The following is a 135,153-nucleotide window of genomic DNA, read 5'->3' on the forward strand; positions in this document are numbered from 1 at the left end:
GCCTCTGGCAGCATGTTTCGCAATTTCCAGAGAAAGGACTTATTCGGGAGGCAGTTCCCTCCAAAACATGCTTTTCTATACTTAGCCAAGCACTGAGAAAGCCAAGCGATGCGCACGAGCCAGACGTGGGCGCCCCACCCAGATTCCGCAGCGTGTACATTTGAACGAGTTGTTATCCTAGCTTAAAGTTCCTCTCACGCCAAAGGCAGAGCCTAACACTGCCCATCCCCTGGGTGCGGTGAGTATTATTAAGCCTCCGGACACAGTTCCGTATCCACAAACATGCCTTAAAACGAGCACACAGAACGGAAATGGCGGGTAGCGGGTGGGCGTTCAGGGTAGGCTTAACCTGCTAAGACCACTCATGGGCGCAGAAATGTTTAAAACTGAGGTGGCAGAGAGCTGCAAAGTCAGAACGGTATCAAGACCCTCATGCCCACCTGTGACCTGCTCTCTGGGACTTTCACAAAAAGGGGGCTGGGAAGAGCCCCCCCCCCAGACACACCCTCCCGGAGGCCCCGAGAGCATGGCGACCGACAGCGTCATCTGTCGCGCAAAGGGCGGCCCCTCGCGGCGGCTGGGGACTCCTCTACCGCCCTCTTTTCGGGGCGCCCCAACCTCTGGCCACAGCTGGGGTTCCCAGAGGCACCCTCCCGCCGAGTCGCCTTGGGTGGCAGCCTGCTGGGAGGACTCTGGCGTGCGACCCCCGCGCCCCTCACGCGTTTCGTCTGGGCCAAGCCGCGCAGACGGGCTCCTTGCTTCTTACCGCGCTGGCCCCCCAGGGCCGCGCCCGGAGAACGAGCCTGAACGGAGGCCAGAGCCGGGGCCGGAGCGGAGGAACCGGCCGGCGCCCTGGCGGTCTCCCGGGGGCTCCCCATGCTCCCTTTACCACAGGCCGCGGCGGCCGCGCTGCCATGGCGACCGCGCGCGCGCTTCCAGCCCGCCTGCAGCAGTGAGGCGACGCGAGCCCCGGCGCCGAGTCCCGCCTGCTGCGCCTGCCCGGGCCCTGAGGCCTGGCCGCTGTGGCGGGCCTGTCGCCCTGCCCTGGTTAAAGGCAGCCCGAGGGAGGGCGTCCTGCTCCTCTGCAGGGAGGAGTTCCCGAGGTCTGAGGGGCTGCGCTGCTGAGCTAGGAACTGCGGCGACGAGGAAGATGATGACAAAGCCTCCTCCCGCAGTGTGTGCACCGGCCTGCGGGGCCGGCGCAGAGGCAGACAGTAGCATCCGCACCTGATAAGGACGTAGGGCTTTGGGAACGTAAAGGCTGTTGTGCTCCCAAAGGGCGGGGCCCCCGGGGAGGCCTTCTTGAAAGAGGTGAAGTCTGGATGGTCCTAGCGAGGCGGCCGGAGGGCGGAAAAGCTTGGTGCGTTCTGGGCATGCGCAGGTACTTAAGTATCCAGATCAGTTAAAGACAGCGGGGAAGCGGGCAGGGCCGGACCCACCCGTGTCACCCACAGCCCAGGGGTTCCATCTAGATCCTGCTGCTCCTGGCACAGAATGCCAATCACTGAAACAATGAGAATTACCAGGGAAGAAGGCTTTAATCTGGTGCTGCGGCCGAGGAGATGGGAGATCAGTCTCAAACCCATCCCCCCAACCAACTAGAATCAGGGATTTACACAGCAGGAAAGAAATGTGACTACATGCAGGAAATCAGGAATTAGGGAGGGGTAGGGAAGAGGAGTTGGTCAACAGCAATCAGGTGGTCGCTTAGGCAATCATGATGGGTGAGGGGTCTGGTGTCTCGCTGTCCAGATGTGATGATCTGGTAAGTTTCATTTCCTTGATAGTGAAATGGGAAAAGTTTCCTTCTCCCCCTTACAAGGCGTGTGAAGGTGAGACAGGAAAATAGGATCTGGAGCCGGGAACATAAAACCGATTTACAATTCGGCTATAAGAGGAAATATCCTCTCCATAGGGCATACACAGAAATGACTTTGTAACTTTACTTCATCCTCCCCATTCACATAGGGCGTACTGGAAGTAACCAATGGAAGCCTCTAGGGGGTCTTTAAACTTCCAAAAATTCTGTAACGGGGCGTTTGTGCCCCTATGATTTGGCCTGCTCCCACACTGTGGACTGTACTTTCATTTTTACTAAATCCCTTCATTCCTTCCTTGCTTTGTTTGTGAGTTTTGTCCAATTCTTTGTTCAAGACGCCAAGAACCTGGACACCTTCAGGTAACAATGGGGGTGTGACTTGCTTCTTCGGTGCCCCTCTGCTCAAACCTCTAGGGGGAGCATGCAGACGGGCAGGTTGTGGGGCACTTGGGCTCCGAACCCATGGCAGCGTCTAGGGGATGAATGCTTACAGCTCCTGAAGCCCCAACGGGCGTGTGTCACAGGATGCTCTTTTATTTTGCGGTCTATAGGGGTCTTGTATTAATCAGCTCAATTAGATGTGGGCTCCACGTCCAGCCACCTGTGTGCTCATCTGCCGGGGTGTTCCTCTCAACGTCCAGCCGCTTGTTTCTGTGCCTGCTAGGGTCTCAGAGTGTTTGGTTGGCTGGCTGGCTGGCTGGCTGGCTGGTTGGTTGGTTGGTTTTTTGAGACAGAGTCTCGCTCTGTTGTCCAGGCTGGAGTGCAGTGTCAGGATCTCGGCTCACTGCAAACTCTGCCTCCGGGCTTCAAGCAATTCTCCAGCCTCGGCTTCCCGAGTAGCCGGGATTACAGGCACCTGCCATCACTCCCAGCTAATTTTTGTATTTTTAGTAGAGACGGGGTTTTACCATGTTGGCCAGGCTGGTCTCAAACTCCTGACCTCAAGTGATCCACCCGCCTCAGCCTCCCAAAGTGCTGGGATTGGGATTACAGGCCTGAGGCACCGCGTTTGGCCTTTTAATCCATTTTGATTTGATTTTTGTATGTGCCTAGAGATAGGGGCCTAATTTCATCTGCATATGGATATCCAGTTTTCCCAGCACCATTATTGAAGAAACCATCTTTTCCCCAATGTATGTTACTAGTACCTTTGTCAAAAACGAGTTCACTGTAGATGTACGGATTTATTTCTGGTTTCTCTATTCTGTTCCATTGGTCTATGTATCTGTTTTCATGACAGTACTATGCTGTTCTGATTACTTTAGCTCTGCAACATAATTTGAATTTAGGTAATGTGATTCCTCCAGTTTTGTTCTTTTTGCTCAGGATAACTTTGGCTATTCTGGGTGTTTTGTGGTCCCATACAAATTTTAGGATTATTTTTTCTATTTCTGTGATGAAGGTCTTTGGTATTTTGATAGGAATTGCAATAATCTGTAAATTCCTTTGGGTAAATGGACATTATAACAGTAATTATAATTCTTATCCAGGAACATAAAATATCTTTCCTTTTTTTGTGTGTGTCCTCTAATTTCTTACATCAATGTTTTATAGTTTTCATTGTATAGATATTTCACTTCTTTGGTTGATTTTTATTCCTAGGTATAAATTTTTATTTGTAGCTACTATAAATGGGATTATTTTCTTGATTACTTTTTCTGATTGTTTGCTGTTAACAAATATATAAATGCTATTGATTTTTGTATGTTCATTTTGTATCCTGCAACTTTACTGAATTTCTTTATCCCTTCTAATAATTTTTTTTTTTGGTGGAGTGTTTAGGATTTTCCAAATACAAGATCATATTATCTGCAAACAAGGATAATTCGAGTACTTCTTCTTCAATTTGGATGTCCTTTATATATTTTCTCTTGTCTAATTGCTCTAGCTAAGGCTTCCAGCACTACATTGAATAACAGTGGTGAAAGTGGGCATTCTGACGTTGCTCCAGATCTCAGGGAAAAGGCTTTCTGTTTTTCCCCATTCAGTATGATACTATCTATGCACCTGTCATATATGGCTTTTATTGTGTTGAGGTATCTTCCATCTACTTCCAGTTTGTTGAGGGTTTTTATCCTGAAGGGATGTTGAATTTTATCACATGCTTTTTCAGCATCAATTAAAATGATCATATGGTTTTTGTCCTTCCTTCTGTTGATTGATAGGATGTATCACATTGACTGATTTGTGTATGTTGAACTATCTTTGCATTCTGAGATGAATGCCACTTGGTCATGATGAATGACTTTTTTTAATGTGTTGTTTAATTCAGTTCGCTAGTATTTTGCTGAGGATTTTTGCATCAAGGTTCATCAGGGACATTGCCCTATAGTTTTCTCACTGTTTTGTTTTTTTTTTTTTCAATTATACTTTAAGTTCTGGGGTACATGTGCAGAGCATGAAGGTTTGTTACATAGGTATACATGTGCCATGGCAGTTTGCCGCACCCATCAACCTTTTATCTATATTAGGTATTTCTCCTAACACTGTCCCTCCCCAGCCCCCTACCCCCGACAGGCCATGTGTGTGATGTTCCCCTCCCTGTGTCCATGTGTTCTCATTGTTCAACTCCCACTTATGAGTGAGAACATTTGGTGTTTGGCTTTCTGTTCTTGTGTTAGTTTGCTGAGAATGATGGTTTCCAGCTTCATTTATGTCCCTGCAAAGGACATGAAATCATTTTTTCACTGCGTAGTATTCCATGCTCTGTATGTGCCACATTTTCTTTATCCAGTCTAACATTGATGGTCATTTGGGTTGGTTCCAAGTCTTTGCTATTGTGAACAGTGCCATAATAAATATACGTGTGCATGTATCTTTGTAATAGAATGATTTATAATCCTTTGGGTATATACCCAGTAATAGGATTGCTAGGTCAAATGGCATTTCTAGTTCTAGATCCTTGAGGAATCACCACACTGTCTTCCACAGTGGTTGAACTAATTTACACTCCCACCAACAGTGTAAACACATTCCTATTTTTCCACATCCTCTCCAGCGTCTGTTGTTTCCTGACTTTGTAATGATCGCCATTCTAACTGGCATGAGATAGTATCTATTGCGGATTTGATTTGCATTCTCTAATGACCAGTGATGATGAGCTTTTTTTCATCTGTTTGTTGGCCACATAAATGTCTTCTTTTGAGAAGTGTCTGCTCATATCCTTCACCCACTTTTTGATGGGGTTGTTTGGTTTTCTACTGTAAATATGTTTAAGTTCTTTGTCTATTCTGGATATCAGCCCTTTGTCAGATGGATAGATTGCCAAAATTTTTGGAATTTTCAGCCTTATTGCGCTGCTTTCTCCCATTTTTGTGGATTTATCTACCTTTGGTCTTTGAAGTTGGTGACCTTCAGATGATGTCTCTAAATGGACATTCTTTTTGTTGATGTTAATACTATTCCTTCTAACAGTCAGGCCTCTCTGTGCCAGGTCTGCTGGAGTTTGCTGGAGGTCCACTGCAGACCCTGTTTGCCTGGGTATCACCAGCAGAGGCTGCAGAACAGCAAAGATTGCTGCCTGTTCCTTCCTCGGGAAGCTTTGTCCCAGAGGGGCACCTGCCAGATGCCAGCCAGAGCTCTCCTATATGAGGTGTCTGTACCACTGCGAGGTGTCTCCCAGTCAGGATACACAGGGGTCAGGGACCCATCTGAGGAGGTGGTTTGTCCCTTATCAGAGCTCAAACACTCTGCTGGAAGGTCCACTGCTCTCTTCAGAGCTGTCAGGCAGGGTTGTTTAAGTCTGTAAGAAACACAGCTGCCTCTTCCCCCAGGTGCTCTGTCCCAGGGAGATGGGAGTTTTATATATAAGTCTCTGGCCGGGGCTGATGCCTTTTTTTCAGAGATGCCCTGCCCAGAGAGTAGAGGCAGTCTGGCCTCATCGGCCTTGCTGAGCTGCAGTGGTCTCTGCCCAGTTTGAACTTCCCAGCCACTTTGTTTACACTGTGAGAGTAAAATCGCCTACTCAAGCCTCAGCAATGGTGGATGCCCCTCCCCACACCAAGCTTGAACATCCCAGGTCAAGCTCAGACTTCTGTGATAGCAGCGAGAATTTCAAGCCAGAGGATCTTAGCTTGCTGGGCTCCCTGGGGGTGGGTACAACCGAGCCAGACCACTTGGCTCTCTGGCTTCAGCCCCCTTTCCAGGGGAGTGATCGGCTCTGTCTCACTGGCATTCCAGGCGCCCCAGTGGCCTGGGGTGTGGAAAAAAGGCTCCTGGGCTAGCTTGGTGTCTGCCCAAATTGGCTGCCAGGTTTCGTGCTTGAAACCCAGGACCCTGGTGGTGTAGGCACCGAAGGGGGTCTCCTGGTCTGCAGGTTGTGAAGAACGTGAGAAAAGTGCAGTATCTGGTCCGGAGTGCACGGTACAGCCCCCTGCTGGCTTCCCTTGGCTAAGAGAGGCCATTCCCCGACCCCCTGTGCTTCCCCGGTAAGGCGACGCCCTATCAGGTTGCCCTCCGTGGGCTACACCCACTAACCGGTCCCATTGAGATGAACCAGGTACCTCAGTTGGAAGTTCAGAAATCACCTGCCTTCTGCATCGATCTCGCTGGGAGCTGCAGACGGGAGCTCTTCCTACTCGGCCATCTTCTTTATTTCCAGTTTTCTCTTTTTTGGTGTGTCTTTGTCTGGTTTTGGTATCAGGGTAATACTGGCCTCATAGAATGAGTTTGAAAATAGTTTTTCCTCCTCTGTTCTTCAGAATAGCTTGAGTAGGATTCGTATCAGTTCTTTAAATATTTGATAAAATTCAGCATTGAAGCCATCAGGTCCCAAGCTTTTCTTTATGAGGAGACTTTTTATTATGACTTTGATCTTGCTACTTGTTATTGGTCTATTGAGGTTTCAGCTTTCTTCATGGTTCAATCTTGGTAGATGGTATATATCTAGGAATTTATTCATTTCTTCTAGGTTTTCCAATGTATTAGCAGATACCTGATCTTCTGAATTTCTGCTGTATCAGTTGTAATGTCTCCTTTTTAATCTCTAATTTTATTTATTGGATCTTCTCTTTTTTTAAATCTGGCCAGAAGTTTGTTGATTTTGTTCATCTTTTTAAAAACCCCAACTTTTCATTTCATTTTGTTAATTTTTTGCATTCTTTTTATTTTAATTTTATTTATTTCTGCTATAATTTTTATTTCTTTTATTCTACTTTTTCTCTTTTCTCTCTCTCTCTCCGCCCCCCCCCTTTTTTTTGAGATGGAGTCTCACTCTGTCACCCAGGCTGGAGTGCAGTTGCATCATCTCGGTTCACTGCAACTTCCACCTCCCGGGTTCAAGCGATTCCTGAGTAGCTGGGATTACAGGCATACACCACCATGCCTGGCTAATTTTTGTATTTTTAGTAGAGATGAGGTTTCACCATGTTGGCTAGGCTGGTCTTAAACTCCTGACCTCGTTGATCCACCTGCCTTGGCCTCCCAAAGTGCTGGAATTACAGGCATGAGCCACTGCGCCCAGCCTACATTCTTTTTTCCTTTTCTTTTCTTTCTCTCTCTCTCTCTCTTTTTTTTTTTTTTTTTTTTTTTTTGAGACGGCGTTTTGCTCTGTCTCCCAGGCTGGAGTACAGTGGCATGATCTTGGCTCACTACAACCTCTACCTCCTGGGTTCGATCGATTCTCCTGCCTCTGCCTCCTGAGTAGCTGGGATTAGCCACCACACCTGGCTAATTTTTGTATTTTTAGTAGAGACAGGGTTTCACCATGTTGGCCAAGCTGGTCTTGAACTCCTGAACTCAGGTGATCCAGTTGCCTCAGCCTCACAAAGTGCTGGGATTACAGGCATGAGCTCCCACTCCCGGCCTTCTATTAACTTTGAGGTTTGATTTGCTCTTGCTTTCCTAGTTCTTTAAGATGCATCATTATATTGTTTATTTGAAGTTTTCCTGCTTTTTTGATGTAGGCACTTATTGCTATAAACATTTCTCTTAGTTCTGCTTTCGCTGTATCCCATAGGTTTTGGTATGTGGTCTTTCCATTTTAATTTGTTTCAAGAAATTTTTAAATTTTCTTAATTTTTTCATTGACCCAGGTCATTCAGGAGCATGTTGTTTAATTTCCACGTGTTTGTATGATTTCCAAATTTCCTCTTGTTATTGCTTTCTAGTTTTATCCCACTGTGTTCACAGAAGATACTCAATATGATTTCAATGTTTTTGAAATTTTTAAGACTTGTTTTGTGACTGAACATATAGTCTACCCTTGAGAAGATCCATGTGCTGAGGAAAAGAATGTGTATTCGGCAGCTGTTGGGTGAAATGTTCTGTAAATATCTAGGTCCATTTCGTCTATAGTGCAGATTAAGTCCAATGCCTCTGGTGATTTTCTGTCTTGATCTGTTGGATGCTGAAAGTGAGGTGTTGAAATCAATAGTTATTGTACTGGGGTCTGTCTCTAACTGTAGTGATATTCGCTTTATATAACTAGGTGCTCCAGTGTTGGGTGCATATATATTTATAATTGTTATATCCTCTTGCTGAATGAACCCCTTTCTCATTATATAATGAAATTTTTGTCTCTTTTAATAGTTTTTGTCTTGAAATCTATTTTGTCTGATACATGTATAGCTACTTCTCCTCTTTTTGGTTTTCCATTTGCACGGAGTATCTTTTCCCATTCCTTTATTTTCAGTATATGTGTCTCTTAATAAGTGAAATGTATTTCTTGTAGGCCACAGATTGATCGTTGGGTCTTGTTTTTTAAAATCCATTTAGCACCTCAAATGCAATTCCTCAGAGCCCAGCACAGCATCAAGATTTGCCCAGGAATTGCAGTCCTTGTGACCTAGACTGTCTTTCAAGTTTATTTAGAACCCCAGAGCACTTTATCCCACAGTGGTGGGGCTAGCCAGAACTCAGGTTCCACCCGCTGGCATGGATGATTCCCCTCCGGCTAGGGCTGGTCTGAATGCTCCCTCCATGCGCACCACCTGAATTCTACCCCGTGTTGCTTTCCACTGTGACAGACAGCATTGCGTTCCACTGCAAAGTCCCACAATCACTTTCCTCTCCCTCCCCGAAGCACACACAGTCTCTCTCTGTGCCACATGGCTGCTGCTGGGGGATGGAGGAGGGAGGGTTCCGACAATCCAAGACTGTCTTTCCTACCCTCTTCACTGCCTCTTTCTTTGCTAAATGTCAAAACCAGGTACTGTGATTGCACACCTGATTTTTGGTTCTTATGAAGGTGCTTTCTTGTGTGAATAGGTGTTCAACTTGGTGTTCCTGTTGGAGGGGATGATTGCTAGAGGGTTCTAATCAGCCATCTTGCTCTGCCTCCAGGATTTTTTTTTTTTTTTAACAAGACCTATTTGTACAGAATTATCTCAGCTATGACTCCCTTTTTTTTTTCTGGTATAGGGAAGGCATGTTTCACATGGGAGTTTTTATCTCCTGTTTTCAAGGAGGGAAAAGGAAGATGAGAATCTGCTTCTTCTTGCATCTGCCATTTTTCAAGTGTCTTTAGCTTAAAGTAATCCTCATACCAAAGTGGCGTATTTCGGGGTGGCAAATTCTGCCACTCTTTATTACCTACGTGAATGTCCAGTCTGAGGTCAATTAAGGCTACTTTTAGTTCGTTTGTGATTAATTGGTTGTTAGAGGGAAAAGATCTGCTGAGTGAAGTTTTAAGCAAAATCTTGAAATTCTTTAACTAGAAATGTGTTTTTATGCTAGCAGAGAGAGTCACACACCCTATCAACCTCAGGAACCTAGTCTTACCTATCTAGTTTGTGCATAGTCAGACTTGGAAAAAAAAAAGTACCAACACTCACTGTAAATTTGCAGGGCTGATCAGTTTCCTAAATGATTTTCTCAGGCATTAGAGTTACACAAAGAAAAGCTCATTGTTAAACTATCCAAATCTTGGCTCCTGCAGATGAAGATGTGACAATTATTCAATTTAGAAACCACCCCACCATAATATTGGATTGTAATAAGTTAATTTGATCACATTTAGGTAGCAATCCCTAGGGAAAAAATGGCCACTAAAGATCCAAGCTTCCCCATTCTCATTTACTGTGGCTGAATTATTGGCAAAGCTATTGCAAACTGGGCTTTACAATCTCCTTTTATTAAATCCACAAATGAATGTGAAATATGGGTGGATATATAGCTTTCAGAGGGCTGTCAAATTGATGGGATATGTGATTAAGGTGAGATAACATATACACACAATCAGATATTCTAAGCAGGTCTTGATGGAGAAAGATGAATGTTAGGATAAATAAGTTCTTTAATGTGTTTGGAAGCTCAGGCACCCTCCTATTAATTCTAATTATGGTGGCTAATCCATATAAATTTCCCCCAGGTGTCTTTGTAGTAACGCTGCAAAATAAAATCAAGTGTAAAATCTCACACCCAGGAAGAATAATTTTAATAAATGCCAGGTTTTCGGTAAACAAGTGATGTTAAAAATCTAGGTGAGATTGTGTCCAATTCTCTGCTCCTACTCCCACTTCCTACCATGTGCTGAGAAGAGCCCTTTTAGTTATATAATTTCTTTATCTGTAAAACAGGGCTAATAATGATGCCTCCTACATAGGATCATTGTGAAGATTAAATGGGTTATTTTAAGAAAAGCCTGGAGTATGTAATCAGTGTTCTAGGTGTTCCCTGTTTTTACTTGTTCTATCGCGTCAGTCTAGATACTGTGGAGAATTTTCAGAAAGTTGCAAGCAGGAAACTGGAGATTTTGTCTCACAGGACTGAACAGTATTAGAGAAATTTAATCTGCCTGACGACTAAATAACAAAAACGTTGGAGACAGCTAGTTTTCAACATAATCAATATTACATCTTTCCTTTTCTTTACATAACACTGCCTTGGAGCTGGTTTTGAGGCCAGGCATAAAGCGACAAGCGCCTGAACAAAGTTATGTTTTGAGGAACAGCAGTATTATGTATGGGGCTAGAAATGCATCCTCTTCATCTAGGGACTAGGCTTCTGTGATGGATGAGAGGCCCAGATACTCCAGCAGGACTGCCTTCATCCTAAAAAGAAGTTCAAAGCTGCTACAGCCAACCTTGCCACTACCGTGTCATGTTCTTCTCTGCCTTCCCCCATACATAGACTGTGCGTGTGTGTGTGTGTGTGTGTGTGTACTAAAGACTTACTCTTCCGAAATACAACACTCACATCTTGCATTTATAAGCTCTATAAGCCTAGTAGTGTATGTCTGCTGATTTTGTTTTCATTAAAGAAATTAGCTCCTTTGCATTTTCATATAAATTTTAGAATCAGCTTGTCAACTTCTACCAAAAAAAAAGTTTGCTAAAATTTTGATTGAGATTGCATAAACTATAGATCCAATTGGGGGAAGATTGATATCTTAGCATTCTTGAGCATTCTAATCCATGGACATGATTTATCTCTCTGTTTATCAAAGATTTTCATTTCTTTCTGAGTTGGGCTTTAGTTCATTTCAATTAACTGCACTTTCAAATGTCTTGCTTAGAGTTAAGATCCTTCCAGCCAGGCTTAGGTATGTAAGACCAGGAAACTACAGGACCTCTCTCTGTTTTTTAGTCCGGCCTACAATTTTCCCTATGGCCACTTGGTCAAAGTCTAATGGGGATAACTAATTAGTGGGGAACACTGACTTTGCATTTGGGGCTACTCCAGATTCTAATCCACTATGCCAACCCACACATGGCTGTTAAAAGTTTGTCTGGTTTCTCCTTTGCCTGTGCCTATTAAAGGGTTGTTTCTCTGCCTGACAGTCCTCAAACTTGCAAATGACATTAGGCATGAGTGGGTCTGCTCACTGGTCTCTAGTTATTTAGGAAAGGCTGGTGCATCTCTAGAATATAGTTTTTTTGTTTGTTTGTTTTTTGTTTTTGTTTTGTTTTTTAGCTTTCTTTGTATCTTTGACTCTCTGGTGGCTTTAAGGTAAAATACTGTATTTTAAAATATGAGGTTTTTCCCCAGTGTTTTCTCAGTGTTATGGTAAAAGCAAGGATCTTTTGCAACCTTCTACATCCTACTGGAAACATTCAGAATAGGCATTTTTTTAAGTTGAAATTAGGCTGGGTGCAGTGGCTCACACCTATAATCCCAGCACCTTGGGAGGTCGAGGCAGGTGGATCTGAGGTCAGGAGTTTGAAACCAGCCTGGCTTGCATGGTGAAACACCATCTCTACTGAAAATATAAAACAAAAAATTAGCTGGACGTGGTGATGGGTGCCTGTAATCCCAGCTACTCAGGAGGCTGAAGCCGGAGAATCCCTTGAACCTGGGAGCCAGAGGTTGTAGTAAGCAGAGATCGAACCATTGCACTCCAGCCTGGGCAACAATTGCAAAACTCTGTCTCAAAAATAAATAAATAAATAAATCTGAAATTCATCTCTTCTTTTCATGTGAGTCTACGTGTTAGGGGAAGGAGTTTACACTTTAATTCTTCTCTTAACATGAAATGCAAAAACCTAAATTTTATGTTCTGTCATAATTTCAAGCACTAAGTTTAATTAACTAGGTTTTAAGTTTATTTTTCTTAAGGATAGCAAGTCTGGTGGCAGGTAAATTCTGATTCTTTTTTTCATTCTTTTCACAATATTTCAGATTTTGAATATTTGAACGTTTCTTCACAATAATGTCAAAAGACGTAAAGTCAGTAGAACGTTCACCTAAAATTCCTCAGAGAAATGATCCACAGCATGTCAATGATAGAACATTTTTCATCAATGCCTCTAATCAGAGCTTGACTGCCATTCCGTTGGAGATCTTCGCATTCACAGAATTAGAAGAAGTGCATTTGGAGAACAACCAGATTGAAGAAATTCCCCAGGAGGTTCAGCGTTTAAAGAACATAAGGGTCCTTTACCTGGACAGGAACAACCTGCGGAGCCCGTGCCCGGCTCTGGGGCTGCCGAGTAGCCTGGAGAGCCTGGAGAGCCTGGGCCTGAGCTGCAACCGCATCTCCTCCTCCTCCCTGCTCGTCGTCAGCTTCCTCCGCGCCCTGCGTGAGCCCCGGCCCTACCCGACCGACCTGAAGGAGGTTCCCGTCGTCATTTGTAAAAACCTCCCCACCTGCAGCTGCTCGGACTGGCCGGAAACCACCTGAAATGTCTGCCCGAGGAAATAGTGAACCAGACCAAGCTGAGGGAGATCTACCTGAAGCGGAACCAATTTGAAGTTTTCCCCCAGCAGCTCTGCGTTCTCTGCAACCTGGAGATCACTGACCTGGACGAGAACAAAATCGGCGCCGTCCCAGAAGAGATCGGGCACCTGACGCGGCTGCAGAAGTTCTTCGCGGCTTCCGACAACCTCCCCGTTCTGCCGGCGTCCCTGTGCCAATGTAGCCGACTGTCAGTGCTCGATTTATCCCACGACCTTCTCCACTCCGTCCCGAACAGCCTCGCCGAGCTCAGGGAGATGAGTGGGAACCGCCCGGAGAAGGTGCCGCGCCTCATCTGCAGATGGACCTCGCTGCACCTGCTGTGCCTGAGAAACACCGGCCTGCGCGGGCTGCGGGGCTCCTTCAGGCGCCTGCTCAACCTGCGCTGCCTGGACCTCAGCCAGAACCGTCTGGACCACTGCCCACCGCAGATCTGCTCGCTGAAGAACCTGGAAGTCCTGGCACTGGATGACAATAAAACAGGGCAGGTACGGATTCCCTTTCTGGCTGTCACTATGCCGGATCACTTGAGGTCAGGAGTTTGAGACCAGCCTGACCAATATGGTGAAGCCCTGCCTCCACTGAAAATACAAAACTTAGCTGGGCGTGGTGGCGCGTGCCTGTAGTCCCAGCTACTCGGGAGGCTGAGGCAGGAGAATGGCATGAACCGGGGAGGCAGAGATTGCAGTGAGCCGAGATCGTGCCACTGCACTCCAGAGTGACACTCCGTGAGCCTCCGTCTAAAAAAAAAAGAATAGAAAAGAAAAGAATATAAAAGAAAAAAAAACGAGATTTTTCCCATGTGGTTCGTATGGGCCAGAAAGAAACCGATAGATGGACATAACGGTGAGGCTGATTTTGGCTGCACTAAAGTAGGAAATCTGATGGTTAGAAGAAGCCATAGAAGGTAATGAGCTTTTCTTCACAGGAGGTGGTGTTTAGATAACGACTGGATGGCTTGCTATAGTATGTATGCAACCACTGTATTAGAGGCTTGGAAGACAGAACCTTCCTTAGGCCTTGCAGTCCTGAAAGTCTGGCACTCTGTGAATGGCGGCCCAGTTCCCACATAGGGTTCACAAGCCTGGGTATTCACTGGAAAGCAGAACACGACAGGATGGGGTCATAACAGCGTTCACTGAACGCTGATTACAAGTGGTGTGAATATATGTTTGCTTCCAACTGAGATTTCAACTGAAGTTTCAAAATTATTAAAGCCTTTTAGAATGAAGAGTCACATCACTAAATTAGTTCTAATGACTGAATTTATTATGAATGCTATTAATGCAACTTTACACATAATTCTAGTATTTTTCTTTCAATAGTGTCAAGCAGTTGCCACAGTACAGTTCATAAATGGCAAGAACGTTGGTTAAAAATTGCTCCAATTTTATTTATTTTTATTTATTATTATTTTTTTTTTTTTGAGATGGAGCTTTGCTCTTGTTGCCCAGGCTGGAGTGCAATGGCGCGATCTCGGCTCACCGCAACCTCCGCCTCCCAGATTCAAACAATTCTCCTTCCTCAGCCTCCCGAGTAGCCGATATTACAGGCAAGCACCACCATGCCCAGCTAATTTTTTGGTATTTTTAGTAGAGACAGGGTTTCACCATGTTGGTCAGCCTGGTCTCAAACTCCCAAACTCAGGTGATCCACCTGCCACAGCCTCCCAAAGTGCTGGAATTATAGGCATGAGCCACCACACCCAGACTTTTTTTTTTTTTAGCTAGATTCTGGCTTTGTTGTCCAGGCTAGGGTGCAGTGGTGCAATTTCAGCTCACTGCAACCTCTGCCTCCCACGTTCCAGAGATTCTCCTGCCTCAGCCTCCTGAGTAGCTGGGATTACAGGCACCTGCTACCACACCCAGCTAATTTTTGTATTTTTTAGTAGAAACAGGGTTTCGCCATATTGACCAGGCTGGTCTTGAACTCCTGACCTCAGGTGATCTATCTGATTGGCCTCCCAAAGTGTTGGGATTAAAGGCATGAGCACTGCACCCGGCAAGGAAAAAATTGGTCTAGTTTAAAGTAGTGCATAAAAATGAAGAGCAGAAACTTTAGATCTACAAGTATAAATACTATAATTTTCCATCAGTAGGAGAGGCTAAGTTACTCCACTTGTTTAGCAGTCTGCCTCAAAACCAAAAGCCCAGTTTATTTGCTGACAGTTAATAATGATCTTCACCTGAAACTTGTCTTTCTGGAATACTTCCAGTTACCTTCAGAATTGGGCTCACTTTCAAAACTGAAGATACTTGGACTAACAGGAAATGAGTTCCTTTCCTTTCCGGAGGAAGTCCTTTCTTTAGAGTCTTTAGAGAAATTATACGCTGGGCAAGACCAGGGATCCAAACTTACCTATGTGCCGGAACACATTGGGAAACTGCAGGTAAGCCTCCCCCGATGAGCTGGCTAAGAAGCCACTGCCACTGTCCCTTAGATTGGCTGAAACAGAAAATATGAGGTCCCACAGGCTGGATGTAGAATCATCCATACTAGATTTCCAGCTTCAAACAGTGGAAGCAGAGGTTTCCCCTGTCCGTGAACAACACTTGAACATTTTATTGTGATACTTCTTTCCACTGTGTGACTTGGTGTGTTTCATTTACAGAAATTGGGTCATACCTCTTTCCATTTAATTTCCACTTTTTATAAGTAGCCCCCTGAAAACTGGATTATTTTGAAGTTAAAAATATCATACAAATGACATGGCTGGGAGCCTGCATTTTGGTGCCTAGGATTCCCTGTAAGGGGAAGTGTGACCTCTCTCCGTGCTGGGAAAAAGGAAATCATGTTGCACCAGCTTCCTAGGTCTACAGGACTGTGAGGAATACTTGCAAAGCAACAGGATAACCTCGTGCAAAGTAGCCATACCAGGGTGTCTTCATATATTCATCCTTTAAAGAACTGTTGTTTTTTTTCATGTTCCTGTTGCTGCACTATTTTTTTTTTTTTTTTTTTTCCGAGATGGAGTTTCGTTCTTGTTGCCCAGGCTGGAGTGCAATACCGCAATCTTGGCTCACTGCAACCTCCACCTCCTGGGTTCAAGTGATTCTCTTGCCTCAGCCTCCCAAGTGTCAGGGATTATAGGTGCCCGCCACCCCACTCAGCTAATTTTGTATTTTTAGTAGAGACAGGGTTTCGCCATGTTGGTCAGGCTGGTCTCGAACTCCTGATCTCAGGTGATCCACCCACCTTGGCCTCCCAAAGTACTGGGATTACAGGCGTCAGCCACTGCTCCCAGCCTGCCGCACTCTTCATGATGATAAAGTAGGCGTGGGCCACCACATAACCCCCAGTCATGCGATGGCATGTACAGCATAGGTAGTTCTCACCATGACACAGCGTCTCTATTCCTGTTTCTCCAGGCCTTTGCCCTGTGTTCGTAGAATACCTTTCCTCATCTTGTCCTTCGTAAATGTCATGTCACAATCTTAGGGTGAAGTGCAAACATCAGATTTGTGCCCAGTGAAGTTGAAAATAGTTATTTCAAATACACTCAAACCCATTCCCTATGCATCTTGGCTACTTTCACTGGGGCAATATTGGGTTGATATTTGAGGCAGTTATTCTGTAGCAACTGCCACAAATAGCTATTAAAAAGGAGTTAATGATAAATGTAGTTAAATTATTCAAATTATTTTCATAAAGTCCCGATGAAACAAATAAGCACTAGATGTCTGTAGCCTCTTCTCCCTGCATAAATGGAAACCGAGTTTAATGGATTTACTCAAAAATAACTTTATGTCTTGATGATGGTCCTTTAAATATGTTTTTTTCCTTTATCCCAGTGCATAAGTTCCCCATTGAAAGAAAAAAAAAATGCATGGGCACCCACAGATGTTCTGGTTATTATAATTAACTTATCAAGGCATATTATTATGGTATATTCATATTATTTCAGAGTCTCAAGGAGCTATATATAGAGAACAATCATCTGGAGTACCTGCCCATGTCCCTGGGGTCAATGCCTAACCTAGAAGTTCTTGATTGCCGGCACAATTAGCTTAAACAACTTCCAGATGCCATTTGCCAAGCACAAGGTGAGGGAACTTAGTAGATCCGCAGCCTGGTAGAGTTTGTGGCCAGCATTTCCCATAGCGAATGGCTTCCTTGCTTTTCTAAAGACCAATCTCGGTGTTTAGAGAATTGAGTCTATCCATCACTTCTTTGCAGGGCTCACTTAGCGGCGTGGGGGAGGCCAGCTGTCCTGATTAACATAGCTAAGTCTTGCAAAGGCAGTTGTTTATTGGAATGGAAAAGTAAATAGCAACTGCTAAGAAAATTTGCATTCACCCATATGTCCATTACACTACCAACAATAATTTACTGCACACTTACTGTATGCCAGAATTTGGAGCTGGGGTCCTGCAGTAAATTTCATCTAGGTCACTAAGCCACTTGAATAAAGGAAAAAGTAATTGGCCCAGAGTGGTGAAATTAGCAGGGAACTTTCAGAGCTACACAATTGACCTGGAAAACTATAAATGATTCCTATGTAAACTCCCAAACATTTTCCAGGAGACTAAGCCGTTCTTTGTCTGTACATTCACCCATCTGCTTAACATGCTTTTGCTGAGCACCCACTGGGACCAGATTTTAAATGTTTTTTTCCGAATTCTCTAGGCTTATGCACGTTTTCAAACTATGGCTATTCTTTAATGAGAAAAGGATGAAGGAATGTCTTGCCTACTCACAAGACATTCAAACATTGGGGGCTGGGCTGGGCATGGTGGCTCACACCTGTAATCTCAGCACTTTGGGAGACGGATCACCTGAGGTCAAGAGTTCAAGACCAGCCTGACCAACATGGCAAAACCCCATCTTTACTAAAAATACAAAAATTAGCTGAGTGTGATGACACTCTGCCTGTAATCTCAGCTACTTGGGAAGCTGAGGTAGGAGAATTGCTTGAATCTGGGAGGTGGAGGTTGCAGTGAGACAAGATCGCGCCACTGCACTCCAGCATGGGCAACAGAGTGAGACTCTGTCTCAAAAAAGAAAAAAACAAAAATCCTGGGGGCGAGGGGTTGTGTGCATTGTATGCAATACTCTTTAGTAACGCTCCTCACCATGAATTGCTACCGTGTCTTGGTCCCTGGAGGAGTGAAATATTCTCAAATATTTTCAGTGTTTACTATTTTTCTGTCTCTAATATTATTGACTGGCTTCAACAACTTTGAACTGTTAAAAAGAAGTTGTAAAAAAAAAACTTGGTTTGCCTTATTTAATTGGAAGCCTTTTATTAGATGGCACAGCAAAAGACAGACTGGACTAAAGAATGTACTTTGATATGATCTTTTTTGAAATGTGTATAATTTTACGTTCTTTAAATATTCAGTCTCATGACCACATTTTTTATATTTATCTTCTCTTTTGGTGAACCACATATAGAAAAGTGACTGAATTTATAAGTCATTTATCACTGAGTAGTATTTAAACATAATTTTTCTCTTCTCCCTCCTTACTACTGGGTACTACCAAACTTTTCATCCCTGTCTGTTTGGTAAAATGCTGCATTTTGGTGTTTAATGTACATTTCTCTCATGGAGTGGTGATTTTAAGCATCTTTTTCATACTTATTAAGCATTTTTGTTTCTCTTTCAGTGAACTATTTAAAGATAGTCCATTATGCTAAAAAACCAGCTTCAGAGCATTCTATATAATATGATAATATTTTGATTTATGATGTTTTATAATTTCTTTCAAAAACTTAATTTGCTTGTCAACTTGAGAGTAGCAAGGGAATGACTGTGTGAACCAGCTGTCTCACATTCCACAGTCTTTAGGGATCAGGGAGGTAACACCAACGTGCCAAAGCTTGTAGCAATCACAGGGAGTAGTGAGCCCTGTGGGAAATGGCATGAAGCATGCATTTTTCCAATACTTGGCCAGAGGCAGTGGCTCACACCTGTAATCCTGGCACTTTGAGAGGCCCAGGTGGGTGGATCACTTGAGGCCAGGAGTTCAAGACCAGCCTGGACAACATGGTAAAACCCATCTCTACTAAAAATACAAAAATCAAAAATTAGGTTGTAGTGAGCCCAGATCATGCCACTGTACTCCAGCCTGGGTGACAAAGTGAGACTCTGTCTGAAACAACAACAAAAACCCCTCAGTACTCTGCTGACCTGAGGAACTGCAGGGTCTGAGTGATTTTTGCCAATGGGCTATCAGTTTCAGCTAAAAACTGTTGCTCTAAACAAACAAACAAAACATTTGGAATATCTGGAGACTGAATTCTGTTCTCTTCATTAAGAGAAGGAGCAAACATAGAGATAGAACTTTTATTAGATGGTATAAAAAGTTTTGTGTATCCTTCCTCTCATTCCTTTTGCAAATGCAGAATTGGATCCCTCACATATGTGGGCAGGATTAGGTGACAAGTTAATATTGTTTGTTCTTAAGATTGATCCACCATTTAAAAAAATATTTTCAGCTTTGAAAGAATTACTGCTGGAGGACAACTTGCTCACCCATCTTCCAGAGAATTTGGATTCCCTAGTGAATATTAAGGTCCTGACACTGATGGACAATCCCATGGAAGAACCCCCAAAAGAAGTGTGTGCTGAAGGCAATGAGGCCATATGGAAATACCTCAAGGAAAAAAGAAAAAAGAATATAATGGCAACAAAGGTAACATCAGCCCAGATTCTTGATAACAGTTTTTTTAGAGGGAGCCTAATGTTAAACACATTACAGATTATCCTATGGAGCGACTCTTTGCACATCTACACCCTTGTCCTGCTTCTGAAAAGAGAAGTTACTTAGCTGCTTTTATGTCCCCAGGGCTATGTAAGAAAATTTTTAAATGTCAGCCCTAGCATTTCTGTCTTTTATGTTCCTTATTTCTTTGTTCAATAAGAAGCCAACAAATAGGCAAAGGAAACCAAAACTTCAAAATTTCAAATCAATCTAAAATTCTTAGGACTGTTTCATTGGAATGAAGAAAGCTTGCATTAACAAAACAAGTAAAATAAGGTTGACAAATTAGAAGTGAAAGTATTTATAGACAAGAGGCTGAGCCCAGGGTTCTGAGCTGCCACCAGCTAGGATTGAAGGGCTGAGATCCTTGAAATTCTGCTCTAGCCCATTGAGCCCATGGAGATATAGGATACCCCAGACAGGTCTGGAATGTGTCCACTTCAACCAGTGTTCTTTATTCTCCAACTGGTCACACCCAGATGACTACATAAGCCCCCCGATTAGTGTCCCTGCTTCCATGCCGGCTCCCCTCCAACACACCTTCTGCTCAGTAATTGCACTGATGCTATTAAAACATGGGCTAGAGCTCACCACTCCACTGAAATTGGCATCTTCCGTTTCACTCAGAGTGAGAGTCAAGTCTTTGGTCTGTAAAACCCTCTCTCAATAGCCCTCAACCCTATCAGACCTAATATTCTCCCTTTATGATCAATCTTTTGTGATACCTCTTTTATTCCAAAGCAAATTCAGAGATAATAAAAATCTACAAAAGCACATACTTTTAATCGAAATAATGCCTGAGTTGCAACATAGAAGAGAAAGAAAAGTAATTTATATAAAATATGTATTTCAGGCCAGGCATGGTGGCTAATGTCTGTAATCCCAGTACTTTGGGAGGCCAAGGTGGGTGGATCACTTGAGGTCAGGAGTTCGAGATCAGCCTGACCAACATGGTGAAACCCCCAGCTAATACAAAAATTAACCGGGCATGGTAGTGTATGCCTGTAATCCCAGCTACTCTGGAGCCTGAGGCAGGAGAATCACTTAAACCCAGGAGGTGGAGGTTACAGTGAGCCATGATCGTGCCACTGCACTCCAGCCTGAGAGACAGAATGAGACTCTGTCTCAAAAAAAAAAAAAAATTATTTCAATGTATATATGCTCAGGATGGATTACACTTGAAAGAATGAAAGTTGTGGTTTTTAATTGAATACTTCCTAAAAGCATTTTTTTTTTTTTGAGACGGAGTCTTGCTCTGTCACCAGGCTGGAATGCAGTGGCACGATCTCCCAGCCTCCCAAGTAGTGGGACTACAGGCGCTCACCACCATGCCCAGCTAATTTTTGTATTTTTAGTAGAGACGGGGTTTGGTTTCACCATATTGGCTCAATCTCTTGACCTCGTGATCCGCCCACCTCGGCCTCCCAAAGTGCTGGGATTACAGGCGTGAGCCACCGTGCCTAGCCCCCTAAAAGCATTTTGAAAAATCCCGCACCCTTTTTCACATTCTTAAAATGATATTTAACATTATTGGCACAAGTTTGAATCATTGCAAAGGATGTAATTTCCAGTGAATTTTAAATGTCGACATTTTAAAATAGATCTGTTAGATCAATATTTTAAATGTATCCAGTGGAACTGAGTATCATTAGGATTTGTCAACACCAATTTACAAATACTCAAATAAGTAATTTTATAGGCAGAATTTTTATATCATATTTCTTTTCTTCTTCAACATGCATGTCCATTCTACTTTCCCCTCAGAATTGATCCTAAAGTTATATAGATATACATATAAATCTTTTATAGATTGTTCTTTTGTACTTCTAGGCAACAAAAATATTTATATAAATTAAATTTTAAACATTTAAAAATGTATATACATTACAACTATTAGCAGTTTAACATCACCTAAAACAACATAAAATTTCTTACAAATTTTAATAATTATTAGGATTTTTTAGAACAGTATAAGGAGTTTTTTTTAATGTAGTTTATATATTCATGTATAAATGTTGCTGATTATTAGAATAAGTCAGGGTTTATTATAGATTCTACTCCGGATTTTCATTTTACAGATGAAAGCCTTAAGAAACCTTGTTCATGTAGATGGGTTAATGAGAATGGAAGAAGCTTTTTTTGCCTGTAATGTTTTCTTTTAAATAACAATGCTTTCATGCATCTCTGAACTTATTCCAGATTTATATCCCCCAAATCAATAGCAAGTCTTAGCTGACATGTCAACTAGTCTTACCTTATTTATCTTGAAGGTAGAATTAGAAACCACCTGTCTTGCAAAAGGATTGGTTAACCAGTCCTCAGAGTCAATCATTCTCTCATCAACGCTTATACTTGAATTATCTTTTTCTTTTTTGTGTGTGTGTGTATGTGTGTCCTAAAGATTTTTGTAGTCCAGGGCAATGTGCCATAGTAAGATTCAGGTGTTCAGGTTGGTGCAAGGCACACCCTCCTTCTGTGGAGCACCAGAGGGGCAAGTGAGATGGGGCATCCACAGTTATGTTCTCGGGATGATTTTAGGAAGGGATGCAGCTCAGGAAATAAGCTGTCTTCAACTTATCCATGCCTGCACACCGTTGGAAAGGCTTCGTAGACCAGGGTACAGGCTGCACATTGAAGACTGCTTAACCTTAAGACCACAAAAAAGCTCCATAAATTTCCAAAATGCCTCTAGAGAGCAGTGCTACTCCCTGGATCCTGGTTGGTCTGCTGTTTTCACTCCCCAACTCATCTTTCCTGCTCTCACTGGGCTTCAGTCACAAGCAGATCCCTGGTGTTCTTCCAAGGACCAAGCGTGCTCTGGCTCAGGGCCTTAACACTGGTTCTTCCCTGTGCCCAGAGATGCTTCCCCCAGATATGGGCAAGATTCTGGTCCTCACTTCATTCCATCTCTGCTTGAATGGCCTCTTATCAGAGAGCCCTTCCTTGATCCACCTTATATGAAACAGCATACTCCCATCCACCTCTTTCATTTGTTCATTCATTCATTCATTCATTTATTGAGCTTCTACTATGTACCAGACACTGTTCTAACCATAGAGATACATCAGTGAACAAAACAAATATTTATGTCCTCACAGCACTTAAAATCTAGTAGGAGGGAAATAAAAGCATGAAATATAAAATGTAAAATTAAATACTATGTCAAAGAGTGCTACTGTTAAATTTAAAAAAAAATCAGCCTAAGGGGAACTGAAATTACCTGTAGTGTGTAGAGGTGGGGAAGTAATTGATTTAAATAAGATTGTCAGAGTAGGCCTCATTGAAAAGATGACAGTCTTGGCTTAGGCGACCACAACAAAATACCATAGAACAGGTGGCTTAAACAACAGAAATGTTTTCTGACAGTTCTGGAGGCTGGAAGTCTGAGGTCAGAGTATCAGCATGATTGGATTCTGGTGAAGGCTCTCTTCCTGGCTTGTAGAAGCTCCCTTCTCCCTGTGTCTTCATACGGCAGAGAGGGAGAGTGAGAGAGATATTTCACTAGAGAGTGATAGCTCTCTGATATCTCTCCTTATAAGGCCACTAATCTCATCATGAGGGCCCCACCCTCATGACCTCATCTAAATCTAATTATCACCCATAGCCCCCTCTCCAATTTCCATCACACTGGGGATTAGGGCTTCAACATATGAATCTGGGGCAACACAGTTTAGTCCATAGCAATGACAATTGAGCAAACCCTTGAAGCAGTGGAGCCGTCTGAATACTGAGAAGAGTTCCAGGCAAAGGAAGCAGCGAATGTACAGGCTCTGAGTTAGAACTGTGCCCGTGTGTCTGAGCAGGGAGGAAGCCCGAATGGCTGGAGCAGAGTGAGCCAGGGAAAGAGGAGTTAAGAGGTTAGGAGGGTCAGGTTTGGGGAGGCAGATCAGAGAGGGCCTTGTAAGCCATATAAGGACTTTGGCTTTTATTCTGAGAGAAATGGGGAGCCACTGGATGAGTCTACTACTAGAGGAGGGGTGTTGTTGGGCAGGTAGGAGGGGATGGGATCCAGGGGACAAGTGAGGGCTGGCTTTAGGCAGGAGCACAGACAGCCGAGTAAGGAGCTGGAAGGCAGGGAAGAGCGCTCAGATCCCCTCACCATGCACGGTGGCTCACTGTAGCACTCATCACCGTCTGTCAAATTAAACATTCATGTGTTTATTTCTCACTGTCTCTTCTCTCACTAAAATGTGAGCGCCATGAAATTGAAGCAGTTATTTCACAGCTGTTGCCAAAAAGTCTAGAACTTTTCAGGACCTGGCACATAAAAGCAATAAATGCATTTTTAAAAAATTTGCCTGAATGCTGGCCGGTTGAGAAAAATAGAAAATAAAATTTAGAGTTCTAATCACATCCCATTGTCTACATCTTCAAGACCACCTATCAGAAAAAAGAGATTTAACAATCTCCCATTCATCATGATACCAGCCGATGCTGAATTTGGGTTTATCTTGCTTTCAGATTCAGGCGTGGTGGTGTGGAACAATGGTACGGAAAGGATTTGGGAAATTCAGTGAACTAATAAAAGCACGAAAGAAAGGAAAGGCATCTCCAAAAGATAAGAAAGGAAAGAAGGATGTAAAAGAAATACCAGGAAAGGAAAATCAGAAATAATCCTAAAAACTGATAAATTGGGGTAATGAACCTTGATGGATTAAGAAGGCAAAATATCTAGCAATTAGATGCCTACTACGTTAAAAATTATTCATAAAATTATGTTTATGTGTAAAAATAAATGATTTTTAAAAAAATTTTTTTATTTTTTTTTTTATATAGATGGGGTTTCACCATGTTGGTCAGGCTGGCCTTGAACTCACGACCTCAGGTGATTCTCCTGCCTTGGCCTCCAAAGTTCTTGGATTACAGGCGTGAGCCACCACGCCTGGCCAAATAAATGATTTTTACTTTGACTGAAATGTTTACGGATACAATGATATGACACCTTGGAATTGCTTCTAAATAATATGGGATGGGGAGGGGAAAGTGGGTAGGAATACACGTGAAACAAGATTGGCCATACGCGGATAACTACAGAATAAGGCGATGAGTACACGAGGGCTCATTATACTATTTTCCTATGTTATTTATTTTTTATTTCTTTCAAGACAGGACCTCACTCTTGCCCAGGCTGGAGTGCAGTGGTGCAATCTTGGGTCGCTGCAACTTCTGCTTCCCAGGTTCCAGCAATTCTTGTGCCTCAGCCTCCCGAGTAGCTAGGACTACAGGCGCCTGCCACCACGCCTGGCTAATTTTTATATTTTTTTGGTAGAGATGGGGTTTCACCATGTTGGCCAGGCTGGTCTCGGACTCCTGACCTCAACTGCCCTGCCCACCTTGGCCTCCCAAAGTGCTGGGATTACAGGCATAAGCCACCACACCCATCCTGCCTACTTTTGAAACTTTTATTGTGAAATAATTATAGATTCACAGGAAGTTCTAAAGAAACGCTTAGGTAGGTCCATGCCTTGCTCAGCCTCCCTCAATGCTGACCTCTTGCATAAGTGTAGCACAGTAACAAAACCAGAAAACTGACATTGGTACAATCAACAGTGCACTCGTTTGCGTATATGTGTGTGTTTGTATAATCCTATGCAATTTTGTCACAGAGCTTTGTGTAACCACTATCACAATCAAGACACGGAGTTGCTCCCTTGCCACAAGTTTCCCTTGTGCTGTTCCTACTGTCCGCTCCTCTCCCAGTTCCTAACCTGTTCTCCATCATCTCCATCATGTTGTCACTTTGGGAATGTCACATAAATGGAAATGCACAGTATGTAACTCCGACTGGCTTTTTTATTCAGCATAATCCACTTGAAGTCTGTCCAAATGGTGGCCGGTATCAGTGGTTGTTCCTTTCTGCTGCCGAGGAGCACTGCACAGTCCCACAGTTGATTTAACCTTTTACTCATTGTTTCTAGTTTTTTGCTATTATTAACAAAGTTGCCGGGGAGCATTCATGCATAGGTTTTGCATCTGCACAGATACTCATGGAAATCATGGGAACGCCCAGGGAATTCATGGTATTCTTTTATATCATGCAGCCCAAAATATTCCCTTTTATAGCATTCAAAACTTCCTCATCCTGAACACTTTTTAATTTGGAGTAGTGTTGATTTTAAATTTGCATGTCTTTCAGGCAGTGATTACAATACTAATTTGAGTAGAGCATGTCAGAATAGAAACGCGTAGACACACATCTCTGCCATGCAATGACGCTCATGCTCTAGCAAAAGAAAATCAAAAATTTCAAAAATAGTTTAATGCAACACAGAAAGTGTCATTAATGAACTAAAGAAGTTTGATGAGGCAAATTCCATTTCAAAGAAATGCCTAAAGGCAATATGTAAACAATTTGTCTTTTTAAACATGAAAGGTTTTAATTTATTCTAACAAGATGTATTTTTCATACTGAGTTTTAAATTTTTAACCACTTTTTACTAAGATTTATATGTCAGTGACTATCATTACTGTCCATGGTTTATATCTGAAATAAAATGCACCAGAACATAAAATAATAAACCTTAGGAGACGCTTTCAGAGAAAAACCTACATAGACCACATTATGAGACATATAATAACAGTGATGATACATGAAACTATTAGCTAGTGCCTTTCACGTTAGAATTACACATACGCATACACACACACACTTATATTTAGAATACAACTTGTAGGAAAAGAGAAGGCAAAACATTTCTGGGCAAGAGAAAACCAGTTGCAGTACCAGAATCTAAACACTTTTTGCAAGGCTTCTAAACAGTAAAGGAACTAATTATATATCCAAAACGAATCTATTGAAAAATGCCATTTTTGTATCATAAGACAGAGAATAATGGCATGTTCACATTAGATATTATATACACATATTTACAAAGCTCTTGTAATAGAAGTCCCATTAAACGGCTCAGAAGTTGATGTTCAGTTGATGACACTGGAATTCGTTCATGTTCTTTTCCTCTGGAGAATGATTTGTAGCTTAGTAGGACAATGGGAAATCAGCTTCCTGAAACCCACCATGGTCAAAGCGAATGCTTCTTTTTCTGTCTTGGCCAAACCATTCTAGTTCCTCCTCCTGTGAAGCTGGGAGAATCCATCGTTTCATTCCTATCTCAGTGATCTGAGGAAGTTTGGTCACAGCGCACAACAAGTGTCTAAACCACCGTCCACAACCTCGAAAATTTGATGGTCGAAGGCTAACATCCAGCTCGATGAGCTCGTTGAGGAACTGCACCTTTTGGCACAGCATGGTCCACCCTGCATCACAGATGCTGTCATTATAGCTCAGGTCCAGCTTTCGCAGTTTGGCCAGATGACCCGTCTGTATAACCGATGCTGGAAAAGAAAATCACTCTAAATGCCAACATGCAAGAATACACTCGGCCATGGCTATTCCCATTTCCCATAACACTGTCTCTGGACTAGGAATGACACGATTAGTAATTAGTAATGATTTGTTATTAGCAGCTTCATTCAGGACATCTGAAATTAGTAGCAGATTTCCTGTCTGTACATCCTGTGTACAAGCTTTTTTATTTCTTTTTCCAAATCCCAACCCAGTAATTATTTTTTGTCAAGTTCTTGCTCTCTGCTCCACTGGAGTCCCAGCTCTTCCTACAGACTTTCTCTAATTAAATGTAAAGAGTGGTGGCTCATTGGCTTTGACTAAGGACCATTTGTAAATAATCTCCTTGCTGCTTATACTGTTTAATTGTTCATTCATTCAGTCATTCTTCATTCAGCAATTATTTCACCGAGCAACTTTCCATGTGCAGAACATACCTGGATAATTTCCAGTTCACCTTAGAGACCCCCAATACACCAGACAGTTTTCCCTTTGAATAGAACATATCAGTACTACCTACAATGGCACTTAAAAATGATAACTAATGTACAATCTGAGCTATTTGATCAGAAAATAAATAAGTTAATACTGAAATAAAGAATTCTGTAAGAGAAGGCAAGAGAGCTAACCAAGGCAAATGGGGCATGCTTCCCTTTTCAGCCAAACCCAGGAATGGATGGATGCACGGGTGGCTGAGCTCTCAAACTCACTGTGGAATCAAACTGTCAGCAAGTTTGAAAGTGTTGGAGTTGGAGCATTCTCCTTGATCTGAAAGTCGTGCCGTGTGAGAAAGGACTGAAAGACTTGGCCGGGCACGGTGGCTCACGCCTGTAATCCCAGCACTTTGGGAGGCTGAGGCGGGTGGATCACGAGGTCAAGAGATCGAGACCATCCTGGTCAACAAGGTGAAACCCCGTCTCTACTAAAAACACAAAAAATTAGCTGGGCACGGTGGCGCGTGCCTGTAATCCCAGCTACTTGGGAGGCTGAGGCAGGAGAATTGCCTGAACCCAGGAAGCGGAGGTTGCAGTGAGCCGAGATCGCGCCACTGCACTCCAGCCTGGGTAACAAGAGCGAAACTCCGTCTCAAAAAAAAAAAAAAAAAAAAAGAAAGACTAGGGCACATTCAGTCCTAGAGGGAGAAAATTTGAGGGAGACCTGGCTGTTGCCCAACACCATAGGGCTGACGTGAGTAAGAAGGAGCTGAATGTTTCAGCTCACTGACGGACAGATGCACTGGCTGAAAGACACCCGAAGACAGATTGGGGCCTAGTGGGAGGCCTTCCTCCTGCTAAGAGTCGCTCCATAATGCTGGGGCAAACTGGAAACAGTTCAGGCAGAATTGTGGTGGTCATTATTAGAGAGCCTGTGAAAAGGATTTCTCTCTGATATTGATTAGGAGGTTGGATCGAGACTTCCAAGATCCCTTTCAACTCTCAGATTCTATACAACTCACCTGATTGCTGCATTCATTCCTGGGTTTGGCTGAAAAGGGAAGCATGTCCCATTTCTTCTTTTATTTTCCAGAAAGATTGTGTAAAATTGGTATTATTTCTTCCTCAATTGTTTCACAGAATTCACCAATGAAGCCATCTAAATTTGGAATTTTCTTTGTGGGAAAGAGCCCTCGCCTCAACTAAAAATACAAAAATTAGCCAGGCGTGGTGGTGTGCACCTGTAATCCCAGCTACCTGAGAGGCTGAAGCAGGGGAATTGCTCGAACCCAGAAGGCAGAGGTTGTAGTGAGCTGAGATAGAGCCACTGTACTCCAGCCTGGGTGACACAGAGAGACTCCTTCTAAATAAGTAAATAAAATAAACAAAATGCAGACATGCACACACCTCATGAGTACAACAACCCTCACCCATCCACATACCCTCTTTCCACCAGCGGAAGTGTGGACAGGCCACTTCTTATTTTTTAAAAAAAATGCTAAATTTTATGTTTTCAAATAGATATTACATGCCCATCGAATAACATTCCAAGGTTATACAGTGAAACTAAACTGTATAAATTTTATTCAGATTTCACCCATTTTTCTGCACCTATCCTTTTTCTTTTCCAGGATCCAGTCCAGAAATGCCACATTTCAGTTACATGTATGTTCTTTGGTTGGTTTTTCTTGAAACAGAGTCTTCCTCTGTCACCCAGGCTGGAGTGCAGTGGGGCAATTATAACTCACTGCAGTCTTGAATTCCTGGACAGGCCACTTCTACAGACAAACTTCAGGTCTTTCTCAAAGGAAAGTGTAATACTGGCGTATTTCTTCACTATTTAATATGTAAAACTATATTACTATTTTTCATAGCTTCTGTTTCTTAAAATATGCCACTGATGAAGTGTTCAAGTGTGGTGCCTCCAAACGTAAGTCCTGTGGTTATTACAGCATAATTCTTGCATAATACATAATTTTTCGGCCCATGTGTCGTGCCATAGCAAAACTGACTGGTATATACACTGAGAACACAGATAGAACTGCCTGGAGTGACTGTTCTGGCCCTTCATTTGGAGACGTGCTCATTGCTTTGGAATGCCGGCAGCTGATGGCTGAATAGTGATTGAGGTGAGAGGACAAGGCTAGCTGGGGGACAAAGGTAGTACTTTCTGATTCATTGTTTTATAATGGGAAGTGGACTCATAGAATGATTTTAGGGAACATTTGGAATATTTTCACTGGAATCCCACAGTGCAAAAGTTATTCCTTATTCAATTATCTTTCCATCACTCTAGACTGACGTGGAAAAAGTGTCAGATTGGTACCACAGTATGCCTGTAACCTCTCTCATCTTTTTCTAATAGAGAGAAGGAGCCTCTAATCAAAGCCATGAGCAGTCTAATATCTATGAGAAATGATATCTGTATTTCAGTTACAGCGATAATCAGTTTCCTGTTTAAATAAAAGCATTTAAATTAGAGTTAATTTAAAGGAAAAGTTAAGTAGTAGTGCAGGAACCATGTTGATGGGGCGAAATGCAGATGACTGCAGTGGGAGCACTCATGGAGCGGGGAGGTGTGGGACGGAGCTGTTTGCCTTTCAGGAACCTCCCCACCTATCTATATCCATATTCTTTTATGAAACATCCTCCACTGCCATGTGGTTTTAGAATTGCCTTTGCTCATTCTAATTAGACCTCTCAGCAGGTACTGGGGAGAAGGGAATCCGCAGAGGGCTTCACCCTAGGTCTCATGCCTCCTCAACCTCCCCACTCCATGCTTTGCGGGGGTGGTACCCTCTGTTCTGTGTGCCGAGACCGCTTGGAACAAGTAGATACACACCCAGGAGAGCCACGTCCTCTGTCACCAGGGAACAGCTGCTCAGCCTCAGCACTTGAAGAGACGTGGAAAGCTTTAGTGTTTCCAGAAGCAGCTTCAAGTTGCCACCAACACACTTGTTCCAAGAAAGATTGAATACTTCTAGAGCAGAGAGGTGAACGGAGGCTTCAGCTAAAAGTGATAATGATAAGAACAGCAGTAATTCAGGTTTTCTTAGAGATCGTAAGCTTTGGATTTGAGGAAACTGGTCTAGGCCAACATATTAGTATGACTGCGGTTGAGAAAGTTGTAAAGACTATTTTCTGCTGCCTTAAATTCATGGCGTCAATGTATGTTGTCTGTTTTTATTTGAAGGAATATTGGAAACTTTAGCAAACAAAAACTTGATAAATTGGAATTCACTGTCCAACTGGGGTTTCTTTCCTTCACTTCACATGTTGGAAGGAGAGAAACGCAAAGTGCTTGGACAGCTCGTCAAGATTTCCAGAATGTGTCCTGGTTGGTGCATATTCCACTGCACGGTCATTGCTGAGGTTCAGATGGGCCAACCCTCCCTAAGGGTCTGAAATACCAAAACGTATTTGTGTTTACTTCACAGCAATTATTGCAGGCACGGAAGGCAACTAGTGTATTTTGGAAAGATTTTTAAAGAAAAGTAAAAGATTTTCTGCTTAATTTTCAGTTGCCCCCCAAAGTTAAAATTAACTGGAATATCTTATTCCCAAGTTAATTGCACTTTAAACTATTCTGTTTCTAGAGAATAACGTGTTCAAGGGGAAGATATATATCCTTTTATAATATCTAGTAAGAATATCCCTTACTCACAGTACAGAGATCTACATTAAGGAGAAATGGAACTTTTCTTCTAAAAATGATGTAGGGAAATATATATTTATTTCATTTACTTAATTCAGATTGAATGGTAGCTTTATGTCAGATGATATAATTTAGTGTAATACCTAGTTGATCATGATTCATTGATTTTGCAGCTAGAATTAGAAAGACCTGTGCCTTCTAATGACCATTAATTCCTTAAAAAAATTTTTTCCCAGCCTTGGCAACATGGTAAAACTCCGTCTCTACCAAAAGCACAAAAATTAGCCCGGTGTGGTGGCATGTTCCTGTAGACCCAGCTACTGGAGAGGCTGAGATGGCATGATCACTTGTAGCCAGGAGGCTACAGTGAGCCATGATACTGCCACTGCACTGCCGCCTGGGCAGCAGAGCAAGACCCTCCCAAAGTACTGGGATTACAGGTGTGACCCACTGCATCTGGCCCAAGTTCAGAGTTCTTTTTTTTTTTTTTTTTTTTTTTGAGATGGAGTTTTGCTCTTGTTACCCAGGCCGGAGTGCAATGGCACGATTTCGGCTCACCACAACCTCCGCCTTCTGAATTCAAGCAATTCTCCTACCTCAGCCTCCTGAGTAGCTGGGATTACAGGCTCACGCCACCACGCCCAGCTAATTGTTTTTTATTTTTAGTAGAGACGGGTTTCACCTTGTTGACCAGGATGGTCTCGATCTCTTGACCTCGTGGTCCACCCACCTCGGCCTCCCAAAGTGCTGGGATTACAGGCGTAAGCCACCGCGCCTGGCTTTATTTAGGGCATTCTTGCCCTCCTTTTCAGCCTGAGTATTTTGTTCAGCCCATTTTTTTTGTTCAGCTCTTGTAGACTTTGTCCTCACCATGCCCTGCTCCCAGGGCTCCCTCAGCATCGTTCATCTCATTATCCACATGTGTGGATGGGGAAAAGTCCCAGGATATGTAGCCTTCCGCCCTGCTGTCTTAGGATCCACGGACCCACCTGTAGACAGTTGATAGGTATGCTTGAAGGGCTGCCTGTGAGCTTCCTAAAACTGATTACAGTTATTCTGTGGGGAACAGTATGGTACATTTTCTGGTTCTAAAAATCTGGAATGAGACTGCCTGAAATCAAATCCTGGCTCTGGCTCCTATGACCTTGGTTATCTCATGTACTTAACATCTCTGTGTTTCAGTTTCCTTGTCTGCAAAATATAAAGTGGGACAACGGCGCATGCCTTATACAGTTGTAAGAATTACATTGGGTAACGCATGTAAAGCTCTTGGAAAGGGGGCTGGCACACAGGATATGCTCAATAAATGTCAGTTGCTACGTTCTGCCCATTTGGTGACAAGTGCAGTGTCAGCAAGTAAAGGGAGATATTTTGAAACAAAAAGATTGGTAGCACTTTTCCACATCGATCACCCGGGGAACTAGCAGTTTGTACACACAGTGCCAGGGTCCCCAACACCACCCCCTTTACTTGCTGACTGCAGTTGTCACCAAATGGGCAGAACTTTCAGATTCAGTAGGTCCCTGATGTGACCTTAGGCATACCCAGACTCCCGAGAGCACATAAATCCTGTGCGGAGTGATTGCGTGGCAGTCAGTTCACCTCAGACTCTAGTAAATGCCTCACTTTCCCATCAGATCCGCAGCAATCCCAACTCATACTGACACCTCCGCAAAACTACAAGTTACCATGGATCTGATGACCCAGGTTGGTTAGAAACACTTTAAATTTTAAATGTTAAATCTGCACATACCATGGGCAGGCGTGGTGGCTCACACCTACAACCCCAGCACTGTGGGAGGCCCAGTAGGGTGGATCACTTAAAGTCAGGATTTTGAGACCCGATTGGACAACATGGTGAAACCCCATCTCTACTAAAAATACAAAAATTAGCCAGGCATGGTGACATGCGCCTGTAATCCCAGCTACTGGGGAGGCTGAGGCAGGAGAATCGTTTAAACCTGGGAGGTAGAGGTTGCAGTGACCCAAGATCACACCACTGCACTCCAGCTTGGGTGACACTGTCTCAAAACACAACAAAAACGCTGCCTATACAGGTCTATGTCCTGAAAAGAAGACAAATTAGTACTTCACAACTTTGGCTGAGCCTCAGAATGAAACACAGAGAAAAAGAGGTCTCCTTCTCACATTATTGCGTGGTTCCTGCAGGGATCTGATAAATTTCTTACCGAGAGCTGTAAAAGTCTCACTCTCCAAAGCACAGTTGTTGATGACTAATGACTTCAATGCCGGTAAAAATCGGAGCCTGCTGAGTAAGTTTTCAGAAGAACTGCCCATGTTTTTGTTGGCTGATAAATCCAATTCTTGAAGATTTGAGAGTAGAGGAATGACCTGGGCTGTTAAAATATCGACAGTGACATGTCTTTAGGCACCAGCTCAGAGAGAGTCTTCTGGGTGTTTGGCTCCCACAGTCTGTCTAATCTGTCAGTCAATACAGCTCTCCCCAATCCCACCCTCTCTCCCTTACACGCCCCAATCCAGCCATCTTCCCAGCATGCTGCTTGGGCTTTCCAACTTCCAAGATCCTTTCCAGCCTAGAAGAGCAAAGGCTGTGGAGACAGAGAACGAGATTTTGGATCTGCTGCTAAAGAACTGTGTGATTTTGAACAAGTTAATGAACCTCTCTGAACCTCAGCCTTCTGCAATCTGAAACTCTTAGCCTTCTCTAATTCACATGGTCATCGGGAAGGTAAAATGACTTCATGAAGATCAAGTGCCTGGCACATACTAACTGCTCAATTAATGTTTGAAATTATAATTCTTTTCTCAGAATGTAAGTACCAGTAAGGCAGTGAAGACAAGCAATCAGCACAGACACCTATTGGTAACAGCACTCTAGTAAGTGGTCCTGAGGGGCTCGGCTGGGAGTTACCCTTGTTCGCAATCTTTTGGCTACTTTTCCTGCCTTAGCCCCAGCTCTTACAGTGCGCCGGATCTCTACAAGGCTGGCTTACCTCCTCGAAGCCTTGCAGGCCCACCCACACCAAAGTAATCCCTGGTCACTATCACAGCGCCCACCACTACGTGATATTTTCTCGTTGATATATTTGTTTTCCGTCTTCCCTCACTAAAGGCAAGCTCTGTGTGTATAGGAACTACCTCACTCCCAGAATGGGAACTACTGGAACATCAGAGGTACAAACGTCTGTGGGAGGAGGAAGAGAGATGAGGGGAGAGAAAGGGGAAAGGCAGGGAAGGCAGGTGGGCACTTATCAAGTCAACAGGTAGAACCATTTCTCCCTCTTCTAACCCCCTCAGCACTCTGTATTTCGCCATGGAGTCTGGATATGTATTGGTTTATTCCTGCCCCTGCTATAACGAAGCTCCCTGATAGCTGGGATTTTCTGCAGCCCCTGGCACAGTGCCCCACACCATTAGAGGATTCATCAGTAGCCACTGCTTAAAGGATCTGTACTTCCATTTCTTTGGAGCAATTTACAATGATCGGATAAAGCAACGTTCAATTATTTAACATCATAAAGTGTAAAGCAGGATGTATTTTCATTTCAATCTTTTCAAAATTAAGCAGAAGGAGAACAATGCAATTCATTACAGTTATTAAATAATTCTTAGTTTCCCAGGGCCTTTCACCCATGTCAGTGGCTGTGAACCTAAGACCTAGGTAAGGGAGGCTTAGTCCTCTGTTATACCAGTAGGAACAATCGAGGTCCTCCAGCACTGAATAACAAAATGAGATGTGGTGTTCATGTTATTTAGTTGTACCAAGGGAATCTGGCGGACCGATAACTCATGAATGTCTTCCTAGGTATGAAGCTCGGGCTACGATAAGTAAAGATGGTAAGAACCCATAAGCCTCCATGCAGAGCTCAAAAAGGGATTATTTTGTCACTTTAAAATCTTCATGAAAGCCTTGAACTCTTCCCATTTTCCCAAATTGAGAGATAAGAGTCTGAGAGATACTTTAGCGGGTTTAAAAAGATAGACGTTAGACCTAAAAACCTATTTTTCTGTCTTCCTCCCAAAATTGTACTATAAACAACCAAAAACATATTTTTATTCTCACTGTGACCTCATTCATTCATTCACAGTCAACATGCATTTACTTGGTGCCACCATGTGCAGGTGCCTGTGCTTCAGCAGTGGGAGATGCTAAACGAGACACCTCTAGCCTGGAATTGCCCATGACCTGGAGAGAGAGCACGGGCCCAAGGCCAGAGCAGGCCTGGCATGTCTGAGAAGCAGCAAGGGCAGTGACTGGGGTGGAGTCAGGAGTCAGTGACGGGGAAGGGAGGAGAGTGGATGAAGTCAGAGTGACAGAGTGCAGGGAGACTCCTGTAATAATCTAAGCATGAGACAACTGCGGCCTGGACCAGGGTAGTAGAGGTCTAGATGGTGAGCCATGGTCTGATTCTGGATGTACATTGAAGGCTTACTGTGGCCACAGATGGGATAAAACCCTTAATCTCAAGGCTACGCTTGCTCTGTTATGGGAAATTGCGTTTCTATATTACATGTTGTAATTACAGAACTGTGTTTGCGGTAGGAAAGTAAGGGTAGCTGCCTAAAGCTGTAACGTGTAGCCATCATGCACCACCCCGCTGACTCTTCTTCTGTAACTTTGCTTGTATCTGAGTGGCCTGACATCACTTGTTATTCAGAGAGCCTCAATACGCTTTGTGTTGGCATTTGGTTACAGATATGTAACCTGTTGGTAATCAATCAACTTTGTGACAATAAGAGATTTATTTATTTATTTATTTATTTATTATTTATTTTTTTGAGACAGAGTCTCACTCTGTCACCCAGGCTGGAATGCAGTGGCTCAATCTCGGCTCACTGCAACTTCCACCTCCTGGGTTCAAACGATTCTCCTGCCTCAGCCTCCTGAGTAGCTGGGATTATAGGCATGTGCCACCATGCCCAGCTAATTGTTTAATTTTTAGTAGAGATGGGGTTTCACCATGTTGTTCAGGTGGTCTCGAACTCTAGACCTCGTGATCTACCCGCCTCAGCCTCCCAAAGTGCTGGGATTACAGGTGTGAACCACCACACCTGGCCAAGATTTATTTCTGAACAGCAACATAAATTCAAAATTTTCCCTAAGTGCCAAATCTATCATTTGCAGACATGGATAGGAGGAATTGAGATTCACTAACATTTACTGGGCATTTAATACATGCCAAATACTATGTTGGGGCATTCACAGAACTTTTATGAAGTCATCTTTCCAATCACTTCATAAAAAGTAAATTTAAGTGTACATATCAAAATTTTCAAGTTTCCAAACATAGGCCAAGATTGCAAAAGTCTTTCTTTGCTGTGCAATATATACTTACTCAGTGACATCACATCATCTGCTGTTAGTGAGCACTGGTGAAGATCTAGGACTTCCAGATGCTTTAGCATGACCACCTGAGCCAGCGAGTCTTCAAAACCTCCACCTAGATCCTTATTGCAGGAAAGATCTAATTTCCTCAGCTCACTCAAGTACCTAAAAGCAGCATCTATAAAGAAAGTCAGAATCCCATTCTGATAACTGGACACAGTAGTATACCTACAGTCCCAGCTGCTTGGGAGGTCAAGGCGGGAGCATTTCTTGAGCCCAGAAATTTGAGACCAGCCTGGGCAGCAAAGTGAGATCCCATCTCTCTTTTTTTCCCTTTTCCTTTTTTTTTTTTTTTTTTTTTGAGACAAATCTTGCACTGTTACCTGGGCTGGAGTGCAGTGGCACGGTCTTGGCTCACCGTAACCTCCACCTCCTGGGTTCAAGCAATTCTTCTGCCTCAGCCTCCTGGGTAGCTGGGATTACAAGTGCCCACCACCACACCTGGCTAATTTTTCATATTTTTAGTAGAGACAGGGGTTTCACTATGTTGGTCAGACTGGTCTCGAACTCCTGACCTTGTGATCTGCCTGCCTTGGCCTCCCAATGTGCTGGGATTACAAGTATGAGCCACTGCGCCCAGCCTCCCATCTCTTAAAAAAAGAGAAACCCCTCCCGGGCACAGCGGCTCACGCCTGTAATCTCACCACTTTGGGAGGTCGAGATGGGCGGACCATGAGGTCAAGAGATGGAGACCATCCTGGCCAACATGGTGAAAGCCTGTCTCTACTAAAAATATAAAAATTAGCTGGGCGGGGTGGCACACACCTGTGATCCCAGCTACTCTGGAGGCTGAGGCTGGAGAATCACTTGAACCTGGGAGGCGGAGATTGCAGTGAGCTGAGATCTTGCCACAGCACTCCAGCCTGACGACAGAGCGAGACTCTGTCTCAAAAAAAAAAGAAAGAAAAAAAGAAAAAAGAAAAAAAAGGAAAGAAAAGAAAAACCCCATTCTGACGTATTGCAAGGTGGTAAGAAGGTGTGGAGCAGGAGGGGGCAGTGGTGCGGTAAGGGAGGCTGAGGGAGCACACTGTGTTCACAAAAGACCAAAGGACGAATAACCGTAGACTTCCTACCCTCTGGCCCTCTGTGGACCTGACCATGATTTCACACACACGCTCCCTAAGATCTGCATAGATTGCTAAGAGTTTTGACATGAATCCTGCAACTACACTTGAGTATCCTCTCTTATGACACTTGAGCATTGGAGTTTACATAGATTTTTAGACTTATTCAAGCTGCAGGTGAATATTGCAGGCTCTGTAAGTTGAAGGGAAAAACACAGTGTCATTTCCTATTCTCTGTTAATATTGATACTGTCTACAAGGAGTAAGTTTTAACCGCAGACGCCATCAAAGCCGTTCTTCTCATCAGTACCAATTCCTTCCCACGACTGAGCATATAACGCTGACGCTTTCAAAAGAGAAAACTAGTAGTTCCAGCAGCAAAGAATTTTTCACAGTGTTTATCTCAACCTAAAATAGACTGTCCTTTTCAGAGTCAGTCATATTAAAAGCCCATTTTTGTAATCATGAAAACATATGTTCTCTGTAAAATATTTAGAAAATAAATAAAATATAAAGGAGACTTTTTTTTTTTGAGATGGAGTCTCTTCTGTGATCCATATTGGCTCATTGCAACCTCTGCCTCTGGAGTTCAAGCGATTTCACGGCCTCCCAAGTAGCTAGGATTACAGGCTCACATACCAGCACGCCCAGCTAATTTTTCTATTTGTAGTAGACACGGTTTCACCACGTTGGCCGGGCTGGTCTCAAACTCCTGATCTCAAATGATTCCCCTGCCTCCGCCTCCCAAAGTGCTGGGATACAGGCATGAACCACAACACCCAGCCTAACGGGGATTTCAGTTACCCATAACCTTATTCCCCAACACAACCAGTTTATATTTTGCTGTATTTCCTAGTAACTTTTCAATATGTATATTTACATGTATATCATATATATTTATACATGTAATCTTAAATTCAGCCATTGTTAACTCACCCAATATTTTGACACTCGTTTGTGACAATCCACATGAATGTAACTTCAGTACTTTCAGATTTGAGGTACTTTTTAATCCCTGAGCAATACTGTTTAGACTGCCACCAATGTCTCTATTCATGGAAAGATCAAGTACTTCAAGACTTTGCAGCACAGGTAGCACTTGACCTAAAAGGCAAGGAATCCAAATAAGAAGTGCATGTAGGAAGAGGGTGGAGTTTCAGGTCTCCTGGGGATAGAGTGAGCCTCTCTTTAAATTCAGGATAAGACAAAACACAGCAAACTTAGATTCCCAACCTATCCAATGGGCATCTTTGCTTTTTTTTCCGGGATAGACTCTTCAAATTCCGCTTACCCAGAAATGCCCCATCTTCTGACGTGAGGGCGCAATCCACAAGCTCCAGGATTTGTATCTTGCTCCCTTTTTGGAGCTTCTGAAGGATCAGAGGCAAATTTCCTCCCACTTTACTGTTCCAAGACAAATTTAGCTCCTCAAGTTCAGGAATCATCTCAAGTGCTTCTCCTGTTAGCAAAAAGGCCGGAAAATTCTCTTGGTCACTAGTCAGAAAAGCAGGGAATTCATTTCAGAATCAGCACAACCGTTCTTTTTTTTTGAGATGGAGTTTCGCTCTTGTCACCCAGGCTGCAGTGCAGTGGCACGATCTTGGCTCACTGCAACCTCCGCCTCCCGGGTTCAAGCAATTCTCCTGCCTCAGCCTCCTGAGTAGCTGAGATTACAGGCATGCACCACCGTGCCCAGCTAATTTTTTGTATTTTTAGTAGAGACAGGGTTTCACCATGTTGGTCAGGCTGGTCTTGAACTCCTGACCTCGTGATCCACCCGCCTCAGCCTCCCAAAGTGCTGGGATTACAGGCGTGAGTCACTGCGCCCGGCCACAACCGTTCTTAATGGAGTGTGGAGACTGAGCCAGGTAGCGCCTTGTTCGGCACCGAGGAACAGGGACAAGGAAAGAACCCAGTTCCTTCACAGCAGGGCGCACTTCTCTACATTTACAGGCGCAGTCATTCCAGTCCCTCCAAAATTCTGAAGCCATGCGTATAAGCCAAAAAATTGTTGTAGAAAAATCCATCTATTGCTAGGGTGGTTTTAGGAAGCTGCTTTTGTGGCGGTTCATCTGCTTTCCCTCAGCCACCCCTTCTGGGATCAGCATTCCTGAGAAGTTTGACCAGGGATAGAAGTGAGGCAGGCCGGGCGCGGTGGCTCACGCCTGTAATCCCAGCACTTTGAGGGGCCGAGGCGGGCGGATCAGGAGGTCAGTAGATCGAGACCATCCTGGCCGTGGTGAAACCCCGTCTCTACTAAAATGCAAAAAATTAGCCTGGCGTGGTGGCGCGCGCCTGTAGTCCCAGTTACTCACGTGGCTGAGGCAGGGGAATCACTTGAATCCGGGAGACGGAGGTTGTAATGAACCGAGATCGTGCCACTGCACTTCAGCCCGGTGAAAGAGCAAGACTCCTTCTCAAAAAAAAAAAATGAGGCAAAGCAGGTAACCAGCCACCACAGAGTAAAGGTCTCTCAACAATATCACATGCAGATATATATATATATATATATATATACTTAGAAGAAGAATATCACATGCAGCTGGGTGCAGTGGCTCACAGCTATAATCCTAGCACTTTGGGAGGTCAAGGCAGGTGGATCACTAGGTTAGGAGTTCAAGACCAGCCTGACCAACATGGTGAAACCCTGTCTCTACTAAAAATACAAAAATTAGCCAGGCGTGGTGGCACACACCTGTTATCCCAGCTACTCAGGAGGCTGAGGCAGGAGAATCACTTGAACCCGGGAGGTGCACCCCTGCACTCCAGCCTGGGCGACAGAGCAAGACTCTGTCTCAAAAAACATACATATATCATATGCAACTGAACTGACCACTACAGAGAGAAACACAATAGAGCATCAGGCACTAGCAGCTTAGAACAGCCACACTGCCTTAGCGGGTAGAGGAGGGCACAGTGAAAGAGGGATGAAAACTAACATTTCTGAAACCATTTCACACAGGAAAGCTCCCAGGGCTACAGAGTGGAGGCTGGGAGAGAACAGGAGACATGACCAGACAGATCCACCCTTAGGAATGATTTTCACTGCCTTGCGGGTAGAACATATACATAGAAAATGTACTTTCTCAATGTGCAAACAATTAAGCATTCTGGTAAGTTCCCTGTATCTAGAAGCTTCTTCTACTACCTGCCCCTGGGTTTGAACTTCTACCATTGGTGTTTTGGTTTTTTGTTTTTTGAGATGGAGTCTCGCTCTGTCCCCAGGCTGGAGTGCAGTGGCATGGTCTCTGCTCACCACAACCTCTGCCTCCCGGGTTCAAGGGATTCTCCTGCCTCAGCCTCCCGAGTAGCTGGGACTACAGGCACACACCACCACGCCCAGCTGATTTTTGTATTTTTGGTAGAGATGGGGTTTTACCATGTTGGCCTGGATGTTCTCCATCTCTTGACCTCATGATCTGCCATCCTCGGCCTCCCAAAGTGCTGGGATTACAGCCATAAGCCACCATGCCCAGCTGCTTCTACTATTGTTCATTCATTCTATGGATTAAGTTTTAGGAGTCCAGCAACCCCATGCTAAAATGCATATTCTCAGGAGTTATGGTATCCTAAGCCAGCAATAAACAGTTATCATTTTGTGTGCGATTGCCAGTCTACTGGGGTGACTTTCTATAGCCCTGAGGTGTCCCCCAGGATCTTGGAGAAGGAGCTCATGATTGATTAGTTATGTCTGCAGTGGTCATGGTACTGAAGTGCCATGCATTTGCCACCTTGTACTAAACGATTATAATGGGTGTAACAATTTTGAAATGCCTTCTGATTTACGTTCTCTTATTAAGAAACCATTTATTTTCCCTATACCCATCTGCATTAAGGCTGAGTGAAGAAGACAGAGTATGGATGATAAGTAAGCCCCTCCTGATGAGAGAGGATGCAGAAGTCCTTCCAGAGAAGAAATGACTCTGGAAGAGGGAAAAGGGCACAGATACCAGAACAACAGTGCAGACTCTCTCCTGGACCAGGTACGTTTGCAACAGGCCCCAGGGCAGAAATTCCATTTTCTTGTTTTCTAAGGATGGAGGATCAGGAAAAAGATCAAGTTAATCAAAGAAAATAAAAAAGTTGTCTATTTTATTTACACCTGGGTAAATGGTATGTTAAAATTGTGAGTCTGCTACACAATAATCAGTTACTTACTGTGGGGCTAAATTGATCATGTAAACCTACAGAAAGGTGCCTTTAGATGAGAGGATGGAGAAAGAAGGACGATCAGTTTTTGAGCACCTATTATGCGCCAGGCACGTAGTACGTACTTTACAGAAATTGTTTAATCCTCGCAACAATTTTTTGAGAGGGAGGTTGTCCCTATTTCAGATGTAAGAAAACTGAGGCTCAGAAAAGTTAAATTATTTCATGTTCACATTCACAAAGCTAGTTAAAAGTGGCACTAGGGGCTGAGTGTGGTGGCTCACGCCTGTAATCCTAGCACTTTGGGAGGCCAAGGTGGGCAGATCACTTGAAGTCAGGAGTTTGAAACCAGTCTGGTCAACACGGCAAAACCCTGTCTTTACTAAAATACAAGAATTAGCCGGGTATATGGTGGTAGACATCTGTAATCCCAGCTACTCAGGAGGCTGAGGCAGGAGAATTGCTTGAACCTGGGAGGCAGAGGTTGCAGTGAGCTGAGATCGCACCACTGCACTCCAGCCTGGGTGACAAGAACAAAATGCCATCTCAAAAAAAAGGGTGGCAACCACTAGGATTTGAAGTAGGATCTGGCCAACCTGAGATGGGTAATGTTTCTCTTCAGCTACAGGAAGCACAGGCCAGGGGACGTCAGCTGCCCCATTTCCAGGGAAGGACTGACAAACGGAGCTATCTGGCATAAAATGTGGTGTTTTTACAGAAATCTTTAAAGAGATGTAAAGGATTAAAATAAGTCATGAAAATAAGAAACTTCAGCTCTAAAGAAGAATAAAAAGTATCAAAGACATCGAATAAGCCAGCAAGCATGTCAGAACAACAGGTAAGTAGAATGACTGTACAAATTTAATCCTACGTTGCATATATAAACCAACTCAACGGAGCTTCCGGTTCTAGTTAAACTATTCACTTAAAAATCTTGTTTTGTTTAATTTTTCAAATGGGGGTGGGAAAATAGAAGGGAGAGGTATTATTTTGGAATTGTAAAGACCTTAATTGTTGTCTGCTGTAACTCCTTTATTTTACACACGTAGTAACTGAGACCCAGTGTGAGCATGTTTTACAATAACCTCCATTTCAACTCCATGAGGCCTGGCGCGGTGGCTCACGCCTGCAATCCCAGCACTTTGGGAGGCCAAATGGGCAGATTACGAGGTCAGGAGTTCGAGATCAGCCTGGCCAACATGATGAAACCCCGTCTCTACTAAAAATACAAAAATGAGCTGGGCGTGGTAATCCCAGCTACTCAGGAGGCTGAGGCAGAAGAATCGCTTGACCTGGGAGGAGGAGGTTGCGGTGAGCTGAGACTGCGCCACTGCATTCCAGCCTGGGCAACAGAACCAGACTCTGTCTCAAAAATAAATAAAATAAAACAAAAGAAATGCATTCATCATACCCAGTGCTCGAACGTCATCAGTGGTAAGTCTGCAGCTACCCAGCCTCAGGATTTTTAATTTGCTGACCAGATGCATTTGCTGAGTGATAGAATGGAGGGTTCCACCTACAAAATCATTCCAGGAGATATCCAGTTCTTCCAAGTCCAGGAGAAAAGGCAGCAAGGTAACTAGAAGTGAACAGAAGAAAATACAGATATGGGTATGTGACTTGTGATTTGTAGTAAATAAAATGCAATGCCTACGTGCACAGGACATAGTTTTGTACCGTAAGGGAACGGACGGGGGCGAGCATGCTGACTTTTGGCAAAGCAGGGAGCCTGTACAACTGGAGAAATTGTAATGTTACATTTTCTGTTTCTACCAAACAACTGCAGTCTGAAAATGCAGGGGTGTGTCACTAAGATTTCATACAGCCTCTTTTCCTAAACTCAGCTCGTCTTCACAACTTAAGGAAGGCTCAATTAACTTGTTTAAAACAAAAAAAATAGTAATGCTACTCCTGCAATTCTCTGGGACCACTCAGCAGACTTGGGGTTACCAGGTGGGTAGCTGAGCCTGTTTTATCTGCTCATCTCAATGGGAAGGCCCCGTCTTCCTGTGTGCAAGGTCTGTGGCATACAAACCCATTTCTTTCAGGTCTGCCGTTGTTAATCCGCAGTTATTCAAATCTAGACACTTGTCGACAGCCTTTTCGCCCAGCTTCTGCAGGAACTGCTCGTTTTCCTCCACACTGGATCTCAGTTCCGTTTCTGAACTGAGAGGCTTAGCTGTGCGATAAGCATAAAAAAGAATTTGCCGTTGATGGATGTATGAAAGATGCTTAGTGAACACAATCAGACAAGTGACAAGACTGCACAACTCTGAACTGGCCTGTTAGGAGAAGCTCAACTCAGAGGCAGAGCCATTTACTGGGGACGAAGCTTGACTAGCCACTGTTCCTGCCACCACGTGCCCAGACACTGCTTCAAGGAGCCAAGGAACTCAGTGGCTTTTCTATCGTGACCTGACCTGGGCTTCTCAGCATGAAGACAGACAGAGCTGCATTCCTGGGTGAGAAGCAAACCTCCCAGCCCAGCATTTGAGATGCTTACTCGAAGGGCACACACAGCTTTGGTGGATGCAACTGCTAGGGAGGAAGCAGAGACACCTGCCTCCTAAAACCAAGCAGGTGAAGAGGGGAAGGCATCAAAATCACCATCAATGAGCTTCAGATGGCTCCACAGAGTGGAATTCCTGCCAGTCAGTTCCTAGACCATTAATTGGCAAACATAAATCCAGAGAAAGTAGGCCTTGGAGAGCTTTTGCTCTTTCTCACCTCCCACCAGCAAGTGCATTTGGAAAGCCTTGTTTGTCCCTCTTGTTACCGTGCCACCCTCACCAGCTTCCTCTGTAATGACACTATAATAACATGATAGCACTATAATAGTAAAAGCTATCATTTTATTAAGCACAGACTGTGTATTCATTCTTCGCCTACTAGCAGGTGCCATCATTTGTTTTTCTTTTCTTTTCTTTCTTTTTTTTGTTTTGAGATGGATTCTTGCTCTGTCACCCAGGTTGGAGTGCAGTGGCACAGTCTCAGCTCACTGCAACCCCTGCCTCCCAGGTTCAAGTTATTCTCCTGCCTCAGCCTCCCGAGTAGCTGGGACTACAGGCACCCGCCACCATGCATGGCTAATTTTTGTATTTTTAGTAGAGATGGGGTTTCCATGTTGGCCAGGCTGGTCTCCAACTCCTACCTCAGGTGATCCACCTGCCTCGGCCTCCTAAAGTGCTGGGAATACAGGCATGAGCCACCATGCCTGGCCAGGTGCCAGCATTTAAGACATACATGAAATACATCATACTTTTATAAGGAAAAATGAATATACATGTACTCACAGTGATTTTAAAGCGGTTTTGTAAGTGAAATGTACAACTTTAAACATATAGCTATGTATACTGAAATCCAATAAAAAATTGTAAGTTCTGGGAATATGCAGTAATATTTTATTAACCCTGACAAAAAGGTGTAAGACCACATAGCTAAGAAGAAATACATTGGTACCAGTGAAAATTAAAAGATAGTAGGATTGCAGTAGTAATACATTTAGACCAGATGATTAGCAGGATAATAAAAACTACACCTCTAATCCACAGCAGTCTTTGTTGGAATGATTGGTGTTATTACCACATTTCACCAGTAGGAGGCAGCAGTATCCACCATTTAACCTTTCCACTCTCCTCTTCCATTTTTACAGCACATTGGACACGAGGTATTTAATTCTGAGTAGAGTTGCCAGATTTAGGAAAAACAACAGGATGCCCAGTTAAATTTAAATTTCTTTTTTTACTTTCTTCTTTTTTTTCGAGATGGAGTCTCACTCTGTCATCCAGGCTGGAGTGTAATGGTGAGTTCTCGGCTCACTGCAACCTCTGACTCTCAGGTTCAAGCAATTCCTCTGCCTCAGCCTCCCAAGTAGCTCAGATTACAGGCGCCCGCCACCATGTCTGGCTAATTTATTTATTTATTTACTTATTTATTTTATGTAGAGATGGGATTCACCATGTTGGCCAGGCTGGTCTTGAACTCCTGAACTCAGGTGATCTGCCCACCTCAGCCTCCCAAAGTGCTGGGATTATAGGCATGAGCCACCGTGCTCAGTCTTAAATTTCAAATCAACAAGGAATCGTTTTATAGTATGTCTCAACTACTGCATGTATTTTCTCTGACAACCCTAATTTTGGGTCGAGCAGAGCAGAGTTGTGGATGGGAGACAGGGAGGGACTGCCGTTTAGGTGCTGGCAAAGTACAAGCCATTTGTCTAAAGGAGTCGCAAACAATTTCACAGATTTGGAGACTTTGAGAAATTAACTAGGAAGAAGCAGAGCCTGAATTTGAACCCAGAATAGTTGTTCCAAAGTCCATGGTGTATGTGTTTTATTTCTGTATTTAAAAAGATTTTTCTGCATTGCATCTTATTGCAGTCTCTCTTTTGTTTTTAAGATTCTTATTTTTTTTTTCTTTTGGGACAGAGTCTTGCTCTGTCTCCAGGCGCCAGGCTGGAGTGCAGTGGCACAATCTCAGCTCACTGCAATCTCCACCTCCTGGGTTCAAGCAATTCTCCTCCCTCAGCCTCCCAAGTAGCTGGGGACTACAGGTGTGCACCACCATGCCCAGCTCATTTTTGTATTTTTTAGTAGAGACGGGGTTTCACCATGTTGGCCAGGATGGTCTCCATCTCTTGACCTCGTGATCTGCCCGCCTCAGCCTCCTAAAGTGCTGGGATTACAGGTGTGAGCCACCGCGCCCGGCCCTTGTTTTTAAGCTTTTTATCTCAACCTACGATCATGTTCAAATTCCAGACCTGCCAAACCCACTCTTCTGTTTTCTCCTCAAGACACTGCTCTGTCAAGCATTTCCTTTACTGTTAAATGTTTGGAAAGAGTGGTTTGCACTTGCGGGCCCAACTCCTTCCCTCTACTGTCTGGTTGCTACACTCCTCTGTCCAGATAGTTTCTCAAAGGTCACCAGCAATAAACTACAAACTGACAGACGCGGAAGTCTCTCCTTGGTCCACATCCCACTGGGTGCTCTGTCATGTTTGATGTAACTGACAAGTAGGCAGCACAGTCAGAAGACCTCGTTCAAATCACCCGTCTGTCTGAACAAGTCATTTAACCTCTCTGAGCCTTGGTTTACTCACTATGAAATGCCTGGTTCATTTCTCAAGAGCATTGTGATTTAAACTTACTGAACCCGCCCACGGACATGGAATCTGCAGGGCCTTTTACCTGAGAGGAACTTGGTAAATATTTGTTCAATGAGCAAATAATTGAATGAATAAGTATTGGTTTTATAGTTCCTCAATTACCAAAATAAATCATCATGATAAATCTTTATCAAAACGTCTAAATATAAATACGAGTACTAACTTATGAGAGCCCTGGACATTTCACAGACCACGTATTTCAATATTTTTTATCTATGAAACCCTAGCTGGGCGTGTTGCCTCATGTCTGTAATCTCAGCACGTTAGGATGCCGAGGCAGGTAGGTCACCTGAGGTCACGAGTTTGAAACCAGCCTGGCCAACATGGCAAAACCCCTTCTCTATTAAAAATACAAAAATTACCCGGGCACGCTGGTGTGCACCTGTAATCCCAGCTACTCAGTGTAAGGCCGGTTGCCTTGCTGGGAGCTCGGATGCAACCCCACCCCCCTTTTTCCGAAAGCTCGGACAAGCCTGGACGAGCTCGGGCAAGCTCAGACATGTTCGGGCATGCCCCCTTCTCCCGTGCTCGCACAGCCTGGCATTCCCTTAAAGAGCCCAGTATGCAAACAAGGTATTGTAACCCTAGTCTCTTGCTAACCAATAGCAGTCAAGTCTTATGGACCAACAGCAGCTGAGTCTTAATAGCCAATAGCAGCTGAGTCTTAATAGCCAATAGCAGTTGAGTCTTAATAGCCAATAGCAGTCGAGCCTTACTAGCCAATAGCAGCCAAGTCCTGTATGCAAACAAAGCCCTGTAACCACACCCAATGGTAGTTCTGCTTTGTCCACACCCTGCTCTCCCACAACCAATCGAGCTCCTTCACTCCCTATAAAACCCCACGTCTGAGAGGAGTCCGTGTGACTTCTTCGGCCCCTCCTGTTGGACCGCAGAGCCTCGCCCGGGAGCCTGAATAAACCTTTCGCATTGGGTCTTTTTGTGCTGGCCTCAGTTTCTTCGTTTTAAATTCGGCGAGAACAAACTTTGCACTCGGGAGGCTGAAGCAGGAGAACTGCTTGAACCCGGGAGGCAGAGGTTGCAGTGAGCCGAGATTGTGCCACTGCACTCCAGCCTGGCAACAGAGCGAGACTCCATTTAAAAAAAAACTATGAAACCAAATTAGCTAAGCGTCGTGTTGGACGCCTGTAGTCCCGGCTACTAGGGAGGCTGAGGCATGAGAATCTCTTGAACTGGGAGGCAGAGGTTGCAGTGAGCCGAGATTGCACCACCGCACTCCAGCCTGGGCGACAGAGCAAGACTCCGTCTCAAAAAAAAAAAAAAAAAATCTATGAAACCTCTTCACGGGATACCTCACGTCACAGCTCAGCACGTAGAGCAGGTAAGTCGGCTGCTGCAGCTAGGCTGGAGTGCGGCGGGAGGCACGGGGTTGGGGGGCGCGATGGTAACCACCCAGGAGCAGCTCTGGAGATTCAGGCCTTTTTCTAGCTGGGTCAGCTCTGAACAAAGCTTTTGGCTCTTAGTGCCTTCTCACCAAGTTCCTTTCCAACTGAAACCCGTCGAGGGTTGTCAACCAAAACACCTGATGCTCATTAAACATGATTACACATTGGTAACGGTGGCACTGTACTGGGAACCAAGATAACAAGTTCCTGTTTTCAAAGAGCTGCGTGTCTAGTAAAAGAGACAGCAAGAAAGCCAGAGTTCCCACGTAGACGAGAAGTGGAGGCATGCAGTGTGTGGCTGCACGCTTCAGTGACAGTAAGTCAGTCACGTGGAATATACAGAGAGTGTACAGAGAATATAGACATTCTCTTCAAGGCAAGAGAGACACCACCGTATCTGTGGTTTAGAAAGAGCACTGTGGCCCGGGCGCGGTGGCTCACGCCTGTAATCCCAGCACTTTGGGAGGCCGAGGCGGGCGGATCATGATGTCAAGAGATCGAGACCATCCTGGCCAACATGGTGAAACCCCGTCTCTACTAAAAATACAAAAATTAGCTAGGAATGGTGGCACACACCTGTAGTCCCAGCTACTCGGGATGCTGAGGCAGGGGAATCACTTGAACCCGGGAGGTGGAGGTTGCAGTGAGCCGAGATCGCACCACTGCACTCCAGCCTGGTGACAGCGAGACTTTGTCTCAAAAAAAAAAAAGAAAGAAATAGAAAGAGCACTATGGCAGTGTGGAGGACAGACTGGCAAGAGAGCAAGACTAGAAGCAGAGAAACCAGTTAGAACGCTGTTGCTGTGGTCCAGACAAGAGACAGTGAGAGCTAGACAGCAGCAATGGAGAGGAAGAACCAGGTGGGACAGCTATTTGGGGACAGAATGAACATGCATTTAGGAGCCACTGAATTTTGGAAGAAATAGAAATGAAGAACTAAGCAGCTTGGGCGGCCAGTGTTCCATTGCAGGGATGGCCATGGCTTGGTTTTGCACTGTTAGTTTAATGACAATTACATTTATTCATTAACCTTTTTCCTGATGCTCTAAATCACACTCTAGAACAAAAATGAACACTTTTCTGTTAGAGACGGTCTTCTTTTAAGGACTTTAATTTCCTATTTATAAAGACATACTTAAAATACATTTAATTTACTTACCACTGAAACTATATTATTTTTGGCATTTAATGGCAAACAATCTGATGGAAGGGAGGGCAGGTATAAATGAAATAAAATTGGCCAGGCGCAGTGGCTCACGTGTGTAATCCCAGCACTTTGGGAGGCCAAGGCAGGCAGATCACCTGAGGTCAGGAGTTCAAGATCAGCCTGGCCCACAAGGTGAAACCCCATCTCTACTAAAAATACAAAAAATTACTCAGGCATGGTGGCACATGCCTGTAGTTACACCTTCTTGGGAGGCTGAGGCAGGGGAATTGCTTGAACCTGGGAGGCAGAAGTTGCAGTGAACTGGGATTGCACCACTGCACTCCAGCCGAAGCGACAGAGCAAAACTCTGTGTCTCAGAAAAAAAAAATAAAATCAGCCATGGATTGTTTTTTTTTTTTTTTTTTAAGGGTCTCGCTCTGTCATCCAGCATGGAGTCCAGTGGTGCAATCATGGCTCACCACAGCTTCAACCTCCAAGATTCAAGCGATTCTCCTACTTCAGCCTCCAGAATAGTTGGGACCACAGGCACACACCATCATGTCCAGCTAATTATTAAACTATTTTCTAGAGATGAGGTCTAGCTATGCTGTCCAGGCTGGTCTTGAACTGCTGGCCTTAAGTGATCCTCCTGCCTCAGCCTCCCAAAGTGCTGGGATTACAGGCATGAGCCACTGTGCCTGACTGATCATCATTGAAGGTAGGTGACCACGGGGATGCTTTGTTCTATTTTTGCATATGCTTAAAATGTTTTAAAAATGCTTTTAACCTAATAATATATTGATGACATTGCACATAACACATAACTTTAGAGAGGGATTGGACATCATTTATTTTCCTAACCCTTGAATTTGCAATTCCTGTTCTGGAAATTTGTACTTTAAAAATAGCTAAAATACAGTAAAACAGTGAATGGGAAAGAAGGAAAGCCAAAGACACTCGGTGAAGGCCAAACAAGGACCTCATTGAGTAATTAAGACATACGAATGTAATGGAGTATTATGCAACCATGAAAATCATGCATCTGAGCATCATGCAGCAATGTGGGAACTGAGCAATATAATAATATGTTCCAGAAGTAGGATCACAGCTCCATACACTCAGGAGGGATCTGTAAGCTATTACAACTGTGCAAGAGACGCCAATCTGGCCCCAGCGACCTCTCTGACTTGTCTTCCACTACCCGCTTCCTCTCCATGTCTCCCATCTTGCTTCAGTACCCCTGACTTCCCAGCTCGCTCTCTAGGCTAAGTCCGATCTGGGGCCTTTGCATGTGCAGTCCCCTTGCCTGAAGCTATTTCCACAAATACCTAAGTGGCTGGCCTTATTCATTTATTCATTCATTCATTCATTCCACAAAGCTGATTTTATTTAGATTGCTGCTCAGATGCCTCCAAACTGAAGACTTCTTTCCTCCACCCCCGTCTCCATCCCGTCATTCTTTGTCTCCTTAGCCTGCATTATTTTTCTTCATATCACTTATCACCACCTGAAGTTACATCTGCATTTGGTTTTTTTCATGGCTGTATTTCTAACACTTAAAGCAGGGGTTACCACATAGTAAACACTCAATAAATATTTGTTGACTGCTGACTGACAGAACATAAATGTGTACACGTGAAAAAAAGACTGAAAAGAATCTTAAAGAAACGATTATTTGTGTTATAATGAAAGGAAATTAGGTATTCTCTCTGAACCTTTCTGTAGTATTACATTGCTTTTAGTCATTTAAAAGTAAAATTATGAATCATTTAAAGCATTTAAGTAACATAATAAATGCTTAGCACAGAAACTCAGAGTAAGAATCTTTAGTCTCAAAAGTCTTCAAGGCTTTAGTTTAACCCATAAGATCACATTAGAGGAAAACTCTGAAAAATAAAGAAATACAGAGGCTGGGAAGGGGTGTGTGTGTGTTGTGGGGGAGGTGGGGATGGTTAATGGGTGCAGAAAGAATAGTTAGAATATAAAAGACCTACTGTTTGATAGCACAACAGGGTGACTATATTTATTCTTTGTGTTACAAACAATCCAATTATGCTCTTTTAGTTATTTTTAAATGTGAAAATATTCTACATTTAAACATAACTAAACGAGGCTGGGTGTGGTGGCTCACACCTTAATCCCAGCACTTTTGGAGGCCAAGGCAGGAGGATCACCTGAGGTCAGGAGTTCGAGACCAGCCTGGCCAACACGGTGAAACCCCGTCTCTACTAAAAATACAAAAATTAGCTGGGTGTGGCGGTGCACGCCTGTGATCCCAGCTACCTGGGAGGCTGAGCCAGGAGAATCACTTGAATCCGGGAAGCAGAGGTTGCTATGAGCTGGGACACTCATAGCAACTCATTGCACTCCTGCCTAGGCAACAAGAGTGAAACTCTGTCTCTAATAAATAAATAAATAAAAATAACTAAAAGTATAATCGAATTGTTTGTAACACAAAAGATAAATGCTTGAGGGGATGGATACCCCATTCTCCACAATGTGATTAGTAGGCACTGCCTGCCTGGATCGAAACAGCTCATGTACCCTATAAACATAGGTACCAACTATGCACCCAGAAAAATTAAAAATGTCTTAAATCTGAAAGTAAAAACAAAAGAAAACAAACACAACAGCGAAACACCAGCAGCCAGCAGCTTACCAGCGTCTGAGGTGGCTGCCTTCTGTATCCAGTCACCAGCTTGGGAATCGGTTGTTTGAAGGTCATTTTTCTCTTCTCTGCTTTCAGCTTTGGAGCCCCTGAGAAATTTGTTGACAAATGAAGTCTGGGGCTTAGTTTCTCCTTCTGAGGAATTGTTCTTCCTTGTTTGACTCATGGTGAAATTGATGGGGGTATTTTCCAATATGACATCATCTTCCTGTTGTTTTCTGTTTTCTAGGATTTCGAGGAAGAAAGTAAGATTCTGTCAAGCCTGTGTTCAATCAAAACATCCTCCCTCCGTGAGTGCCCCCACCCCCTGCCCCTGCACCTTTCTCTAGCTTCTTTTTTTTTTTTTTTTGAGACAGAGTCTCATGCTGTCGCCAGGCGCCAGGCTGGAGTGCAGTGGAGCGATCTCAGCTCACTGCAGCCTCCGCCTCCCAGGTTCAAGCAATTCTCCTGCCTCAGCCTCCCGAGTAGCTGGAACTACAGGTGTGCACCACCAGGCCCAGCTAATTTTTTGTATTTTTAGTAGAGACGGGGTTTCACCACGTTGGCCAGGATGGTGTCGATCTCTTGACCTCGTGATCCACCCGCCTCGGCCTCCCAAAGTGCTGGGATTACAGGCGTGAGCTACCGCGCCCGGCCCTCTATCTGCTTTTTATTGCTGGTAATGTTTAACATAAAAATAAGAATGATGCAACCCAGGATCCGGGAACCAACAGATGGTAACAGATACACATCCAAAGCCATATGAGTTTTTAACTTTGCCCCATTTCATTGTGTGAGATATAAACCATTAAACATGACTTTGGCAAGTGCATCCAGTGTGTCAACACATCTTAGATTACAGCTGTCAATTAGAGTTACTTGAAAATTTAGCATGCCTTTAAAAGGGGCTAGCCATTTGCAAAGCTGTTCCCAGAGGAGTTTGCCTCCAGCAACCTCCACCTTCTAGTGCCCCCAGCTCCTTCCTTTGCACACCGGCTCCTTTTTCTCTTTGCATTTGCCTACTTTCTCTACCCTAACCCTGCACCACCGCCCCACTGCACCACCGCCCCACTGAAACATGTTGGCAGTAAAGAATTCATTCATTCTATAAATAATTTTAAAGAATCTACTGTGGGCCAGTTATGTTCTAAATGCAAGACTCAAATGATGGATAAGACACAGCTCTTGTCTTTGATGGGATCTTAACCTGGTGGGAAGACGGACCCATATGCCATTGACTGAGGGAGACAAGGGCCAAGAGATCGGGGGTGGTCAGGGAACCCCCAGATAAACAGACTTGGAACAGAGAGTGGCGTTGCCTGGGTTTTGGGGAACTGAGAGTTAGCTTTTTAAGAGAGGGAAGAGCATCCCAGGCAGAGGAAAAGAGCAAGCTCAAAAGCTCCCAGGCAGGAAGGGCTGGAAGAGCATAGCGTTGGAGGTGGGAATGTGGGTCGGGGGGTGTGGAGGTTACGGGTGAGGTCTGCTATGATTTGAAGCCAAAAAGGACTCATAAAGGTCAAACTATTATGGCTCCTGAGATTTGCTTATATTTTATGGGAGGGTTAGTGATTTAAACTAAAGGAATACATAGAGGTCTTTGGGTTTTGTTTTGTTTTGTTTTAAGGTAGAGATGGGTTTTTCACCATACTGGCCAAGCTGGTCTCAAATTTCTGGCCTCAAGTGATCCACCCACCTCGATCACCTGGACCTCCCAAAGTGTTGGGAATAAAGGTGTGAAGCACTGAGCCCAATCGAGGTATGCTTGAAATTACAGTGTTCATGGTTTCCTCTCTATAAAATAGCTCTTTCTGTAATATTATGTTCCAGAACGGTCCAAGAAACATTTTACACAGGGAATCCTAAAAGTTGACCTTACAGAGCGCACCCCCACTCCTGAGGGATGGAACATTCCATGCATTTGGAGCACTGCTTTGGAAGTCACAGCTGGGCATTCCATGTTTCTTTTAAAATTTTCCTTCCATATTAGAGCAGGGCCCAGCCTAGTTTATCCAGGAGCAGACAGCAGTGGAACTAGAATTGCCCCATGCCATGGCAGCACAGCTGACTAGTCTCGGGGGTTAGGTGGAAAAGAAGAAGGAAAGAGGCGCTAGCTCAGAAATCCAAACCTGCAGCCCTGGCTCCCCACCCCGATCCCACCGTCACCCCAGGCCTTTCTCAGTTTGCTGCTCTTCTGGCCCCCGACCCAAGACTTACCTCCATGGTCATTTTCAGCTGATTTCACCATTTGGAGATTTAGACAGGGCTATTCTCTGGGGAGCAAGCTCAGTAAATGGTTTTACTTTTTTATCCTCCCTGCAAATGCACTGACTCCAACTCCCCAAGTCCTGAGAAAACACTGCTGGAGGGTGCTCCAGGATATGGTAATTTACCTGGGTGAAACCCCACCCAGCTTCTGAGGCTCAGCCGGTTCACTAAGGAACAGGGAAGCCAGGAAGGCAAGAAACACAGGAACCAAGGAACAGAAGAGGATGCAAAGGAGAGGAGAGGAACCTGGAGCTTTGGGAGACTGAGGTGGGCAGATCACAAGGTCAGGAGATCGAGACCATCCTGGCCAACATAGTGAAACCCTGTCTCTACTAAAATACAAAAAATTAGCCGGGCGTGCTGGTGCGTGCCTGGCTACTGGAGAGGCTGAGGCAGGGGAATCGCGTGAACCCAGGAGGCAAAGGTTGCAGTGAGTCAAGATCAAGCCACTGCACTCCAGCCTCAGCGACAGAGCAAGACTCTGTCTCAAAAAAGAAAAAGAAAGAAAGAAAGAAAGCAACCAGCAGGCTAACAAGGAAACAAGAAAGGACCATGCCCAAGGAGGGAAGACTTTTGAATTAAAAAGGGGGAAGCATCTGTACATTTCTTCACATATATATTTAGGTACTAGGTTACCATGCTCGTACTTAAAAGAATAATAATTTTTTCTGCAGAATATATCTGGGAAATTCCTATTCATGTAAAAACTTTAATAAGACTTCAGTCTTCCCATACCAATTCAAGCTTTAAAATCTTAGCTTCAATAAATCTTCCACTTCCTCCTTATCCCTGCACTGGACTTTATAAAGGTAATCCCTGGAAAAGGAATTTGGGAAAATTTGCAGATCAGAACACAAGAACCACACTACAGCAGCTAAAAACTAAGGGCTTGTTCATTCACCCAGAACCAAAAGCATTCACTTAGGAGCTCTTAGGAGGCCAGGCACGGAGGCTCACTCCTGTAATCCCAGCACTTTGGGAGGCCGAGGTGGGTGGATCACCTGAGGTTGGGAGTTTCAGACTAACCTGACCAACATGGAGAAACCCTGTCTCCACTAAAAATACAAAATTAGCCGGGTGTGGTGGCGGGCACCTGTAATCCCAGCCACTCAGGAGGCTGAGGCAGGAGAATCACTTGAACCCAGTAGGCGGAGGTTGAGGTGAGCTAAGATCGTGCCACTGCACTCCAGTCTGGGCAACAAGAGCAAAACTCCGTCTCAAAAAAAAAAAAAAAGGGCCCTTAGGAAAAAGAAATAACTGATATTTCAATTCAACTCATCAATATTAATTGAGCAGATGTTTTCCATATTTACTATTCTTAATAGGTAAGGTTGTTTGCCATGAAGTCCCGAGTAATACATGTTTGACATGGCATTTCTCTTGCATGTAAGCTGTTTTTTTTATTTACTTTTGCAAAAGAAAGGCATACTTTTCCTTTCTTTTCAATCCTTAGGTTTGGATTTAATACAGTTAAAAATTTTTTGAGAAATGCTTTTAAAGAAAGGTCTTTCATTTTTTTCTTTTCTTTACTTTTTTTTTTTTTTGAGATGGAATTTTGCTCTGTTGCCCAGGCTGGAATTCAGTGGCGAAATCTCAGCTCACTGCAACCTCTGCCTCCCAGGTTCAAGCGATTCTCTGACTCAGCCTCTCCTAAATAGCTGGGATTACAGGCGCCCACCACCACACCTGGCTAATTTTTGTATTTTTAATCGCAACGGGGTTTCACCACGTTGGCCAGGCTGGTCTCGATCTCTTGACATCATGATCTGCCCGCCTCGGCCTCCCAAAGTGCTGGGATTACAGGTGTGAGCCACCGCGCCCAACCAGTCTTTCATTTTTTGATGTAATATTTCAGAGTGAATCATATTTTCAACATTCTTTGTCAAAGAGAGACACATTTTTCTTTCTCCACAGACTTATTAAAAAAGAAAGAAAATTCTGTTGCATGTTACAACACGAATGAATCTTGAGGACATTATGCCAAGTAAAACAAGCCAGTCACAATAAGATAAATACTGTATGATACCTCTTCTATGAGGTGTCTAAAGTAGTCAAATTCATGGAAACAGTAAGAATTGTGGTTGCCAGGGCTGGGGGGAGGGGAAGTAGGGAGTCATTTGATGAGTATAGAGTTCCAGTTTTGCAAGATGAAAATGTTCGTCTTTGCACAACTTTGTGAATCTGTTGTACAACAATGTGAATATATTTAACACTACTGAACTGTATACTTAAAAATGATTAAGACGGTTAATTTTGTGTTGTGTGCTTTTTACCGCAATTAAAATATTTTTAAGTGTATTTTTAAAAAGTGATTCAGGCTGGGCGCGGTGGCTCACGACGCCTGTAATCCCAGTACTTTGGGAGGGCGAGGCGGGCAGATCTCCTGAGCTCAGGAGTTCAAGACCACCCTGGGTAACATGATAAACTCCATCTCTACTAAAATACAAAAAAAAAATAACTGGGCGTGGTGGTGCACACCTGTAGTCCCAGCACTAGGGAGACTGAGGCATGAGAATCTCTTGAGCCCAGGAGGCAGAGGTTGCAGTGAGCCAAGATCGTGCCACTGCACTCCAGCTTGGGCTACAGAGTAAGACTCCACCTCAAAAAAAAAAAGAAAAAGTGATTCAGGGAACTCCAAATATAAAGTTTTAAGACTATCTTAATTTCTACTTTTATTTTCTTTCTTATATATCTGCGAGTGTGACATGATTTTAGAAAATCCATGCCTAACAAATTTATATGCATATATATTTTTTAATGGAGTCTCGCTCTGTTGCAAGGCTGGAGTGCAGTGGTGCGATCTCAGCTCACTGCAACCTGCGTCTCGTGGGTTCAAACAATTCTCCTGAATAGCTGAGACTACATGTGCATGCCACCATACTCAGCTAATTTTTGTATTTTTAGTAGAGATGGGGTTTCACCATGTTGGCCAGGATGGTCTTGATCTCTTGACCTGGTGATCCACCCACCTTGGCCTCCCAACTAAATAGATTTTTAAGAAGCATAAAATTAACATCCTAGGAAACTGAAAGAAGAAAGCTTCAGTCACTTAGTTCTAAGGCATTCTGGTGGCATGCAGTGTGTCTGATGAGCTTAGTTCAGCCTTACTCAGAGCTCTTGTCTTAAAGAGGCATTATTATAGATATATTCTAGTACTTTAGTTAATTCTGCTATTCTTAGTTAATTTAAGCAGAAAAAGAATTTATTAAAAGAATGATGTGGAAGTTCTAAAAGGATGGCAGAGGTAAATACGTGTTGACCTCCACTTCTCTGGAAACCCCATTTAATTAACAGGAGATTTTTTAATTGTAAATCTGTACGGATAAGGAGAACTAGATGTCAACACAACTTTGAAAACTAGCCAGCAAGAGGATGAGTTTAACTGACTGTCAAGTTAAGTGCCCGCACGGGTTGGGAGAACAAACGTTTCAAATGTCAGAATCCCAAAAGTCTCAGTAACCGACAGCACGAGGTAACTCTGAAGGAAGGAGAGGGGTGGGTAGGGCTGCACACGGGGTGATTCGTGAAACATTTGGAAGAGGTTAAATTGTTAAACTCCATTTCTCACTCCAGGTAGCCTCTTCCCCATCACAGGATAAGCAGATTTAGTCCCTTTGTTACATGTGAACCATGGTTTGCTGTGGCTCTCCGTCATTTGCCTTAAAATAGAGTTGTTCCTGGAGCTTTGCAGAATGGGCCTGCCTCACCATCAGTCACACACTTAGGAACATCTGTGACCTGCAGTGCCTTTACCAGGTATTAATAGGCGCAAAGAAATAGAGCTCAAGGCCCTTGTCCTCAAGGAACTAACTCCCCAACTGAGGAAACAAGATGTTAAATATTACTTACATTCATGGCTATGTATTTTTAAACACAGTATCAATTTAAATACAGGGTCAGGCGATCCAAGAATTTCAGAAGTGAGAAAGCTTCACACAGCCAGTTACAGAGTCAGGGGCTATGGGGATGTGGGAGGTGAGCTGGCTTAAGAGTGGTAGGACTTGGGTTTTGGAATCTGGATGGCCCTCCTGAGCCGGGGAGAAGATCAGAACGAGAGCACAGCACGGATTGTGGAGCAAGAGCATCTGCCATCAGCAGCGGGGAGGAGGATGCCACCGAGCGGCAGGGAGAGATGCTGAGAACAGAGCACCCACCAGCAGAGGCCTTCCCTCTGTCTCCGTCAGGTCATCTCACTTCTGACTTCAGGCTTTTCCCGGGTCATAATGTAACCAGGCAGCTTAAATTCAAAACACATTTTAAGACTTTTTTTTCCCTTTCTCTTGGGTTTTAGTATATAACCTTGAAGCAAACTGCAGAAGCCTTTCCCCTTAGCCTTAAAATAGATTCCACTTCCCTCCCTTTCTCACCATATATACTCTGTTCACATTTATCTGACCGTGTGCCAGTATCTAATTGTGTTCTTTCTTGAAAATTCCAGGGGCTCATCTTGAGACAGACAGACAGACCAAGGCACTGGAGACCCAGGTATAAAGTTCCAGAGATGACTTCAAGGTGGCTGGTCAACAACACAGCCATTGTTGAGATGAGGCCAGCCCGAGATCCAGTTGAACTGGGACCCAAGACAGCCACCAGAACCAGACGCACAGACACGGTACTCAGCACCATTGCTACGCGCCTTCCTTACCAAGTTTTCCTGTTTTAAACCCCTGCCTCCCCGCCCCACACCACAAAATCGAAGTGGTTGTTTTGGATAGGAATCCAGCCACTTCCCCTTCACTAATCTTCGTTAGTAAAAATCACTTTCTTTCTACCAGACCTTACCCCCACTTTTTTTTTTTTTTGAGACAAGGTCTCCCTCTGTCACCCAGGCTGGAGTGTATGTAGTCGCGTGACCTCAGCTCACTGCAACCAACCTCCACCTTTCTGGCTCGAGTAATGCTCTCGCCTCAGCCTCCCAAGTAACTGAGACTACTGATGTGTGCCACCACACCCGGCTAATTGTTGTTGTTGTTGTTTTTGTTTTTGTTTTGTTTTTGAGATGGAGTCTCGCGCTGTTGCCCCGGCTGGAGTGCAATGGCGCGATCTCGGCTCACCGCAACCTCTGCCTCCTGGATTCAAGCATTTCTCCTGCCTCAGCCTCCCGAGAAGCTTGGATTACAGGTGCCCACCACCATGCCCGGCTAATTTTTTGTGTTTTTAGTAGAGACAGCTTCACTATGTTGGCCAGGCTGGTCTCAAACTCTTGACCTCATGATCTGCCTGCTTCAGCCTCACAAAGTGCTGGGATTACAGGTGTGAGCCACCGCACCCGGCCTAATTTTTGTATTTTTTGTAGAGATGGGATTTCGCTATGTTGCCCAGGCTGGTCTTGAACTCCTGAGCTCAGACGTTCTGCTCACCTTGGCCTCCCAGAGCACTGGATTACAGGCGTGAGCCACTGCGACTGGCCTACCAGACCTTACTGTTGTTCACTGGACTGCAAGCAGGGAGCATCTGAACCTACATTCCATTACAATAATGCTACCAGGGATTCCAGAAATGCTACCTCTTCCAGAAGTCCAGCATTTGGATTAATATTAGAATCCTACTGCATGTGAGCTGTCTTTCGCGTCCCTTCTCACATTCTCAAAGCCCACCTTTTGCTCTGCGGCATATGGGATGAGATGAGCAGCTGAAACAACCAGCTTTGCTCAGGTGTAACCCAACAGCAGGCTCAGCTGAACCCGGGACGGCTCCTCCCTGCCTGAGCTGCTCTGCTGCCACCTGGAGGGAAGCTCAAGGCAGCTGCCCAGACGTCTGACTGAGTGCAGGCCCGGAAGTGCCAGGCAGTTAGCATCCCTAGGCCAGACCTTGAGCCATGGGAAACTTGGGGGTTGTGCAGCAGATACGTGCTCCCCTCTTCTGTACTTCGGGCTGACAGTTGTGAGGGCTTTTTACACGTTTCCTCATGGGGCCCCCAGAGAACGTGAACCACCACTGCCCATTAGGAGTGAGCCCCTTTCTAACACATTTCCTGGACTGGCTTTTCCTCCTCCTGTTTCATTCTTCCCTGTCCCCAAATAAACAAGTCTTTCTCCCCAAAGAAAACTGTTTAAACTTTTTCTTTTCTTTCTTTTTTTTCTTTTACTTTCTTCATTAAAGCACTTGCCCTTGGTTTCAGGGTTAATTATTGAGTGAAGAAAAGGCTAATTCTAGTTCTGTACATATTAGTCACATATATCTTCTGCACTAAATTAATGGGATGAAATTAATCATGATTGAATGGAAACAGAAGGAATACAAAATAACTCGTGGAGTGTGAGAGAGCAGAGATTTTGCTCTGGCTTTTAATATATTTTTTTTTTTTCCTCATGGGGAAAATGCGCAGTTAACCGCAAGAACCAATGTGCAGTCCGAACCTACTGACTGACTGTTTCCCAACCGGGATTTATGTAATTTGTACATGAAATGAAGCTAGAATTTTCTGGCAGTGCAGTCACCAACTCCCAAATTCTGGCTAGAAGCAGTATCATTTACACACAGTGGTGAGTTTCTGCTACTTAATTACAATTAAATTAATCCAGTGGTTTTTGAGCGTGAGGGAAAAGGCCTTTAATGACTGTTTTTGTCCAGGAAAACAGTGGAAACTGTGTTGTCATTCAAGAAAAAATGTGGTCAGGGGACTGTTTCATTTATTGCTAAAGCAATTCTAAGTGTTTTATTTAGTGGGTCGATTTTCAGAGTAGTCTGTGTCTTAATAAAGATTTTTTAAATCTAGTATTGATACATTCTTTAAGGCTTGGGAAACAAATGTTAATTAAACATACAGTGATCCTTGTAATCTTTGGCACATACCCATTTTTTTCAGCTTAACATTTCTGAGGCTTTAGCTACTTCATCTGGTAAACATTTTATAAACTATCTGGGAAAGTTGACTGTCTTTCAGTGGTACTTGTTTAAAACAGGATAGATTTTCAGCTGAATGTGTGACTTCAGTGTGGTCCTCCCAAGACAGAGGATAAATGTATCTCTCAGAGAAGAAAGGCTGGCAGGCAAAAACGCTTTCACTGAGGTCCTGGAATGGAAAACAATTTTCATAACAATACTAAGATGTTACTTGCCTTATTTATTCTGATTCAATCATGACTTTATGGTGGAGTTTCCCAGAGGCTACATGACATGTGATGTTGAAACCACTCCACTTGTCCCATAGAACTGATGTTTATGGTTTCTTTGAATGACAGAAATTGATCCTCTTCCCAGTCTTAAAAATTGAGAAAGTTACATTTGTCTTATCTGTATTCCTTTCTCAGGAAACCAACCATTGGGCCTGGCAGATAATAGTAAGAAACTGAAACTCACCAGATCACTGCATCTGAACAATGCTTGCCTAACCAACCACCTGCTTCCTGCTGACCAACTCCCCTTCCTCAAGTCTCCCTAATTCCTGTTCTCCTGCATGTGGTTACATTTCTTCCCTGCTATATAAACCTCTGGTTTTAGTGGATTAGGGAGACGGATTTGGGACTGAGTTCCCATCTCTGCTACAGGACCCAGTTTAAAGTCTTCTTTCAATAATAATTGTGCAGCGATTAGGTTTCTGTGTGGTGAGCAGCAGGACTTAGACTGGATTCCTGGTGTTTTGGTAACAGTGTCACAACAGATTGGATGAAGTGGATAACAAGAGTCACCTATTTTATAAGCTGGACATTACAGAGATTAGCAAAAATGGAAGGCAATGCCACTCTTCTCACTAATTTTTAAGTAGTTATTTTTTATTTAAAATGTTACTTATGTCAATATATAATGGGTTTACTATGAGTTGATATTTTTAAAATTTGTTTTAATTTCTAATGTAGTAGATATTGATAGACATACCTTTCTTATTTGAGACAGGGTCCCACTTTGTCACCCAGGCTGGTGTGCAATGGCATGATCACTGCAGCCTCAACCTCTTGGGCTCAAGCAATCCTCCCGCCTCAGCCTCCCAAGTAGCTAGGACTACAGGCACACACCACCATGTCCAGCTAATGTTTTTGATTTTTCATAGAGATGGGGTCTCACCATGTTGCCCAGGCTGGTCTTGAACTCCTGAGCTCAAGTGATCCGCCTGCCTTGGCCTCCCTACGTGCTGGGGCTACAGGTGTGAGCCACTGCACGCGGCCAACATACCTATTTAAACAAAGGGTTTTGTTTGTTTGTTGTCACTCAACATATTTTAAGAGCAAAAGTGGATCCTGAGATCAAAAAGTTTAAGAATCACTGGTATAAGGTAAAGAGCAACGGCTTGGAATCCAGACGGTCCCGACACTAGGCACCTCTCCACATGCCCCGCCCTAGTGGGCACACAGGCGCACACCCACCAAGCGCTTTGGCATCCCCTACTTAAGCAAAACATAAACAATGTAGTTTCACAAGTAAATATCTATTGACTCAACAAGCAATTAAAAGAAAAAATTCCCCAACTGAGTAATTACAATGGACTGAATGCCTATATCCCTCCAACGTTCATATGTTGAAATCCTAACCCCTAAGGCAATGGCGTTTGAAAATAGGGTCTTTATAAAATAAGTCTCAGGTCACTAATTTCTTTCCTATGTTTAAAGACACAGAATACCTTTTGTAACTGTAAAGGGGTAGGTTACAGGTATTCACATTTATTTATATAGGCATAAAATACCTCTAAAAATATGCAAGAAAGCAGTAACACTGATTGCCTTTGAGGGCAGAAGTTGGAATTGAAGAATAGAAAAGAAGGAAGATCTTGGAATTTTGAACCATGTGACGTTCTTGGAACTTTGAGTATATACTCAAATATAAAATAAAATACAAATTTTAAAAAGCCAACACAAATTTGCCTTCTTTCCAAAGTATCCCCAGCTACTCGTCCAGATCCACGTAGCCCAACTGACGTTTGATTGTTGCTCCTTTTTCATGGAACTCATCTTTACCACATTAGAAGTTCTTTGAGTGAAATGACCACCTGCACACTTATAAGTCTTAGAGTTCCCTGTTTTCCTTAACACAGTACTGGACATAAAGCAAATGCCCAATAGAACGAGTTTATTAACTGATAAGCTTACTCCCAAGGGATGAAATCCTGACGCTGAGCCAACTTTCCTTAGCAAGTTGCTTTTTGTGATGAAAATATGAGATTGGGTCAGCCAAGTGGAAGACTTGGCACGTTCTCATCAGCAGAGGAGACGTACACACACACAAACCTCTTTTTAAAACATTTGATATTTCATATTTGAAAAAAAATAACAGAAGCAGTCATTGCAGAAAAGGTAAATTATTTGCTGGACTCTCTACAAGTATTTTATAGTTTGGAGCCATTTTTACCTGTTGGCATAACAGAGGGAGCATGGTGATCTTCCCAACACTGAGGCCTCTAAGAACTTCATCCAGTTGGGAAATCAAAGGAACTGGGAGATTTTCCGTAATCATGTAATTAATTTGTCTCCTTTTTTGGATACATTGGAGATGCTGAGTGTTTGCAGAGCGATCATTTAGAATTCCAAGGTGTTGTATACGTGAAGCAGTAGCAGTAACATGTCAGCATCACGACTGAAGATCCATCCGGCCTTCCCTTCAGGTGAGGATGACCGTGGTAACAAAGACTCTTCAGGTTCAGCTTGGGCCCTGTGTTTCCAATCTTGAGAACCAAACTTTTGGAATAAATCTCTACTATAGATCCTAAAATTGGTCTCATTATTTATTTATTATTTGTTTTTTAGAGACAGGCAGAGTCTTGGTATGTTGCGCAGTGTGGACTTGAACTTCTGGACTCAAGGGATCCTTCAACCTCAGCCTCCTGAGTGTAAGGTTTGAATGAAGCAACTGAGATTTAAAAGAGGCAACTGAGGCCAGTTATTGGAATAAAGAAATTTAATCGGCTCCTGGGCGAGGTTCTACGGTCTGACAGGAGGGGCCGGAGAAGTCGCACTTCTCTTTTTGGGGCGTGGGGTTTTACAGGGAGTGGAGGTAGCTGATATTGCGGGGAAACAAAGAGGAGGTAATTTCATTGGATATGAAGGGACCGGGAATGGACGAGGGGCTGGTCGAGGATGTACGGGGCAAGCTTGCCATAGGGCAGGTCTTTGGCAGTCTTTTTTAAAATTTCGGTGGGTGCAGGGCTGAGATGGGAATGCGGAAACGGGTATGGGGAGCCCACGTGGAGAGGGCAAATGCTGAGTAATGTGCTCAGAATGGTGACGTAGTTTTCAGGCGTGAAGAGAGAGGGGCGTGTCCACTCAGCTCCCAGCGAGGCAGCCAGCCTTACACTGAGTAGCTGTGACTATAGATAGGCACATGCCACAGCACCTGGCTCAAATTTTGTACTGAGTAAAAGGTAGTTGGCATCACAAAAACAGGGCTTAAATGCAAGCATAGAAAGTAAATCAGTAGGTGAGATGATTTCCCATCATTTGAAGAGGCTGTCACCCAAAACTTGCCAAGTGTCCCTGCCTGGGTCCCTCCAATCGGGGGGAAACACTGCTGAGTCACACAAAATGTCATCAACAAGATGCTCTGCTTCCCAGGCCTATTTTCATTCTTATAAGGTCAACAATGCTTAACTCAAATAAATGACTACTGGAGGGTAAAACTGCAGATGATGAACCATTTAGAATTTTCTACTTTCTCTTAAAGATTATCCACTAAGTTTCCTCTGGCTCTTTACTTTCTTTACTACAACTGCAAATTCAAATGATGAAAGTTTGCATGTTTAAACTTAGAAATTGTCGGAAGAGAAATTTTTGTTTCATTCAAATTTGTTTTTTAAACATTTACAAAAGAGAAGCAGAGAATTGTGATCACCAGTTCAAAAGCCAAATGCTGTTCTTTTTATCGTTTTCAAGAACAAAAGGCCTTTTTGTTGGAAACCTCAGAGTTGATTTTTATGTTTGGGTACATTAAAGAGATAATGACACGTCTCTTGCATAAACTACCATTACGTCTCACACCAGCCTTTCTGATGTTTCATAATTTTCTAAACGTATTTCAGAGTTATTGGCAAACACAAAACTGCAATTTAGATGGATATCAGAACGATTTGACAATTTTCCTCATATTTTAAACTGAAAGTCAGAAACATCACAGAGAAAATCTGCCACTTGTGATGGAGCAAAATCTTTACTTGGGTTTTTTTGTTTTTGTTTTTTGAGACGGAGTCTCCTCCTGTCACCAGGTTGGAGTGCAATGGTGCGATCTCGGCTCACTGCAACCTCTGCCTCCTGGGTTCAAATAATTCTCCTGCCTCAGCCTCCTGAGTAGCTGGGACTATAGGCGTGCACCACCATGCCCAGCTAATTTTTGTATTTTTAGTAGAGACGGGGTTTCACCATGTTGGCCAGGATGGTCTCGATCTCTTGCCCTTGTGATCCACCCCCCTCGGCCTCTTTGAGAGTTTGTCTCAACCCGATTACCTAGCTCCTTCGTTTAGTCCCTAAGTCATAAACATGTTTATCCTTTAGCTTAGTTTATCAGCATAGATGAAAAAGCACTTTCAGAAATTTTATTTATCAATTCTTCTAAATTAAAGCTGATTCCCTCTTTTAAAAGAGGCACTTTTCTAACTTCAAATGTTTTCTTCTCAGAGAGAAGACATATGTGATTGTTTCCCCACCTATGAGGCCAATGTGTGTGCCTCCTCTCCTAATCGTTACCCGACTTGGGCCTGCTCACCAGATTGTTGGATGTTGAAAGGACCTGGTCTGGGGCCAAGACACTTTAGGAATCTCTGCTGTGCTCATGCCAAACTCTTGGCGGGAAACTGGGCTGAGTGCTCCAGGCCCTTCTATGATGCCTGGCTCCTCACCAGGCAGAGTTGAAGAGGGGCTCTCTTCCATTGCTGAGGTTCTGCCCCCACTCTCTTGTGTTGGTTGAGAGAGCTGTAGCCAATGACCTCCTACGTGGCTACCATTTCTAAAACATTGTTTATTTCATCATTTATTTTTTTTTTTAGACAGAGTCTCACTCTGTCACCAGGCTGGAGTGCAGTAGCACTATCTCGGCTCACTACAACCTCCGCCTCCTGGGTTCAAGCGATTCCCCTGCCTTAGCCTCCTGAGCAGTGGGAGTACAGGCATGTGCCACCACACCCAGCTAATTTTTTGTATTTTAGTAGAGACAGGGTTTCATCACGTTGGCCAGGATGGTCTCGATCTCCTGACCTCGTGATCCACCTGCCTCGGCCTCCCAAAGTGCTGGGATTACAGGCGTGAACCACCACACCCAGCCTAAAATGTCTATGTGGGGGTGTTTTATCACATACACAGCATATTTAATCACAGTTCATGTATATAAATATATACAGTTTATAAATATGTAAGGGATATTCATGTGTAAAAATATTTTCTGATGAGAGTTCCCAATCAAAAAAGTTTTTTTACCACTGTTCTATGAACAAAAGTTCTAAAAAAGGTTTCTATGCTTTTTTCCCAGAAGCAATTAAAAAGCTTATTTCTAAGACACAAAAACCAACTTGAAACAGCTCCAAGTGGCCAAAGATAGGATAATTGGAGGATTAATACAATGGAGTGAAACATATTAAATAAATTTAAAATGGATACATTCATAACAATATGAATGTATCAATTTTTAAATATTGACACATTCATATTATTTAAATAAGCACATTGATCATCTTTAAAGGATGTTAATACACCAACCAATTATTCTGAAATGAATCAAGCATTGAACCTGACTTTCTTGTGTGAGCTGTATCTTAGGGTACCAAATACTTTAAATGAGGGAAATTTCACTTGCTCTCTCACTCCCTTTTCACACACACATACTCAAAGAATAATAGAATATCATCATTTGGCAAATCTCAGATTAAATAAAATACAGGCTATGACTTTCAGTAGCCACTAACATCACAAGAAGAGAAATAACCGAAGATGACGTGCGTCCCAAAGGAAGATTGAACGCCGCCTGTGACACTGTTCTGCCAGAAACTCAAGCCTGAATCAGATCAAGCATTGAAATCCAATAACCAAGTTTGAGGAAATACAGAGGCCTGCAGAACACCGTGGAGCACAGCCAGCACAGGCGGACTGCGGCAGACTCACTGGAAAGGTAACCTGCTTTATAAGCAAATCTATTTCAAGACAAAAGAAGCGGGAAGAAAACCTATAGCTGAAAAGAAAGTCAAGACACGGAAACCAAATGCAACTTGTGGACCTTTTTGTATCCTCATTCAAATAAATCAAATTTTAAAACTTGTAGGACAATCAGGGAAATCTGAACACCAGATAACAGGTTATTATTATTATTATTACTATTTTTGAGACAGAGTCTCGCTCTGTCGCACAGGCTGGAGTGCAGTGGCTCAGTCTCGGCTCACTGCAACCTCCACCTCCCAGGTTCAAGCAATTATCATGCATCAGCCTCCAGAGTAACTGGGATTACAAGCACGTGCCACCACGCCCAGTTAATTTGTTGTATTTCTAGTAGAGACGGGGTTTCACCACGTTGGCCAGCCTGGTCTCGCACTCCTGACCTCAAGCGATCCACCCACCTCAGCTTCCCAAAGTGTTGGGATTACAGGCGTGAGCCCCCGCACTCAGCCACGACTGAATTTTTAAACGCAATTTTATTTGTCCTGTTTTTAAAATCTCAAAAGGTGCTGGGCACGTAATAGTTGCCTCTGAGTGTCCACCGAATGAAGATTTGTGCATATGGTATTTCATAGCACTCAGTGGAGCAACGTCCCAGCTGTTGATCTGCACGCAGCCTGGAGAGCAAACACACATCGCTTTGGTCCCCGATACTGCGACTAAAACATTCTAATACCTGAGCTCGGAGGACTTTTCCAGGTGTGTCCGTTTTCCGGGGCTGCCGTAACCACGAACTAGATGGCTTAAACAACAGAAGTCTGTGGTCTCGCATTCTGAGGCTGGACGTGTGAGATCAAGGTTGTGTCGGGGTTGGTTCCTTCGGAGGGCTGTGGTCGCTGGCCATCTTGCACGTTCCACGTATAGACGCATCACCCGGATCTCTCTGCCTTCATCTTCACAAGTAAGTGCTCTCCCCAACTGTCCCCACCCCGCTTCTTTTTTTTTTTTTGAGATGGAGTCTCTCTCTGTTGCCCAAGCTGGAGTGCAATGGCGCCATCTCGGCTCACTGCACCTCCACCTCCCTGGTTGAAGCGATTCTCCTGCCTCAGCCTCCCAAGTAGCTGGGATTACAGGTGCCCACCACCATGCCCAGCTAAGTTTTTGTATTTTAGTAGAGAGGGATTTCGCCATGTTGGCCAGGCTGGTCTTGAACTTGTGACCTGAGATGATCCACCCACCTCGGTCTCCCAAAGTGCTGGGGCTCCAGGCGTGAGCCACAGTGCCCAGCCTCCAACTGTCCCGTTTTTATAAGGACATTCGTCATATTAGTCTTCACACTAATAAACTCATCTTAACTCGGTTACTTCCATGAACACTCCATCTCCAAATAAGGCCACCTTCTGAGGTGCTGGATTTTAGGACTTCCCCATATGAATGCGAAAAGTGAAGTGAACCAAACTACCTCCATCTTAGAAGTGAGCCTGACTGACTCCATCTTGGCTTCCCCCTCCCGCCGTTCCTCCCGTGAGTGCATACCTGGGTCACACCATGCTGGGTCATGTTGTGCTTAGGACCATGGAAACATAACCGTTGTAACCATACGCTGTTTGACAAGCCCACTTGCTATTGTGAACACTCCCTTGATCGATTGTACAGAATGTACCGAATGCCCCCCCTTGGCAACCAGCAATCATGGGAACCACTTGTGTCTACCCTCCTTAGTTAATCAACAATCATGGGCGCCTCCTGCCTCCTAGTTACCAGCCTCCTCCCCAGCTTGCTGGTTCTCCTTCTGTAAAATTCTGCTTCAGCTAGGCTCCCCCGCCCCTTTCTTAAGCAAGGTATAAAAAGAAGTCAAGCCCCTTCCTCAGGGCCGAGAGATTTTGAGCATGAGCTGACTCTCGGTCACCAGCAATAAAGGACTCACAATCAGATCTCAGAGAGTGTCACCTTCCTAAAAACACGCTCCGATACAACCAAAGGAGGTGCGATTCAGCCTCTAACACTAGGGGCCCTTCCTTCCCAAGCCCTCCCTATCCTCGGGGACAACTGCATGAGTTTGAACGCCCTGTCTTCCCGGGAAGGCACTGGGCTACAAGGCCCAAGCTCGCCTTCTTTGCCTGTTGGCACGAAGAGCAGCCTCCCACTCTTGCTCCTGGAGCTGTCAACACTGCTGTGGTTAATGTTGCCTTTTTGGCTCTTGGTGGCCTGGTTTGTGACTGTGACTTTCCTGTCATTATAATAGTGTTCCTACCTCTCTCTTCTTTTCCCTGCAACAGTCCTAAAGCCCAAAGAAGAGGATTTTCCCTTGCCAGCAAACATCAGTGGTCTACCCTTCTACTGGCTATTATATTCCTCGGACCCCTTTCAAAAAGTAGCCTGCTCTTTTGAGGAACTTGGGATGTGTTTCCCAGATCTAGAAAAATATGGGCACGGAATAGAGCATTTCTTCCCTCTTGCCCTGGAGCTCTTCTCCCAGGATGAGACTAATTTTCCTTTTACTTTTCAAGACATGTTATGTCTCCGCTTCAGGGTACCCCGGTCTCCCTAAATCTTCGGTAGCCTTCATCACATTTTTGTCTGAAATTCTTCACTTTTTTTTTTTTTTTTGAGACAGAGTCTGGCTCTTGTTGCCCAGCCTGGCGCCATCTCAGCTCACTGCAACCTCCACCTCCTGGGTTCAAGCGACTCTCCTGCCTCAGCCTCCCAAATAGCTGGAATTATACACACCTGCCACCATGCCTGGCTGATTTTTGTATTTGTAGTAGAGACAGGATTTCATCACGTTGGCCAGGCTGGTCTCAAACTCCTGATCTCAGGTGATCCTCCCACCTCAGCCTCCCACTATGCTGGGATTACAGGTGTGAGCCACCACACCCAGCCAAAATTCTTCATCTTGATGCTCCAAGAGTTTGTAATTTCCCAAAATTTACTACCCCGTTTTTCTAAGAATCTGAGGGGCTCACTGATGTGCAAACCAGGTATCCACGAGCCCTGACTATATGAAAAACATCTTCACATAACCATCATCCCTGGAGTCTGGCCCAGAGCAAGCATACAAAGAAAAAGCCTTACCCTTTCTGATATGTAAAGTAGACTTCTAGCACAACCGCTTCATCCTTAATCACAGTGCTTCAAATATTAGAGCTAGAATGATTGCAGTGGTGGACTCACAATTCTTTAGCTAAAGATCGTCAAGCATTCCAGCCTGGCCAACATGGTGAAACGCCATCTCCACTAAAAATACAAAAATTAGCCAGGTGTGATGGCATGCACCTGTAATCCCAGCTACTCAGGAGGCTGAGATAGGAGAATTGCTTGAACCCGGGCAGCAGAGGTTGCAGTGAGTGGAGATCACGTCACTGCACTCCAGCCTGGGTGTCAGAGTGAGACTCCGTCTGAAAAAAAATAGTGTCAAGCATTGTTAACTTGAAACTTGAAGAGACTTAAGCTCATTTTGTGCTTGCTAAGAGTGGGCAGCTACACTCAGGTCAGCAGGCAACAGTAACAACTGCATGCTGAGATCTCAGTGAGATCTCAGGGGTAGGAGAATTCAGAAGGCCAGAAATTCCAGAGGCACAGACTTGGGGTATGGGGGTAGGAGTGAGGGTGGGAGGGAGAGACTGCTGCGCCAATTCACTAAACAAACACCAAGCTAAGGCAGTGTGTGAGTGGCGAGAAGCCTGTGAAGCCAGACAGACTTGGGTTTGAACCCCAGTTCTGTCTCTCACTAATTCGGCAAGCCTACACGTATCTTTTCCTCAGTGTCCTCATCTATCAGTATAATGAAAGTAATAACAGTACCAGTCTCACAGGTCCGTTGTGATGAACACATGAGATAATGTGCAAGGACATGGCATAGGGCTTAGTACAGAGCCGGCACCCAATTAGCTATTGTTCGTTTGTTTTTCAGACAGAGTCTCACTCTTGTTGCCCAGGCTGGAGTGCAATGGCGCGATCTTGGCTCACCGCAACCTCCGCCTCCTGGGTTCAAGCAATTCTCCTGCCTCAGCCTCCCCAAGTAGCTTGGATTACAGATGCCCACCACCACACCAGGCTAAGTTTTGTATTTTTAGTAGAGACGGGGTTTCACCATGTTGGCCAGACTGGTCTCGAACTCCTGACCTCGTGATCTGCTTGCCTCAGCCTCCCAAAGTGCTGGGATTACAGGCATGAGCCACTGTGCCTGGCTTTTTTTATTTTTTATTTTTTGAGATGGAGTCTCACCCTGTTGCCCAGGATGGAGTGCAATGGCATGGTCTTGGCTCACTGCATCCTCCGCCTCCCAGGTTCAAGTAGTTCTCCTGCCTCAGCTCCCAAGTAGCTGGGACTACAAGTGCGTGCCACTACACCAGGCTAATTTTTTGTATCTTTAGTAGAGATGGGGTTTCCCCATGCTGGCCAGGCTGGTCTCAAACTCCTGACCTTGTGATCCACCTGCCTCAGCCTCCCGAAGTGCTGGGATTACAGGTGTGAGCCACCTCGCCCAGCCATTAGCTATTGTTCTTACCATTGTTAGTGTGGAGCCCAAGGTGCCCTCCTCCTGTGTAATTTATGTAATGGAAATTACATCGAATCCTATGGCTCTGTTGTGTTGAAGAAACAAATATAATTCATTTGGCTGTAGCCACGGACATTTATGGACAAAGAATTTCCTCTCTTCAGACTCAAACTAGCACACGCAGATGGGTTCTGGCTGGCACTCTGTAAAATGGAGGTGCATTTTCCAATTACAGTTGAGCCTTGAACAGCACGGGGGTCACGGGTGCCAACCCCCAGCATAGTCAAAAATCCATGTGTAACTCTGCACTCCCCAAAAAACTTTACTAATAGCCTCATGTTGACTAAAAGCCTTACCAGTAACATGAACAATTGATTAACACATATTTTGTATGTTATATGTATTGTATACTGTATCTTTTTTTTGTTTTTTTGAGATGGAGTCTTGCTTCTGTCTCCCGGGTTGGAGTGCAGTGGTGTGATCTCAGCTCACTGCAACCTCCGCCTCCCAGGTTCAAGCGATTCTCCTGCCTCAGCCTCCTGAGTAGCTGGGATTACAGGTACCCACCACCATGCCTGGCTAAATTTTGTAGTTTTAGTAGAAACGGGGTTTCACCATGTTGGCCAGGCTGGTCTCAAGCACCTGAGATCAGGTGATCTGCCCGTCTCAGCCTCCCAAAGTGCTGGGATTACAGGCATGAGCCACCATGCCCAGCCTGTATACTGTAGATTACAATAAAGTGAGCTAGAGAAGAGAAAATGTTATTACAAAAATCATAAGGAAGAGAAAATATATTTACTATTCATTACAGGAAAACAGATCATTGTGAAGGTTTTCATCCTCCTCATCTTCACATTGAGTAGGCTAAGGAGGAGGAGGAAGAGGAAAAATTGGTCTTGCTGTCTGGGGGTGGCACGTAAGTGGACCCGCACAGTTCAAACCCGTGTTGTTCCAAGGGTCACTACAGAGCATTTCATAATGAGCCTCTCTTCACATCTTTAACAGTCTAATATAATACGGTTAGCTTGTCAGTTTCACAAAAATGCAACTAAACGTCATCCACAAAATGAGAATGAAGTCTCAGGGGGAATGGCTGGAAGGACTCGAATCGTAGAAGTCTCTCTGATTGAGGGCTTTGACAGCCTCTTCCTCAGCGGCTGGAAAGGGTGAAAGTCTGGCTGCAGTTTCCTGATAGAAAGCCTGTTGCCACGGTTTCTGGAGCAGAAGTAGAGTCAGAAATACCATTTTTTTTGCACTTATGCACGGAAAAGATAAGACCTCACTTTTGTTTTTCTTTGCACATCTTTAGAAAGGCAACAGCGGGAGAATAGAAAGTAGAAAAAACTAGTGATAAGAACCGGCAAGGTGCGGTGGCTCACACCTGTAGCCTAAGCACTTTGGGAGGCCGAAGTGGGCAGATCACCTGAGGTCAGGAGTTCGAGACCAGCCTGGCCAACATGATGAAACCCCATCTCTACTAAAAAAAAAAAAATCACAAAAATTAACCGGGTGTGATGTCTCACACCTGTAGTCCCAGTTATTCAGGAGGCTGAGGCAGGAGAATCTATTGAACCCAGGAGGAGGAGGTTGCAGTGAGCTGAGACTGCGCCGCTGCACTCCAGCCTGGGTGACAGAGCGAGACTCTGTCTCAAATAAATAAATACTGAATTAACCCTAGGGTCAGAAGAGAAAAGTTACTTCTTTTTCTGTTATAACTATAAGAATTCATAATTCACCCCAAAAATCAATTGACATATTGGTAGCTGCTAGTATTTTTTGTTGACTTAGCTTCTTTTTTACTTCCTTTCCTTTTTTTTTTTGAGACGGAGTCTAACTCTGTCACCCAGGCTAGAGTGCAGTGGCATGATCTCGGCAGTTCACTGCAACCTCTGCCTCCCGGGTTCAAGAGATTCTCCTGCCTTAGCCTCCTGAGTAGCTGGGATTATAGACACGTGCCAGTACACCTGGCTAATTTTTGTATTTTTAGTAGAGACAGGGTTTCACCATGTTGGCCAGGCTAGTCTGGAACTCCTGACCTCAGGTGATCCACCCTGCCTTGGCCTCCCAAAGTGCGGGGATTACAGATGTGAGCCACCGCACCCGGCCTGACTTGTCTTCTTGACAGACTGGTTTTGGCTCATGTGGCTGGTGCCTGGTTCCCTGTCTGCCCAGGGCTCTCCCTATGTGGGCGAACTGAAGGAAATCACACTCCTTGTCTTTCTGAAGCATGTTGGACCAGCTGGAACTTGTCTTTCTCTCTGAAGCATGTTTCTTTTTCCAATCAAGAGAGCCTGAGTTTCTAGTTATTGCGTGTAGCAGGAAGCACATCGCTTTGATCGGGGTTTGTTTCTGTTACATCAAGGGAGATTTTGTTCTGCTAAAAGTTGAGGACATTTTACTATTACATTTTTGTGAATCTCTGCTGCGTTTTTGATCAGAGACCTAAAAAGGGGACAGTACACAGAAATGAAAACAGTTCTTGTGCAGAATGGTGACTCCCGTGTGTGCCTGTGTGTGCCGGGGTGGGACGGGACTGGTGGTGTGCTTGCTAAATGTAAGTGCCAGGCTGTGTTTCCCTCAACACTGCCCAGATACATTTTCTTTTTATTATTCACACAAGAGAAAGCTTTGTGTTTCATGTAAAGTGGAGTTCCGTTCTAAGCTCAGCTAATTCTAATTTATCTCCATGAATTCCCAGAAAATCATCTTAAAATTTTGTGCAATACAATTCCTCATTGAGCAGGGCAGTCCACAGACTACAAGAAATACTTTATCCCTGGAACCACCCAGCAAATCCCATGACATTCCCCAAACAGGCAACCAGAAATCCTCCATAGGTTTCTGAAATACCAGGGAGGCACCACATGCCCAGTGAAAATCCCTGGTCTGAGATCTCTTTCAGTTCTGAAATTCCGTGCTTCTTTTTATATGCTATATCCCCAAACTTAATCTAATTAATTATTCGTAATACCTATTATGTGCCTTATCACCGAAGGAGGCAAAAATCACCTTGCGTCTTGTTCCTTTGCAAAGACTTTTACAGGCATACCCCTAACGCCCAGCACAGCCGGGCACCCGGTGGGGGCTTAGTGAGTGCTTGTGGATGTGGGGAGGATATTCCAGCAGCAGAAAAGACGAGCCTTTTCCTTACGTTCTACATTGCTACATTTCCGATACATTCTAATTGGGAAATTCAGAATAACATGCGACGACAATAAAAGATCAGTACAAAATAATATTTCATTAAGGGCTGCATCCTGTAGACTGAAACTGTACATATAATAAAGTGATACTCAGAGAAGCTTTCGTAGTCAGTAGAATTGGAGCTAAGGCATGAAGGAAGGGGGTGAGGAAGGGGGAAGGTTTTCCAGAGAAACTGAGAGGAAGCAGGGCCCAGAGTCAAGAATGTGCAAGGTCCATGTGCAAAATAGGGCAACGAAGTCCACACTAACGAGGAGGGGAAACGCTGGGATGAGGCATCCAGGGGCCAGGTTTAGAAGGGACTGGAAAACCAACTGGTGGAAACTTGCTATTTGAAAAGTTTTAATGAAGGCCATGCTATGCACTGTTTTAGAAACCCAGCCAAACTGCTTACATTGTTGGAGGTTCAAATGATTGTGGATGACTGAGGACCATACCTTTGGAAGTGGGAGAACAGAATAGTGGTTACACTTTAAGTTTCAAGTCAAATAGGCCTGGGTTCAAATTCTGGCTCTGCCTCTATTAGGATCTTGACCTCTTGAGCTTCAGTTTCCATTTCTAGAATGAAGCAAATAATAGTGGCTGCCTCAAATGGTTATTATAAGGATAATACATGATGGTGCATGGGGAATGTTTGGCGTGCCGTAACAATTTGATTACTGATTGAGTATTGGTGACAGGAATGTTAGTTGTATATATATCCAAGATTCACTGGGAGGTTGCTGAGATTTGGGGAAGGGTAGAGAGAGGAATCTAGGAGTGATGCCCTCTATTCTTCCTTTTATTCTTTGGGATTCATAGAATAGCTATTTTCAGGGGATGATGATTAAGGAAATTTCTTTGTGAAGACGTGATTTTCTGTCTAACCTATTGAACTTAGTGTTTGTTGATAATTTGTTATTTTGTTGCTTTCAAAGAAAGGAAAATATTTGCAACAATGACTTCCCATATGTCTCAAAGGCTGTGACGCAACTACTGCATAGAATGAAAACTCAGGCGATTTTTCTTTTCTTGCAGTGCAGGTAGAAAAGACTTCTACAGAGAGGGGGAGCTCCTTAATTTATTTGATCTAATCTTTAGTGATATTATTTGGGTCAGCATTTCTAAAGTTGCATGAATATAAGAATTAGCTAGAATACGTGTTAAAAATACAGATCCCCAGATTCCTTCTCTGGAGAGTCCAGTTCAGTTCATCTGAGCTTCTTGCGAAGGCAGTTGTAAAATTTAGTGATAGTAGCTGATAATGATTGAGTGCCTACCATGCATCAGCCACAGTTTGAAGTTCTTTATATGTATAAACTGAGATCCTTGCCATAATGTTAAGAGGCAGGTACTAATACCATCTCCGTATTGGAGATGAGTAGCTAAGCAGACAGGCTAAGATTGCAGAGCCAGGATGTGAGCCATCTAGCCTGGCTCCAGAGCCCGTGCTTTTAACCATTACCCTTTCCGGCTCCGCCTTATATACAGATGCCTACGCTATCGTTTAAATGCTTTTTTTATATCGCCAGAGCAAGTAAGGATGATGTTCTGTTTTGCACATTTGGTACCACATTTAAGTAGAAATGCTTTTTTAAGGAAAGTATGTAAAAAAAATACATGAGAGAAGAAAAGTTTTCTTAAAAAAGAACAAGACAATAGCTAGCTGTGAGATAACTTTAACTGAGCTAAGTATGTGTAATTGGAGTCCCTAAAGGAAAAAAGAGGAAAAAAAATTACTTGATAGAGGAATGGCCAATTTTTTTTTGAAAACTGAGGAAAACCATAAACCCACAGAATCAGGATGTTGAATGAACCCCAGACATGAGAAGCACACGCATAAAAATGAAACAGTGCATTTTATAATCAAATTGCTTAACACCATTGATAAATAAAACAATCTTAAAGGCAGCTAGAGGAATAAAAAGACACATTATATACAGTGGACCAAAGAGAAGAATGACAGCAAACTTCTTGCTAGACCCAATGCAAGAAAGAAACAGTGGAATGATACCTTTATTTTGTTTTATTTTTTTAAATTTGTGAGACAGGGACTCACTCTGTTGCCCAGGCTGGAGTGCAACGGTGCAGTCATGGTTCACTGAAGCCTCAACGTTTTGGGATCAAGTGATCTTCCCAGTTCAGCCTCCTAAGAAGCTAAGACTACAAGCACATACCATCATGTTTGGCTAATTTTTTTAAGACATAGGGTCTTGCTATGTTGCCTAGGCTGGTCTTGAACCCTTGAGATCAAATGATCCTCCCATCTCAGCCTCCCAAAATGCTGGCATAACAGGCATGAGCCCCTACGCCCGGCCAAACAATACCTTTAAAGTACTGGGGTAAAAATCCTGTCAATTTAGACTTCACACCAAGTGAAAATATTTTTCAAATATAAAAGAAAAACAGATATTTTTCCAGATAAAATCTGAAAGAATTCCCCACAAGCAGACCTGCGTTACATGAAACATTAAAGAAATTCCTTCAAGCAAAATAAAGTGATACCACATAGAAGTCTGGATCGACTCAAAGGAATGAAGGGCACTGAGAATGTTTTCATGGCTAAAGATGATGACTCATCTCTCCTCGATCTTAACGGAGCTCCTCAAGCATTGAACCATTTTCTACGTGGACACAGAAATAAATTTAGCAATGATGACTGATGCAGGATGTTTTGCAGCTAACTCACATTCAATTTTGCCAACTTTAGTAATATTGATCTTAAGTCATCCCTCAAAGGTATAAGCAACCAGCTTAGAAAAAGTCTTAATGATTGATGATTTCAAGTAGCTTTCAGTTTCTTGAAGATAAACTTGGACTCTTTCTGGTCTTGATGAAGACTAAACTTTTTTTTTTTTTTTTTTTTTGATGAGACAGAGTCTCGCTCTGTTGCCTAGGCTGGAATGCAGTGGTGCCATCATGGCTCACTGCAGCCTTGACCTCTCAGGCCTAGGCAATCTTCCACCTCAACCTCCTGAGTAACTGGGACCACAGGCATGTGCCACCATGCCCAGCTATTTTTTTTAATACAAGGTCTCACTCTTTTGCTTAGGCTTCAATCCTGCCTATAGAATAAGAAAAAATGTTTGCAAATCATATATCTGATAAGTGGTTAATATCCAGAATATACAAAGAACTTCTGCAATTCAGCAACAACAGAAAAGCCAGCAACTTCATTTTATTTTTTGACCTCTGAACTTTTTATTGGCCTCCTGCTCCCAAAGGGTCCCCTGCTTCTGCGGGTTTAATATCTCAGAAGTTTGGTGTCATTGGTCTCAGACACCACTTTGCCATCCGCTATCCTGTGGGTGGTGGGCTTTCAGATGGTTTGCATGGAGTTGCTGTTGTCCAGAGCATCACCAAGATTGAAGTCCTCCCTGTCATCAAGCAGGCTGCAGTATGTGGTGATCTTAGCCTCCAGCTTGACCTTGATGTTCAGCAGGGCCTTGGACTCCTGGGCCTGGCGCTTTCCCTCTTCCTCGGTGACAGCAGGACCACCTCCAGGTGCAGCAGGATCCTGTCCAGCTGCTCCATCTGCATGGCTCCACCTCCCTCAGGCCCTCAGGCTGTTCTCCAGGCTGGCCTTCAGATTTCTCATTGAGCCCAGGTTGATCTCCAAGGGCTGGACTGTATGTCTCAGCTCCGTGAAGGTCATCTCAGCGGCTCTGATCTCGGTGGAGTGCATGGTGACTACTGTGGTGTTCTCCTCGATCTCCCGGGACCAGTACTTGTCTAGTTCCTCTTGGTTCTTTTGACACAGCTTGTGGTATTGCGCCCAGTTGTCTGTCATGATCTTACTGAGGTCCTGAGATTTGGGGGCATCTAATTCCACAGTCAACCCAGAGCTGACAATCTGGGCTTATAGGTTTTTTACTTCCTCCTCATGGTTCTTCTTTATGAAGAGCAGCTTATCCTTGAAAGCCTCGATCTCTGTCTCCAGCTGCAGCTGAGTGATATTGGTGTCATCAGTGACCTTGCAGACCCATGGATGTCGCTTTCCACAGACTGGTGCATGGCCAGCTCTGTCTCACACCTCGCTCTAAGGTCATCAGCAGCAAGACGGGCATTGTTGATCTGCAGAATGATCTGGAAATTGTCTACAATGTTTGCAAAGACCTGAGCTCTCAGGTCCTCAATGGTCTTGAAGTAATGCACCCAGCCTCTGACCTGGGGTCCCTTATTCTCCAGGTGCTCCCAGATTTTGCTCTCCACACTCCGATTCTCAGTCTCCACGCTCCTTGCTCTGGCCAGGTGGGAGGTCAGGCAGTCGTTCAGGCTTTGCATGGTCTCTTTCTCATTCTGGATGCCCCCATTCCCACCAGACCGCCGGCCATCCCTGTGGCCAGGCCCCCGGACCCCAAGTCTCCCCGGAAGCTGGTGGAGCAGGACACGAAGACTCAGGAACCAGAGCCCTCGGCACCTGCATAGACGCTGGCTGTGCTGCTGATGGACTGGGCACCATAGCTGAGCGGCTGGCTGGAGCCCAGAGACCTGTAGTTGGTGGAGGAGGAGGAGCGAGTGGTGAAGCTATCCAGGAGGAGAGCTAGAAGACAGGACTCGGGCTTTGCCAGTGACACAACCTGATTTTAAAACGGGCAAAAGACTTGGAAGATATTTCTCCAAAGAAGAAATACAAACGGCCAATGAGCAGGTGGAACGATGCTCAGCATCACTAATCATTGGGGAAGTGTAAGTCAAAGCCACAAGGAGATACCCACTTCTACACAACACTATGGCTATCATTAAAAACAACAACAACAGAAAATAACGAGTCTTGGCGAGGATGTGGAGAAATTGGAACCCTTGTGCATTGCTGGCGGGAATATCAGACGGTGCCGTTCCTGCAGGAAACAGTATGGCAGTTCCTCAAAAATGAAAAAATTTAATTAAAAAAAAATTAAAACTTTAAAAATGATCCAGAAATTCCGCTTGAGTACACAGTCAAAAGAATTAAAAGCAGGATCTTAAAGAGATATCTATGCACTCACGTCTCGTGTTCTAATGACGATGAAAATATGTTACCCGTGAATCATAATGACACTCAGCAAAAGAGCTCAACGTTTTATTGAACCATAGAGCATGGTAATTGCAGTTCCCATTTTCCTAATCATGCTTTGTGGGGAATATTTTTATTTGGAGAAATGCAAATCATTTTTGGAAACAAATTCCATTACAATTAATATCCACATAAGAAAAATGCATTCAATTCCAGAAGTTTAATTCCAGAAGCCTAGCATCTTTCACAACAGTCAACAGGCGGAAGCAACACCGAAGTCCACCTCCGGACGAATGAATGGGTAAAATGTGGCATCTACACACAGTAGAGTTTATTTGGCCTTAAAAAGGAAAGGAATTCTGACACATGGTACTGCGTGGATGAACCTTGACATTATGCTAACTGAAACAAGCCGGTCTCAAAAGGACAAATATTGTATGATTCACTTATATGAGGTACCTATGGTGGTTAAATTTATAGAGCTTATAGAAAGTAAAATAGTGGTTGCCAGGGACTGGTGGGGCAAAAGAAAGCAGGGTTGTTGTTCAATGGGCATAGAGTTTCAGTTTTGCAAAATAAAAAGAGTCCTGAATATCTGCTGTGTGACAATGTGAATGTGTTTACTACTGAACTGCACACTTAAAAATGATTAACATAGTAAATTTTATGTTATATATACTTATCACAACTTTAAAAAAAGATGGCCGGGCACGGTGGTTCATGCCTGTAATTCCAGCACTTTGGGAGGTTAGGGTGTGCCAATCACCTGAGGTCAGGAGTTCCAGACCAGCCTGGCTAACATGGAGAAACCCTGCCTTTACTAAAAATACAAAAATTAGCTGAGTGTGGTGGTGCATGACTGTAATCTCAGCTACTTGGGAGGCGGAAGCAGGAGAATCCCTTGAATCTGGGAGGCAGAGGTTGCAGTGAGCCGAGATCATGCTGCTGCACTCCAGCCTGGGTGACAGAGCGAGACTCCATCTCAAAAAAAAAAAAAAAAAAAAAAAAGAGAAAAGCTATTTCATGCCATGTGACACTCATAAAAGCGATTCACTACTTACTTATAAAACAATGACATCTGATATTGCTTTGAAAAAGATAACTGCTCACATCAAGAGTCAGAGCGATCCAAGGGATCACTTCTGATCTGGTCAATGATCCACAGTGCATGAAACACAATTACTGTATCTTTTCAGGATTTGATCAAATGCTGTTACTGCTTTATAAAATATCTAGGTGTGTTGGGTGTGAATAGGATCATATTTATAAATGTAGAGTCTCTTTACCAAAAAAAAAAAGAATTTAGACAGAGAAAAAAACATTATCAGTAATGTCATTATGCTACTTCTGTAAACATTGTCGTATTATTAAAAGGAAATCTGTCTATATAACTAGTCTGGGCTAGATATCTAAGCCTGATAGGCCCTTTGTTACAGCAAGTAATATTTAGTTTCCAGAAACCACTGTTTAAAAGCCTGCTTTGTACAACTGTTGAAGTCTATTATTACAAGGATTTATTTTTGGCACTGAATCCTGGAGCTTTGGCTAATAGCAGTCAATGAGGTAATTCTAGCCTAATTTTCCAAGTGTTCTAATGACGATGAAAATATGTTACCCATGAATCATAATGACACTCAGCAAAAGAGCTCAACATTTTATTGAACCATAGAGCATGGTAATTGCAGTTCCCATTTTCCATAATCATGCTTTCTGGAGGATGTTCTTATTTGGAGAAATGCAAATCATTTTTGGAAACAAATTCCATTACAATTAATATCCACATAAGAAAAATGCATTCAATTCTAGAAGTTTAATTCCAGAAGCCTAGATTAACATTCTCCAGAGAGGTTTTTATTTTGTGATCTTGATGCTAAAGAAAATAATACCAACAACAGCAGTTTACAAGTGGAATAGTTTTGCTGATCCTTTTAAATTAAAAGTTGCCCGTTTGAGAATGAAATGTCATTTCTTCCTGTTTTCCAGTCAACTTTCTTTTTTCATACCTCGTCAGTTATTTTGCATGCTTAGTTTTTATGCAGTCTTAGTAGTGAAGAAGGAAGAACAGGGGAATCACATAGCAGAAGCAAGGGTCCTTTGCACACACACAAAAAGGCATAGATTATAAACTAGAAACAAGAACTATGTCTTCAGCATACAGAGCTCATGGTGTTCCACATTTTACGGTCATTAGAAAGCAGTATTTAAAAGTAAATGATTTTTAAAAGCACTTTACCATGCAGAAAATTTTTTAAGTCTTATTTTTGTTATTCAGGGCCTGTGGCTTTCTAAATTTTAGCAATTTTTTAAAGGGAATATTATGAAAGTGTGACCATTTTTTTTATATGGGGGATTTAACATAGAGACCATTTTAAATTAAGGCAGTTAAGGAAAATGATAATGAAAACCTCTGTGTTGACCGTCTTTCTTACCTTACCATTTCCAAATTGTTGTTCATTTGTATAATCTATATGAGAAAGAGCTGATTCAATGGACTTGCCATTATAACAACAGTATACTTCATTGAGATGATTAAATGCAATTTCATATAAACTGTTATTTCTATGTCAATTATTCCCCTAAGCAAACACTTTCATTCACACAAGACTTATATCAAATACAGTCTTCTCTTAATTGTTAGAAGCATTACAAAACACATATAACAATATCAGAATAATTTATTTAATGCTACTGTTTTTTTTTTTTTTCTTAAAAAGACGGGGTTTCACCATGTTGGCCAAGATGGTCTCGATCTCTTGACCTCGTGATCCACCCGCCTCGGCCTCCCAGAGTGCTGGGATTAGAGACGTGAGCCACCGCGCCCAGCCTAATGCTACTATATTTTTAAAAAGCGAACTGCAATCTCATTGAGGTAGATTTCAATTTTTCACAGTTTCCTTAGATTGTGAAATAAGCACCATCTACTTCTGGGCAAAGCAAGAGAAGCACAGATGAAGAGGAACTGCTTCCCATTCTTTCTTTGGAAGTCTTTTGTTTACATGAGAAAAGTTTCTTTGCAATGAATCTGATTATATTCCATTTGTATATTTACATGTTTATCTCTTAGGAATAAAACACTCCACAGTGTAGGAGAAAATCATTTCAAGTACGTTGTGGGTCAGAAGTGTGCTCGTATCAAAACAAATGATGACATAAAATAGTTCTAAATCAATCTTTCCTTTTCGATATATCCTGACGATATTTAGAGAAGTTAGTGATGATTAAGTCATAACAAAATGTGCTTACTAACTTTGCATTTTTCCAGTTACAGATGTGAAGATACAAAGGCAGCTGCTTCTTCAGATGACGCAGAGGTGGAGCATGAGGCCATTCCCCACGGAGGGAGAAGGTGAGAATTCCTGTCATCAAAGAGGCCAAGGTGGCCTGGCTTGGAGTCTCACATTGGTTTTTTTCACCTACTTAGTTGAGACGTTTGTCTTCAAAACTAAACCTTGTGGAGAGTGAATGGGCAACAATCTCAGCTCATCTCCACTGGTTTACATACCAAGAGCCAGGGCTGGAAGCCAGGACCACGGCTGTATATAAAGCAGTCTGGGAAGTCAGGAGGAAGGGGGGCTATTCTTCGAATCCAGAGATATTCAAGGGTACTCTGGAGTCCAGGAGGGAGCTGTGTTAGATGAGTGGAGGGAAAAGCTAAGTGCAGAAGGCGCTTGCCCCACGTTTTGTGTGATTTCCTAGAAGAAAACCTCTCGGCAGTGTGCCCTGGCACACCCTAGGGTTGCCAAGGCCAAACAGAGAGAGACTGAGTTAGCTTTCTTGAGTGACTCTGAGTGGTGTGAAGGGACCTAGAAGTGCCTGCATGCCTTTGGGCAATATTAAGAGAAGCTGTTTCTGGGAAACTTGCTAGGGTGGGTCACCAAGGCCAGGGCACAAAGGACCACACAAGCCAGGGGATGAACGGGTATCAGGACCAGACACACCTCAGAGCACTACTGTGTCCCTGTCACAGCAGGGGACAACATGATGCTGAGTCAGCCCAGAGGACTTCCTGGCAAGCAGACCGTGATGATGTCTGCATCTGAAGCCAGAGCATCCAGCCTGAGGCAGCAGCATCAGGAGACCCAAAGGGCAGCTCATGGGACCTCAACACTCTCTGATACCCCATCCTCCACTTTCCCATCACCAGGACACGTGTCATCTCCTACATCATCTTGGGGAAGAAAGGGAAATGAATTAAAAATCCAAAAGAGACAATTTCATCTTGAAAGAGAGACTATGTTACCTGAGAAACATTTTCTCTTTATTGTTGAATAGGTTTGAATTGACCAGATGTGACTAAATGTAGTCTTCACCTCTTATTCAGACAGTCGGATTTTGGAGCGATACTAGAATGATTGCAGGACAGTAAAAAGGCTTTTCTGTACTGAGTATAGGGTGCAAATTTACAACACTCCTGAATGACTAACAAATAATCCCCAAAACCATTGCTGGTGGCTTATCGTCACCTGTTCCTCTCTTCCGGCGGAGCTTCTTCCAACTATTTCCAAAATAGTCAGAGACCTGTGGGCCCTCCCACTCCTCCGCACTGTGATCTCTCTCATTCAGCAGGCAGTCACCTTCAGGACTGACCGGTTTAACTGGAGGCTGGCTGAGGTGCCCCAGCAGAAGCTGCCCGCTCCCTGCTGCATTAGGAACTACCCCTTTAGATGTTACACAGTGGGGAGAGGGTGTCCAGGAGCAACGGGGGTGGGTGAGCAGTTAGGGGCTCAGGGCAGTGGCTATTTTCCAGCCAGAGTGGGAAAACGTCAGTATTTTAACAATTGGCAAAGCCAGACTGATATGTACTAACTGAATACAAGGAAGTTCCTGCCTCTTCTCCCCCACTTCCAATCAGAGCCTCAGACTCTCTGGAGGCCACTGTTTCTCCTACTCCTGTCCTTCCACCCACCAGAGTGCCTTCCTTAACACAGTCTCAGCCCCACCCTCATAGCAGGAGCTCGTGTGGGAAGTAAGAGGAGTAACAACCACAAGTGAGGGTCTTGGGAACTCAACCAGGACCGAGGCAGGAGAAAATGTCCTTAATGAACCCCACTGATACTCTGATCACATTTTCCAGAGAAACAGAAATATAAATGGTGGCTCTATATCGGAATGAGTACTGCTGTTACGTTGTTAGATTGATGTTTATGGGCTGGCACGAACCTAAATACTCTTTATGATGTGGCTCGTATGAAAACAACGCATGTATAAGTTTCCGCTGAACAATGTGTAAGCAAATCTTTCAGATCCAAGCTCTTCTAATTTGAGGACTACCCGAGTGATTAAAAAAAAAACTATAAGCATTAATATTATAAATGCTAATAAATTTATGAGACATTTCAAAATACACAACATGAGAAAGACAGTTTAGTAAAAATTAAGGCAAAGGGAAAATAATTAGGGAAAATAAGATGAAGCCATAGATGACTTCTGGTTTTAAAATGCATGTTTAGGCTGGGCATGGTGGCTCACACCTATAATCCCAGCACGTTGGGAGGCCGAGGTGGGTGGATTGCTAGAGTCCAGGAGTTCAAGACCAGCCTGAGCAACATAGCAAAATCCTGTCCTTACAAAAACATACAAACAAAATGAGTTAGGCGTGTGGTCATGCACCAGTGGTCCCAGCTACTTGGCGGCTGAGGTGGGAGGATTGCTTGAGTCTGAGAATGTAGAGGCTATGGTGAGCCATGATCGCTCCACTGCACTCTAGCCTGGGTGAAAGAGCAACAACTTGTCTTAAAATAAATAAATAAAGGGGGCAGATCCAAGATGGCCGAATAGGAACAGCTCTGGAGTGCAGTTCCCAGGGAGAACAACACAGAGGGTGAGTGATCACTGCATTTCCAAACAAGTTATTGCTGCCCACAGACCAGGAGATTCTCGGGCAGAAAAGCACCATGAGTCTCCAGCGCGGCTGTTTCAGCTGGCGCAGCGGGTCTGCGCACAAAAACTCACACAAATCTGGGCGGCCCTTTCAACTGGCTCCTGGAATGTTTAGAGACAGAGCTGCCCATTCAACTGAAAAAATAGGGGCTGAAACAGGGAGCCAGGTGATCTGGCTCAGTGGGTCCCACCCCCACAGAGACCAGCAATCTGAAACGCTCTGGATTTAGAGTTTTGCAGCAAGTGCAGCTGGACCCAGGTCAGTCCAGCACTACTGGGGGATGGGTATCCTCCATTACCAAGGCAGTCCACCACTACCGAGGCAGTCAACCACTACCAAGGCAGTCAACCACTACCAAGGCAGTCCACCATTACCAAGGCAGTCCGCCACTACCAAGGCAGTCCACCATTACTGAGGCAGACTGCAATTACCAAGGCAGTTCTAACTATACCCCTATAAACAAAACTGCAAGGAAGTTCACACAACAGCTGGACAGAGCCCACAGCAGCTCAGCAACGACTCTGCTGGCAGACTGTGACTTGGTTAACTCCTTGCTGGGCAGGGTAGCTCTGAAAAAAGGCAGCACCATGTCAGGAACTTATAAATAAAGTCCCACCTTCCCAGGACAGAGCACCTGGGAAAAAAGGCGGTTTTGAGTTCCACTGCAGCAGACTTAAACATACCTGCCCAACAGCTCTGAACAGAACAACAGCACTCACAGCTCAGCCCTTGAGCTCCTATGAGGGACAGACTGTCTCCTCAAGCAGCTCCCTGACCCTCGCATATCCAAAGAGTCACCTCATAAAGAGAGCTCAGGCTGACATATGGCAGGTGTCCTTCTAGGATGAAGATAACAGAAGAAGAAACTGGCAGCAACCCTTACTGTTCTGCAGCCACTGCAGGTGATCCCCAGGCAAGCAGGGTCTGGAGTGGACTCCAGCAGTCCTACAGCAGAGGGGCCTGACTGTTAGAACGAAAACTAAAAAGCAGAAAGAAATAACTTCATCATCAACAAAAAGGAGGTCCACTCAGAGACCCCATCTAAAAGTCACCAACTACAAAGACCACAGGTAGATAAGTCCACAAAGATGGGAAGAAACCAGCACAAAAAGGATGAAAATACCCAAAACCAGAACGCCTCTCCTCCTCCAAGGGATCACAAATCATCACCAGCAAAGTAACAAAGCTGGATGGAGAATGAGTCTGATGAATTTACAGAAGCAGGCTTCAGAAGGTGGATAATAACAAACTTCTCTGAGCTAAAAGAACATGTTCTAACCCAATGCAAAGAAACAAAGAACCTTGAAAGAAGTTTTGACGAAATGCTAGTGAGAATACACAGCTTAGAGAGAATATAAATGACTTCATGGAGCTGAAAAACACAACACGAGAACTTCGCGAGGCATACACAAGTTTCCAATAGCCAAATCGACCAAGCAGAAGAAAGGATATCAGAGATAGAAGATTAACTCAATGAAATAAAATGAGAAGGCAAGATTAGAGAAAAAAGAGTGAAAAGAAATGAACAAAGCCTCCAAGAAATATGGGATTATGTGAAAAGACCTAATCTACGTTTGATAGGTGTATCTGAATGTGATAGACAGAATGAATCCAAGCTGTAAAACACTCTTCAGGATATTACCCAGGAGAACTTCCCCAACCTGGCAAGGCAGGCCAACATTCAAGTCCAGAAAATACAGAGAACATCACAAAGAAATTCCTCAAGAAGAGCAACCCCAAGGCACATAATTGTCAGATTCACCAGGGTTGAAATGAAGGAAAAAATGCTAAGGGCAGCCAGAGAGAAAGGTCGGGTTACCCACAAAGGGAAGCCCATCAGACTCACAGTGGATCTTTTGGCAAAAACCCTACAAGCCAGAAGAGAGTGGGGGCCAATATTCAACATCCTTAAAGAAAATAATTTTCAACCTAGAATTTCATATCCAGCCAAACTAAGCTTCAGGAGTGAAGGAGAAATAAAATCCTTTATGAACAAGCAATTGCTCAGAGATTTCATCACCACCAGGCCTGCTTTACAAGAGCTCCTGAAAGAAACACTAAACATAGAAAGGAACAACCAGTACCAGCCACTCCAAAAATGTACCAAATGGGAAAAAGCATTGACACAATGAAGAAACTGCGTCAACCAAATGGGCAAAACAACCAACTAGCATCAAAATGGCAGGATCAAATTCATACATGACAATATTAACCTTAAATGTAAATGGGCTAAATGCCCCAATCAAAAGACACAGACTGGCAAATTGGATAAAAAGTCAAAACCCATCGGTGTGCTGTATCCAGGACACCCATCTCACATGCAAGGACACACGTAGGCTCAAAATAAAGGGATAGAGGAAGATTTACCAAGCAAATGGAAAGCACACAAAAAAAGCAGGAGTGGCAATCCTAGTCTCTGATAAAATAGACTTTAAACCAACATAGGTCAAAAGAGACAAAGAAGGACATTACATATTGGTAAAAGGATCAATGCAACAAGAAGAGCTAACGATCCTAAATATATACGCACCCAGAGGAGCAGCCAGATATATAAAGCAAGTTCTTAAGAACCTACAAAGAGACTTAGACTCCCACACAGTAATAGTGGGAGACTTTAACACTCCACTGTCAATATTAGACAGATCAACAAGACGGGAAATTAACAAGGATATTCAGGACTTGAACTCAGATCTGGACTGAGCAAACCTAATAGACATTTACAGAACTCTCCACCCCAAATCCACAGAATATACATTCTGCTCAGCACTACATCACATCCACTCTAACATTGACCAATATTTGGAAGTAAATCCCTCCTCAGCAAATGCAAAATAATGGAAATCATAACAAACAGTCTCTCAGACCACAGTGCAATCAAATTAGAACTCAGGATTAAGAAACTAACTCAGAACCGCACAGCTTCATGGAAATTGAACAACTGGCTCCTGAATGTCAACTGGATAAACAATGAAATGAAGGCAGAAATGAAGATGTTTTTCGAAAACAACGAGAACGAAGACACAATGTACCAGAATCTCTGGGACACATTTAAAGCAGTGGCTAGAGGAAAATTTATACCAATAAATGCCCACATGAGAAGCAAGAAAAGATCTAAAATCGACACCCTATCATCAAAATTGAAAGAGCTAGAGGAGCAAGATCAAAAAAATACAAAAGCTAGCAGAAGACAAGATCAGAGCAGAACGGAAGGAGATAGAGACACAAAAAAACCTTCAAAAAATCAATAAATCCAGGAGGTGGATTTTTGAAAAGATCAACAAAATAGACAGACCACTAGCCAGATTAATAAAAAAGAAAAGAGAGAAGAATCAAATAGATGCAATAAAAAACGATAAAGGGGATATCACCACTGATTCCACAGAAATACAAACCACCATCAGAGATTACTACAAACAACTCTATGCACACAAACCAGTAAACCTGGAAGAAATGGATAAATTCCTAGACACTTGCACCCTCCCAAGCCTAAATCAGGAAGAAGTCGAAACCCTGAATAGACCAATAACAAGGGCTAAAGTTGAGGCAGCAATTAAGAGCCTACCAACCAAAAAAAGCCCAGGTCCAGATGGGTTCACAGCCGAATTCTACCAGACATACAAAGAGGAGCTGGTACCACTCCTTCTGAAACTATTCCAAACAATCCAAAAAGAGGGAATCCTCCCCATATCATTTTATGAGACCAGTATCATCCTGATACTAAAACCTGGCAGAGACTCAACAAAAAAAGAAAACTTCAGGCCAATATCCATGATGAACATAGATGCAAAAATCTTCAATAAAATACTGGCAAGCTGATTGCAACAGCACATCAAAAAGCTTATCCATCACGATCAAGTAGGCTTCATCCTGGGGATGCAAGGCTGGTTCAACATACACAAGTCTATAAACATAATTTACCACATAAACAAAACCAAAGACAAAAACCACATGATTATCTCAATAGATGCAGAGAAGACCTTCGACAAAATTCAACAGACCTTTATGCTAAAAACTCTCAATAAACTGGGTATTGACAGAAGGTATCTCAAAATAATAAAAGCTATTTATGACAAACCCACAGCCAATATCATACTGAATGGGCAAAAACTGGAAGCATTCCCTTTGAAATCTGGCACTAGACAAGGATGCCCTCTCTCACCATTGCTACTCAATATAGTATTGGAAGTTCTAGCCAGAGCAATCAGGCAAGAAAAAGAAATAAAGGGTATTCAATTAGGAAAGGAGGAAGTCAAATTGTCTCTATTTGCAGGTGACACGATTGTATATTTAGTAGACACCATCATCTCAGCCCAAAATCTCCTGAAACCGATAAGCAACTTCAGCAAAGTCTCAGGATACAAAATCAATGTGCAAAAATCACAAGCATTCCTATACACCAATAACAGACTTAAAGAGAGCCAAATCAAGAATGAACTGCCATTCACAATTGCTACAAAGAGAACAAAATACCTAGGAATACAACTAACAAAGGATGTAAAGGACGTCTTCAAGGAGAACTACAAACCACTGCTCAAGGAAATAAGAGAGGACAGAAACAGATGGAAAAACATTCCATGTTCATGGTTAGGAAGAATCAATATTGTGAAAATGGCTATACTGCCCAAAGTAATTTATAGATTCAATGCTATCCCCATCAAGCTACCTATGACCCTCTTCATAGAACTGGAAAAAACCACCTTAAACCTCATATGGAACCAAAAGAGAGCCCGCATAGCAGAGACAATTCTCAGCAAAAAGAACAAAGCTGGAGGCATCATGCTACCTGACTTCAAACTATACTACCAGGCTACAGTAATCAAAACAGCATGGTACTGGTACCAAAACAGAGATATAGACCAATGGAACAGAACAGAGTCCTTGGAGGCAGTGCCACACATCTACAACCATCTGATCTTTGACAAACCTGACAAAAACAAGCAATGGGGAAAGGATTCCTGTTTAATAAATGGTGTTGGGAAAACTGGCTAGCCATGTGCAGAAAGCAGAAACTGGACCCCTTCCTGACACCTTACACTAAAATTAACTCTAGATGGATTAAAGACCTAAACATAAGACCTAATACCATCAAAACCCTAGAAGAAAACCTAGGCAAAACCATTCAGGACATAGGCATAGGCAAGGACTTCGTGACTAAAACACCAAAAGCACTGGCAACAAAAGCCAAAATAGACAAATGGGACCTAATCAAACTCCACAGCTTCTGTACAGCAAAAGAAACAGTCAATAGAGTGAATCGGCAACCAACAGAATGAGAAAAAAATTTTGCAGCTTACCCATCTGACAAAGGGCTGATATCCAGAATTTACAAAGAACTAAAACAGATTTACAAGAAACAAACAAACAAACACATTCAAAAGTGGGTGAAGGACGTGGACACTTTTTAAAAGAATACATTTATGAGGTCAAGAAACATATGATAAAATGCTCATCATCACTGGTCATTAGAGAAATGCAAATCAAAACCACATTGAGATACAATCTCATGCCAGTTAGAATGGCAATCATTACAAAATCTGGAGACAACAGATGCTAGAGAGGATGTGGAGAAATAGGAACACTTTTACACTGTTGGTGGGAGTGTAAATTAGTTCAACTGTTGTGGAAGACAGTGTGGCGATTCCTCAAGGACCTAGAAATAGAAATTCCATTTGACTCAGCAATCTCATTACTGGGTATATATCCAAAGGATTATAAATCATTCTATTATAAAGACATATGCACACGTATGTTCATTGAGGCACTGTTTACAATAGCAAAGACTGGAACCAACCCAAATGCCCATCAATGATAGACTGAACAAGGAAAATGTGGCACATATACGCCATGGAATACTATGCAGCCATGAAAAATGATGAGTTTGCATCCTTTGTAGGGACATGGACGAATCTGGAAACCATCGTTCTCAGCAAACTGACACAAGAACAGAAAACCAAACACCACATGTTCTTACTCATAGGTGAGTGTTGAACAATGAGAACACGTGGACACAGAGAGGGGAGCATCACACACTGGGGTTGTGGTGAAATAGAGGAGGGACAGTGGGGGGTATGGAGTTGGGGAGGGATAACATGGGGAGAAATGCCAGATATAAGTGACGGGGGGATGGAGGCAGCAAACCACATTGCCATGTATATACCTATGCAACAATCCTGCATGTTCTGCACATGTACCCCAGAACCTAAAGTGCAATATAATAATAATAAGAAAGCATCTACAACACAAAAATGAATAAATAAATAAAAATAAATAAAACAAAATGCATGCCTAAAGGCAGGCCCGGAGCTTCCTACTAACCAATGCAAAGAATGCAACACACTGGTTACATAATTCCTAAGATTTTATTTTGGCCTTATTTTTCATAAAAAAAAAAAAAAAAAGAAAGAAAAGAAAGCCCAATTGTCCCTAGTACTACAGGCCGAGAAAATTTTTTACCATGGATCCTCAACACAGGACTACAGGCTGAGAAAAATTCCTCACATGGATCCTCAGCTATGTTACCTACCACAATGGCCAATGTTTAGTGGGAGCTGTCCAAGCACTCTGTCTACCATGCTGCTTCCCTCCCAAAGAATGGCTCTTCTGAGATGAGGAAGCTAAGACTCAGAGAAGTTCAGTAACTTGGCCAGGTCACACAGCTAGTGAGTGGTGGTGCTGGGGCTTACTGAGTCTGTTGGTCACCTAAGTCCCTGCTGTTGACCATTGCTTTATGAACAATAACCCTGGAATAGAGTAAGTTTCACAGGCAATGTCTTATAATGAGCTCAACAGCCAGTGATAAAAAGGTGTGTCAACAAAGGAGCAGGTTACCTTCGAGCTGGAAGCCTAAAGCATTACTGTAACACAGCTTGCATTTCTTATATTAAATTTTGTACTTTCGACTAGTAAATTAATTAAATTTCTTATTATTTTGTACTTTTGACTAGTAAATTACTAGGAGTCAAAAAATATGGATGTTCTTTTTCAAGCTACAAATGTGTCTCCAGCAAATATAACAGGTCACATTTTCAAAATTCCATATTTTCCCTCTTATACAGATCACAGCTTTCACACAGACAATGAAGGGTTTTCTCACTGTCTATAAGAATTAAAGTACAGCGGCGGGGTGCGGTGGCTCAAGCCTGTAATCCAAGCACTTTGGAGGCCTAGGCAGGCGGATCACCTGAGGTCGGGAGTTCAAGACCAGCCTGACCAACGTGGTGAAACCCCGTTTATTTAAAAAAAAAAAAAAAAAAAAAGAACTAAAGTACAGTTGTCCATTATAGAAGCTTCTTTTAAGATAGACTGCCATCTTTTTCAAATGTTTCAGCTCTGTGGAAAATAACTTAGGTTTTTTCCTACTTGCAAAAGAAACGTTTCCACTTGAAACCTGTTGGAAATACGAAATAGACTATATAGTTCCATCAAAGAAAAGCTTATTATTTATTCGCATAGCATTTTTCTTTTGTGTCAAGTTGAACAGTGGTATTAAGCGAATGCCCACAAAGCATCTTAAAGGCTAAGGAAGGATTACACTAACGGCTCAGCTCTGAGACAGGTTTACGTACCTTGCAGGGCACTTTCCTTGGGCTTAACATCTTTTAGCCTATCTGTGGAGGATATCAGAGGGCAAAGTTTCTGTCATGAAATAGGACTAATCAACTTAGTTGAATTCATATTTAAGGCAAGGTTAAACTGAATTAGGACCATTTTCGAAAGGGTTGTCAGATGTATTTTTCAAGCTGCAGCCAGGAAGCTTCCGCAGTTGAAGGACACAAAGTCTGTGTGTGGTTCTTCCATCAGCAACGTCAAAGGCAAGAAGTCTTCCTAGAGGATGTAAGTACATAACTACACACTGATTAGGCCAAAATCGAGGCTAGTTACTGTGAGTAAAATACTGTACATATAAAATAGAAGGACATCTTTATCTTGAAGGAAATGCTTAAGTTTATCTGCAAACTTTACTGGCTCTATTACTAACGGTATGTGAGCTAAGAAATTCCTACTTGACTGAAGTTACTAACAAGTAAAGACGATGTGCCATTCCTGCCAAATAAACACTGCCTGATCGCAGTTTTTGGAGTTTTTAAGTGAAAGTAAAATGACATTTATTTAAGATAAAGTCAGTTCGAAGCTGTATGTAAATTTACTGTTTTTTATCATCTTCAAATAGATTAAGTACCTACCTCTATGCGTTACATCTGTATGTTCACTACACGTTACTATTTTAATGGCCTCCCATTACTGCAAACATCTATATTCCAAAAATTGTCATGATGTATGAACCATGAAATGTCAGAGTAGAAAATTTCAGAAAAACATTGAGGAACAATCAATGGTAATCATGAAATAGAATCTATATTGATATTTCTTAATTCATTCTTTAAGACTTTCTAACTAAAATACCTAATATTCAGTTCCATTATATGAATATGGCTAGAATTTCACTTTAATCTCTACAGATTTATGTGTAATGGACTTTGCTTCACAATCTTTTGGAGAAAGTGAACGTAATTTATACAAACTGTAGTAGCACATAAATTATATTGAATCCAGTAGAAATTACATAATTTTGACTTATTTTAATGATGACAAAGGTTTACCTTTTTTGTTAGGATATTTGTAATTGTGCCTAGCACCTGACATTTCAAGACGGCATGGATGGATCTAATGAAAATGAGCTTCCAGAGTAAAAAGAAATAAAAAGTGAGAGCAGCCAGCACATAACCCACTGTCTTCAATAACAATTTCCAGGGTAAGTGCTATGGTGAAACGCACTTAGAAAAGGGCTGAAAGCACATGCCTTTAGTGGAAGGGAAATACATTTGAGTGGCACTGCCAAGTGCTTCAGGATTAACCGTCTTCGTTGGTAGTGGTACACACTATTACAGTGCTAACTCCTTTTTATTTATGCTGTGCTAGTTTAACAGAGAAAATTCCTACTGTATTTAAAACTAAAACTAAAATTAAATCTAGTTTCCTTCTAAAGTGGGATGAGAGTGGCGTAACTCAAGCCAGTAGAAAAGAGATCTCTAAAGTTCTCCTCTGTCCTTGGCAGAGATGGGTAGGGGAGCAAGACATGGAGAGACCCAGAAAAAGGCCTATTTGGGTTTTGCTCAGAGCAGAGTTGGAGGAGATGGGCTACAAAGACCTCTGCAAAGCAGAAGCAGGAGGAATGACTTTGGAATTGTTGGGGTATTGCCTAAGAGAAGGCCAAGAAAACTCACAAGAAGCCAGGCCTGAATTGTAAAAATTGCTCTCATTTGAATTTAAAGTTTTACATTTGTTTATTTTACGTTTATTTATCTCAGATCTGTGGAAACATTTAATTTTACTGCTCTACTTTTCAAATATAAAAACTTACCAGGTATAGCAGGTATTTAAAAACTAACTCATTTTAATGTATGTAATCAGAAAACATGCATCATACATACCATAAATATTCTACATATAATTGCTCAAATCCAGGATTTTCTAAACTCAAATTGCACTGATTTTAATGAATGGTCATAGTATAGCCAATAACACACAAATATATAAAATTGGCAGCTGGCTACTGGGCACTGGGAAATCATTCAGTGAATATCTGCTGATCTGGCAAGGGCTTTAGTTCATGAAGTTCACGTCTTACTGCTACGGCCCTAATCAGTTGAGACAGAATTAGCACTAGCTAAATCATCTATGTGCTGCCTGGAGGGGTTTGTTGAGGTTAAGAGTCTGAAGACAGAGATTAAGGAGTCCTCATCCTCCTAATGTGCTGGGCATCCAGGATTAGAGCTCTGGGTCAGGGAAATCCAGCCGGAATGCAGACCTAAGCACCACTGCACTCCCTCATGTTGGGATTACCAGACACGCTCTGCACTTAAAATTTATATTCCAGTCTGCACTTTCACTCAAGCATTTCACCTGCTACAGCAAAGTGACCTTAGTTTACAATTTGTCTACATGTGTCTAAAATAGAAGGGGATGCCCTCAAAATATGAAAGTATGCATTTAAAGACTCATGCTTGATCGTAAGACTCAGCACCCCCAAAACAATGGTTTTAAGGGAACACACATTTGGAGTTTCAAGTGTCTACCTGGCGAATGAAGGGAAAGATCAGATCAACCTCAGAACGTCGCTTGAAAGTATTCTGATTTTATTTTCTTCAAAATATAATTTGGCTTAGGGCAGTGAAACTATTCTATACTATACTACACTGTATACTGGTGGATAAGTGCCCTTCTACATTTTCAGAATCGTGGAATGTACAACACCAAGAGTGAATCCACGTGTAAACCATGAATTTTGGGTGACAATGATGTGTCAGTGTAGCTTAACTGATTGTAACAAGTGTACGCTCTGATGCAGGATGTGGCAGTGGAGAAGCTGTGCATGTGTGTGTGTTGGGGAGGATATGAAAACTCCGTACTGTCTACTCCATTTTCCTGTGAACCTAAAACTTCTCTGAAAAATAAAAGTGAAAAATATGTAATTTGAGGTATGTGCATGATAAACAAACCTGTTTTTTGTTTGTTTTTTGAGATGGAGTCTCGTTCTTCATCCAGGCTGGAGTGCAGTGGTGTGATCTTGGCTCACTGCAACCTCCGCCTCCCGGGTTCAAGCGATTCTTCTGCCTCGGCCTCCCAAGTAGCTGGGACTACGGCATGCACCACCGCACCCTGCTAATTTTTGTATTTTTAGTAGAGACGGGGTTTCACCATATTGTTCAGGCTGGTCTCAAACTCCTGACCTTGTGATCCGCCCACCTTGACCTCCCAACGTGTTGGGTTTACAGGTGTGAGCCACCGCGCCCGGCCTGCAATCCTTTTCTTTAAAGACTATTTGGGCATCAACCGATATGATAAAGATAAGTGAGTAAGTGCAAGGATTAAAAGAAACTAGGGAAGCCAAGTGGAGCCCAAACCTGTAACACACAGGTGCTGCCGACGCCAATGACTCATTGTCCTGCCCAGGGGCTTCCATGACACGGGGACGTTTCTTCAGGCACTGGGACTAGCTTGCGTTTTGGATTAAAATTTGGTGGATTGATCCAAAAACAATGAACCACCCCCCTGGCATTGTAAAAACAAAGCAAGCCAGACCCGAGAACCATGGAATGAAGAACAGATGTCGTACCATGGGTAGTTTTAATGGTACATTAGATAAGACGTGACCTTTCCCATTGGCCAGATGGCACTGAGTTCTCCCACTTACTTCACATAACTTGTGACTAATGGTAAAAAAAAAAAAAATCCTGCTGTTTTCTTACAGACAGTGGACCCTACAGAGCCTCATATAGGTATGTCTAAGCCTGGCAAACCTGGTATTTCAGAAGAAAGGCGCCTGTGCCAACTGTCTAGTGGCACGACATCGGAAGGCTGCCACGTTGCCTCGGCAGTGCTAGTCAGTGTTGCTGCCCTAGCTTACGTCTTCCTGGCCTCCTCCTGAGTTCGCCCGCAACCACGCAAGTCATTTCCCATCTCAAGCACCCACATCTCTCTCTCTCTCTCTCTGTTTCTCAGGCTGAAGGTTTTCTTCTGCACCACGGGAGCTTGCTGTGTCTAGCTCAAGCATAACCCAGGTGCAAAGGAAAACTGTGCCTTCAACCAACGGCCCGCAGAGGTCGATGGGCCAACTCTTTTTCCTTCATGAGGACAATTCTGAGGTCTTCTACCATAGGTTCTTAAAGGTTCCCAGCAGGACTGAGCACCAGTTGCCCACAGTGAAATCCCGCACAGCAATTCACTCACCCTTCCTTGGCTTTTCCCTTCCTGGTCTTGCTTCCCTGCTGCCTCACGTGGGCTTCCTGGGATTGCCTCCCAAATAAGTTATCGTACTTAAGCTCTTGTCTTAGGGCCTGCTTTGGGAATTCCAAAGTAAGACAATCTTATCTCCTTTTGGTGACTCATCTCCATGGCTTTTTTAAAAGGTAACATGTATCAGGAAGAGACGTGGTCAGCCTCGAAGACACCCCTGTTCCTCTCTTTCTTTTTCCTTCTCCTTCCTTCTGACTTGTCTCAGACATCACATAGGATACAAGCTGAGCCATATATATACACACACACACACACACACACACATATACACACATACTATATGTACACACACACACACACACACACATACATATATATATATATATATAATTTTGAGACAGAGTCTCCCTCTGTCGCCCAGGCTGGAGTGGCAGTGGTGCGATCTTGGCTCACTGCAACCTCCGCCTCCTGAGTTCAAGTGATTATTCTGCCTCAGCCTCCTGAGTAGCTGAGACTACAGGCACCACACCTGTCTAATTTTTCTATTTTTAGTAGAGATGGGTCTTCACCATGTTGGCCAGGCTGGTCTTGAACTCCTGACCTCAGGTGATCCACCCAACTTGGCCTCCCAAAATGCTGGGATTACAGGTGTGAGCCACTGCGCCCAGCCTGAGCCCTATATATTTTTTAAATAGCCTTATTGAGGAAAATTTGATATAAAAGAATTGCACGTATTTAAAGTGTACAATTTGGTGAGTTTAGACATACGCGTAATCTGTGAAGCCATCGCTTAAGTAACAGACACACCCAACACTTTCTGAAGTTTTCCTGTGTCCCTTTGGTTTTGTTTTATTTGTGGTAAGAATACTTAACATGAAATGTACCTTCTTAATACATTTTGACATGCACAATGGATGAACCCGGAGGACGTTATGCTAAGTGAAAAAGCGCCCGTCACATCAGGACAAATGCTGCGTGATTCTACCTCTCCGAGGTGTCTAAAATAGTCAAACTCATAGAAGCAGAAAATCTAACAGTGGTTGCCAGAGGCTGGGGGCGATAGATGTGGAAAACTGTTGTCCAGTGGGTAAAGTTTCTTTCACGCTGGACGAATAAGTTCTAGATATCTGCTGCACAAAATAGAGCCTGTAGGCTGGGTGTGGTGGCTCACACCTGTAATCCCAGCACTTTGGGAGGCCGAAGTGAGTGAATCACCAGAGGTCAGGAGTTCAAGCCCAGCCTGGTCAACATAGAGAAACCTTGTTTCTACTAAAAATACAAAAAAAAAAAAAAAAAATAGCTGGGCGTGGTGGCGCACACCTGTAATCCCAGCTACTTGGGAGGCTGAGGCAGGAGAATTGCTTGAACCCCAGAGGGGGATGTTGCAGTGGACTAAGATTGCGCCATTGCACTCTAGCTTGGGCAAGAGAGTGAGACTCTGGCTCAAAAAACAAAACAAAACAAAAAACAAAATAGAGGCTATAACATAACAATTCTATCTCACTCACTCATAAGTTCGAACTTCTGCTAGAGACCATCAATTCATGACACAAATCAAAGTTTAACAATTTTTCAAAACGAAACATCAAGTGATGTCCCCCATTGTTCTGTTGTAAATGGTCTGTCTGGAGGAAGAAGACAGCTGTGCACCGGATCTCTTGGGGAGCACCTGAGATTTCCAGCTGCGGAGCAGCGTCCTCGCCAGGGTTGTGTGCCAGCCCACCTCCGACCCAGCCCGGGTTCTCCGTTAGCATCCTCCATGGTTTACAGACACCTGACAGAGATTTTTATTCTAATCCTGACTGTGTCATGGTTACTAAACTCTCTAAGGCCACTGTCAGAGAAGAAAGTCTACTGACCTCACAGGAAAACAGTGAAAATAAATAGAGATAAAGAACTTTAACATGTATATGTGAATGGCAAAAGCCAATGTGAGGTGGCCCATGGATTTGGATTTCCAATTTGATCAGTGGGGCTAGGTCTGAAAAATAAGCTAATAAAGTGATCGTATATTTAAATGTCATCATATTTTTAGTATTTGAACCATGTGAATGAAATAACTATTTTAAAAATTAAATCGAACACAAGAAAAGAAAGGTCACTACTTTGAAAAACAGAACATTTCCTTCCTAATATATTTTTCTTCAAACATACTTGCAGGTATCTCAGATTTTTAAAAACAATAAGAGGCTGAGTGAGTGGCTCACGCCTGTAATCCCAGCACTTTGGGAGGCCGAAGTGGGTGGATCACGAGGTCAGGAGATCCAGACCATCCTGGCTAATGTGGTGAAACCCCATCTCTACTGAAAATACAAAAAATTAGCTGGGCGTGGTGGCACGCGCCTGTAGTCGCAGTTACTCGGGAGGCTGAGGCAGGAGAATTGCTGGAACCTGGGAGGTGGAGGGTGCATACCACTGCACTCCAACCTGGGTGATAGAGCGAGACTAGTCTCAAAAAAAAAAAAAAAAATGCTGGGTGCGGTGGCTCACGCCTGTAATCCCAGCACTTTGCGAGGCTGAGGCAGGTGGATCATCTGGAGGTCAGGAGTTTGAGACCAGCCTTGCCAATATGGTGAAACCCCGTCTCTACAAAAAATACAAAAATTAGACAGGCATGGTGGCACCTGCCTGTAATCCCAGCTACCCAGGAGGCTGAGGCAGAAGAATTGCTTGAATCCGGGAGGCAGAGGTTGCAGTGAACTGAGATCATGCCACTGCACTCCCAGCCTGGGCAACAGAGTGAGACTCTGTCTAAAAAAAAAGAAAAGAAAAGAAAAGAAAACCCAATTATTTATTAATTTTTAATTTTTATGGGTACATAGGCGTATATATTTATGGGGGGCACATGAGATATTTTGCTACAGGAAAACAATGGATAATAATCACATTAGGGTAAATGGCATATCCGTCACCTCAAGTATTCGTCATTTCTTTGTGTTACAAACAATCCAACTATACTTAGTTATTTTTTATTTATTTGTTTATTTATTTTTGAGATGGAGTCTCACTCTGTCACCCAGGCTGGAGTGTAGTGGCATGATCTTGGCTCACTGCAACCTCCGCCTCCCAGGTTCAAGCAATTCTCCTGCCTCAGCCTCCGGAGTAGCTGGGATTACAGGTGTGTGCCACCATGCCCGGCTAATTTTTGCATTTTTAGTAGAGACAGGGTCTCACAGTGTTTGCCAGGCTGGTCTTGAACTCCTGACCTCAAATGATCTGGCTGCCTTAGCCTCCCAAAGTGCTGGGATTACAGGCGTGAGCCTGCGCGCCCAGCCCTATAATTAGTTATTTTTAAATGTACAATAAATTTCCAGGCACGGTGGCTCACGCCTGTAATCCCAGCACTTTGGGAGCCCAAGGCAGTTGGTTCACCTGAGGTCGGGAGTTCAAGACCAGCCTGACCAACATGGAGAAACCCTGTCTCTACTAAAAATACAAAATTAGCCAGGCGTGGTGGTGTGCCTGTAATCCCAGCTACTTGGGAGGCTGAGGCAGGAGAATCACTTGAACCCAGGAGGCGGAGGTTGCAGTGAGCTGAGATCGTGCCGTTGCACTCCAGCCTGGACAAAAAGTGAAACTCCATCTAAAAAAAGAAAGTTGGTATTTCTGGAATCTTGCAAGGCTGGTTTAATTTTATTATTGCTTGTAGTTTGGTATGGTATTACGGTGAACTCTGCAACAAATTCCAAGGGCATACTGATAAAACACTGAGTTCTACAATTATACATGCAGTTTTTGTGTAACTAGTCTTCCCAAGTGTTGTGAAAATACAAAGGGCTTTTATTGTGTTCAAGAAGAAGTCAAATCTTTCACAAAAAGTAGAGTTATTTGTTGAAGTGTCTATCTGGTTCTTTTCAGAGCTGCATCAGTGGCGAGAGATACTGATGACAAACCCAGTGATGGCTGTGAACCCTTTATTGACACCATCAGGGCAGCAGACAATCCCGCTGATTGCCTCACCATTTGGGCCTCCAGCTGTGGACAGGTATTTCTCCCCAGTGTAATCGTTTGACCAAAGAACAACACGGACAGTCATTAAGTTTTGGAATGATGTTAACTCCAGTGTTGTTTTATTGTCTAATGTTATTTCGGTGAACTGTGGTGCAGTAATTCAAGTCAAGATACCCTGCTGACCTCACTCTCAGGACATTTGCTGTCGTTTCTCCTCTGAGGCCTGCTTGACCTACTACTCACTCAGGAATAACCAATGAGCACTTACTATGTGACAGGCACTGTGCAGGGGCAAACACTGGAGTGTTAGTCTTCTAAGGCTGCCATAATAAAATACTCAGGCTGGATGGCTCACACAGCAGAACTTTATTTCTTGGTTCTGGAGCTGAGAGTCCAAGATCAAGGTGCTGCAGGGTTGGTTTCTGGTGAGGTCTCTCTGGCTTACAGGCAGGCACCTGCTCACTGTATCCTCACATGGCCCTTCCTGGTGTGCATTTGCAGAAAAGGATCCCTGGTATCTCCTGTTCTTAAAAGGACACCAGTCCTATCGGATTAGGGCTCCACCTTTATATCATTTAATCAAAATTACCTCCTTAAAGGCCCTGTCTCCAACTACAGTCACATTGGTGGTTAAGGCTTCATGTGCTAATTTTCTTTTGCAGGGGGGAGGGGAAAGTCCATAACAACTGGGTACCCTAGATTTCCTGTGAAGAAACAATTCTTTCTTTTCAATAAAAGGTAAATCGTAGGTATTTGGGTTGCACACTCTGGAAGTAACCTACCTTCCCTTGGGGTTTTTTTTTTTTTTATTAATATTTTGACATTCAGGAGAGAAAATAGAACTATTTATTTATTTATTTTGAGACAGAGTCTCGCTCTGTCACCAGGCTGGAGTGCAGTGGTGCAACCTCAGCTCACTGCAACCTCCGCCTCCTGGGTTCAAGTGATTCTTCTGCCCCAGCCTCCCGAGTAGCTGGGATTACTGGCATGCACCACCATGCCCATCTAATTTTTTGTGTTTTTAGTAGAGACGGGGTTTCACCATGTTGGCCAGGCTGGTCTCGAACTCCTGGACCTCATGATCTGGCCACCTCAGCCTCCCAAAGTGCTAGGATTACAGGCGTGAGCCACCGCACCCAGCCTCATTATTTATTCTTGTTTATGGACTGTGAATAATGAAGTGGAACTTCTAGAGACCACTAATGTTTAGCAGAACAAGTTGTCCACCCAGGTACTCAAACATTGATCCCAAATGGCAGACCCAAGCAAAGCATGTCCGTTAAATGAGGAAAGAATTTGTGGTCAGAGTAGACTGTTGGTCATGAAAAATCAGAGAGCAGTGTTGATTTTGTACGTCTTTTTTTCCAGACATCCCTAAATCTTTCCTTTCCTGCTTTCTCTGTTTTGTTGTCAGCTGGATCAGTCCTTCATTAGTAGAGTCCTTCCCAATCTGTCCACCGTATTTCTCCGTAAACTCCTAAAGACTCCAGGACTTTTGTATTTCATTTTGGGAAAAGATGATAGACTCCCACGTGGCAATAAAAAAAATCTCACTGACTCGGCCATGGAAATTTTGTACTCCAGCCTCATTTTCCCTGTTTTATTTTCTATCTTTTTGTTCCTAGAGATGTATTGCCTTCCACTGTCGCTCCAACTGATCCAAGACACTTTTGTGTTCCTTCCCAGTTTGGATCCTCTGTTCTACCAAACACAAGTATGCCAAATGTGTTGTCCAATCGGATCTACCCAGGTATGAGCAGTAGAAGTTTGCTGTCATCTGTGGAGTCATTTTGAACTGGATGGACGCATTAAACTTGCTATCATTTTACTCCTAAACACTGGGGGCAGGACCGTGTGGTGGGGGTGTCTGTAGTCTCTGCAGCTACCACCTAGTTTCAGACCATGGTGCTGCCACTGTGTGACCCCGTGTGAGCTGCCTGACTCCTCTAAGCATCAACTTATTCAGGAATATCATGAAGAACTGCACGATTACTATTTGTCTTATCTTACACATGACAAACTGATAAAGTTATCAGGAGATTAGATCTGAGAATTAATGGGGCTTAAGGCAGTTTACATGGGCCTGATGGTCATAGTGAAAATTTGGCTTTTGTTCTGAGTGAAAGGGGAACCCTTCAAGGAGTTTGAGCAAAAGAGCAACATGGTCTGACTTAAATGTTACCAGAATAATTCTGGCTGCTGAGATGGGGACAAACCTGATGGGATCAAAGTTCTGGGAATAAACTGATGGGAATTAATGGGCTATTAGAATAGCTAAAACATTATGACAGCTTGGTCCTGGGTGATGACAGCAGGAATAAGAAGAAGTGGTTAACTTCTGTAATTATTTTGATTGTAGAAACAATGAAATTTTCTCACAGCATGTATGTGGAAGGTGGAAGAAAGAGATACTAAGAATGACATCAAAAATTTTGGTGCAAATAGTTGGAAAGATGGAGTTGCTACTCATTGAGTTGAGGAAGATCGTGAAAGGAACAGGGTTATTGGGGAGGGAGACATACCAGGGTTCAGCTTGCTCATACTACATCTCAGATGCCTCATAGACACCCAAGTAGGGAGCTCATGAAGGCAGCTGAATGCAGGGAGAACTTCTAAGGACAACTTGGGGATATAATTTTGGAAGTGATCAGCATACAGGAGGCTAGATCAGATCACCTATGGAGAGTGTAGATAGAAGAGTTAAAAGGAGCATCCCTGAGACCGACCCACTAAAAGAGTCCAGAAGACGAGGAAGAGCAAGCAACGGAGAAGCAAAACGAGTGAGGGGACCAGCGGGGCAGGAAGAGACCCAGGAAAGCACGGTGGCCTGCAGGCCCTGGGAAGACAGTGTGGAATGATTGAATCAAGCGATCACCATATGCCTCACCTCACATATTTATCACTTTTGTTGCTGTTGTTTGTTCAAGATGGAGTTTCGCTCTTGTTACCCAGGCTGGAGTGCAATGGCGCGATCTCGGCTCACTGCAACCTCCGCCTCCCGGGTTCAAGCGATTCTCCTGCCTCAGCCTCCCAAGTAGCTGGGACTACAGGTGTGCACCACCATGCCCAGCTAATTTTTGTATTATTAGTAGAGATGGGGTTTCACCATGTTGGCCAGGCTGGTCTGGAACTTCTGACCTCAAGTGATCCACCCACCTCGGCCTCCCAAAGTGCTGGGATTACAGACGTGGGCCACCACACCTGGCCTTATTTGTCACTTTTTGTGGTTATAAGATTTACAATCATTTTACAACGCACTATTTTAAGGAGTGAGCAGCTGTGTCAAGTGTGCCATTTGCAGAGCAAGTAAGATGAAAACTGAGAATATATCATTAGATTTAGCGCTATGCAGAGGTCATCAGTGACTCTGATACAAGCAATTTCAGTAGTCGCGATGGTGAAAACGTGACTTGTGAGGGCTCAGGAGGGACTAGGTGAGAATTTCCCCACAACACTGAAGCTCAAACGGGTGTATCTTCTCTCCCCAAAATACCATATTCATAAGTTTCTGCTTATCCCTGCTCCACAATTCCAACAACTCGGAATAGATGAGAACAATGTGAAGAAAAGCCTGACACAAAAAGAAATAGGATTCACGCCTGGGTCAGTGAAGAGGCTGGCCCGCCTGGATCTGAGCATGCTGTCTACCTCAGGTCACGAACCCATTTAACTGTAATGAGAGCAAGCATTCAAGCAAGGGCCAGATCTGAAACTGGACCCACCTGGTAAATCGGTTCAAGGACCAAAGGAGATCCTGGATGGAGGCCACCTGGCAGCAACAGCCCAGTAAGCTGTAGCCCAGGATTACAGACAACAGGCCGACAGACTAGTAAAACCGCTGTACTGCCGACTCTTCTTGATAAAGAACCCAGAAATTGCCAATATTTGGATATACAAGCAAACAGGTCGCCCACCTTTCTCTAGGGACATAGGTCAGGTCGCCCACCTTTCTCTAGGGACATAGGTCAGGTCTCCCACCTCAAGGCTGAAGTGTAAGAGAGAGCAAGGACAAGCTAAGGCCTCAGTCCTGCAAACACTGAGCTACTAGGTGAGGTGGCAAAATAGAAGCTAAGACAGGGCTCTGTTTAAAAAACAGGGATGTAGGGCTGGGCGCAGTGGCTCACACTTGTAATCCCAGCACTTTGGGAGCCCGAGACAGGCAGATCACCTGAGGTCAGGAGTTCGAGAGCAGCCTGACCAACATGGAGAAACCCTTTCTCTATTAAAAATACAAAAAAATTACAGGCATGCACCACTGGGTGTGATGACACATGCCTGTAAACCCAGCTACTCAGGAGGCTGAGGCAGGAGAATTGCTTGAACCCAGAAGGCAGAGATTGCAGTGAGCCGAGATCGCGTCACTGTACTCCAGCCTGAGTGACAGAGCGAGACTCCATCTCAAAAAAGAAAAAGAAAGAAAAGGTTGACTCATTCCTTTTGTACAAAAAAAATAGAACAATTATCGATTTTACTTCAAAAGCAAGAGATCAATGCGGGGAGACTGGGGAGATGTTGGTCAAAAGGCACCAAGTTTTAGACTCGAGGAATAAGTTCTAGAGATCAATTGTATAGCACGGTGGCTACAGTTAATAACAACGTATTGTATACTTGAAAATTGCTAAGATAGTAGATTGTGGCTGGACGCGGTGGCTCATGCCTGTAACCCCAGCACTTCCGGGGGCGGGGCGCGGTGGCTCACGCCTGTAACCCCAGCACTTCCGGGGGCGGGGCGCGGTGGCTCACGCCTGTAACCCCAGCACTTCCGGGGGCGGGGCGCGGTGGCTCATGCCTGTAACCCCAGCACTTTGGGAGGTCGAGGTGGGCAGATCACCTGAGGTCAGGAGTTTGAGACCAGCCTGGCTAACATGATGAAACCCCATCTCTACTAAAAATACAAAAATTAGCTGGGCATGGTGGCAGGCGCCTGTAATCCCAGCTATTTGGGAGGCTGAGGCAGGAGAATCACTTGAACCCGGGAGTTGGAGGTTGCAGTGAGCTGAGATTGTGCCACTGCACTCCAGCCTGGATGACAGAGCAAGACTCTGTCTCAAAAAAGGAGGAAACTGTAAATCTTCTGACCACAAAAAGTGATAAATATGTGAGGTGAGATGCTAATTAGCTCAAGTTAATCATTCCACAATGTATACATATATCAAAACATCACATTGTACCCCCCCAAAAAATATACTTTTAAAAGACCAAAAAAGGCAACAATCTAGAGTCACAAATCACTTCATCTTTTTTCTTTCAATGTAAGGCAGGAAAATGTCACCGGTCATGAGACCAACAATTAAAGAACAAAAAGTTATCTGGTATTTATCATGCCGTCACCAATGTGACTCTAGACACTGAACAGCTATGATCTGGTATCATTTCCAAAACTGCACAACTGCTGGTTGGTTTTGTTTTTGTTTTTGCAGATACTGTTTTACATCATTACGTTTCAAATGCATGTTTTTAATTTATGTGTGGGGTGCAATGGTGGTTTTCTTTTTTAAGGTTGGGGCATTTTACCACCTGAATCCATAAAGGCAGTGGCCAGAAGGAATGAAATGATTCAAAGGCATCATACTGCCAGGTAATTTGGCAATGTTGTTTTATTTATTTTCTATTCATTCACTTGCTCATTTATTCACTTGTTATGTTCGTATAACAAATACACACACACACGAATTACTTAAAGAAAGTGTTTCAGGCAGATCACAAAAAGAAACAGTCTGCTCTGCCTGTGAAGTAGCCATTCTCTATTCCTTTATCTTCTTCATAAACTCGCTTTCACTTAAAAAAAGAAAGAAAAAGAAGCAAATACAAACACATATGCAGGTTGGTTAAGGATAAAAGCAAGATTAGAAATCCCAGTGAAGCTAACAGTAGTATTAGCACCCAGATTGCAATAGACCATCAGTGTCCCATAATTAAAATGCCTACGATTCCTCTGAAAGTCATATTGGCATTACTGTCTTAAACGACTAAAATTTTGCACAAAGATAGAAGCCAAGTTTGCCAACCCACCTTCAGATTATGCCATCAGAGCTCAGACAACCCCATGTCAGCCCAACAGTGGCCGTCAGCTGTAGTGAAGGAGAAAGAAAAGCATAACAATGAATAGGGTGAGAGAAGGCAGGGAGGCAACTTTCTCATCACTGAACCCAAAGGGGTCCAGCTGAGGACCGCTAAGCAAAGTGAAGTGAGCCAAGCCACCACGTCTTCCCCTCCCCTCTCCCCAGCCACTGCACTGATGTATAAATACTGAGACTTGCATCATCTACCAGTCTTTCTTGAGTCTCACTAAGATTATTTTGCAGGGTTTGAAAATCTCTTCCCAGTACTTTAGGTTTTTTGCAGATTAATCTCTGGCAAGGAGCTAACTGTGCTGCATAAGCCCCATCCTGCTAAACGTGCCCGTCCACTTAGAGGTGACACTCTAAAGACTGGCCTTTGGCCTTCCGTTGTGAGACTCAGGCAAATCTTCAGATCTTACTCAAAACTCTCCTTCTTGCTGGCTTTGTGGGGGATTCATGTTTGTTTCCACCAAACAAACTTCAGATAAACAGTGTGAGGACTGTTTTAGGGAAGGCAAGGGGCTATTAAAATTACATTTATAGTGGTTTTCATGGGCTGTATAAAATATACTGTTTTGTTTTCAGGACAGAAATGGAAATGTATGCTATTTACCAGCAAAGGAGAATGGAAAAAATGAATCCTAAGGGACTAGCAGGCCTAGGGATACCATTCCTCTACGGCTCCGGCGTCCCAGCTGGTCCCACTGCCTACCATGGCAGGGGCATGCTCCCTGCCAGTGACCTGCATTTTCACAGAAGCACCCTCAGAAACCTTCAGGGAAACCCCGTGCTAGTGGCAACTGCACCACACTTTGAGGAGAGCTGGGGGCAGAGATGTCGTCGACTCAGGAAAAATACGGGGAATCAAAAAGTTCTCGACAGTGATGCTGAGAATTCCAAAAGTCAAGTGGAAGAAAAACTCCTGGCCCAGACTCCCGCAGTTCCCTATCAAGAGGATCATTATGCAAAAGACCCAGAAATTGAAGCACCCAACAGCCAGAAGTCAAGCGAAACAAATGAAAAGCCAAGTACGGCTCTCGCCAACACCTGTGGAGAGCTCGCGCCCACTCATAGGAAGCCCTGGGGACCTCACACCGCTACCTTGAAAGCAAAGGCCTGGGAGAGTGGGAAAGAGGCGGCTTCAGAGCAGGCTTTTGCAGCCTGTGATGAAAAGAATGGGGTTTGTCCTCCACTTCCTCGACCGTCTCTGCCAGGTAGGTGTGCAGGGGCCAGTGGCAGATCCTCATTAACTACGGGTTGCCACGTCTGTAGGTTACGACATAATAAACTGTAACCATCCTGCCCCTTTTCATGTTAATCCTGCTTGGAATTACCTTTTCTTAGCATCACTTTATTCCGTCAGTTCTAATAAGCCATATCGTGAAACTAGCCTCTGTTTATATTTTGCTATATAGAGAATTTTCAGCAAAGGCTGGGAAGGTAAATATCTGGGGAAACATAACAGAATTTTTATTTACGATTTTAATGTAATTTAGCGTTTATTTCTTTAACACAAAGCAGAGAGGCTTCTTGGTTAAAAGTATGAATTCTATCTCCCCAGTATTTAAGTATGAGAAAAAAAAGAAAATTAAGCAAAAGCATTACCTTTCAGGGTCCAATACCGTTGGCACATTCAAATCTAAAAATACTAATGCATTTCATGCCAAAAACACACACTGAATAGTCTTCTAGAATTCCTTTAGATAAAAATATTTTAAGACACAGGGATTGTGAAGGGTGTGTAATATAGCCACCATACCAACTGCTTCCCTGCAAAGTATTAATTTGTCATTTTGCTGAAAATGGAGCTAAGTTCTTGTCTCATCCTGAGAGTATGATAATCACATATCATGAAAACATAGTAACATTAATCTGGGGAATATAATCCATGGGTCATTTCTGTTGGAATCTGAAGGAAGCTGGAGTAAACGGGAACTTGTTCACTTACAATAAATGCTATCGGTAAAGATCTTTTCAGAGAAAGAAAAGAGAGAAAGCAGCTAAAGCTTTTAGAAGACACCTCCTAGTAACTCTTAATATCTTGTAAGGAGTTTGCAAATTGAGACCATTCTGGGGTGACAGAATACAAGGAAATTAATGTAACTGTACATCAATCTCTATGTATTTTATGCCACAATTTCTTTCCATTTTAAAGGAACACATGCCCTGCTTCCAGTTGGGGGGAATCTTTCTTTGGATGAAGACATTCAGAAGTGGACCGTGGATGACGTGCACAGCTTCATTAGCAGCCTTCCAGGCTGTTCAGACTATGCACAGGTGACTTAATATTTCAGTATTTCCATACAAGAAAAACAATTTGAAATATCTTTCCTATATAATGAATTACATCAAACTTGCATTTTGCCTACAGAAAGGATTCCTACTAATCTCTCCTTTTCATGCCGGTGTCTACCCTGGGACAGGTCTCTGACTGGTGGAACTTGGGTCATATTCCCACACCCCAGCATCAGGGGAGGCTGGGAAAGCCATTGTCTCTCTTTAGCTTCTTTCCCATCAAGACTCCTAAGAAGTAGAAATTCTCCCAAAATTAGGTTCAGAAGCTGAACACCCAAAAAGAATGGGAAATAGCGGCTACCTTCCCTGCTTATCCACATAGCAAACATTTTTGGAGCACAGACTTCTGGGTCAGAAGTTTTAGGTTACTCACTGTAAGTAACAGAAATATATACTTCATTCTAAAAAGAACAAGAAGGCAATATCTGAAAAGTAGGAAATGCATTCATTTAAATTCTGTATTGGCTGGGGTGTGGTGGTGCATGCCTGTAATCCCAGCACTTTGGGAGGCGGAGGTGGGTGGATCACGACCTCAGGAGTTTAAGACCAGCCTGGCCAAGATGGTGAAACCCCATCTCTACTAAAAAATTACACAAATTAGCCAGGCATGGTGGTGAGCACCTGTAATCCCAGCTACTCTGAGACTGAGGCAGAGAATTGCTTGAACCCGGGAGGCAGAGGTTGCAGTGAACCGAGATCACGCCACTGCATTCTAGTTTGGGCGACAGAGTGAGACTCCATCTCAAAAAAAAAATTCTATATTTATGCTGGGACAATATATAAAAATGCATACAACATATTAATCTGGTATATAATACCATATTTTTAAAACTATAATGAACTATCAGGGCAGTTAGAAACAAAACTAGCCTCATTCGTATTGAAAAATTTGTGACAAAAGTAGTAAGTTGGTAAAATTTTGAAGTTTATGTCAATGCCACATTTTCATGCATATAGTTTGCTTGAGTTATTTAATAATACACTTCTAAGCAATACAGTCCCTACTAAATCTAGTATCGTCTTTGGTTTGCATGTTAAAGGAAAAGAAAGTAAGAAAAGGACGTCAAGCTTTAACTATATCACAATTCACTGATTCTAGAGCTGATTTTTTTCCAGATCTCAGTTTTGTGAAATGTTTGTCTACAGTGAGATGCTGTTAATTCTTTTTTTTTTTTTTTTTGAGACAGAGTTTCGCTCTTGTTACCCAGGCTGGAGTGCAATGGCGCGATCTCCGCTCAATGCAGCCTCCGCCTCCTGGGTTCAGGCAATTCTCCTGCCTCAGCCTCCTGAGTAGCTGGGATTACAGGCACGAGCCACCAGGCCCAGCTAATTTTTTGTATTTTTAGTAGAGACGGAGTTTCACCATGTTGACCAGGATGGTCTCGAGCTCTTGACCTCGTGATCCACCCACCTCGGCCTCCCAAAGTGCTGGGATTACAGACTTCAGCCACTGCACCCGGCCTGATGCTGTTAATTCTTGTTCTTTTTATTGTGTTTTTTAGTTTAGTTTATGGGACTTATGGAAAAGCTATTAGAGGAGTTACTAAGAGTATGGCTTCTGAAGCCTGAAAGCACAAGTTCATATCCTGGCTTTTCTATTTTCTGGCTGTGTGACGTCGGACAAGTTGTGCCGTCTCTGTGCCTCAGTTATTTTATCTGTAAAATGAAGATAATAGTAATAATACATTTTCAGAGGATTTTTGTGAGCATTAGAGTGCAGGGCACCTTGTAAGTCCTCAATGAGCACGAATCTCATCATTATACTGTAAAGAGAGGCAAACCTCAAGTTACTTACGAGGCAAGTTGTATTCTTCAAGTCACCCATTTTTGTCTTTTGCATAACCTGATAAAAAGTTTTTGTCCTACTCTCCCCTGTTCAATGGTTATAACCTTATTTTTTTAAATCAGTCATTAGTCATGAGTAAACCACTTTTTAAATTATCTATACCACTTCAAGTGCCGTGTCAACCATGGGTTCAATTAAGTTACTGAATTCTAATAACAACAAGAGCAACCCCTTATTTAATTAGCACGTGATTGCCGAGATCTGGCACATCAAATCTGAACTCTGGTGATTCTTACTGATCCATAGTCATAAAAGTGCCATTTATAATAACCACTCTAGCAATAAATAGTATTACATGCTTTTCATAGTTTAAAATTCCACATGTCCCCTTGTGGATACACAGAAGTCACATAAACATGAGTACTCTAAACCCTGCTGACTCATTATCTCGCACTGACAGGATGTCAGCGGCCTCTTCCCCACCCCAAGAAGTGGTACCAGTCATTTCTAGATATGTCTCAAATTTGTTCAGGATCAAGTCCTGCTTCCGTTTCCTCATTAAAGTATACTCCCTCCAAGTGACAGCAGGTGGCATCAACTGAAAGATGTCACTGCTCTGCTGTGCCTGCCTCCGGCCATGCTCTGTGACGTTATTTTCTACAGAAATGGGGAGATGCCCTCTGGATGCAACAGCTCTGAATCAGCACTGCTTGTACCCCGCTCTCACAAGGACCCTTGTCGAAAATGTCCCATCAGGTGTTACAGCCCCTTTCTTTTTTTTCTTTTCTATTTTTTCTTTCTTTCTTTTTTTTTTTTTTTTTTTTTTTTTTTTGAGACAGAGTCTTGCTCTGTCGCCCGAGCTGGAGTGCAGTGGTGCAATCTTGGCTCACTGCGACCTCTGCCTCCCTGGTTCAAGTGATTCTCCTGCCTCAGCCTCCTGAGTAGCTGGGATTACAGACACCCCCTACCACGTCCGGCTAATTTTTATATTTTTAGTAGAGACAGGGTTTCACCATGTTGGCCAGGCTGGTCTTGAACTCCCGACCTTGTGATCTGCCCACCTTGGCCTCCCAAAGTGCTGGGATTACAGGCATAAGCCGCCACACCTGGCCTTAGCACCTCTCTTTAAATGAGTGGGACCAAGGTGCTGGGACTAGCTGGAGTTAAACCTCCTGTGCCCCAACTACCCTCTCACTCCCCAGCTCTGCCTTGGGTGCCTACACAGCAACCTCTCACCACTCACTTCCTATAGGTAGAAAAAGAAACTCAGAAGAAAAAATGGGTAACAAAATAAGCCCCAAATGCAAATAAATGCTTTTTTTTTTTTTTTTTTTTTGAGACGGAGTTTCGCTCTTGTTACCCAGGCTGGAGTGCAATGGCGCGATCTCGGCTCACCTCAACCTCCGCCTCCTGGGTTCAGGCAATTCTCCTGCCTCAGCCTCCTGAGTATCTGGGATTACAGGCACGCGCCACCATGCCCAGCTAATTTTTTGTATTTTTAGTAGAGACGGGGTTTCACCATGTTGACCAGGATGGTCTCGATCTCTTGACCTCATGATCCACTCACCTCGGCCTCCCAAAGTGCTGGGATTACAGGCTTGAGCCACCGCGCCCGGCCAATAAATGCTTTTAAATAGGTGTAAAGAGAGGATTGGTGGCTCAGCTGCTAAGGAACATTCAGGAGACCCTGCAACATATTTTGTTCCAAGTAAATGTCTAGTTCAGAGGATGCAGCAGATAAAATATTCTCTAAAAAGAACTGAAATTCCTGAAAATATGTGCACATTTATATCCTACGCGTGGCCGAAACTGCTCTGGTGGGAAAGAAAGGGGTACATTTGAGCAACAGGGACGTGCGTGTCCTCGCCCCCGGCCCTGAGCACATCCACCATGGCCGAGGGTTAGGTCCTCACACATTTCAGTCCCTGGCTGCCAACCTACCACTGCTTGAAAATTTATCCACCTGATTCCTCCTGCTTTGGATGCTCACAAATGGTCAGGTGCATGCCACCACATCCAGCTAATCTTTTTTTTTTTTTTTCAAGAGATGGGGGTCTCACTATGTTGCCCAGGCTTGTCTCAAACTTCTGGGCTCGAGCGATCCTCCAGCCTTAGCCTCCCAGGTACTGAAATTATAGGCACCAGCCACTGCAGCTGGCTCCTTAATTTATATTAGCCATTTTCTATAATTTACTAGATTAAAATAGGAAAAGAAATCATGACTTAATGCAGTTCGTGGTGGGGTAGGGGATGGCTGGCTCAGCACTGAGAGAGGTGGCCAGGGAATGGGGGTGGTGAGCACGGCCTCAGGCTGACCTTCCTTGGAGGTAACTGGGGCTGCACTGCATTGCACTTTGTGAGCAGCTACGAGCGAGCCTAGGGCCCAACAGGAACGGTGGAAGGTGCGTCCACAAATGGACCAATGTGTATAGTGATGGAATCTCCTTAGTAACCGTTACTCCCGCTCTCCTTGATAAGTGAGCCAAAGAGTGGGTCAGGGGAGAAGAAAAGAGGTCAACCTGAAGCTAAGGCAGTGAGTCATGCTGTTAGCAATTCTCCTCGCCATCTTCATCTTCACCAAAGTTTTCCTGGTTGGCAACTTAGATACGTCTAAGTTGCGGGGAGACCACAGAAGAGCTTTTCACTGAATGATGACTGGCTTGCGGATGGAGCTGTCACCCAAGTTGGACCACACCTTGCAGTCTTCCTGGGAGATTGCAGCCCAGTGGGTGGTTCCCCAGGCAGTGACCGTGAAGAGACACCAGAGCTGGGGCAATCATGCATGCCATGGCCACCAAGCAAATTATTAAAGCTGGTGTGGGTCATAAAGGGACGCAGCTGAAAGCCTTACTGATTCTTGAAAGGGAACAGAAAGTTGTCTTCAAACCTAAACGATACAGCTGAGACCATGTAATAGAAGGGAACCACGTGCCGGTTATGACAGACACAGCGCGGAGCTAGCAGCCTTTCACCCGGGCAGGATTCTGCGTGTCCGAGAGCCCCGTTGATGGTGGGCAGATTTGTTCATCTTCGGACAGAGATCAAGCCGTGGAGCAGCTGTTGAGCCCCTTCCTAACTGTAGGAAACTATACTTGTTTTTACGGGAAGTGTGATTACTACAGAGAAACGGAACCAGCTTGTGCTGATGGAGACACAGTGGAAGGACCTGTCACCCTTTGGCTTCCAGATGTGTGGCCTCTGCAGAAACACCGACACCTGGGGGGCGGGACTTAACCGAGAAGGCAGATTGACCAGGTGGGAGTACGATGAGGGCTACTGTGATGCTATGAAAAAAGTGTCCCCTTATGACTCTGGCCTGTGCCTCTTGGACACAGTAACACAGCTGTCTTTGATTACCTGATTGACAGTGCTGACTGCCATCACCATGAGAACTTTCAAGATAATGAGGGCACTAGTATGCTCATCCTTCTTGGCAAGGACAGAGGTCTGGGAACCCCTTGCTGGATGAAAGAAGCATTCTTGCCCCTCTCCATCGGTGTCGCCCCACCAGGGTTTCTACCTGGAACAGACTTAGCTACCTAAAGAATGGCGTGCTGAATTCTGCCTTAAAATTTGCCATGGCCCATGGCCCATGGCCCCCTCTCCCCAGTGCTCTCTGATCCTCATCCGGACACCGTGGACCAGCAGCTCCTGGGTGTCCTGGCCACCTGGCACTGACCAGTTTGGGATGGACACTGTATGGTAGAAGACAGGACGCCTTTCTCCCACTTGTAATTCTCAATACAAAATAAGTGAAACTTCTTCTTACGAAGATAGAGAAACAGCAGAATCAATTCCAGATGGTATGTGATGGATTGGAAATGGCCGGCAGCAAGTTCTGGTGACAGGGGACAGGGTGGCCTTGGATGTCTTTGGTGTTCTCTGTAGTAGAAACTAAAGCAAAGACCACAAGTTTCAGAGCTGGGAGATGTTCGTGCTGAGTCAGCCTCTGACTCCCTCAGCAACTGCCCATTCTAGCAGTAGGCGTTGCAGTTGGCCAGCCTTAATTTCCAGGCCAAAGGACAATCAGAGGGGCGACATTTGGATGGATGAATACTGGGGTTGGCTGTGGAGTGTGTGTTTTAATTGAGCCTTTCAGTCCTTTCTCCACACTGGTGCATTTTGTGGAAAAAAATTATATGCATACGTATAGTTTGTACATGACTAAAATCTGTTAGAACACAAGGTTCCCAGTGTAGACACTTTCCAAGAAGACTCTGCTCTTCAGCTGGTCCTGAGTCATGCCCTCTGAGGCATGGGACACAGGGTGGAAACAAGACCAGTGTGGTTCCTCTTCTCATGGCACTCACAGTCCAGAAGAGGGACCCCAGGGAGCAATCCCACATCCACGTGAGCACGTTGTGAAAGGCACGCGTGGAGCACGGTGGGAACACATACGAGGGACTCGTGGCCTCCACAGGGACGAGGCCTCTAAAGTGAGACCTGAACGTCAAGAGCGGAGGCGCGGCAAGGGGGAGCAAAGGAGGAATTTCCAGGTGAGGCCAGAAGCCAGAGAAAGCTTTCATATGGTTGGGACATTGAGAGTAGATCCCATTGCTACAGAGGCCAGGGCCAAGGTGGGAGAGGCGAGGACAGCAAGAGAGGTAGACAGAGCCAGGTCACGGGGCCAGGTCACAGGGCCTCGAAGACCCAGTGAAGCATCGCGACTTTATCCTGGAGGCAGGCAGGTTTTAAGTGGGGAGCGGCACGACGAGGTTTATATTGCAGAAAGTTCACTCAGGTTGCTTTTATGAAAACAAGTTGAAGAGGACGACACGGAAGCTAAGCCTCTTCAATTGGGCAGTAACGGATCCAGTGCGGGAGCAGTGGGGGGCAGGTAGGAACGCAGCCCAGAGGCGGCAGGGCAGGACGGCTGAAAAGAAGCCTCCACCGATGGCCCTCCCTTCCGGAACACCGCGGGAGCGGCACTGCACACAAAAAGCGCCTTCATAAGAACGAAAAATCAGGTGAGCAATCCCAGTACCTGGTCCTAACTTCACGTCGCCGAGAGAGGCACTGAAGAGGCTAGGAAAGCCAGTCCTGAATTGCCCACACCACCCTCTGCTGTCCCCCAGAAGTGGCCACGTGGTACGGAGACAGAATCTGTGCTTTTAGGGGTGGGACAACACAGTAATTGTGGGACTCTGCATTGGAACTGAGTGCTGGCCTGTCACAGCCCAATGAAAACTGTGTAAGAGGTCAAACTGGCACGATTTAGCTTCTGAGTGAAAGATACACAGTAGGGAGCCTTCACTGAAGCTGAGCGAACTGAAATGAATCAGGAAGACCAAAGGGACCTGAGTCAGAAGCCTGAGAAACCCTAACCTACAAAAACGGGCAAAGAAACAGGAGCCAGCAAAGGTGACCTTGAAGAAGAGAGCAGGGGTACCCAGGAGGGAGCAGCCTCGTGACAGAAAGGAAGAGCACTGCTCACGAAGGCACAGTCAACGATGTCAGATGCAGCCAGGAACTCCAGAAATGTAACATCTGCAAAACGTCTGCGTGTTTGGTACACCGGAGGCACCAGGAAGGCTGAGGAGGGCAGGCTTAATGGAATGGTCAGGCAGAGCTCGGATTCCCCGAGACTGCACGATGACTGGGAAATGAGAACGTGGAAGCAGGAAGCATCAAAACCCTTTGGAGAAATCTGGCTGTGAAGGGAGTGAGAGACACGAGGCAGTATTTGGAAATGGAGTTTGAGTATTTTCATTATTTGTGTTTGTTTAATGATGGTGGAGACTTAAACGCCAATGGGAAAGAGCCAGCAGAAGACGAGAGTGAAGAGAAAAGGGATTATCTATCGAGTGAAACCTGGAAGTGGGAGGGGTGAGGACCCACAGTATACGGGGAGCGATCGTCTTTAAGTGACGGAGAGACCTCTCTTCTTCCATTGTATCATGACAATGGGAGAAAATAAAGGGTTTTAGATTCATTGGTTAGAATTAGAGGGAGTTCCTATCTATTGTTTTGTTTTGTTTTAAGTTAGGAAGTGCTATGATCTACTGAAAATGAGGGAGGACTTTCCCTACAGAATCTGAAGTTTAAGGAGGGTGGAGACAGCTTGAAATAGAAGAGAGAGAAAGCTTAACAGTGGACATAGAAGGATTTCCAGATAAGTGGAAGTTGAAGATCATGAAATTACAGTCCTATCAATCTGCCTTGATTTTGTATCCCTCTGTCTACCTGGAATCTTTGTCCACCAGCAGCCTTCCTGGCTTTTAAAGAAAGGAAGGCATGCCATGTCCACTACAGAGCCAGGACAAACAGAGCTGCTGGCAAGGTCCGCTAGTGAAGCTCTCCGCATTTTCTTCTCTTCCCTGTACCAGGCCTCTAAGGCGTGGCCAGATGATACCACATCTGTAAATGTGAGAGATGAAAGTTACCATGACAGTTTTACCCACATCCCTTTACTTAGAGCATTTACTCATTCATTCATTTATCCAGCGATATTTATTGTACATCTTCTTCCCATACGCCAGCCTCTGTATTTGGGGTACATTGCTCAGTGGTTCATGGACCTGGCCTTCAAATACTCACTATTCCCGGTTGGAACTGAGTTCTATAAACAGAGAATTACAGTTGATTCCGAGGGTTATTAAAGAGCACGAGCAACGTGCTACTGAGCACAGAAAAGAGAGCAACTAAAAAAGCTTTCGCAAATCTTTCTGTCATCCTCAAGCAGTCTTAATGTTTTCTCCAAAACTAAAATATCTAGATGGTACGAGAACTTTTTTTAAAAAAAGACATTCAGACGAAATTAATACCTTTTGTGTCTATTAAGGTATTTAAAGATCATGCAATTGATGGAGAAACTTTGCCGTTACTCACAGAAGAGCATCTTCGAGGCACCATGGGATTAAAGCTAGGACCGGCACTAAAAATTCAATCGCAGGTATGTGGATTTTACATAACTAATTATGTACGAATGGCATGAAGCTTAATACAAGTATGTTACTTCTATCTTGTTGTCATGTAAATAATACTTATTTAACCTCTTTATTAAGTTGTTCCCTCTGTGGTCGGGGACATAATAGAAGTGAGGGCCCCTGAAAACACTGGGTGGGGTGGTGGCACATTCCTAGATGTAACTGGGGAAAGGATAAGAAGGATGGACTGGTGAATGTTTAACAAGTAGTTCTCCTTAAAAACAAAATGAGCCCCACATTGTAGTAGCTCCGATTCCTGTGGTGTAAATTACTCCCACCATGGCTGACAAACTCCTAATGTCACGGAATACTGTCATCCTCCGAGAAATCATCATCCCCTCGAGAGTGCTACCCTCCTCTCTCCAGGCCGTGACACTTGGGGGTGACTATCCTGAAATGGGAAGAGATGCATAGCCACACCCCACTATAGACTATTTCTACCAGATACAATCTCAGATATAATAGCTGTAAATAACGTCAAGAATACAAATAGTAATAGTAAAATAATTAGGTAAAAACAATTAAAAAGTGATGAGTCTTAAGCATGTATTACTTTTGTTGTACATAATTTATTTAATATATTGCTTTGACTTAATTTTTAATAATGATGTATGTAACAACTGGCTTGCAAACTTCCTAAACATTTACTAATTGGCTCTTGTGAACGAGCCAACCCCAGCACACCACTTCTCACCGCCTCCACCACTGCATCCTGGCCTCAGGCACCATCATCTCTCATTGAGCGACTATATTGGCCTTCTTTTTTTTTAATTTTTAGTTTTTATTTTAAGTTCTGGGATACATGTGCAGGTTCGTTACATAGGAAAATGTGTGCCATGGTGGTTTGCTGCACCCATCAACCCATCACCTAGGTATTAAGTCCTGCATGCATTAGCTGGTATTCCTAATGCAACCCCCGACAGGCCCCAGTGTCTGTTGCTCCCTCCCTCTGTCCATGTGTTCTCATTGTTTGGCTCCCACTTCTAAGTGAGAACAGGTGGTATTTGGTTTTCTCTTCCTGTATTAGTTTGCTGAGGATAATGGCTTCCAGCTCCATCCATGTCCCTGCAAAGGAAATGATCTGGTTCCTTTTCATGGCTGTGTAGTATTCCATGGTGTATGTGTACCGCATTTCTTTATCCAGTCTATCATTGATGGGCATTCGGGGTGATTCCATGTCTTTGCTATTGTGAATAGTGCTGCGATGAACGCATGCATGCATGTGTCTTTGTAACAGATGATTTATATTCCTTTGGGTAAACACCCAGTAATGGGATTGCTGGGTCAAAATCTTTGAGAAATCGTTCGTTGGCCTTCTAACTGCTCTCCCTGCTTCCGCCCTTGCCCATCCAGAGTTGATTCACAAAACAGTAAAAAGTGATCCTTTTAATACATAAGACAGATTGTGTCACTCTTCTGCTCAAGATCTAAAATAGCTCCCCTTTGCCTTCAGAGCCAAAGCCAAAGACCTATGTCATTTGTGCCCTTCCTCACACGCCGCCACCCTTACCTTCCTGACCTCACCATCCACTTTTCTCCCCCTCAGGAATTCCACTATTGCTCAGCTGCCCCTGGTTAGAGCCACCTTGATACCCTGTTTTACATCTGTAGACACTGTGATTCTGAGAGAAAGAAAAAGCCCACCACATCCTACAACTGTGACCGCAACAACTATATATTGATAGATGCTCCATGCCTGAAATTACCTCAGCCTCTCTGCCATGTGTGCTTAATGCTGGGTTATTGGAAAAAAAATAGAATTAATTACTGTAATTATTTTGTCTTAAAAGGTATCTCAGCATGTGGGAAGTATGTTCTACAAGAAAACTCTTTCATTTCCTGTAAGACAAGCGTTTGATCAGCCAGCAGATGCATCCCCTCTTTTGGATTCGAATTCCTGGAGTGATACATTGAGCCTTTTTTGTCCCCAGGATATAATAATTCCTAAAGGAATTGAGCGAGATAGTATGAGAAACTAAAAGCCCTCAAGGAGAAAGAATAGTCTTAGCCAGTTTTCCAAAGAGTCTAGGATATTACAAAAGATGTGTGAGGATTTCCCAGGACTAGATGGAGAAGGAGAAGGGGAGAAAGTCAGCCTTCCTGGAGTCGTCATGGAGGAGACTTGCCCGCGGGGAGTCCCTGCCAGGGCTGAATGACCCCAGCACCAAGTGACTGCAGATCCATCCTTAGGAGCAAATGCTAATGAAGGGGAGATTTAGATCGGATGGATGTTTTCATGAAGAAATCTCTGAAAAAAACAAAAGAGCTGACAATGGAGACAAAGCTCCCTCCCTTTCTTTACTCATTTTCCATTCCCAGACCCTGAAAGAGATAAAGGCAAGCCCGCGAACCCACAAAGAGGCGGAGGGGAACCGGGAGAAGCACAGAACAGAAATGGAGAAGCTACCACCACTCCTCCTTTTCTCAATGCAAATTTCTGGCATGAAGCAGGTCCAAGCTAGGGAAGGGGAGAAACTTTAACCTTAAAATTTGGAGTTTGACTGTGACTCAGGACTAGGTATTTTATTTCTGAAATAAAACTATGTTATGACTGAAAGTGACTGGAGAACTGCTTACTATCTGAGAGGGAGGTGAAAAGTCATAGTGCCCACTTGAGCTTTCATCCAAGGGGTGGGGAAGAGTTATCTCTGCGAAGCAGGTTTGAGCCGGCAAGGTGGAGCGCTCTCTGCTCGCACCCTGGGGCTTCCCATGTTTTCAACCTGATGTTTAACAGAGTGTCTCTGAAACAAGAAAATGATAACAATTTGCTCAAGGAGGGGATTGGCAGGCAGGGGCATGAGGAAGTCTTCTTGCTATATACATTCTTGTACATTTTGAATTTTTAACCGTGAGAATATATTTTCTATTTTAAAAATTTACATTTAAAATGAGCAAACTCTAGTAGGCAGCCTCTGAGATTTGGTCCACAAGGATCCCAGCATCCTGGTATTCAAGCCCTTGTGAGATCTACTCCCCTGGAGGGTGGGCTGGGGGTATTGAGGCTTTTCTAATGAGCAGAATACAGAAGGTGTGATGGGATGTCACTTCCGTGACTTCTGTCTTGTGTGCTCGCTCGCTCTCTCTGGATTTCTCACTCTTGGGGAAGCCAGATTCTTTGTTTCCAGGTGGCCCTGTGGAGAGCCCCACCTGAACTCGGAAATGGATCCTCGGAGGCTGCCAATAGCCATGTAAAGAAGCCTGAAGGCGCCTCACCTCAGCCCACAGCTTGATGGCAGCTCATGAGCGACCCTGAGCCAGAGGCCCCCAACGAAGCCACTCCTGGATTTCTGACCCACAGAAACTGTGAGATAATAAATGTGTGTTGTTTTTAGCCACTAAGTTTTGAAGTAATTCATTTCACACCAGTGGAGGACTAAAACTAAGTTGCATTTAGTAAACACAAATCACATGCTACCCACATTCACTTTTCAATTTGGAAGGTCGGCTTTTGAAATCATTTTCCTATAAGCCTAATTTAGTTAAGCTTCCATTTCTTTGATTTTTTACTAAGACAACAGGTTTTTTTCTGACATAAAAAGTGTATCAACCCATCAGATCTATTTGTGAGTTGTTACTTTACTCTCTTGGTCCCTTTGCTGAGAGTCAGGGACAGAGAGAAAATCCTCCCACATTTCAAAAATGTGTGAACTTTTATAAGTTATTTAAAACGGCAATAAGCCAATGAATAATGGGGGCAAGATTTTTACTAAAAATCACTTGAAAATGCTTCACTTCCTCTTTCCCTCTTTTTATTCATCTGATCTTCAGGGTACTGAAGAACTGTTTGGTCATGTGACATTTCACCTGCTATAATACCCAGCATGCAGAAGTTTCACAAAATGCCAGGTGTGAGTTACAGATGCTGTGGTGAGGCATAGAAAGAAAAGCCTAATTAATATTTTTAGTGGCAAAGTGATCATGAGGTTCAATCAATATGGTGACTTTTGAGTTTTGTATTCCTGCTAAATCAGTCCATCGAGCTGGTAATTGATTGCTTTACACCGACGTGTCTCAATGTTGTTCCAAGGAAAACATTCCGATATGCTGTCTTGGCATGTACTATCACCCAAAGAAAAGGACTGTGCTTAATTTTAGATCCATGCATTAAAAAAAGAAACAGAAGAACACATGTGAAGGAGGCCCCTCCCCAGCGCTCAGTACTCTTCGTTGGAAGAAAATGAAATTGGAATTGCTTGTCTCTACCAAGATTGCCTTCTTTCCAGATTAAAGACTCCTGGGCACCTATTAACAAAAGAGATACTTTACGAACAGATTATTTTAGAGGGTTACAAAATACATTTTGCTGCTTGGTATAAATACATTTTACATTCTACATTCTCATACAGAAATAGTTTTTAACTTTTTCTCAAATGCTACTTTAGGCTTGAAGCATACTCTATACTCTTTATGTATAAAAAACAAGCAACAGCATAAAAAAACCTCTCTCTTGTTGGAAAACCATCACAATAAAATTATGTTTGACAAAGAGGATATAATGACTTACAAAATATGTTTAGACCGATTGAGTAAATATCCATACAATGGAGTACTATGCAATCGTTTCCTTTAGGGAAGTATTATCGCTATTAAGGAGAAGTAATAGAATTTGAATATCGTCATTTTGTGCCCCAAAACATAAATAATCTAGGCAATAATCATAAATGGCTGCTAACATGTCAAAAAGAGAAATAACAAGATATTATGTGCTGTCTAATGGAAATCCATGAAACCCCATATGAATGAAAGTCTTACCAAACAAAAATTAACTTGAGTCTAATTAAACCTCTAGATCCAGAAACCAATTTGCAGGAAATGCAGGGAACAAAGGAACATGTTAAACATCACTGCAGTTATAAAAATAGTAAAATCCCAAATTGTGGGGAAACTGTAGTAGAAATAATCTGATTTTCTCCAAGAAATAAGTGCAAGGACAAACAGAACGGGAAAAGGAAAACCTGCAGATTGAAAGAGAAACACTTAAGATTCAAATTACCCAGACGTGAAACTGCTGGAAATAGTGATGACGGTTGCACAAAATTCTGAATATAATTAATACCACCAACTTGTATGTTAAAATTGCAAATTATATATATAGATTACTAAAATAAAATTTTTTGAATTCAAATCACCCAATATAATCATGAAACATATTCAAATCCTTTTTCAAATACACTGTAAAAAATGAAATAATCAGGGAAATCTGAACACAATTTGGGATATTCAATGATATTTAAAATTGCTGTTATTTGTTAAAAATATATTGCGGGCTTTTTCAAAAGATTTCTTATTTTTTTGAAATATATACTAAAATATGTACAGATAAAATGATACACATTGTATCTGGGATTTGATTTGATCCTGCCGCCAACCTAATAAATTGCCTGTTATTATTTTATGAAGACTGACAGAATACATGAGCCTCATGGGTCAGAGACAAAGAACTTTATTACTCATGACACAGTAGCAGCATGAACATCAGCATATGAGTATTGGTTCCTTTTGCCCCCAGCTGCTACAGGAGCAATGCAGAGGGGCCCAGAGGGGCCCGGAGGACACCTGCCCACACAGTGAGTTTGCTTCACAGCTGAGGAGCACAACTTGGGGAAACCACCGATTTTATGGCAAGCGGTAAGCGAGTCTGCTCTTTGTTTGGGGGTGTCGATGGGTGTGGAAGGAAGGATTACCTATTTTTTAAGGTTACCAGCTGCATAATTAACCTTGAGAAATGGTTCTGGCAGAAGAAGTTAGGGTCTTGCAGTCTCTTGGTCCACCCAGCAAGATGTGTAGGAACAAAAGAGTCCCAAGAAAGAGTGTTTCTCCCAATAATATCATGACAAGGATTTGCTTCCAAAAATCCATTGAGAGGGTAGGGTGTAGGCAGATCACTGGGAGTATGGGTGAAATAAGTTCGTCATGAATTGATATTTATTGAAGCTGGGTTTTGACTACATGAGACTCACTATACTATTCACTCTATTTTGTATATATTTGAGGTTTTCCGTAATAAAAGTTTTTAAAAATCTGTTTACTAAACAGCCAACATATAGCTATAAGAGTTATAGAATAAGTGTGGATACCAATGTTTAATAAACAGTATGGGGCCAGGCGTGGTGGCTCACGCCTGTAATCTCAGCACTTTGGGAGGCCGAGATGGATGGATCACCTGAGGTCAGGAGTTGGAGACCTAGCTAACATGGTGAAACCCCATCTCTACTAAAAATACAAAAATTAGCTGGGCGTGGTGGCACACTCCTGTAATCCCAGCTGCTTGGGAGGCTGAGGCAGGAGAATCACTTGAACCTGTGAGGCAGAGATTGCAGTGAGCCAAGATCACACTGCTGCACTCCAGCGTGGGCAACAGAGCAAGACTCTGCCTCAAAAAAAAAAAGAAAAAAAGGAAAAAACAAGTACAATTCAAAATACATGGAATTTTTAAAATTTCATTAAATTGTTTCCACTAGTTATTTTATTTCTATTAGTTATTTAAATTATATGGAATATTTTATTCTGCCCACTAATACTAAAAATTTATTATACTTCAAGCAAATGCAGTTTCTCATTATGGTAAATGTGTACAGTGTTATTTTATTACAGATATATGAAAGATCTGTTTTATAGAGAGTTCAGTCAATTCGTTGTACTTATCCAGCCTATCCGCTGGAAAGGGAATCCTCTGCATAAATCGACACAAGGTCCAAGGTGTCTGATAGTAGCCACAGACATCATTGTGCAGCTGTGAAAAACTAATCTCCCTAGTAAAGGAAATAGTTTACTTGAACATCATTGAATGCCATTTTGAAAAAATATGAATGCTTTTAGATGTTTTTAACTACACATCCATTTTAAGCCACCTTTCTAAAATAGTTCACCTTCCTCTTTAGCTCATTTCTGAGTAGGTGACTTTATTTTGCTAGCTGGGGTTACAGAAAGTTTATTAAATTTATTGCTGAATTAAATAGCTATTTGTTTCATAGTGCTAGAAGTTATTCTCATCAAACAAAACAAAAGCGTCAAACACTTACTGTAAAAAAAAAAAATTCTTACCACCTTTTTAGTATACAGGCACACCTCAGAGATATTTCAGGTTCAGTTACAGACCACTGCAATAAAGCAATTTTCTGGTTTCCCGGTACCTGTAACAGTTGTGTTTACACTATACCACAGTTTAAGTGTGCGATAGCATTATGTCTTTTAGAATGTATATACCTTCATTTAAAAATATCTTATTGCGAAAAAAATGCTAACAAAATGAGCACATGCTGTTGGGAAAATGCTGCGGATAGATTTACTCACTAAGTGTTCCCGCAAATCTTGCATTTGTAAAACCTGCCGTATCTGCAACGCACAGTAAAATGAAGTGCGTTGATACATTGGCCCTCAGTCCTCGGCAGGAGAGGGGAGACACACACTATCATTTATAAGTCTTCTAATTGTTTTCAAACTATTTGGGGAAAGCATCATGGGGATACTAACTTTTTTATGGTATAAAGTAACTTAATCATTCTGTAGTTCCTGGACTAATCCTCCCTTTTTAATTCACGTGCTGCTTTATTTCTGTAAGGACACACTAAAACATCGACGATAATAGCCAATGACAGAATGCAGAAATGAGGCATCAGCTTCTCTAACCCCTCCTACAGGAATGTTAGTACATATCGTCATTATGTGTTTACTTTTGACATTGTCTCGTTATACTATATTGTATAATAATGTAGAATACGGTAAGGAGGTGCTCCTGCATTTCAGGTGAGTGGTAGGTGGAAACCCGCATTTCCTCTTGAGGAAAATCCCTAGGAGTCACAACAGAATGATAACTAGGAATCATTTGATTTTTTGTGGTCCTCATTAACACATGGACAAAGAGCAGACAACTACATCACAGGGAAGCAACTCCTCACTGCTGTGTAATGTCATATCCACGTCGATGACAGCCCTGGCACCTGCTCAACTCCCCCATAGAGTTTTGCAGTTACTTCTGTAGGATGAATTTCCGCACTACAGGAACATCTGAAGGGGCTGGAATATTTTCATGCAGGCCGGGCATGGAAGCTCACACCTGTAATCCCAGCACTTTGGGAGGCTGAGGTGGGTGGATCACCTGAGGTCAGAAGTTCGAGGCCAGCCTGATGAATATGGTGAAACCGCATCTCTACTAAAAATACAAAAATTAGCTGGTATGGTGGCACACGCCTGTAGTCCTAGCTACTCAGGAGGCTGAGGCAGGAGAATTGCTTGAACGTGGGAAGCGGAGGTTGCGGTGAGCTGAGAACGTGCCACTGTACTGCAGCCTGGGTGACAGAGCAAGGCTCCATCTGAAAATAATAATAATAATAAAAGAAAATACATAGAATATTTTCATGCAAGGTTTCAAACCTACAAACTATTTTTCTATCAATTAAAACAAAAATATTCCTAATTAAAAACAATAAAAAGGACGGCAGGGTTACTTCTGTTAAGCTTCCAGAAGTATTTGCTGTGACAATGTCCCTCTGAAACAGGCTCGTTTTCTCAGATCTGCCTACACTCCCCAAATCACCTTGATGTTCCCTGCTTTAAAGTAGGAACGCTCAGAAACTGCCACAAGGGGAAATCAAATGTTAGTACAGGGAAGGGTCAATTTAGAATTACAGCTAAGTTCAAATGTTAATTTTCTGGAAATTCCTATTAGTCATTTGAAAGCACAAAAGAACAGAAGGAAGATCAGAGTTTTGATGAAGTTAAACCATGCGTGCCGGGAAGTTCTTTTCCTGCTCACAGAAGAGGGTGAGCAGCGAGTCGAAACAACCACTGCAACTCTTGCCTGTCCCCCGACTACCCGGCAGGTCCCAGCTGAGCCGCGAGACGCATCTCGGCGGGGGCTTTATCTCAGCTTACGTCACTAAGTCACTAAATGACTGGCACGTTTCTGCCCTATGGGAAACATGTAGTAGAGTCAATCTACCTAAATTTTTATTTTTCAGTTGCAGGGGAACATAAGTGTGCACCCTTCTGCACATACTTTTTGCTCTGCAAGGGGTCCCTGCAGTAGAGACAGCCAAACTTCGCCACCACAGCGCCCACCTTGTCTGGAGGGACCTCACGTTGGATGTGTGGCAAATAGGATGTATTTGGCAAGGGCTGGATACAGTGGGAAACAACCTCCCACGTGCCGCCTGGGGATGCTCACCTGCACAGCGGCGGCAGCGGCCATGACTGCCTCCGCTTTCACTATCTGCACTGTATTCACTCCCTTTTGAAGTACTCTACAGATCTCAGAATCGGTTCTTCAGTATGAGCTGTTCAACAATCCATTCACTCAGTAGATATTTACTAAGAACCTATGTGTCAGGGCTGGGCTGCAGGCCAAGGATAAAAGAGGACCACCACTGGCCCTACCTTTGCAGAGCTTATGATCCAGCAAGTTTGTGGATTAGAGCGTTTATCATAAGCAGGAATATTTTTGTGTGTGTGTGTGTGTGTGTGTGTGTGTGTGTAATTAGCTAACTCAGGTTTAAGGAAAAAGGGATAAATACTAGCTGACATTCAAGTCTTTTATCAGCCCATTCCCTGTAAGTCCCCTCTCAAGATTTTACGTTCTTTGTCATCTAAAAAGTATTCAGCCATCTCAGATATCCTTCTTTTTGTGCTCCCTTTTTGGGAATAGCTAGGTTTCCACATATTTTCCCCACACAGGTGTACTCCTACATAGAGAAGTAGCTATTTCACTGCAGAAAGGGTGAGAAAGTTCCAGAAAAGGTAATAAACCAGCTGTTAACAGAACCTAAAAACCCTACTTCTTAACTGTACATCTATCTCCCTCTTAAGATTATGCCTTTGGAAACGCAAAAAGAAAGACAGTATGTCTCCCTTCTGGGAATGAGCAACCACTGAGGATGCGCCTGCACTGGAGGCCTCCGCGCTCATGAGCATCATGGGTCCCACCATCCCACTGTCCTTACAGAAAGTGCTCGTCACTGGGTACCTGAAACCAATGTCAAAACCAAGCCTGTGCCGCTAATGCGTGACGCTGGGGTCTGTGGGCTACAAGGGGCCCACGCATCTGTGTCAGGAGAAAGAGGCCCCAGGCAAAGCGAAATGTATAATGAAGTCTGTTTAAAGCAAAAGCTACCTAGGAAAATTCTATCTAAAGCAAATGCCCAAAATTCCATCTGTAGCCTGACTAAAAGTACCTGGGAGAGAGCTCGAAAGAGGAAGGCGAACAAGGAGCATCGAGGGAGATGTGAGCCTAGCCTGTGGTCCAGCTTCTATCACCTGTGACAACAAAGCTAGGAAAGCTCTGCTACCTGCTACCCTAAGACACCCACCAAAATGAAAAGCAGTACTGGCTCACCCCTCACCCATATCGTCCATTCTGGACCAGACCTTCTACCTTGGCTCACAGGAAAAGAGGGAAGCTTTGATGTGTGCCAGGTGGAGGAGAAGGGACTGTGCTTCGGACTCCCTCTTTCTAGTTGCACCACTAGTGAAGATGCATGCCCTCAGGGAGCCCCTGGCAGATAGTCACCCACCTGGCTCCTGGTCCCTCCCCTTTTCCAGCCACTTCCTCCTGCTGAACCCATCTTGCAGTTCACCTAAATTAGGGCTCTGAGTTCTGTCGTTCCCAGACAAACTCACCCTAAAGAGTTTTGCCCATCATTCAGTTCTTGGAAGTCTCACCAGTCTCACTCTGTAGAGGGCTATTTCTCCCTGTTGTAAAGATCAGCTTGACAGTGGCTGTATCTTCATCCCATATCCTGCTTCTTGACTCCAAATCCCTTAGGTCATCACACTTTAAGTTCAGAGGACCTCGCCTCCTAAGCACTTCCTGTGACAGTAAGATATCCATACTTTCCTGTAAGTTGTTCACTTTTCCTGTAGTGGTCATCTCAACCAGTCTCCCACTCACTGCCCCAAGGTCTCAGGAATTTATGCAAATGACACTGGGGGACAAGGACATAATCTCCCCTTTCCTCAAGGGCACAGGCGTCTCCAGACACACGCTAGAGTATGCAGTCTACAAGCTATATTTATGATATGGTATTGACATAGCCTGTCTCTTGCATCAGCACTCATCCTGCCACTTCTCTGGACTTATCTCAATCCTCAAATTCTCTGTTTTAAGCCTAAGTCTTTCCTCCACACTGTTGCAAAGCTGCCTTGTGTTATAAACCAGAAGGCTGTTTCTCTTCTAAGGTAACTGTCATTAGCTGCTTTGGATCATAGACTAGAAACATCATTCAGCTGCTCTCTGAACCCTGCAAAGTGTAGAAACTAGAAATGTCTGTCTTATTCTACATGGGCCAGACTGGATCACTTGCTAAAATGTCAACCTGTCCTTTGACATTTATGTGAGTAATCCAACAGGTTCTGTGCAGGAAGCACAGTATTTGCTAGAGTTATTTCAAATACAGTGCAGCCCTTTCCTTTGATAATAGAACTCAGCTTCAGTCTTCTTTCACCTGCAAAACAGAGATTACAAGTGTTTACAGAAAGCACTAGCACCATTTGTCAAATAATAGTTGAGAACAGTTTCCTGATATTTTCAGGACTTCAATCATCATCCTCTAGTACAGCAACATTTTCTTTTCAGACACATATTTAGGTTCCCAAAGACTGAATAAATAGAAATAGCTTCCTTCCAAACAGCGGAAAGAACTTTGTTTTTTTTTGAGACAGAGTCTCACATTGTCACTCAGGCTGGAGTACAGTGGCGCTCACTGCAACTTCCACCTCCCAGGCTCAAGCAATCCTCCCACCTCCCAGCACAGCCTCAAAAGTAACTGGGACCGCAGCCATGCACCACCATGGCCTCACTGATTCTTGCATTTTTTGTGGAGAAGGGGTTTCCCCGTGTTACCCAGGCTGGTCTCGAACCTCTGGGCTCAGGCTACCTACTCATCTTGGCCTCCCAAAGTGCTGGGATTATAGGCATGAGCCACTGCACCAAGTCAACAACTTTTATTCATGGTAGTTTTTTCTTAGGAATTAGGTGATGATCGAGTAGTTAATTGTTAATGAGATTGGAGTTACTGGTTTGTCATCAAAACCACTTATTTAATTGAGCGAGCAAATAAAGAAAGATTCGCAGCACAAGCGTCTGAATGCATCAGCCAACATCTGATTGGATAAGTCATACAGACATGAGAGGGTTAATCAGCAAATCCAAAAGACAATTCTAAACAGCACTAAAAGGCAACATTTTTAGTCCTGGGAGTATATGGGGGCAGAAGTCTTTATTCCAGGATTTATGACTGCTTTCATGCCAGAAGCATTTAGAAAAAATCATTATTTACCAGCCTTTATTACCCACCAACTCTTCAGGCAAACAACATCCACAATACATATTCAAAGTACTGCTTCCCTTACAGAGAATTTTGTAAAGTGAATGGTTTAATCGGGTTACTTCTTATGATTACTGTCACTGAAATACTGAAATCGTAAGTTAGGGCTTTAAGAATTAGGAAAAAGGATAAGAATAAGAGCTTTTTTCTGCTTACCAGTCTAGGGAAAAAACACAAACTTTTTTTTTAAGAAAAAAGAATAAGAGTTTTATTAAAAAAAAAAAAAACCTCCATGTGCTAGTATATAAAAAAGGTGACTAAATCTGGGTGGATGCTATGAAATGCAATAATTTGTGTGAAAACTCACTTTCCGTGAACATTAACATCTTTTATTTAAAAACAGTAGATTGTTTTAGTTACCTTGGTATCTTTGGGTGGTGAATGTTCTATAATGCAAGTGACAAAATCCTCAAACTGACTTAAATCAGAAAGGAAACATACAGGATCCGGTAATTAAGAAGTCTAGATGTCTGGCTTCAGGCAAGAGTTAATCTAGTGATTCAAATGCTGTCACCAAGGATTTAGTTTTCTCTTTGTGTTGCCTTCCTTTGACTTCATCTTCAGGTTCTACAAGAGTGGTTTCCAAGCAGCTTGAGGTCCTTCTCTCAGGGTGGTAAAATGCCTGGTGCAGTCCAGACCTAACATTCTCATATTACACAGTGGAGAGGAAGAATCCAGGTCTCTTCTAATAGAATTCAAAGTCCTGGGAATCATTCTGTCTCATTGACTCCTTTGGCTCTTGTGCCCAAAACTGTGGCCAGGAGAGTTGAATACACTGATTGGTCCACCTCTGGAGCCTGAATTTTAAAAATCCTTTTAGCCCTGTAATCTTGTTTTTCATTTATAATATCTCATTGCACCATTTTTGGTTGTTATGCCCTTGAGATTAGCAACTATAGCCGGGCATGGTGGCTCAAGCCTGTAATCCCAGCACTTTGGGAGGCCGACGCGGGCAGATCATGAGGTCAAGAGATCGAGACCATCCTGGCCAACATAGTGAAACCCCGTCTCTACTAAAAATACAAAAAAATTAGCTGGGCGTGGTGGCACACACCTGTAGTCCCAGCTACCCGGGAGGCTGAGGCAGGAGAATTGCTTGAACCCAGGAGGCGGAGGTTGCAGTGAGCCGAGATCGCACCGCTGCGCTCCAGCCTGGCACCTGGCGACAGAGCAAGACTCTGTCTCAAAACAAAAAAAAAGAGATTAGCAACTGTAACTTCTAAATTCCTTGCACTATTTCAAAATGCTCAAAACAATGAATCTCAACAAGTGGGACTGAGTGAATAATTTAAGGTAATCACACTATTGTGATGATCATTATAGTCATTTCTTTATTAACTGTTGTCTCATATACCAGGGTACTTTGTAAGAAATAAACAGTCATACACCACTTAATGATATTTTGGTCAACGACAGACTGCATATGTGACGTTAGTACCACAAAACTGTAATCTTGTGTTTTTACTGTCCCTTTTCTGTGTTTAGATGCGTTTAGATACACAAATACTGCTGTGTTATAATTGCCTACAGTATTTAGTACGGTAACTTATTACACAGGTTTGTGGCCTAGGAGTAACAGGCTGTAGCACATAGCCTAGGTGTGCATTGGGCCACGCCATCTAGGTTTGGGAATGTATACTATGGTGTGCACACAATGACGAAGTCACCCAAGAATGCATTTCTCAGAACACATCCCTGCTGTTAAGCAAGGCGTGACTATATTAGAATCCAGGACGATGACTGTTCTCCATGGCCCTCCAGATCCTCTCTTCACCCTCTCCATCATGCTCAGTGCCCAAGAGGCCGACTTCAATAGACTGTTTAAATGGCCTCCCTTCCCTCTAACTTCCACTCAAGTTCAGCCAGTGGAACCACCAAGAGGAGTTTGAGGAGTGCAGGAGAGAGGAGGGAGTGTTGATTTCTTGGTCCCCTTCCGGCTTTCCCAGGCCACTTTACGCACGGAGGCCACAGCTCCTGTCAGCTAGCCCTCTCCTGAAGCGACAGCTACATCTCCTCCCAAGTTCTAGATTCTGGGAAACCAGTTTTTTCCTTTGTCTTTTCAGTTCTAGGGATGAGCAGGCCTGATATTGATAGTTCTCACTGGTTTCTCTTAATCCCTACATGTGTGTGTATAGTCCTTCACTAAGTGTGCCATTCGTGTGCTGCCCGGATCCTGACTCATATACACATACACACGATTACAAAACCCATCTCAAACTGGCCTAAATCATAAGTGGAATGTGTTGAATGATGTAACCAAAAAATATACACATCCGGCTTCAGGCTTCCCAAGGATCTAATCATCTGCCAAGGGTCCTACCTTTGAATACCCTCCTCTTGGGGGTTAAATTTCCACGTATGAATTTTGAAGGGACAACCACATTTAAGCCATAACATGTCTTCTTAGTCAATTTTTTAATTAAAAATAAATTTTTTAAATTCTAAAAGCAATGAATGTTCATTATACAGAATGTAGAAATTTAAGATTAACCAAAAAAAAAGGAGATGAGAAAGAGTAGCCTTTAATTCCACTATGGTTAGTATTTTGGTGTATATCCAATGCTGGCTTATTCCTCTCTCTCCCGCTCTGGGCTCTTACTGTAAATATTCCTTTAAGTATCTCCGCACTCATTAATTTTATTCATCTACTATTCCTCTCAGAACCTAATACAGGTTCTACTTGCATGAGTAAATATGAGTGCCTGAATGTCCAACCAGCTCCTGTGTCACATGCTGCTAGAGATAATACAGCAGCCGCTGCCCCATTCCGTTCTCACGTGCCTGCCGAAGGAACACCACGTCAGGGGCTTATCTGTACCATCGAGAAACCACAATACCATACTCACTTCAAGGGAAAACTCCTTAGAAGGACAGGGATTTTATGAGCCCACTGGCAGTGCTTCACAAGTGAAGGAGCCTTAACTTGGAGCTAGAAGATCTAGATTTAAATTCCAGCTGGGTCATTCTATTCATTTTACTTGTTTAATCCTCCATTTTCTAATCTGTGAAATGAAGACATCAACTTACAACCTATAAGATCCCTAGCAGCTAATAGTCTATGACATATATCTCTATCCAAACACAAACGTGTGTGTGTGTGTGTGTGTGTATGTGGGGGGTGTGTGTTTGTGTGTGTAGTAGTGAAAAGAGGCAGGAACTATGCCCTAGGTGCTTGTATGACAAAATCCGAGTTTGCTAGTTTTCTAAAACGTGAAAGTCTTACAGGAAATCCAGCCAATATGGTTTTCATGCCTACCGATACTTTCTGTGGCTGAGTTAGGAAAACTGAAAGCAGGAAACTCAACAAAGTACAACAAAAAAATCATTTTAAGACGCCCCTCTATGTGTGCGGCTTCTATTAGCTCTCAGTGATAGCTGTAATTCTATCTGAAGTTCCCTTTCTTGCTTCACGGCTTAACACTTTATTGCATCATTTCCTAAACACTCCCCCATTTCCAAGGTTACAAGCAGAGAATAGCGCTTCACTCACTTGTGAACCACAGGTACTATAAGAGAACTTAACAACTGAAGCAAAAGAAATCCTAATATCAAACCAGGGTGAGAAAGGAAAATGATAAGTAACTCAAGTGTCTGGAGGAAAGGGAGCGTGAACTATCACCACCTACCTTCCTTCCATCAAGCTGAGGAATGTTTTTAAACCTCACGCCCATTCTCTGACAGCCTTTAAGAAATGAGATGTTTTTCTTAAGATCTGGGTTATGCTGAGGTGCCTCTCCACTCTGCCTAAGTGGAAGGTAGGTTAAGCCTGGTAGAGGCGAACCACAGGGAGCCATGCTTGGAAAACTCTGCTCCTGGGAAGTTCATCCACTCGAGTGCACCAAGGCTTTCGAACTCCCTATGTCCGCTTTTTCCAAATAATCAATCAGAACACACCTGTTCATTCCCAGTATGGGTGATGTATATCCAATTCTAGCTTGGGACAGTTTGCCCCTATGCAAGTCCCAGGCCTGGCTGGAAGTGTTGTCTTTTACTCCTCAGGTCCAGACCGGTCGTGCTGTCCCAAGCTTTCAATGTTGTGGCCACCAAATGGGTGTGTGGCTTTCCTGATCCTGCAGTCAGTGGGGACTGGGGAGTAATTGCTGCTTCCACCTTGGCTGGTTCAGGAATCTTCTCATCTTTAGCCACTGTGGCTGCTGCTGGAGCGTCTCTCTCTCTCTTCTTTAAATTTAAATTTCATAGTTAAAAAAATTAGGGCTTATGGGCTAAAACTAAGAATTTATGT

At 43.5% G+C, this 135,153-nt stretch overlaps 3 protein-coding genes, 1 long non-coding RNA gene and 1 pseudogene across 10 annotated transcripts; 4 read left to right on the forward strand and 1 right to left on the reverse strand.

Moving 5' to 3' along the window:
* Window positions 1-12,143: 12,143 nt before the first annotated feature.
* On the forward strand, window positions 12,144-25,820 carry LRRIQ4 (leucine rich repeats and IQ motif containing 4). The gene is given in 6 exon segments (XM_012470976.2): window positions 12,144-12,837; window positions 12,840-13,420; window positions 15,148-15,321; window positions 16,837-16,975; window positions 19,372-19,568; window positions 24,099-25,820. Coding segments are annotated over 6 exon segments (1,674 nt in total). The 5' UTR covers window positions 12,144-12,407; the 3' UTR covers window positions 24,252-25,820.
* LRRC31 (leucine rich repeat containing 31) lies at window positions 25,558-54,352 on the reverse strand. 3 transcript variants are annotated; one of them, XM_012470973.2, is made up of 10 exons: window positions 54,225-54,352; window positions 52,023-52,256; window positions 43,685-43,828; window positions 43,061-43,228; window positions 38,792-38,959; window positions 38,437-38,604; window positions 36,387-36,554; window positions 33,258-33,425; window positions 30,256-30,423; window positions 25,558-26,969 (listed from the first exon to the last, which is right to left on the reverse strand). In XM_012470973.2, exons 1-10 carry the CDS (start codon window positions 54,253-54,255, stop codon window positions 26,614-26,616), a joined length of 1,773 nt encoding a protein of 590 aa, XP_012326396.2. In that variant the 5' UTR covers window positions 54,256-54,352; the 3' UTR covers window positions 25,558-26,613. The 3 variants fall into 3 exon arrangements, with proteins under 3 accessions (XP_012326396.2, XP_012326398.2, XP_012326397.2); XM_012470975.2 differs by lacking the exon at window positions 36,387-36,554; XM_012470974.2 differs by lacking the exon at window positions 30,256-30,423.
* On the forward strand, window positions 28,491-64,038 carry LOC105729980 (uncharacterized). The gene is made up of 8 exons (XR_010343494.1): window positions 28,491-29,542; window positions 40,463-40,613; window positions 41,337-41,483; window positions 42,272-42,487; window positions 52,261-52,321; window positions 58,714-60,760; window positions 61,529-63,810; window positions 63,953-64,038. It is a non-coding gene; the product is annotated as an uncharacterized LOC105729980 (long non-coding RNA).
* A 29,240-nt stretch (window positions 64,039-93,278) lies between these two features.
* Window positions 93,279-131,867, forward strand: SAMD7 (sterile alpha motif domain containing 7). Of its 5 annotated transcripts, none has more exons than XM_012470981.3 (10): window positions 93,279-93,667; window positions 94,447-94,586; window positions 101,429-101,555; window positions 103,147-103,271; window positions 107,021-107,099; window positions 108,169-108,797; window positions 109,739-109,860; window positions 118,446-118,556; window positions 124,100-124,218; window positions 131,475-131,867. In XM_012470981.3, exons 3-10 carry the CDS (start codon window positions 101,455-101,457, stop codon window positions 131,503-131,505), a joined length of 1,317 nt encoding a protein of 438 aa, XP_012326404.2. In that variant the 5' UTR covers window positions 93,279-93,667; window positions 94,447-94,586; window positions 101,429-101,454; the 3' UTR covers window positions 131,506-131,867. The 5 variants fall into 5 exon arrangements, 4 of the variants coding, with proteins under 4 accessions (XP_012326404.2, XP_012326405.2, XP_012326403.2 ...); XM_012470982.2 differs by lacking the exon at window positions 131,475-131,867 and adding an exon at window positions 127,551-128,349 and having other exon boundaries at window positions 93,280-93,667; XM_012470980.2 differs by lacking the exons at window positions 124,100-124,218; window positions 131,475-131,867 and adding exons at window positions 96,183-96,312; window positions 120,381-123,985 and having other exon boundaries at window positions 93,288-93,667.
* Window positions 113,555-118,534, forward strand: LOC105729956 (glycosaminoglycan xylosylkinase-like; annotated as a pseudogene).
* Window positions 131,868-135,153: the final 3,286 nt, after the last annotated feature.

Source organism: Aotus nancymaae, unplaced genomic scaffold (assembly GCF_030222135.1).
Source record: "Aotus nancymaae isolate 86718 unplaced genomic scaffold, 86718_ANA_hifiasm-v0.15.2.pri h1tg000019l, whole genome shotgun sequence".
NCBI classification, from domain to species: Eukaryota; Metazoa; Chordata; class Mammalia; order Primates; family Aotidae; genus Aotus; species Aotus nancymaae.

Excerpts from the sequence above, each read along its gene's own strand:
- LRRC31 (XM_012470973.2), bottom strand. The coding sequence starts at position 54,255 with ATGGTGAAATCAGCTGAAAATGACCATGGAG. Across the intron at positions 43,829-52,022 it reads GGCAGCCACCTCAGACGCTG|CTAAGCCTCTCAGTTCAGAA; the intron begins GTAAGCTGCTGG and ends CTTATCGCACAG. Across the intron at positions 38,605-38,791 it reads AGAAGATGGGGCATTTCTGG|GTCAAGTGCTACCTGTGCTG; the intron begins GTAAGCGGAATT and ends CTTGCCTTTTAG.
- SAMD7 (XM_012470980.2), top strand. The coding sequence starts at position 101,455 with ATGACAAACCCAGTGATGGCTGTGAACCCTTTATTGACACCATCAGGG. Across the intron at positions 108,798-109,738 it reads TCCTCGACCGTCTCTGCCAG|GAACACATGCCCTGCTTCCA; the intron begins GTAGGTGTGCAG and ends TCCATTTTAAAG. Across the intron at positions 109,861-118,445 it reads GCTGTTCAGACTATGCACAG|GTATTTAAAGATCATGCAAT; the intron begins GTGACTTAATAT and ends GTGTCTATTAAG.